The sequence below is a fragment of the Acomys russatus genome, chromosome 23 (genome assembly GCF_903995435.1).
Source record: "Acomys russatus chromosome 23, mAcoRus1.1, whole genome shotgun sequence".
Classification (NCBI taxonomy): domain Eukaryota; kingdom Metazoa; phylum Chordata; class Mammalia; order Rodentia; family Muridae; genus Acomys; species Acomys russatus.
The window spans coordinates 27,621,720-27,765,898 of record NC_067159.1 but is presented as its reverse complement, the minus strand read 5'-3'; the positions used below and the strand labels follow the sequence as shown (position 1 = coordinate 27,765,898).

General features: G+C 38.4%; 1 protein-coding gene and 1 pseudogene across 1 annotated transcript; one reads left to right on the top strand and one right to left on the bottom strand.

The window, feature by feature from the left end:
• Positions 1-55,152: 55,152 nt before the first annotated feature.
• On the top strand, positions 55,153-116,897 carry Ugt8 (UDP glycosyltransferase 8). Its single transcript, XM_051166028.1, has 6 exons — positions 55,153-55,314; positions 73,780-74,603; positions 108,455-108,597; positions 109,946-110,022; positions 112,409-112,628; positions 116,039-116,897. The coding sequence occupies exons 2-6, from the start codon at positions 73,782-73,784 to the stop codon at positions 116,400-116,402; spliced, it is 1,626 nt and encodes a 541-aa protein (XP_051021985.1). The 5' UTR covers positions 55,153-55,314; positions 73,780-73,781; the 3' UTR covers positions 116,403-116,897.
• Positions 69,317-70,526, bottom strand: LOC127206174 (zinc finger and BTB domain-containing protein 7B-like; annotated as a pseudogene).
• Positions 116,898-144,179: the final 27,282 nt, after the last annotated feature.

Sequence of the window (144,179 nt, the reverse complement as noted above, 5' to 3'; positions counted from 1 at the left end):
AAGGAGGAGGAGGAGGAGGAGGGAGAAGAAGAAAACCTGGTGGCACAGGAAACAAGCCAAAGAAGGAGGAGGAGAGAGGAGAGACCCTAAAAGAACAGTGTCTGGAATAATAGGTTCCTTGCCCTTCCTGTGGCGCTCCACCCCCACCGTATATGTACACATGTTGTTGTTGTGAGGGAGGGCGCGAGGGGGGGGGGAGGCATGCAGACAAGTGGAAGCTGTCAGACATTTCTCAGATGCCATCTACACTCTCTCCTTTTCTGTGAGGATTTTTTTTTTTTAATTTGTGTGCTTTGTTGGTTGGTTTTGTTTTGTTTTGTTTTGTTTTGTTTTGTTTTGTTTCCTGGCTTAGGACTTGACAAGTAAAGTACATTGACTGAGCACTGAGCCCAGGAGTGTGTGTGTCTCTGACTCTCTAGTGCTAGGTAGGACTACAAACACACACCAGCTGTGCCAGGCTTGTTTTTACCTGGGTTCTGGAGATCGCACTGTCTTCCTTGTGCTTTATTATCTATGCTATCTTCTGAAGCCAATTGTCCCTGATTTCCAGTCTTACTTCAAAATACGGAAGACGTAAAAGGCCAGGCTGTGAGGCTGTGAAGAGGGAGCAGCTTGTAGTAAATGACAGACCGCTGGGCCATGTGTTAAGGAGAGCTGCATATTGAAAGTGCAGTTTTGCATATTTATCAATACACCAGTCTCACTAGTTTCTCTGTTGCACACACTCATCCTAGCAGCATGTATATATACACCCTACTGTGTTTATATCTCATTAAGGAATGAAAAGGTGACTTACTCTTGGAGCAGTTTAATCAGAAGTAAGCCCAAGTTTGATTTCTCTACTTTTCCTCCTGTGTCTTCCCATTTGTTTAGTCTGTGTTTTAGCCTATCCATTGTCCTTCTGTGTTGTGTTGTAAGTGTGATCTGCCTGTGCCCGTGCCTGCGAGTTGCGCCCACACGATGTGCCTGTGTCTGTATCCATATGTAATACAGAGTTGTGCTTCATATTTACTGAGCAACACCAAAAACATGGTAGAGAAAGAAACGAGGGATTTTTTTTTTTTACAGATAATTATTTTTTCACTGAAATTCTTGACAGAGATTTATAAGGTAAAGTTGCTTCAGTGATTTACGGGATGTTTATTGCTTAATCTCTTTTTCTTTGCTGCTTTCTGTGAATGACTACCAGGACACACACACACACACATTCAAATACACATGTCATTCTGGATCAGGCCCATGGAAAGGTACATAACTCAAAATTAAAACTATGCATTTATCTTGGGTAGTAAAGGTTGATTACATGAAAAAAAAAATTGAAGGCATCGTAAAGTTTGTTACGTTGTTCTTTTAAAGGTACATTAAGCTTAAATAGGTTGATCACATAGTAAGCTAGCAGGTTAAGTACTGAATCTAAAGGCATAATATTGTCTTGGTGGCAAGTCTGCCAAAAATTTACCTCTTTGGTGTCAAGAGACATTTTCAGAAAAACGTATCACACACGCTAGTCAACAACAGACAGTTGAAGTGAAAGTGGAGTCCTAATCCGTGTGTAAGTATTTCTGCTTCACAACGTTCTTTGGAAATAAAAAAAAAAAAAAAGTGCATAGAGTTTTATTTTTCAAAAGCACAATCTGGGTGGTGGTGGTTTTACTTTTAATCTCAGCAGTCAGGAAGCAGAAGTAGGCAAATATTTGAGTTTGATACCTGCCTGGTCAACAAAGTGAGTTTCAGTACAGCCAAGGCTATTCAGAGAAAGTCTGTCTCATAAAACAAAACCACCACCACTACCACCAAAAAACAAACAAACAAACAAAATCAAGAAAAGAATTTGGAAACTTTTAGGATATTTGGAAATGGTAATAATTTTAATATTAACATTTAGTGTGAAAACTCACAGGCTTTCCTGTTCCGAGCAGAACCATTAAGCTATGCTCTTTGTGTACATGTCAGTTACTTGCATGTCCACTTTATGTTTCATTCTACTTGCATGGCTTAGTAGAGTAACCTTTATTGCATTAGTATTTGATTTAATCTTAATTGGGACAGTTACTTTTCTACTGCTGAGATAAGACACTGTGACCAATGCAACTTATAGGTGAGTTTATTTGGGCTTCCAGAGGGATAAGAGGCCATCATGTCATAGGACCGTAATTGCAAGTAGCAGGCGTGACAACAGGACTGGGAAGATGATGACTCAACTCTCCAACTGCAATCAGGAAGCAGAGAGCGTGAACTAGAGATGGAGTGAGTCTTTTGAACTCTCAAAGCCCATCCTCAGAATTCTTCTAGAAAGGCACCCTTCCTAAACTTACCCAATGTCACCTACTGGGGACCAAGTACTCAAATGCCTGAAGTTATGGGAGATTAATAATTTCAATAAAACAAAGACAATGTAGTTAGTTGGTTACATGTTTTATTTCATATATATGAATAATTATAAAGTGGAAAGTCAAATTTCAATTTTCAACCTTAATTTCCCTTTGCCATTTGATTTATCATAGTCATAGATTCCTGAGATTCAGACAAAGTCATTTTTGGGAGAGCATTATTGTACCCGCTAACAATGTTTTCTCTATTAAATTTGTTTTGAAGTAATAATGCTACAAACACACACACACACACACACACACACACACACACACACACACACATGGCTTAGACAGGAATTGAAGATCAAAGTATAAGAGAGGCAACATTATGTGTGTTTTCCTACAGTGAAGACTGTAGGTTGGAAACTGAATGCACTTAGACTTGCATTTGTCACACACTGTGGAATGTACTTTTCCTCTAATTATACCATGTTGTAGATATATTTTTATTTATAGTAAATGCTCTAGAGAAACACTGACTAGGTTGTTATTTGCTTAAAATATTTAACTCCATAGCCCATCATAACTTACAGCAATATCAATGATGCTTTCACATGGCTAATCTTACATATGCAAACGGAGTTTTTAAAGTAGACATTTTGTAAAAAAAATTCAGTGTTTTGATATCTTGTTACAGAGATGCAAAATTTTAATTTTGTCATCTATACAACGGGAACTCTGTATACAAAGATACAAAACATCTCTTTAGTAAGTGTTAGCAAACACTGAGGGCTTGTCATGGTTACTTTTTATCAGCTAACATGGGTATTTTCAAATCAAATTCACTAATAGACAACAAGTAGGCACTTATTTGAATAGTGCATTCTGTCAAATTTATGCGAACATGACAGCATATTAGAATACAGTTTAGTGAAATGAAAGAACAGAGAAATTTTGAAAATCTTATCAAGAGCAAATTGTCAGTTTCCAAAAGTAACATGCTTTAATATAAAATTCTCATTACCGCAATGATTTTCAAATTAATCAAAGAATTCTATAACCGGCCTAAGTTTTATAAACAACTAATGTATCCCATTTATAAGTCAATCATTTGTATCTGAAATCAGTTTACTTACTGGTGGATTAGAGATGTTCTGAGACTGACCTTTGTTCTTTACACACACTAGGCAACTACCCAATGGTGGAGCTGACTGAGTCATGTCTCTCTGGTCCTCGTGGTATTAGCAGGTACTCTACCAAGGAACTCACTCCCTAAGCTCCATCTCTTTCATCTCACTAAGTTGCTCATGTTGGCCTTAAACTCATTCTGGAACCCAGTCAGGCCTTGGTCTTATAATTTTCACATAGAAGAGTTTATCAGAACTCAGCATAGCTTCAATATATTAGCAAAAGTCTTGCTCCCTGCCCTGTATGTTCTGGGAATTCTATAAATGTTTCTTTAGTTAATAAGTGGGGAGGAGGGTGAATGGAATATTCCAGACTGTAAGTCTAAGAAGCAAGTATTTTGAAAAATTCACTTAAGGTTTATATATAAATGTAAGATTAAGATTGCTCTTTATGAAGCTAAATATAGTTATCTTTCCTAGAGAAACTAAAATAATATTGTTTTATAGCCACACTACAGTCACATAAACAATATCTAAATCTAAATGTATTTGCATTTGACAGAATATAGAGTTTTCAATCTACAAACACCTTGATACTCAGTAGAAAATTTGGTGATAGTGAAAATGACATTTAGGAATCTTTTTTAAAATTTATTTTTAATCTATATATTAAAATTACATCCCAATCATATACCCATCTCTCCTCTCCTTCCAGTCCTCTCTCCCACCCTCTTCCTCCTCTCCTTCACCTCAGGAAAGGGGAGTCCTGCAACCCATTCCAGCACATCAAGTCACATCAGGTCTGAGCTAGCCAAGCCTACTAGTAGCGTGGGACACAGAGACTGAGGAGGCCACTTTCTAGGCAGGTCTTATAGCACTATGAGGGGAACACCAATCCACCAGCAAAACCTTCTACCCCAAATTTACCTTGTCTACAAGTTGTGCAGAGATAAAGATAGAGAAGAAACTCGAAGAATTACCAACCAACGCCTGGCCCATCCTGGGACCCACCTTATGGGAGAGAGCCAATCCCTGACATTAACTATGTTTACAGACAGGAGCTTAGCATAACCTTCTTCTTAGAGGCTCCACCCAGAAGCTGATGGAATCAGATGCTGCCAAGCATTAGGCACAGCTCAGAAGGCATGGGGAAGCTGGGGGTGGGGTTGGATGGAAGAGCCAAGAGGGGACAAGAATACCACAAGAGAACCAACAGAGTCAACTAACCTAGACCCATTGTAGGCTTGCAGAGACAGAAGCACCAATCAAGGACCATGCATGGACTGGACCTGAGCCCCCTACACATGTATAACTGATGGGCTGTTTGATCTTCATGTGAGTTCCTTACTGAGTTGAGTGGGGGCTGTTTATGGCATGGGCACTGTTGCCTGGGCTGCCTTGCTTGGCCTTGGTGGCCCTTGACTATTCTTACAGCTTTTCAGCCCAGTGTTTGAAAATGATTTTTCTAGTACAATTAGACTTAACTTTGAGCTCTGCCATCTGTCAGCTGAACACAACCAATAGACTAGAAAAATATTGATGCTCCCTGTGAGACTCAATAACTTTGTGGCATCTACTTCAACAAGAAATTATTTTGTAGTCTAGGCTATCCTGGAACTTCCTATGTATCCCAGGCTGGCTTTGAACTTACACTGATCCTCCTAAATCAGCCTACCAAGTGATGGGATTACCAGCACGCATCATCACACGAGCTCTGTGTAGTGTATGGGGTTGAACATAGGCTGAGTGATACTTTATGTTGGGCCCTTATTGTACTTAAACTTATTCTTTAAAGGGAAGAATATAGCAAAAAGAAGCAAGCGTAAGGTAGGCATTATGTACATGCTGGAAAATATGGTATTTTTGTGGATATGTGTAGAACTTGTATAATGTAGCTGATATGCATAGTGCTTAATAGCCCATAAATTGGCTAAGCAGTATTTTAAATGCTGAATTCACAAAACAAATTAAGCCCTTATCTTACAGAATTTAGAATAATTGGATGCCTACCTGGTCACAAGATCCAGACAGATGCCTCTGAATTTGTCCTTCTTATTCTTAAGAAATCACCTTGAGAGGACACCAGAAAGATTTTTAATGATTCTCACTGGATTCCTAAGCACAGATAATAATAATATTCCAAATGGAACAACACAACATCGCAACACATTTTTCCCTCTGTGTCTCTGCGGAAACCTAGCTGACTTTCAGATGCCTTAATTTCCTTTAGACCTTTCGAGAGCAAGCGTCTTTATTATTCCACACCTGCTTCTTCACACAATGCCATAGTTGATCCACAGGACACAAATACATGCCACTCTTTACGCCTCCTGCCTCCTGTCACCTGCCTGAGGAGTGAGTCCTTGCTTGCATTTTGTAGGAAGTTTGGTTTGTGGGTTATAGTCTTATTTCTCTCTAACTTTTTTCTTTCTTTTCTGAAGGTTTCCCTAGAGAAACAGGAGTTGCATCAATCTGCATATTGCTGTAATCTTCTCTCGGGTCTCACAACTCCCATTTTTGCTTTGGTTTAGCATGGACTCCTGAGGCAGTGTTAGCACCATTAGGGGCTATTATCCCTAAGGTCATCAGCTCGTGACATTCACCATTAATTAAGGAGCTTCCTCATCCTCCTTTTCATAGAAAAGGGTCTTTCTGTCTGTGCCTGCCTGACTTCCCTCTCTGTGCTTTGAACATCTGAGGCTTATAATTTCCATACTTTCTCCTAAGTCCTTCTCCCTGGATTTCTTCTCTCTAAAAGCCCGTATGATTGTTGACACTAAAAGTGCACATGCTATCCCTCAGTTCCAACAGTAGCTGTCCTTACTTACCTGCTTCTCCCATTCTCCCATTTGTGTCCTTCTCCTAGCTTTAACAAGTGCCAATATAGTCTTCCACCCTTCTAGTCTTACTCCCTGCAGAGCTGACTTGCATTATCCCTCGAGTTCATTTACCCTTTGGGTGTCATGCAGCTTCTTTTCCACCATCCATTTTCTCCTTTATGAAAAGATCTGGGTCCAGAATCTGTGTCTAGTTATTTTTCCATGTGCTAGCATTCTTTTTTACATAATTAAAAATTTATTATTATTATTATTACTATTATTACTACTACTACTACTATTATTATTATTATTTGTATTTTACAGTGCTAGGTATATAACTCAGGGACCTGCATATATTGACAAACATTCTACTGTTGAGTTACACCCTCCCTCCAGCTTCCAGTTATAGTATTTAAGGGGTAGAGACCCAAATAAACCAACCAAAAAACAAACAAACAAACAAACAAACAAAAAAACCAACAACACATCCACACATCCTTAGAGCTTGCAGTTGCCTCTTGTCTTCATTTAACACTCTTATTTCTTTGACACGTTAACTTATGAGTGCTTCATTTATGTTTTCACTTCTTGGTTTTCAATAGTGTCCTTCTGGAGTGCACAGGACCTATCAAATTCTTACTGTTGTTTTTACTGTTCCCAGAATGCTTCTTGGTTACTCATGTTCACTACAGCCGCATTTGCATTTTTTTTTTAATTAATTCACTTTACATCCTGATTGTAGACCCCCGCCCCCCTTACTCTCCTCCCAGTCCAGTGGGGCTTGCAGAGACTGAAGCATCATCCAAGGACCATGCACGGACTGGACCTAGGCCATCATATACAAATGTAGCTGATGGGCAGCTCAGGCTTCATGTGGGTCCCCTAGTGAGTGGAGTGAGGACTATCTCTGACATAGAGTCTGTTGCCTGCTTTTTGACCACATTTAGATTTTAAAAAATTAATAGCAGCAGTATTTTATAGCTACTTTTGTATCTTTATCTTAATAAACATACAGGGAACATGTTTTTCAAAATGGTAGTTTGACTGACAAAGTACCTATAAAGTGAGAATGCATGGACTACTGTAGGTAACAGCACATATCATTCCTTTGGCACCTATGAATCATTGAATATATGTTATGCTCTTTTAACATATCTCCCCACGTAAAGTACTCTTTTTTCTTTCTTTTTTTTTTTTTTTTAACAATAAATATCTCTGCTAGTCATTTATTAGTAAGCTTATGTAGTCATTTCCCTAAGGGGCCTCACTGGTAATATGAAACAACTATTCTCAGTCAGATTTTAAGTATAATTGTGATATACCTTGCCATATAGTGAGTACATTCTAATACTTTGGGCTGAGCAAGAACATACTGTGATCCTTTACTGGATTTCCTGATTCATTCCTTTGAAATCCTTTAAAGTAGCTATCAATGAAGGATGGACAGATGAGTAAAGAGAACCTAGACTTGGTAATTCAAAGGATTTTTAAGCTTCCCTTCCCCACTTTTTAATTTTTAATTTTTTTTAATTTTTTGGTTTTTTTTCAAGACACAGTTTTTCTGTGTAACTGTCCATCCTGTCCTGGAGCTTGCTGTGTAGACCAGGCTGGCCTCTTAACTCACAGAGATCTATCAGTCTCTGCCTCCCAAATGCTGAGATTAGAGGTGTGCACCACCACACTTGGCTCTCCTTTTATTTTTTTTTTTTTTCAGCAACTATCAAGCAAAATTACTATTTAAACCTTCTGTAATGTCTCATGGGTAGGTGAGAATGATCGTGAAAGACATTAGATAATCAAAATAATGTGACAATAAAGCAATTATGATCCAAAGGCTTTATTTGTCTGCCAAAATACCAATAAATAATTAGACCTGGGCCCCCTACATATATTAGAATTAGAATTAGAAAATTATACCATGGTGTTTGAGATTCATTCCACTTTAATCTGAGATTAGGCACAATTCTATTTTTACTGCTTAGACTATCAGTTTCCTAAAGTGGCCAAGCAATCACTAGGGAAAGCAGGCATAGCTCTGAAGGTCACAGGCTCTGTGGAAGGAATATTACTGCAGTTCTGTTGACTGAGTATTTCTAAAGATCAGGAGGGAGAGAGAGAAAACTGAGCTTGTTAGCAGATTATCTGCCACTGTGCAGTGTCCCACCAGATCAAGCAGGACAGCACTCTCAAGACTTCCCTACATCCAGGCAGTATCTTTAGCAGGAGAATAAAAATGAAAATGCCTTCAACTATCTGTAGCATTTTCTTCCTCAGAAGGAACCTGTGTAAGAAAGCTGAGGACTTATGATGGGTGAGGCAGGGTGCAGAATGTTCTTCTCAGAAGGCGACTTCTTAGAATAAGTTCCATAAACTATTATTTGAAAGCAAAGACATGAAGGGGTTCCCTGGCATGTCCACATCATGTCTGGGGAAAAGGCAAACATCTAAGAGGAATATAGGATCTTTTCACATGACCAAACATGACAAGACATAACACCAAGTGGATTATCTCACTATACTTGTATTTGCTCAAACTGCCTGCAAATGTCATCACGTGTTTTGCTTGCTTTAATAACAAAAATGGTAAGTGCTTTGTTTGCACTACTCTTGAGTTCAAATGCTTGGAGTCCCCTGGCTACCCTATGTGGATCTTTTGGCATATCTTTCTATCCACAGATACTTAGCTGTGCTGGCCAATGTGGTTGGACACTTGTTAATCAATGTGTATTTCTATACAAGAGCATGAGCAACTGAAGGCAATTGTGGAGCTATTTGGAGCAGTTAAAATGGTCATGTTCTACAATAAGGAACTTAGACACCTAATCCCATCACCTAAAAAGAATCACATTCAAATGTCAAAAATGTAAACATCACAAGCTTTGATGGCCTATGAGTTCTTAATGCTCTGATGAAAGTCTCAAGTCCTATATTTTGCTATTCATAAAATGCTCTAGCAAGTTCTAGCAAAGGTTTTAACCATAAAGCTTACAGTCCTCCATGAGGGATGTGTTCTGCTTACCCATCCCAGTTAGTAGCACAAATCCTTTGACCCTAAGTACTAGTTCTCGGGTTTTATCAGGTTCAATAATGCCAAGCCTAAGATCCATGATGAAAGGTTGGAGAAAATGAACAGAATGCAGTTGACTCTAGAGGCCCCTGCTAAATTTGTATCTTTTAGAGCCATTCTCATTTCATATAGAATAGGTCAGAAACATACAAGTCTATGCTCAAAATGTATAGAAAGCACCAGGAATTTTCATTACCACTAACTCTACTTAATAGCTCTTATTCAAAGGTAATCCATCTTCCTGCAGTAGAGAGAACCCAGACAGTCAACATCTGTGATGGTTCAAAACTGCTTTCACCTCTGACATTTCTCAGCATCTGTAACTGATGTTGTCTCAACATTTTCCATGATATATGACAAAGGATCCACACCACAATACCCTTTTCATTCATGCTCCTCTTATCATTTTCTATTTTATCTTATCATTTTCTATTTTAAATAGTTGATTTACTTTTTCCCTCGAACTGTAGTATCTTTATTTATCCTGACAGGTTTTTCTTTTCTTTTCTTCCTCTTTCCTTTCTTCCTACCTTCCCTCCTTCCTTCTCCTCCTTTCTGGTTTTCATTCTCTATTGGCCCATTACTAAGGTGATTTTGAGTCATTCTCTCCAAATGCTGACTGTTTTCCATACTGCTCTCTACGTAGTTTTGATGTCACCTAGTCCATCTAAAAGATCCTAGACCAAAACATGGGGAAATCAAATAATTGCAGCAGGGCTTAGAGGCTCCACTGATGTGTGACAGCACCTCCTTCCTAGATGACAATAAGCTTCATAGAAGAGTAAATTTAGCTAAAAGAATCATATTCGTTGCCCCGGCCTGCAGGGTTAGACTAAAACTCGGGAGGAAGTTCACCTGTGGAAAATGCAAGACACAAAGAAGGAGAGCGAGTCTGATTGATCAAGCTCTCCAACTTTATTAGTCAGGCAGCAGCTTTTTATAAGTCAGAAGGCAGGGAATCATATTGCTGTAGCAACCCAACTGCAGGCCTTTTTCAAAACACAGGGAATTCCAGGCAGGGTCATAATGTCCTGCCACACAGGGTATCTGGCTCCCTCTTTGTCTAGTCTAACTGCTGAACCATAACAGGGTTGTTCCATCTCTATCTGTCTTTAGTGTAACTGCTGACCCACAACAGGGTCAGCTAGTTTCTGGTGAAAGGCAAACTCTGGGAAAAACAGAGAGTTAAAGGTGCAGACTCTGACAAGATGGCTGAACATTGGCCATATGGCCTATTGTCCCCAACAATTCATTAGAAAATTATTGGAATAAGACTTTGTAATAAGGTCTTAGGCATATCAAAGGCACAAGCATGATGGGTGCTCATAGAAACAGGAAATAATTCCTTGAGTTGACAACATGGTACAAATCATTTTAAACAAGTTAAAAATGCAAGGTTATTGATATTTTGTAATTTAATTATAGTCACTTTAGATTGAGTACATTCAACTGGACATATATTTTTTACTTTTCATGTTTTTGAGTACTAGGAAAATTAAATAGAGTTCTTCAGTGACACAGTGAAATATTTAGTAACCCATTGGCTGTTTGGGTACTTACACTTTGGTATAATTTATTTCTCTAGCTGATAGTGGTCCATTCAGTTTAAGTATCCAGTTTAAAAGATAATATTAACAATTGATAACAAGCTCAAATAGTCTAACATTTTTGCCATTATTCACTTGTTATCTACTTTACATCAGTACTGTTAAATCAAAATGAAGATTGTAAAGAAAACAAAGACAGGACTTCAAACTGACACTATTTAACTTCTTGGTAACATAATCCTTTCAAGGATATAGGGGAAGTGTTTGCCTTGAAAATTATGTTACAAACCTTACAAACTAAATCTGTTTTAGCTCCTAAAAGGGAACTATTTGCCAACATATTAAAACCATCTTCAACACAGAGAAACACCAATCCTAAAACCCCTTCCATCACTTTTCTTTTTTGCCTTCTGTACCCATATTAAAATTAATGTGTGTTTTATAAATACTTTTGCTGCTACCACCAACATATTGATGAATAGTGTGAGTGTATCTAATATACTCTAGAATCTTCCTAACTTCTCAAAATGATTAATCATCTTGATTGAAAATCTTAGTCATCAAGGCTTATCCTTCATTTTTCCCATGCAGTGTTTATTGGGAAAAGTTAGTTACTCTCACTGGGTTTTAAATCCTTAGAGGAATCATAGTACATGTTAGACTGAAGACAATATCTTATGGTATCTTATATAACCTTTTTATTTGTCTATTTATTCATTCATTTATTATTTAGTTTTTAATTGAAAGTGGATTCTTCTCTTATTCAATACACCCCAACCACTTTCTACTCCCTCCACTCCTCCCAGCTCGGAACCATCACCTCTCCTCTCCTCCTGATCTACTTCTCCTCTATTTCCCTTCAAGAGACAACAGCCAAACAAGAAAGAGCAAAATGCAATACAACAAGCAGAAGCCCTGATACAGAGGCTGAACAAGGCAATCTAACAGGAGGAAACAAGTCCCCAGACCAGGTAAAAAGTCAGAGATGCACCTACTCCCTCCAACAGAAGTCCCACAAAAACACCAAGCTAGCAACAATAGCATATGCATAGAGGGACTGGTGTAGAGTTATGCAGGCCTGGTGCTTGCTGCTCCTCCATCTCTGTGAGTTGATTTGCCAGGCCATGTTCTCCTGGTGTCTTCCATCCCCTCTAAATCATACAAAATGTCCTCTTCTTCCATAGGGTTTCCCAATCTCCCAGGGGAAGGAACCCTATGGAGACCTCCAATTTAGACTCTCTCCACATAATGCTTAGCTGTGGGTCTCGGGGTTTGCTCTCATCAGTTGCTGGATGAGTTTCTCTGATGCCAACTGGAAAAGGCGCCAATCTAAGAGTACAACAGAATATCATTAGAAAGCATTGCATTGGGTTTTCCCCCCAATCTTCTTAAAAAGATGTCTTCAAAGCTACAAAGATGTAGCCAATAAGCAGCTCAGGCTTCATGTGGGCCCTCAAGTAAGGGGTACACTGGGGTGGGGCTTTCTCTGACATGGACTCTATTGCCAGCTATTTGATATTTTCCCCCAGTTGGACTGCCTTGCCAGGCCATAGAGGAAGAGAACATGCTCAGTCCTGATGCAACTTGATGAGCTGGGGTGGATGGAAAGTGGGGTTCCCTTTTTCTAAGGAATAGAGGAGGAAGAGGGGGAGAGGGGGAGCTAGGGTAGATAGAATGTGGGGCTCCCCTTTTCTGAGGAATAGGGGAGGTGGGAGAAGGAGAGAGGGTGGGACTGGGAGATGAAGAGGGATGGGCCCAAGACCAAGATTTAAAGCAAATAAATAAAATTAAATAATGTTTAAAAGTCTATTTTAGTTTATCTCATTTTCAGAGATGTTAGAGCATGGCCATCACTGTGAAACAATCAGAAATATATAACTCCTCTCTGCTTGGATCCATCACTTTTAGATAGCACATCTAAACTTCAGGAATCTTCAAAGTGAAAAATGTCTTTTTGTTTCTATGACTGTTGGCGCCTGTGTGCAGGTACGTCTCAGCTGGGCATTGGGTGCTGTTCATCTCCAACATGTGATTGCAGCATTCGCAATGTGACTGCCTCCAAGATTCTTAACCCTACCTACAGATAAAGGACAATGGCTAGAGATTTTCTTAGTCATCCATGACTAATCGTCTAATCCATTTTGCTTCTATAACCTGCTTTGTAAATTATTTCAAGTATGTTCCTTTAAAATGACTTTACGTTTTCATATTCCACTTTTACAACTTTTTTAAACAAAGTGTTCCACTTTTCATTTTTATGTTTTGAAAATTGATATCATGCAAGATGAACCATTTTGAAATATGCTTCAGTTCACCCTCAGTGTCATGTGACTGTAAGTCCTGAGAGTGGAGATAGTGTTTGCCTTCAGAAGAAACCCTGATTATCCCAAAGCCTCTGCTTCATCCTTCTATTTTCCAAACATTTGGCAATCACTGGTTTTATTCCTGTCTCTATAGATTTAACTGAGTATTTTATATAAGTAAAATCATATAGTACATTATCTTTTTAGCCTGGATTCTTTTATTTATTTGCAATGTTTTAGAGGTTCATGTTTTAGCATGTATCAATATTTCATTCTTCCTATGGCTGAGTATTATGGCACTTAACATATACATTATCCTTTATTCATAAATGATTCTTTCCTACTTGTTGGAAAAGTTTAATTTATCTTTAGGGAGGTAATTTTACATTTGTTCCTTAGAGTCTGTTGAGACTGATAGGTGTGTGGATCCATGAATGAAATGAAAATTTGATCACAAATACTCTGAATTTCTTTTGAACCATTTCCACTCTCTTTTCCCCCTGTGGCTCCTGATATGCATGTACTGGTACATCTGATAGTGTACCAAAGATCTTCAGGTCTCTGCATTTATCTTACTCTCATTGTTTATATTGTGTCTATGAGTCACATTGGCTTAATTTTAAGATCCTGGAGATATTTTTCCCTTGACTATTCAAATGAGCTATTCAAATGTTTAATGATTTTTCTATCAGGATTATAATTTTCTATCTTAGAATATTTGATTTGGTTTTCTAAATTATATCTATTTGTATGTATTTTGAGTCAAATATTTCTCTCCATTTCACTTATGTGTTCATGGAGTTTTCGTCCATTTGAGTATATTGAAGATGGTTGAGGCAAAGACTTATTTATCTGTTAATTCTGATCCAGTGAACATGGTATAACCCCCCTTTTAGTATATGTAATGCATTTCTTATTACTTTTGAAAATTGGAAATTTAGATATTAAAATTTAGCAGATTTGCTGGCTCACTGCTGTCTGTGTCCCAGGTGGGTCAGGCAGATGGAATAAGCAGTGGAGAAGGTTCTAAGCAGGACTTTAGCCATATACTACAGGTAAACACAATACAATGCACAGACTCAAAGAAGATAAGTAACAGGGAGGATGCTCAAATATCACTCAGAAGGGAAAATATAGAGAGAGAGGTAGTGGTAGAAGAGAGGGAACAATGTGGGAGAGAGAGTGCAGAGAGGGATATGAGGGTGGAGATCTGACCTGGGGAGAGTAGGAGCAGGAGAACAGAAGGCCTTTAGAGAAAAGAGAAACTGTGAGAAGGGGGATCTCTGGGATAAGATGGAGACCTAAGTCAGGGGAGGGTCCTGGGAGAATATCAGGGGGACTCTGGCATAGACTCCTAGTAGCAGGGGCCATCGTGACTAAAGCAGAAATTTCTAACTAGACAAGACTCCTAGTAGAGGGAGGGGAACATCAACCCACCTACAAAAACTTCAACCAAAAATTTACCCTGCCTACAAGATGAACAGGGATAAACAAAGAACAGAGATTGAGGGAATATGCAACAAATGCCTGGCCCAACCCAAAACCAACTCCATGGGAGAGAGCCAGCCTCTGATGCCATTAATGATACTCTGCTATACTTGCAGAAAGGAGCCTAGCAGAGTTGTCCTCTGAGAGGCTCCACCCAGTAGCAGATCCAAACAGATGCTGAGACTCACAGCCAAACATTAGGCTATGCATAGGGAATCTTATGGAAAAGTGGGGGTTGGGGAGGAGAAGAGGACTTAGAGGTGACAAGAGCTCCATAAGAAAACCAACAGAACCAACTCAACAGGGCCCAGGGGGGCTTGCTGAGAATGAAGCATGGACTGGACCTAGGTCCGCCATATAGATGTAGCCAATGGGCAGCTCAGGCTTCATATAGGTCTTCTAGTAAGGGGAGTAAGGGCTGTCTCTGATATGGACTCTGATGCTAGCTCTTTGATCACTTTCCCTTGGTGGGACTCCCTTGCCAGGTCACAGGGGAAGAGGACACACACAGTCCTGAAGTGACTTGATGAGCTGTGGTGGATGGGAAGGGAGGCTCCCTTTTCTGAGGGATAGAGGAAGGGAGACAGAGGAGGAGGGACAGTGGGACTGGAAGAAGAGGAGGGATAGGGGTATGGTCAGGATGTAAAGTGAATAAATAAATAAATTAATTAATTAAAAAAAAAGAAAACTTAGCAGATTTGGAATTATTGTGCATTCTCTTCAGCATTTGCTGTTCATTGTGTTTTGTAGTTGATTGTTCAGTGACACTTCTAAACTCACTCTGTAAGGTTTGCACTTTTGTCATGTATGGTCTCAGAAGCCTCTAGTCTTTAAATCATTGACTGGTGCTTTGCCAGGGATTTCTTGCATGTCAGATCCCTTTTCTCATTCTAAAAATCAGGAAGAGAGGAAGGGGAAGAAAGATGGAGACAGTGTCATTGTGTAGAACTGGCTTGTCTTGCACTCCAATTCTCCTTCCTTCCTGCCAAAGTGCTCAGGGTTACAGATAGGTGCCAATACAGATAATACAATAACTTTTTGTTTTGTTTTGTTTTAGAAAAGAAGAGAATTCCTTGCCAGTGTCTGCCTACTGGCTCCATGTGGAGTAATGCCTTCAAGCTGGAGACACATTACTTATAACTCCACTTCAGCCTGACTTTCTTGATGATGCAGAGGCTAAGCCTCCTGAGGGTGACAAACCTAGCCCCCCATCCTTAGTTCCACTCTGCACATGCATCTGACTCCTGATAAGTGTGTGGCTGGTTTTGTCTTAATGGCTTTATTTTTTGATCATGTATATCATGTTTGTGTCTAAGTCTGGGTTTGTCCGTGCATGTGCAGTGAGCACAGAGCTAGAAGAATGGTAGATCCTTTGGAACTGAAGTGACAGGGTGTTGTGAGCAAAGCTGTTCAATATGGGTAATGGTAGTTTAGTCCTCTATTGGAGCAATATGTGCTTTTAACCAGTGTGTCATCTCTTCAGCTGTGTGTGTGCAGCTTTACAATTTTCCTTCTGCATGTCAGGGCTTTTCCATGTTCTAATTGCTTAGCAGAACTCACTGCTCTACTCTCTTCCCGTGCCATTAGTACATTGTTTCTCTTAATGTGATACTTTTCTCCATGAATCATCAAACTGTATTTTCCCTATAACAGTTTCTATGTCTTCTCACAAGGCATTTTCTATTTTGACCATTCAGAATTATTTGCTAAGCCCTATTGGGTTTGATTCCGCAGTTTATCTGTGATTTTTTTTTTTTTTTTTAATGGAGGAGGGCTTTTTGTTCTATAGGGAGATCCTATTATCATTACTATTTTAACTTCATTTGGGGATATTTCTATTGAAACTGAGTGACCACAGGTTACAATAGCTATTCTGGAGGGATGGCTTCACACCAGTGAAGTCTGCATTCCAGTATCAGTCAGGTGGGACAGTATGAGGAAGTGAAACCCATATGCATGACACAGAGGGAATGTGTTGTTTTCCTACTTGGGATAGGTTACAATATTTACTTAGGAGGAAGGCTTGAGGCACCATGGAGGCCAGTATACCTTGGAAACTGTGATAAAGATGCAGAGGGACATGGGATGGGTGTGAGAGACTGCCTCTTTACTGCAGTCTGTGGGAGGCATGCAGTAGGCCTTTTCAAGAGGCTGGGGACTAGCCCATTTAAAGAAAACATCCAGAAAATGAGGAATGTATGTCTGACTTTGGTATTCAGTGTCAGCATACATCAGGTCTAGAAGCTATGAACTGAGGGTTTAAGTTGTGAGGTGAGGAGCATATGAAGTGCTACTCAGTGTTTGGGAAAAGATGATTGTAAAATGTAGAAGGTTTTTAATAGCTGAGTAGTATTCCATAGTGTATATGTACCACAGTTTCTTTATCCATTCTTCTACTGAGGGACACTTGGGCTGTTTCCATGTTCTGGCTATTATGAATAAGGCTGCTGTGAACATGGTTGAGCAAATTTTCTTGTTGTGTGCTGGAGCATCTTTTGGGTATATTCCAAGGAGTGGAATAGCTAGGTCTTGAGGAAGCCCTATTCCCATTTTTCTGAGATAGCACCATATAGATTTCCAAAGTGGCTGTACTAGTTTGCATTCCCACCAGCAATGAAGGAGTGTTCCTCTTTCTCCACATCCTCGCCAGCATGTGTTGTCACTTGAATGTTTGATTTTAGCCATTCTGATGGGTGTAAGATGGAATCTCAGAGTTGTTTTGATTTGCATTTCTATGATGACTAGAGATGTTGAGCATTTCTTTAAGTGTGTCTCAGCCATTTGATATTCCTCTGTTGAGAATTCTCTGTTAAGTTCCAAGCCCCATTTTTCAATTGGGTTATTTGGTTTGGTGGTGTTTAATTTCTTGAGTTCTTTATATATTTTGGATATTAGACCTTTGTCAGATGTAGGATTGGTGAAGATTTTTTCCCAGTCTGTAGGCTGTCGCTTTGTTCTCTTGACAATGTCTCCTGCCTTACAGAAGCTTCTCAGCCTCATGAGGTCCCATTTATTAATGGTTGACATTAAGGCCTGGGCCGTTGGTGTTCTGTTCAAGAAGTTGTCTCCTGTGCCAATATGTTCCAGGCTCTTTCCCACTTTTTCCTCTAAGTGACTTAGTGTCTCTGGTTTTATGGTGAGGTCTTTAATGCACTTGGATTTGAGTTTTGTGCAAGGTGACAAATATGGATCCAGTTTCATTTTTTTACACATAGACCTCCAGTTAGACCAGCACCATTTGTTGAAGATGCTATCCTTTTTCCATTGAATGGATTTGGCTTCTTTGTCAAAAATCAAGTGACCATATATGTGTGCATTCATATCTGGGTCTTCAATTCGATTCCAGTGATCAACCAGCCTATTACTGTGCCAGTACCATGCTGTTTTAATTACTATTGCTCTATAGTACAGCTTGCTTCCTGTGACCATTAGCTTGGAATATTTTTCCCAGTCTTTTACCCTGAGGTAATGTCTGTCCTTGTGGGTGAGATGTGTTTCTTGGATGCAGAGGAATGTTTGGTCTTGTTTATGCAACCATTCTGTTAGTCTATGTCTTTTTATTGGAGAATTGAGACCATTGATGTTCAGAGATATTAATGACCAGTGACTGTTAAGTCCTTTCATTTTGATGTTTGTTAAGTTGAGGGTTTATGAGGTTGTGATTCTGCGATGGTGTAGTTATCTATTTCCTGTGTAGTTTTGGTTGTAACTCATTCCTGTGTGGTGGAGTTTTCCTTCTAGTAGCTTCTGTAATGCTGGATTTGTGGATAGGTATTGGTTGAATTTGTTCTTGTTATAGAAAATTTTTTTTTCTCCATCTACGGTTATTGATAGTTTTGCTGGGTACAGTAGTCTAGCCTGGCATCTGTGGTCTCTTAGGGTTTGCAGGACCTCTGTTCATACCCTTCTGGCTTTCATAGTCTCAGCTGAGAAGTCAGGTGTAATTCTGATAGGTTTGCCATTGTATGTTACTCTGTCTTTTTCCCTTGCAGGTTTTAAATTTTTTTCTTTAGTCTGTATATTTTGTGTTTTGATTATTATGTGGCGGGAAGATTTTCTTTTCTGATCTATTCTACTTGGTGTTCTATAGGCCTCTTGTATATCCATATGCATCTCCTTCTTCAGACTGGGAAAATTTTCTTCTATAATTTGGTTGAAGATATTTTCTGGGCCATGGAGTCGGGCGTTTTCTCTATCCTCAATGCCTATTATTCTCAGGTTTCTTCTTTTCATGGTGTCCTTGATTTCTTGGATATTCTGTGTTAGGAACTTTTCTGATTTAGCATTTTCCTTGATGGTTGATTCGAGTTCTACAATTGTATCTTCAAGTCCCGAAATTCGTTCCTCCATTTCCTGAATTCTGTTTGAGAAGGCCATCTCTTTGTTGGCTGCTTTCTTCTCTATGGTCTCTCGGCCACATTTTCTTCTGTGTGTTCCTTTATCATAGATTTCGTTTTGTCCTCAGGTCTTGAAGTGTTTTTTTTTTTTTTTTTTTTCCCTTCATCTGTCTGTTTGTATTTTCCTGAAATTCTTCCAGTGCCTTTCTATATGACTCTTTTGTCCTCCACCCACTTGGTTGCCTCCTCCCGCAGTTGTTTATAGATTTCATTCCTTTCTTCCATTATCATCTTCCTTACTAAGGACTTGAGGTCATTTTCTTGTATTTCAATTGTTTTTGGGTTCTCCAGGTTGCTTTCATTGGGATTGTTGGGATCTGGAGATTCCAAACTGTTTTGGTTTTTGTTTGCATTCTTTCGCTGTCCTTTTGTCATCTTGGGAGGTAGCTTCTTGTGACCGTCACAGGTTGAGAGTGGATAGTTGGTGAATGATTATTGGTCGCGTGCTCTTGCCTGTAGGGATCAGGTAGTTTTCCTCCTGACACAGGCAGGTGACCTAGTTTCCACTCCTGGAGACTTTGCTCTACACCTTAGGCTCTGGGCTGGGTCAGCAGAAGTAGGTTTCTGACTGGTTCCTTTCACGTTAGTGTTGTGATTCAGGCCTGCTGTTATGGGGTCTCAGATCGAGGCTGGCAAGCTCTGATTGGGCAAGATATTCTCAGTTGTCTGCACTACCCGCAGACCTGTAGCTCAGACCTTGCCCAGCTCAGACCCACTGAGCTAAATGTGCCTTTTAAACCAGCATATACACACCTCTGGGGTGTCCAGCCTTTCCCGAGGGGGTGGGAGATCTGCAGAGGCTGTGTGTAGTGTCCACACTAGGTTCTAACCGCTGGGATCTGCAGGCTTAGGCCCTTCGCTCTGTTCCAATATGGGCCCGGTATGGCCCCGCTGGCTGCACGCTGCTATCTCTGAGCTAGATGGACCCAAGCAGCACAGCAACATGCACTTTGTTCCAAAGTGTGCCTGGTTTGGCGCCACGGGTTGTGTGCACTCTTTCTGATCTAGGTGGACCCAAGCATCTCAGTATCCTGCGCACTGTTCCAAAGTGGGCAGGGTATGGCACCTCAGGTTGGACGCTTCTCTCTCTGAGTTAAGTGGGCCCAAGCAGCTCAGTATCCTGCACTCTGTTCCAAAGTGTGCCTGCTTTGGTGCCACAGATTGTGCACACTCTCTCTGAGCTAGTTGGATCCAAGCAGCTCAGTAACCGTGCACTGTTCCAAAGTGGGCAGGGTACGGCGCCACTCTCTCTGAGCTAGGTGGACCCAGTTTCCTGTGTTTCCACACAGCGTGGGGGTCCTTGGCAGATTTGCGTGGGGCAGGTGGATGGGACCAAGGGCAGCTTCCCCTGTTTCCCTGTAACTTCCACAGGCCAGGGGCTCCGGTAATAACCTGCACTCTGAATTCGGGCTTTATCCCGCAGGTGAGTTCCGTCTGAGCGTCCGGAGAGTGGGTTCAGGGCCTCCGTGGAATGATACTTGACTTGGGGCCAGGCCCGCCGGTGGTCTGCACTGTGCGGGACCCAACTCACCTAAAGTTCTCTGGATTTAACAGTCTGTGGCTCCATTCAAGTCCCTGGTCTCCGTGCAGTTGATCAAATACAGTGCTTGCTGGGCACCGCCATCTTGAGGATCCCCCCTGATTTTTTTTTATTGGCACACCAATGAGAAGTGTAGAAAATGGACACTGAGAAGTGAGACCATTGTGGTAAGACTCACCATGTGGTTCTTAGGATTTTAGAGCTTGCTTGCTGGAAGAACGTGGAAGATTTTGGAACTTGGGGCTAGAAGAGCCCTAAAATACTTACAGAAGAGCTGAACGGGTCATTCGGATGAGGATTTGGGAGACCAGAATGCTGACAGAAATGCAGATAAGGTCATACCATGACGTTTCAATGACACATAAGGACTCTAGCGGGAGCTGGGTTTGAAACTGGTCATGGCAAAGAATCTGGCTGTATTCATCCCACTGCCCAGAAAGCTTGAGTGATTCTGACTTTACATCCTTTGAAAGTAAATTGACTATATATTTTTTTTTGCTAGATGTTTCAAGACAGGACAGCATCTGGCTGTGTCAAGCTTGACTATTTATTGCTTTCTGCCTTTAATTGGGTCTATAGGGAGAAAGAAAAAGTAGAACAAGAAGATTTTTGAAAATGCAGAGGAAAGAAGTGTAATAATGCAGACAAGCAGCTCTAATTGTCAAAGAAGTTATCACTTCCCCACACTCAGACAGTAGGAGAATATTTCTGAGAGCATGGTCTGCCCATTAGACCCTACCTTGTGAAAATACTAACTCATTAGAAGGGAAATAGACAACCTGACATATGGGTCCTTGCTCTTATACAAAGATCCAGGGAAATCTGAATGGGAACACAGAAGGCCAATACAACTGGAGTCAAATGGAGACAATTACCTCTCAATCTGGCAGCGGTGACGTCCATATGATACTGGCTTTAATACACATGATACATGAAAGGATAAGCAGTAGTCATGGAGGCTTCTCTTAGTTTCAGAAGGCCACTGTGGCCAATAAATATGTGGTAGGAACAGACTCTACCTGAAGGCCTGGAGGGAACCACTGGATTAAGCTGTGAAGGTGAAACGTTTTCATGGAGGTTCCACCCAGCATGTTGGAAATGCCAGAACTATGAGACATCTTTGTACTTGGAAATCTGTATTGTATGTACAAGGATGTGCCTACAGACAGATGTCAAGTTCATCAGGAAAAACAACCTATATTTGGGTTGTATGTCAAGATAATATGGAAGCCTTGGAAAATATCTTAAACAAAATTTCATAGGGAGAAGAGAACTATTTGGGTAGGTTTCAATTCCGCCTTTATTTCTTTATACTTTCATCATGTTGGCCTCATACTGAATTACCTGATAGAGTCTACATGAACCTATTATGATGAAAAAGGATTCCCAAACAAAAGATAGCTCATTTTAAAGGTTACACCACTTATTATGGGTGTTAAGGGCTTTAAAAGTCACAAATGAAGATTGATTGTTTAGTTCAAAATAACAATAGCTACAAGCAGGATTTTAGACAGACAGGGCTAGCTGGATTTACAAGTTGGAAATGAAGCCTTTCCTTATCCCTTATCCCTTCCTTATCCTTTCCTTATTCCTTAATTCTAATCACGTGGACTGATATTTCATCTAGAATTTTATTGGGCTCCTCTTCTAGGAGAAACACCTGACTTCTTCATAGGTGTGTCTCATATGTCATCACCATCACTTACTTTAAACAAGTTCAAGGGAAGGCAGAACTCCACCAGCTCCCAAGATACCATCCCGGAGCTCTGTATAGAAGGGAGATCCTGCTGCTGAAGAGCTCCTTCAGTAAGTCTATGGTAATACTGGCTGGTGGTCATATTGGAATACAAAGTTGAAAAAGTAGGAAAAGAAAGATTCATTTATGGTCTTATAATTCAAGCAAACAACCAGTTCAGAACGAGAACAGGCAGATAAGAATAAGTTATTTTTAAAGAACTGTTTTCTTTCTATAATGCAAAGTAGTTGTTTCACAGATTAAAATCAGAAATAACAGTAAAACACAAACAAAGAAACAAATTTAGGGATACAGACTTGATCAAGAAAATGGGGTCCATTACTCGGGTTCTCTGTAAATGAACATACCATATCACTAAGAGGGGATTTGCATAAAATGAGATATAGCAATTATAAAGACAGTTCATTTTACAATGGCCACTGACTGGGTGGAGTTCTGAGAGGCAGAACCCCATAAGTGGAAGGAGTTATGTAGGCAAATCTGAGAGAGAAAACAAGGCCAAAATCTCCAAGCATCTGTTGAGTCTCTTCTTCAGACCTCTGAGAAGATGCCTTGAACAGACGAACATGTATCAGTAGCCTAGAGAACCGGCAACCTGTCATCATGCTTAAAAAAAAAAACAAAAAAAAACACTACAGTCACAGTGCATACTGGGTAAAAGTGTCAACACACCCTGCCTTTGGTGGGGAGGGTCTGTATGAAAGCTTTGGTCACTTTGTCCTTTTCCCAGACTGTTGCATTTTTCAATACTTGCTAGAGTTGTTCTTGAGAATTACAAGTGGTAAACAGAAGAAAGTGGTTCAGTCAAAGCATATGCAGGGAGCTATTACTATTAATATTAAAATGTGGAGGTGGGGATGTGTGGCAGGGGGAGAAATAACTTCTTGGTCCAGAGGAGTTACTCTTCTTTCACGGGATCAGAAATTGCTTCTGGCACCTACATCAGGCAGCTTAGAATTGCTGGTATCTGATGCCATGTTCTGACCTCTATGAATATAGATATACATGAGTATGGACAGACAAACAGATAGACACTTATGCCTAAATAAAAGTAAATCTGATTTGTAAAAGATTAAATATGGATGAGTTAGGAAGATGGGTATAAGGCTTGTCATCAGCTCTAGACTACAAGCCCTGAATGGCTTCTGAAGTACCATTTACTAACATTGTAGGAGGCAGCGCTTCTGCTGTAGGAAATAAAGTGATGGGTGAGAGGTGACTGATGGATAGAGAGCTGTGTTTTTTAAAGTGTTATGCTGACATCTGATAATTGGATGGACTAATAGAATTTATATCATTACTTCTACTTCTGTTTTCATGTTTCTTTGCCAAAATTCCAATATAACCTATAACTTAATGTCTGCGTAAGTAAAAATGGGTAACTTCAAATTGTCTGCTTATGAAAATTATACTCAAGACCTTAGACTTAAGATTAGTATGCTTAAGAACCTTATTGCTTGGGCACATGGCTCATTGTGAGAGTACTAGTCTAGTATGCATGTGGGTCCGATTTTATTTCCAGCATTACAAAAGTAAATAAATAACAATTTCCAGCTCTTAGACACTGTTAATTTATGAATGAAATTCATATAAAATCCCTCTGTAATATTTTGGCATAATCATAGAATATTAATGACTGTCTTCTTTTATGCATTTATTTTTCAGAGACCAATAGTGTATTTTAAGCATACATATTACACAATATGGGACTAAGTTCTAGTTATTATGCTAGATTAAATATATTACATATAGAACCAAGCATATAAGCTGAAAAAGCAGGTCATATGTGACATGAAATATTGAATATTCCTTCCCATGCATTCTTTCCCTTAAACATCATACTCTTTTAGGCGCTGTGTTAGGAGCTAATGCCAGGTAAATAATTAAAGATATATTTTTCTAATGAAGTAATTTAGGTAGAACAACAGACATACTAGAAAAAAACAAATTTAAATCAAAGTACAAAGATATATGGATCAAGGTCAGAAAAATGGCTTCAGTTTGTGTTTAGCTGATATTAGAAAATGGGTACGGGGAGATCCAAGATGGCGGTGCCTGCATGATATCTGAACAGCAGGACAGCATTGAGAACCAGAGTGATAACTAGGACATGCTGTGCAATCCTGTGTTTCCCGGGTGAGATGAAAGCCTATGGTATGGGAAACTCACAGGTCCAACCTAAGGTTACCTGGCTAAACCTGAGAAAAGTCCTGGGCTCCTACTGGCCTGGCATCAGCCTTAGGCCACATGACTGCTCCCACGGTCTGTGGTATTGAGGGTACCATGGCCCCAACTGTGAGCGCCCACACTCCCGGTTCATTGGCAGATACCGTCAGGTAATGCAGCTCGTGGCCTTGCACCTTCCTGTGGAATGAATACCAGGGGAGCGTGGCTCCAACCTCAGTTGCCCACTCTCACCTCTATGAGGCACATACCGTCTCTGCCTTGCAGCCTGACCTTGGACCTTCCTGGGGATACCTTCCAGTACTGGGGTGCGCAACTCCAACTTCCGGCTTCCTGACTCAGTGAGCACAGTGTCTGAGAACCGTGTCTGAGCACAATCTCTGGGCAGCCAGATTTCATTACCATGGTAGGAAGAAATTCAGTAGTGGGGCAGCTGAATCTAGGACTTCCCTTGGCGAAAAGAGGATCCCGAGCTTTGGAGGAGAGCCTCAGGCAAGTCCACGAGAACCACCCGCTAATCAGAGACCTTTCCCACCAATCTGAGGAGGGCATCTACAGGAACATTCTGCTCAGGGCTTTTCCCTCACTACTGCAGAACTACAGCAGGCAACAGGACCTACCCACCAATACCTTAGACAACCAGGTGGCTAAAGGTTAGCTTAAAAACCCAATAAACAAAAGCCAGAGCAATAGGCATCTTCAGAGCCCAGTTACCTTATGACAAGCAGCCCTGGACCCCCTAACAGAACTGAAAGTCAAGAAAATGACATTAAATCTATGCTTATGAAAATGATAATGGAAGAAATGAATAAAATCCCTAAAGAAATACAAGAAGGAACAGGCAAACAGTTTGAGGCCTTTAGAGAGGAGATGACTAAATCACTGAAAGAATTCCAGGAAAATACAAACAAGCAAGTGAAGGGAATGGAGTAAAACACAAACAGAGGGAGGAAATCGATAAAATTGTTCATGATCTGAATATGTGAATAGTAACAATAAAAAAAAAAAAAAAGCACAAACCGAGGAAAACCTTGAGAAGAAGAACTTAGGGAAAAATTTTAGGGAGGTAGAAACTTGTAGTAGAATTTCTTTTTCCTAATTTATACAAAATTACAATTAGCGTGCCTGGAGATTCTGGTGAAAGTTTCTTCTTTTAAATGAGTGATATAGGGAAGGTTGGTTGGTTTGGTTGGTCGTGGTAGTTTGTGTGTTTTTATGCTTGGTTGCTTAGTTGGTTGGTTTTTCCTGGACAGGGTTTTTTTTTTTTTTTTTTTTTTTTCTGTGTTGTCATGTCTGTCCTGGAACTCATTTTGTAGACCAGGCTGGTCTCAAACTCACAGAGATCCACCTGCCTCTGTCTCCCAGCATGCTGGGATTACAGGTGTGCCCCACCATGCCTGGCAAGAGTTGGTATTTTAAATGTGCTTTGTTTATGGATTTTTTTTTCTGGAGTAAGTTTCTAATGATAACTAGAGAATTTTCTTGAAATTTAAGTGTTCCGTCTTTTATCAAAACCAAACCAAAGACAGCTTGTTACAAAGCTAAGAAATTGCTCACTTGGTGTGTACGTGAGATAAGCTGAGTGTCAAATCCATCCAGGGAGCTGAGCTACTCAGCTGTGGAAATGAATGCAGATCCTCTGTCAGGAGGCTTAAAGAAGCCAGAGAAATACAGATTGTCTTTATCACTTTTCCACACTAAGCTACTGGTTCCAGTGGGATGAAGATGGAGTTTGTCTTGCTACTGCAGCCCCAGCAACATGGTAGAGGATGGAGAGGAACTCCTTCGGCATTTTATAATCACCGATGAAGAGTACTGATGGACATTTCCACGGTGAACAGAATTGCTACACACTTGGAACAAAATCTTTACAAGTTCTTCCTTTAAAAAAATAATTTTAAAAGAACTGATATATTTTCACCCTGTGTGTCTATGGACATGCATGCCTGTGTGTGTATGATGAGCCTTGTCACATTTTTAGTGACAAGGCGTAACGTGACGAGTAAGAAACTAAGCCTCATCTGAAGTCAAAGTGCCTGGTCTAAAATATGCTTCATTTGCTGTGGACAGGTTGCCTAATCTCCCTGGATATCAGTTTCCTTTTCAGTAAAATGCAGATGAAAATAAGTTATGCCCCATAGGAAGGTGATGAGGATAAGATGATTGCTGAACCAGTTATCTGCATAGTGATAATTACTAGTTGTTATTGTTACTCCATTTTCTCTAATACCAGCTATTGGTGCAAATGTCCATCACTAAAGCCCCCAAAATCCAGTAAGTGTGTTTGTAAAACCTGAACATTAATGTTTCAATATCATCCACTTTCCCTGGAGTTACTGATTTTAGACCACAAAGCCTATGCCAAAAATCTCTTAGGATTGTTACTGATTCTAACGTTGCACACTTCCATACTTGACATTCAGTTTTTGTACATTTCTATTTTCCCTCTATTCAGCTTTAAGCAGGTTTGTGAAATGAGTGTAGTCAGCAAATAGTAATCCTTACTCCATTACTGTATACGGCTTATCAGCTGTAAGTGTTTCCCTAGCCCGCCCTGGCTCTCTACTAAACCCTTCTCACCCAAGGGTCTTCTGAAAGTATGTTGGAAACTGTTTACTCTTTAAATTACTGCAAAAAAAAAAAAAAAAAAAAAAAAAAAAAAAAAAAAAAAAACATGGTTAACTAATTTTGAAAAACATGAAACTATATAGTTTAAATTTTGAATCATTTTATATAGAGATGAAAAACTGGAACCTCCAAAGGATTACTGTTGTTGTAATATCTAAGTAGTGCTACTTACAGATAAAGGAAAGATTCTCTGCTTTTGTTGTTTTCTGTTTTCATTGCTCGATTTGTCTCATCCATTTCTAGTAAAGCATTCACAGGGAGCAGCCAGTAGAAATGTTTTCCTGAGATTCTGGTGATAAAAGACAACATCTCTGTGTTATCTCTTCCTGCTCTGGCAACATTAGAGTGAGACTTAGCACAATTATCTCTTCATCAAGAAAATACTACTAAAGGGCAATCATTTTTAAGTAACTTAAATAAAGAATGATTTAAGACTATCATGGCAAATAATTAAATTTAATTTTTAAGAGATAAGACAGAAGAAGTGAGAGAGAGAGAGAGAGAGAGAGAGAGAGAGAGAGAGAGGAGAAAGACAATGGGGAGTAAGGTCTACCCAAGGGCAGCATCTGCTTTCTTCTTAAGTCCTGATGGAGCATGGTCAAAGATAGATAACATAATAAACCACAAAATGATCTTAACAACTTTAGTAAGGTTAAAATCCTTTTCAATTACAGTGGTATACAGTCAGTAATAGAAGCAAAAAAATCACGAAACTTTCATTACATTACACTTTGCCAAACAACCAATGGGTAAAAAAAAAAAAAAAAAAAAAAAAGAGTTGCTTACAATCTAGAGACAAAGATGCAGCATAGCTAAGCACTTATTGAAAGTTTCTGGCATAGGTGTTCTGCATGAACATAGAAGACAATACCTTAAATAAACAACTAGAAAAAGATAAAGAGACTAACCAAAGTTAGATGGAAAAAGAAATAACTGAGACAAGAGCAGAAATAAATGAGAAAGAAAGGATTTTTTTTTTTAAACCTGTGGGTAATTTCTTAAAGAAGGTGCAAAGCCTTTAGCTATATCAAGAGGGGAAAAAAAGCTGATCACAAATAAATCAGAGACAAATGAAGTTTATGATAAAAAGTGATAATAGAATAAATGAAAGTGGGCTGGAGAGATGGCTCAATAGTTAAGATACCCATATACACAAAATTTAATAAAAATAAGTGATCGCTGTGAATATGATACATCTTCAAATTATATAATCTAGAAGAAAAGATAATTCATAAATGCCTAGGAGCAAAGTTAAATCCATGAGATGTAAAAAATATAAATTGATCACAAATAATAAGACCAAATCAGCACTCATAAATTTCCCATCGGGAACAAAAATTAATAACAAAGGTTTAATGATTTCAGTAGCAAATTCTAGCAAACTAATATGTAAAGAATAGTTTCCAATCCTCAAATTTATCTGAACATTGAAAAGAAGTAAACCTGTTATGCCCAAGTATCCAGATCCCAGAAGACCACTAGAGACCAGTAGGATGCAATTCTCACAGGGTCTTTTATTAAACAAGCTCCGGAACTTGGACCCACAGTTCCCAAGTAACTGGAGGAAAGAATCTGCCGGTCTCCTGGAGCCCAGGATTTACAAAGGCAAAAACTGCAAGTGGGGCTTTCCAAGCCTTGGTTTTACATGATTGGGTAAGGGGGTGACAAAGAAATTGGCCTTAAAGCTGGTTGAGGTAGGGGGCTTGGGCTAAGCCACAAGGGGAGATTTTTATCTATTTGACATTGTGGTCTTGCCCCACATGCACCTGATTGGCTGACCCTGGGTGCAAGTTTCTAGAAGCCGTTACCAGGTGTGCTTTTGTGGGTTTTCCAAGAACTCGGGGGACAGGGGGCGGGAAAGTTTACCATGAGGACAAGAGAGGCTTGATACAAAATATAATTTTCTGGTCCCCAAAAACTTTTCCAAAGTCATTTTCCCAGGTAAGCAGCACCTTGACGCCAATATTAGAGAGACCAGACCACTACCAGAAACTAACCAGAGTTCAAATTCCTAATAAAATACATTTGTAAATATCCCCAACAAAATATCAGCAAACCAAATGTAACCTCACATAAAGGCTCATATATATTAATCAAGAAAGATTTATTTCTGAAATACCAAAATTGTTTAACATAAACAAAAGGAGAGTTACTGTATCAGAAGGGAGGCACAGTGGAGAGAGTGAGCTAACTCCTGAAAGTAGTCTTCTGACTTTTATATATGTTCTGTGACATAAGGGTCTGTCTGTCTCTGTCTTCTCCTGTCTGTCTGTCTGTCTGTCTCTCTCTCTCTCTCTCTCTCTCTGCTCCTGCATCTCTCTGCTCTCTCTCTCTCCTCCGTCCTCTTCTCTCTCTCCTCTCTCTCTCTCTCTCTCTGTCTCTCTCTCTCTCTCTCACACACACACACATGTACACACACACATGCATAAACACAATAATATGATTAGTAATAGATAAAAATTCTAAAGTGGACAATATCTTAGAGCAAATATTTCATAAAGAAAATGTACAAGTGACCAAAAGCTTTGTAAAGCATGTTCTATATCATTAAACACAAGGATAATATAACTAGAAATGCCAATAAGATGTTGCCTTGTACCTGTAAGGATGGCTGTTACAGAAACCTAAAATGTAGTAACAACTTCAGTTTAGGATATAGAAAATAATGAACCTTTGTGTGCTTTAGGAATGTAAGTTTATTTAGTCAGTATAGAAAAACACTGTTTTGCTATATTTTGAGGTGGCTTGAGATACTAAAACCTAAGAATGTATTCCAGAACATAAAATGTTTATTTTAGTAATCCCAGTCACTTGAGTATCTGAGGCAGGAGGATTGCTGCAAGTTAGAGGCCAACCTTAGCTATATAGTGACATCCTGGCACACCCAGCTACAGAGTGAGATGTTGTCAGATACAAAAATTAAATTCTCCCTCTTGAAGGAATATCTTTATTGCCATGTTCATTGTAGCATTAGTCACAATAATCAATACATAAATATAATCCAAATGTCTATTGACAGACAAATGGACCAAAAGAAACCTATGAATGGCTATTAATGTATCTTTTTTAAAAATCTCATCTTTCATACAGTAGTGACAAACATGGAGGGCAGTATTCTAAGTGAATGCTGTCTAATTCACATGCAGAATGCAACAAACAATGAAATCTCAATATCACTCATATGTGGCATCTTCAAAAGTTGAATACAGAAATGGAAAGTAAACAGCTAATTACTAGGGTAAGGGGTGGGTAAAATGAGAAGCTATTGCTCCCAAGCTTGAAATTATGAGATGAATGAGGTCTGGTGGCTATAAATAATATGTCCTTGAAATTTGCTAAGATGATGGATTAGTGACTTTACTTACTGCTGCAGTAAAATGCCTAGTAAGAGCAACTTATTAAGGTACAAGTTTATTTCAGCTTATAGTTTAAAAGGACGTAGTTTACCACAGTGGGACGTTGTGGAAGTAGAAGCATGATGAAGCTGGTCACATTGCACCTGCTAACAGGAAGCAGATAGACACACGCCGGTGCTCAGCTTGTTTTCTTCTTTTCATTCTGTCTGAGACCCTCGGCCATGGGGTGTTGCTACCCATATTCAAGGTTGAACTTCTCATCTCAGTTAAAGCTTTCTGGAAATGCCCTTACAGACAGGTCTAGAAGTGTGTGTCCTGGGTGATTCTCATTAATTATCATGATTAAACATCACGGAGAATAACTTTAAATATTCTCCCCTCTCAAACACAAAAGGCAACGATGTAATTTGATCAGAACACCCATTATACTTCACTAAATCTGAAACAAAATCCACATAACTGTAATCATGTAAGAAGAATGCCCTATAGGAATTTGAATGGGGAACATTTGACTTGGACTCTGGGTGTTTGATGTTTGCTCCAGAGCAGCTAGCCTGTATATAGCTTTACACTGGGACCTTGGGGTCTGATAGAAGAAGAGATGTTTGGAATTAGCTAGGGAGAAAAAGTTGGATCTTAGTCTAGAATCAAGAAAATGGAATACTGGGTAATAAATGCATTACTCATGGGTTGAAACTTGAAATAGGCCTAATGAAGTATAGCTTAGTTACAAGATGAAGAAGATGAGAGAATGAAGAGTAAAGACTAGTTAGTTGTTGGTAGGACCCATCTTGGATCGACTGAGTGTTCTGTGAGTGACTTCCTTGAGGCAAAGCCCTGGGAGCTTCTCTCCCAACTGGCAAGGCCCAGTGAGGATAATATCTTGAACTACGTCAGTCCTCGGGAGATGGGGCCATGATTCCACGATTCCTGCTTACTTAAAGTGTAAGTAAAAACATGACCAAGACCTTTAAAAAAAGATTCATTAGTAGATGGTCTCAAAAAATTATAGGAATACATGAGGAAGAAAGAAGGATATCAGAAATGCTAACTACTTCTGCTGAACACCTAAGTATGCCAAGACATTAGAGTTAGAGAGAGTTCAAAACTCACTAGGAGAAGATAGGGCCAAAAGAGATAGAGCTTAAAGGTCAACAGGAAATAGTTCATTCTTTGGACAAGTTAGCAAGTAAAAATTGCTATGCCCTTGAAAGAAATGTAAGTTGGGTAGTATCATCTGTGCCTTAGAGGAGGGCGGACATAGAAAGGAGAAGCGGTATTGGTTGATGAGAGAATGTTAATTGTTCAATTCTGTTCATCGTGAAAAAGCTGTATAGAACAGGACCACACTGTAAAACTAGACAGATAAAAATGGCATATAAAGCAACCTAAGACATACTGTGAACATACTGAATTAGGCTGTGATAAGATGCAAAGGTTATATTGCTCTTGAAAGTGTATACTAGGATTCTAATTGTCTTTTACGTTGAAGCTGCATGTTTGCTGCCTGCCTGCACACAATTCAAACTGCATATGCCTGGCTAGCTATAGTCATTTGGCTTGGAATACAATATTTAAATCTTTTGGCCTACAGCATTCAGGCATGCTTAGTGACGACGTAATCATTGGACTGTAATATTATACTACCTAGATATGAGTAAAGGTTAATCACTGACCACAAGGGGGAACTTAAAAATAATTTTAATAAGTACTTGTTTGAGATTCTTGGATAACGATTAAAGGAAAATCTGAAACTGTATATGTTTTAAATGCTCTAAAATCCTGTATAAATAAAGACGGCTCGAGCAACCACTTGCTTGAACCTCATCAACTGGTGGCACTCAGAGGAAGGACAGCAGGTTGCCAAGAAGAGACTTGATAACCTATGAGCATACACAGGGGGAGGTAATCCCCCTCAGGAACAGTCATAGGGGAGGGGAATAAGGGGAAAAGGGGAGGGAGGGAAGAATGGGAGGATACAAGGGATGGGATAAACATTGAGATGTAACAAGAATAAATTAATACAATAAAAAAAAAAAAAGAATTTTCCTTTCTGCCGACTCCACATCTTCCTCTCAGGTTACTGAACTTGTCTGATTCAGACTCCTGCAAGCTGTCAGTCAATCCATGGACTGTCTATGCAGTGTGGAAAGAAAGGCACTGGAGTTGTGGATCTTTCTCATTGTTCATTAACTCATTCTGCCAGCATGTTATTTCCTCACTTCTTGCTCCAGGGACTTCAGGTTCCGTAGTGCTCCCCACACGTAACACTGTCAGCGATGTTTCCCTTCAGCACTTGTGGTGGTATGCAACAACTCAGGCAACACAAAGCAGAGCCACATAATAGTTTTTTCTTATGTTGATTTAATTTTTGGCACTACCTGCATGCTTTATACACCCATAGTTCATTCTTGCCAGGTTAAACGTATGAATCAACTAAGCGCATGCTCACTCTGTATGCAACAGCTTGTTGGTTCTCCCTGAATGTTAAATATTAATGAAAGAAGATGAATTGGCAAACGAACAAGGTGATAGCTGTATGGCTGGAACTCAAGTCCTTTGGGCTGCAAACATCAGCTAAATACTTCTCGTCAAAATATAGCTCTAAAATGTTTCTATTTGGACAGGAGATGCTTAAGAGCTGTAGACTTTTCAATCAATTTTAAAATATACAATAAAGTTGCTTTCACATATCCTTTACTGTCCCACTGAGGATATAAAATGAGTTCCATTTATAATCTAGATTTTCATCAGTTCTGTGATTATATTAAGTGAAGTTTTGCTCCATTGGTTGAAATAATTTTTTCAACATATAATGAATAGCAAACATTGATAAAATATTACACATATGTGTGTGTATATATATACACATATATATGTATATATACATATATATATATATATATATATATATATATATATATATTTGTGGTTTTTAGCTTATCTGAGGCCCCATTGTTCATTTCACTGAATCCTTGACTAAACGCCTCTGTTTGCATTCCGCTTCACACAAAGGCATGTTTTAGAGATGTACCTCTCACAAAGAAGTATTGTTGGGCCAGGAATCAGACTTTAGACAAATGAACTTTTCATGATAACACAGCCTAATTGTTAAAGCCCTTCTTACTGAAAAGAATGAAAATTTCATTAGTCATCACTGTAGCTTAGCTCAAAGTCCCCTTCCTCTTCCCTACAATGCACAGAAAGAATGAGAAAGAAAAGCAGCTTTAAGTTCAGCACCAAACTTTTGGAAGCATTGGCTCTGTGTGCACCTGCATGTGTTGTAGTGACAAAGGCACCACAAATGTGGTTATAATCTTAAGTATAATGTTAAGTATTGTAGAGGTTTAATGGTTTTAGGTACACATGTGCAGCTCAAATTTATACATAGCCTGGAGATCCAGCTGATGAACATTCTAGACCTTAGGTTTCTTCTGTGAAAAGTGTAGAGATTAATAGGTCCATCTTTGGTTATACAAATGTAAAGGAATTAATTTTGCATTGGCAACCATTTTTGCTACAACCATTTAAAAATACCTTTATTCATGTAACAAAGATATATATTGATCGCTCTATTAAATGAAAAAAGTGAAGGAGGGAATCTCAAAGTGTTAACCTGTAGACAAAAATCTACCAGATAATTAAGAACTGCTGGGAGAGGGAATAAGGGCAAGCCTTAATTAATTATTCAATTCTAAGTGGTCATCCTGGAAATTATATAGACAAACAAGCCTGAAATGAACTCAGCAGATTATATTCATGTTTTTATGCCCACACACACACACACACACACACACACACACACACACACACACACACATTGTAAAAGTGAAGAAAGGAAATGATGATTTTAAAAAGAAAATACATTTAAAAAACAAAGCAGGGAAGATACAGAAAGTGAATAATAAGGATGGAATGTCTTGATATCAATTAGGTAAAGTTGCTGAATATATTATGCAACCAAATAGCACAAACTATTTTATCAGATTAGTAAAATGGTGAAGGAATAATACATCAGGTCGGAAACACACGACAACCAACCTGCAGTTTTATACTTAGGCAGGTATGTTAATTGATTCTAGAAGTATATGTGATAGAGACAACATACCACTCCAGATCTGAGTTGGCTCATAGGCGTGTTTAACATGCTGGGGCTCTGGATAATCTTGTAAGCTTTCTCTTCCTGAAACAAGCAGTGTTAATTGTTTTATTTGATTCTAGATCAATGTCTTGATCAAAGTCATCATCTTGCTCACTATCTTATTCTGAAAAAATGCCAAAGTCCTTAAACAGCCCACTGTTCTAGTCTCTGCTCTACAGTCCCAAGTTCCCTTCAAACAACCTCCACTATGGCCTTGGTCTGCAGTCTGCAACTCAAATGCAAGAAGCATGCTGCTGTCTCAGACTCTCTGTGATTATGAGTGCCATCCCCTGCTCCGACTCTGTTTAGAGTGCTCACTTCCAGAATTCTGTATGTTCACTCTCCTTATTTTTTGAGGACTACATTTAAATGACCTACAAAGTAGTTGACAAAGCTGCAATCTATGAGCAAACCTGAACCTGGTTCTATATGGCTTCTATGCAAAATTGTGTTTATGATTTTATTTGAAAAAAAAAAAAGGAAAATCACATTCTGGGATATGTGAAACCTCCAACTTTGGTATTCATAAACACAATTAGATTGGAACACAGCTGTATATATTCACCTTGATTTTTTTCCTAGTATGATTGGATTAGATTAGATAATTTATAAGCAACAGAAATGTATTTCTTATAGTTCTGGAGGCTGGACAGATTCGATGTCTGAAGTTTTGTCCCTCATAGATAGGGCCTTGCTACTGTAACTAAACCTGGGGAAAAGATGGAAGGGTCAGGAAGCATCTATTATAAAAGCAAAAACATCACTCATGAGGATGGAACCATTATGACTTGACCACCAGACCGTAGGCTCTACCCTTGGTGTTATCACTTTGATGGGTTGGGTAAACATCTGAATTTTGGCAAGGAGGATGCTTATATCCCAACCATATCACCATTTGTTGGAAGAACAGAATTCTGAAGACTGGAAAGAGCTAATATAAATAAACTCAGGAGGGTAAACATGGCCCGCTCAAGCAGCAGCACTGTTATTCTTAAATAGGAGGAAGAGGAGAACGCTATGAAGTCATAGAACCATTTCAAAGTATAAGTTCAATTGTTTAGCTCCTTAGGGAAATAAGGCTCCAGGTATTTCCATTTCAAAATACAAGAGTTTAACTAATGTTCCCCCCAAATTCACAGCCATCCAATAATCCTAATTATATAGCTCATTCATTCAACAGATATTTATGATAAACTAAAAGAATCAAACCCTCAAGAAATCTAGACCTTGTAAGCATGTGCTTTATACGGGCTAATGCGAACAGGGAAAGATCATGTCTGTCTGAAAAAATACAGAATGTTTTGTACTATGGTAGGTGGTTGCTAGGGGAGATGGATATGATTTAAATAAATGATATTGAGGGGACTCAACAGATGCTCCAAGCAGCAGGGGGAGAAAATCCTTTAGGAAGTAGTGTGCTGTTTGTAATTCTCATCTTTAAGAAATCATTAGCTAAGGTAAAGTCTGCTTTTCACCATGTTATTTTTCATTCCCTTGCAAGAAATTCTGCTAGAAGTATATACAATATAGGCCTTGCACATGCACAGAAGAGGGGGATGATTTCCATGAGCCTTTCTGGGTAGCCATGACTCTTCTGTTTGGGGAGTAGAATGCAGAAGAGGAGAAGTAACAGCTCTAGGATGGGGATCATCTCCAGAACTCCAAGGCTCCTAAGAGATGCCAGGGATATGGGCCATGCAGTGGCTTGGTACCTGGATAGACTTAGTAGACCAAGAAATAATGTCAGAGAAATGGAAACAGGCTGATTTGCATTAATTTCTTTGAGGTGCCACTGATGAGTAACATAATTTGCATCAGATGGTCTCCTTGTGACAGACCAGGCCTGAAAAAATGAAGTCACTGAGTTATGAATGTCATCTGTTTCTTTTTACATAATTGACTTTACCTACTGACCCATTTATGAAGGATCATTCATAAATATTTCTTTAATTTTTTTTTGAGACACAGTCTCACTACTACATAGGCCTAGCTGGCCTAGAGCTCACTGTATAAGATCTGCTTGCCTTTGCCTCAGGAGTACTGGAATTAAAGGCTTATATCATCACATCTGGAGTGGTCCACAGATCTTATCATAGTCTCCATAAAGCCTCTTATTTAGAAGTATTTTCCAAAGTTAGCTATGTACTTCTTTCATGATATGATAGGTTTAGTTTAGCATTATAGTATTATCTCAGATTTATGAATTCAAGATCAATTAAATTATAAGGACAAAGTCCTGATCCTTCATGTGTGACTGGTGGTGAGACGTCTACCATTGGCTGCAAATGCCAGCTCCATGAGGTCTCATACTGACAATCGCCTTTCTAATCAGACTCAGATGAAGAGATGCGTGGACTCACTGGCTAGGCATAATTAACCAAATGACTAACACATACAGGGTTAAAATATAGATACCTTTGGACAAGAAAGAGATTTTAAGATTTCGGCATTTGGTTCTATCTGTGGCAGCAGAATTCTTTTCATTATTGGCCAGGGACTGTTTCTGAGGATCTTCTTTGTTCCATCAGATCTGCTAGCAGTCAGGGAGCAAGTACAAAAGCAGAGTTCCCTCATCTCTGAACCATAGCAAAATAACCAAGAACTACAAATGATAAGAATATTTCATGGGACTGAGAAATATCAAGCCCAGATTTTGGGTATCAGAGATGGATTCCTAGAAGAATGCTATATAGCCAGGCATGGTGGCATGCCTTTAGTTCCATCACTCAGGGAGGCAGAGGTAGGCAGATATCTCTGTGAGTTCAAGACCAGCCTGATCTACAAAGGAAGTCCAGGACAGCCAAAGCTACACAAGAGACTCTGTCTCAAAAAAAAAAAAAAAAAAAAAAAAGGTGGAAGGAGGAAGAGGAGGAGGAAGAGGAAGAGAAATAGGAAGAGGAGGGGGGATGGAGAGAGGGAGCATGAAAACGTATTTTTTTTTTTTTTAGGAAAGCCGTACTCCAATAATGAGAATGAAGTTCTTACTAATAATTCCAAATCATGTTCTTCTCTAATAATCTCTCAAAATATCTAACCTATCTATATAACACTTAAGAGAGCACATGCCTGTGTTTATGATCATTTATGTGCTTTCTTTAAAAATTCTACCTTCCCAATGCCCTGCTTTGTTCACTCCCTCTGATACAAAGTAGGCATACAACATTTTTTTTTTTTAATTAAGAGAAGAAAGAATGTAAGGAAGGTATAACATAGCAAAAAAAAAATGTGAGTGTGAGGTCAGCTTGGTCTACAAGTAAGTCAAGGACAGCCAAGGCTTAAGGCTACACAGAGAAACCCTGTCTTGAAAAAACAAAAACAAAACAACAAACAAACAAAAGAAGTCATTATCTGGGAAACAACTTCTCTAGGCCATGGGAAGGAGTTAGCAGCTTCATCAGAAAAGCTTCAGGAGGTGGAGTTTACAGTTCACATCTTGGAAAGGGCATTCAGGCCACATTGAGAAGAATAGGCTAGAAAAGCTTAGATTCAGGCTGTGAACTAACAAAAAGGTATAGAATTATCTCACCAGGTACATATCTGATGTGGTTAGAAAAAGAAATGGGTAAGAGCGACTAACAATCAGTGCCATAAGGAGGCAGAGAAAGTTGAAGCCCTGCAGGATGATCAGCAGCCTATCAGGTCTCACCCATACAGCCTGCATCCCCTTCTGTGTGCCAACAAGGCCTCTCCGCCAAGGGGAAGTGATCAAACCCTGGGCACAAGAGTTCATGTCAGAGGCAGTTCCCGACCATGAAGAATGAGCTGTCCATTGACTATATCTGAAGGAGGGGTTTCTAGGTTCTCTTCAGGCGTTGGTTGGTGCATCAGTTTGTGTTGGCTCCCCTGGATCTAGATCTGTGGGTGTTGATGGTCTCCCTGTGAAGCTCCTGATCCCTCAAAGTCCTTCCATCCCTCCATACAATTCTCAGTGCTCCGACCAGAGTCCTGCTGCAAGTTTCAGCATCTGTCCTAATGCCCAGCTGGACAGAGTCTATCAGAGATGTTAGGCTAACATCCACTTATAAGTGAGTATATACCATGCATGTTTTTCTGGGTCTGGGTTACCTCACTCAGGATAGCTTTACTTTAAGATTCTGCTATACCACTCCTCGGCACATACCTTGAGCTAAACCTGGAATGAATAAATCTCCTTGATTATTAATTTGTTTCAGTCTTATTTTCCCTCTTGGTGTAAGTCAAGTGCTTGACATGTGGACGTTCTCACTATAGCAACAATAAGCAGTCTTGAGGCAAAGTCCTTGGGGCTTTGCCTAAACCAGGGATACACCATTCATCAGCCAGGCAAAAACAAACAAACAAACAAAACAAAACAAAAACCCAAACAAGTGGGCTGCCGCCAGGAAGCTCACTTGCTTGCATCTACCAATCCAGCAGGCAATTGCTCCCAGCAAATGATGACTGGGCTCTATTTTGAACTAAGCCACTTGCCTTTGTCTTTCCCATTGTGTGTCCTGGTTTTTTCGATTGTGGGCTCTGGAGAGGACTACTACATTGCCCTCTTATATTCAGTCCTTGGCGCTTCTGTTCAAGTATGCCATTGGCTTTCTTGGTTCTATCATTTGGACAAAGCAGATTGTGGGACTTTTCAGTTTCTCCAACCAAATAAACACTATCTTCTTTTATGTGTGTGTGATATAGTTGCTAATTTGATACAGTTTCATCTAGCTGACATCATAAAAACCAACTCACAATCACAGAAGCCCAACTTTTTGTACTACAGATTCTAAAATTATTCCAGCATGGTCCTTTCCTTAAGAAATGTGAAGTTGCTATTTACATGTCAATTAGGTAACCTTCAACTTTGTTCTAAGAGGTACCTAGAGCTTCCACTGAAAGTGTGATTTAAAAAAAATCACTTTAAAGACTGATCCCAGGCCCCTCCCCCTCTCCTTTCAGCCCCACCCTAATGTCCCCTTCCTCCAGTCCCCCCTCTTCTTTTTAGAGAAGGGAGCCCTAAGAGGTCCAACCCACTCTGGCTCCTCAAATCACAGCAGGACTAAGAGCATCCTCTAACACTGAAGCCAAACAAGGCAGCCTAGCTAGGGGAAATGAATCCAAAGGCAGGCAATATAGTCAGAGACAGCCCTTATTCCATTGTTAGGGGACCCAAATGGTGACCATGACGCATACCTAATACTTATGTGTAGGGGCTCTAGGTCTGGCAAAATGCAATCTGTTTGGTTCATAGTTCAGTCTCTGTGAGCACCTATGGGCCCACATGGTCTTTTTGTAGTATTCTGTAGGAAGCCATTTTCCCCTATTGACCATATCCTTTGCGTTACAACAGCTTTTCAGTTTCATGAGATCCCACTTATTAATTGTTCATCTTAGTGACTGTTGGTGTTCTGTTTAGGAAGTTGTCTCCTGTGCCAATGAGTTCAAGGCTCCTCCCCCCTTTTTCTTCTAATAGATTTAGTGTATCTGGTTTTATGTTAAGGTCTTTGATCCTCTTGGACTTAAGTGTTGTGCAGGGTGATAAATACAGATCTATTTGCATTCCTCTAAATGCAGACATCCAGTTAGACCAGCACCATTTGTTGAAGATGTTTTTTTTTCTCATTGTTTGGTTTTGGCTTCTTTGTGACAAATCAGTTGTCCTTAGCTATTTGCATTGTCTCTTTGATTCAGGTCTATTGACTAATCTGTCTGTTTTTATGCCAGTACCATGCGGTTTTTATTACTTTGCTCTGTAGCACAGCTTGAAAATAGGGATGGTGATTGCTCCAGGAGTCCTTTTATTCTAAGGAACTTTTTGGATATCCTGGGCCTTTTATTTTTCCATATGAAATTGATGGTTGCTCTTTCAATGTATGTAAAGAATTGTGTTTGTATTTTGATGGGAATTATATTAAATCTGTAAATTGCTTTTCGTAAGATGGCCATTTTTACTATGTTAATCCTACTGATCCATGAGCATGGGAGATCATTTTCTAAAATCTTCCTTGAATTCTTTCTTCAAAGTCTGGAAGTTCTTGTCATACAGGTCTTTCACTTTCTTGTTTAGAGTTACACCAAGATATTTTATATTATTTGTGGTTATGTTGAAGGGTGTTGTATCCCCACTTTCTTTCTCAGCCCATTTAATCACTTGTATAAAAAAGGATTACTGTTTTTTAATTGCTTGTTTATTTATTTTATTTTTACATAGACATTTATATTACTTCACATATATACAATAAACTTCCCATAGCAAGAAGAACCATGACACAATCAGGAATTATATAAATGTTATATTCTTAGTGTTTTGACTATTTGTATTTGACAGCCTTGAAGAAAACATCTTTCCTATCTTGGTGCATCGAAAATTCTGAGTGTAAATCAATCTGTATCACATCTTGTCATTATCAACTTAAAACACCTATCTAGGCCTAAAAACATCTTAACAACTAAACAACTAAGCTTCATTGTAAAACTAAGCTACCTGGTCTTCAACTCCATCAGAGACTTGAGAAGGAATAAACTTGATTACCTGAATGTTCCAGGAGTGCAGGTTAGTAGCTTTCCAAATGAGAAGATGACAGAGACAGTTTTCTTCCTGAATAGTCACCCAAACTCTCTATTAGATTGGAGCAACTTCTTTGAGTTAATTTTGTATCCAGCCACTTTGCTGCAGGTGTTTATCAGCTACAAGAATTCTTTGTCTTCTAATAGCAATATTTGGATGTTTTCCTTTCCAATTTGTATCCCTTTGATCTCCTTTAGTTGTAAAACTGCTCTAGCTAGAACTTTAAGGACTATAATGAATAGATATGGAGAGAGTGGGCAGCTCTGTACTTGTCCCTTAGAAGTGTGTGTTGGGGTTGTTTTTGTTGTTGTTGTTTTTGTTTTGCTTTGTATGAATCACTACCCCTGATTTTGGGAATCAATCTACGGCACAATGGCTCAAAGCTGTGTCAAACTTTGAAATCAAAAGAAAAGAAAGAAAGATAGGAAGGGAGAAAGGAAGAAAGAAGAAAGGAAAAAAGGAAGAAAGAGTAGAAAAGAAAGAAGGAAATGAGAGAGAGAGAGAGAGAGAGAGAGAGAGAGAGAGAGAGAGAGAGAGAGAGAGAGAGATATCTTACTATATGTGGGGCTAAGCTCCAGGTACTTTGATTCAGTATCCAATGTAGCTTGGATACCTGGATTTTAAAGTATCCTTCAAAGAATTTCAAAGCAGAGAAAAATCAGGGAATAGTGTTCAATGATATTCATGTGGAAACCACTTGTTTGACAAGACTGTCAAGTCATTTTTACCACCAGGATCCTTAGAGAAGAATGACATTAAACTCCTCATGGAGACAGCTTCAAATGTGGCAAACAAGCCACTAGGGAAAATGTCCTCACTTCTGCCACAGACAGAATTCTGCCTAAAAATGGGCAAGCTTGGATGCAGGCAGAATCGACTGTCAAGCTCTGCCAAGAAAGCTTAAGCAATTCTTAATAGTTCCTGCCTCACAAATATGTGTCAGATATATTGGGCCAGAAGGCTGAAGATGATGTTCCAACATTATAGTGAGTTCTGGATGACTGTTCAGGTAGCAAACTGTCTCTGTCATGTTCACATTTTTAGAAGCTGCTAACCTGCACTTCCTGTTTACTCAGATACTTAATTTTATTCCTTGTCAAGTGTCTGATGGGGTTGAAGTTTTACAATTAAGCTTAGTTGTTTAGGTGTTCAAATATTTTTAGGTCTAGATGGATGTTTTCAGTTGATAAAGATGAGATATGATAGATATTGATTTACATTCAGAATTTTAGATGTACCAAGATAGGAAAGATGTTTTCCTCAAGTTTGCATAATACAAATAGCCAAAACACTATGAATGTACCATTTATATAATTCCTGATTGTTTCATGGTTCTTCTTGCTGTAGGTAGTTTATTGTACATATGTGTAATAATATAAATGTATATATGAAAAAGAAAAAATTGAAAAAAAAAAGAATGACATTCTCAAGATATCTTTGAATCATTCATGTATTTACTTCACATTCTCTTGTAAATCCTGACCCCATACCAGTGTGATGTACATAGTTTATCTTCAAAACACTAATCTCTTGTACCAGATTATGTCTCCTTAATAGTGCAGGCTTCTGCCATCCACCCAGACATAGTGAGTTACTGTCTCTGGAAGAGAAGGTCAGTAATTTGTACTTTTAACAAATCTAGATGATTCCTAGCTACACAAGACTTCCGAGTACACCTTTAAAAACTGCATCGAACATACAGAATGAAAAAATAAGTGATTATAGTGGCTCAAAAGATAGACAATACCCTGCTGTCATTTTCTCTCAATTATATCACTTTTTATAACATGAAGCTTTTCACATGAAAAATGTATGTGACTTGTGTCAATGAAATTGAACTCAGTTACTCAAGAAATAAAATGGGCTAAATGTAGATATGAGGTAGGCTAAAATAAGGCTATGTAATGTTACCAAGATATCATGTTTTTCCATGAAGTTAATCAAGATCATGAGTTGATTTGACAGTAAAAGAAATCTGAAAAATTTTATCCTCTATCCATTTACTATGGATTGAGAGATATTTTCTTGGGATTAGGAAGAAAATTCATTTTGTAGAGTGTTAGCCACAAAGACCTAAATTCAACTTCCACAACCCACTTACAAAAGTTGAGCATAGTGGCGGCGCTCGCTGGAAATCACGGTGCAGGAGAAATAGAGACAGGTGGATTGCCGGAGTTCACTGGCCTGGAAGGCTCCCTACAAAGATGTATCTGATGGGCAGCTCAGGATTCATATGGGTCCCCTGTAAGGGGAACAGGGGCTCTCTCTGATATGGACTCTTTTGTCAGCTTTTCAATTACTTCCCACTGGCAAGACTGTCTTGTCAGGCCACAAGGGAAAACAACTTAGTCCTGAAGTGACTTGATGTGCTGGAGTGGATGGGAAGAGGGGGGCTCTCCTCTTCTGAGTAATAGGGGAGGGGGAAGTGGAAGAGGGAAGGTGGGTAAGACTGGGAGGTGAGGAGGGATGGGGCTACAACCAGGATGTAAAGTAAATAAGTAAGTAAATAAATAAATAAATAAACAAATAAATAAAAGAGCTAGTACATGGCATTATATTTAGCATATAATCAATCATTTGCAAATCAAGTGAAAGCCATGTCTATTAGTCATTAAAACATCTTCAAATATGAAAACTGAAGCATTTCTGTCATATGTATATTGTGACTATGAAGAAAATAATCATATTAGTGTTGCAGTAATCTATCAATACAAAAAGAGCTCACTACTAAATACGCATTTTAGATTTGAAAAGTTGTATTTTAAACACCTTGTCAAATAATTCAAAGCAGATATATATCTTCTTCTTATCTATCTATCTATCTACCTTAAAATAGAAGAATTTTCATTGATGTCTATCTGCTTGTATAACCAAATGTGTATTTAACTTTAGCAGATTATAGGCTTCACAGCTTGTTTTTACTTATCTTTGCTTCTCAGTGTCATTATCATTGTTACTGTTTAGAAAAATAAGCACATTTTTACAGAGATTAGTATAATGGTCGAAATTTAGTTCAGATGCCATCACTTAGTATGTGTATAATTCTTCGGCTTGTATCTGACTAGGTCAATTGCCTTAGTTGTAAAATTAAAACACAACAATTTTATTAATTATTCACTTTAAATCCTGGTCATAGCCCTCCCACTCCTCTTCTCCCACTCCATTCCCTCCCCCTTCCCCCTATTCCCCCTCCCCTACTCCTCAGAGAAGGGGAGTCCCATTACCCACCCACTACAAGAGTTGCATCAGGACTGAGGGCATCCTCTTCTCCCTGTAGCCTATTGAGATTTAAAAGAAGGAGGAAGAGGAGGAAAAGGAGGAGGAAGAGAAGGAGGAGAAGGAGGAGAAGGAGGAGGAGGAGAAGAAGGTATCCCACAGGTGTTTAATAATTGTCTTAGTTGCAGTTACTATTGCTGACGAAACATCATGGCGAAAGCAACTTGGGGAGGAAAGGATTTATTTTGTGGAGAAACAACAACAACAACAACAACAACAACAACAACAACATGATAGAGTTGCAAAAAGCAACTTGCTAAGCGCATTGGGGAAATGTGTAGGCAGTGGTAACTCCTGTTCACTTATTTGCAAGAAAATACCTTGTTTGTTTGTTGTTATTTTGTTCTTTCTCTTTCTTTTTTTGTTTTTGTCTTTTCAAGACAGAGATTCTCTATGTAGCCTTAGCTGTCCTTGGCTGGCTTTGTAGACCAGGCTGACATGGATCTCACAGGAATCCACCTTTCTCTACTTTCTTGAGTGCTGAGATGAAAGATGTGCTCCAGCACACCCAACTTTGTTTTTCTTGTTAGACAAAATTTTATACCTATATTGTATATCACTTGTTCTCAACCAGGGAAATATTAGGTTTATAATAACATATATAAAATTAGAGGTGTATAGTGTAAATAGTTGAGTAATAAAATACACTATTTTTCATCAATTCATAATTTTGTTATATTTTGTGTTTCTATCAATACTGTAAAAGTTTCTCTGACTTGTCTGATATAATTGTCATCTTGGAGGCTTACTGCCTCTGTCTGCTAACCTACACCTAGTCCTGGAAGCTTCTGGCCTCTGAACAACCTATTCTAGGCCAAGAGTGTTTTTAGCCTCTGAGACTTACTGCTGGATAGGCTCACCCTTCTTCTTCTTTCTGAACTTTGCCTGGCTGGTTCAACTCAGCTGTTCTGCCTCAAACTCCTCTCCAAGCTCACTGATTCAAACTGATTTCTCTCAGCTTTTGACTGAATTGCTCTGTTTGGCTTTAAACTAACTCTAGCAGTCTATTCTAATCTTCTGGTTCCTTCTTATTCTCTGACTTGTGTGTCTTTACCTGTGTCTAGCTGGTTCTCTCAATAACCTGTCACTGTTAAACTGTCCCTGTAAAATAGCCCCACTCCCTCTTTGAGCTTCTCTCTTTATATTGCCTATTTTTCCTGTCTGTCCTCATGAGAATTGGGCACATTCTATTCTATCAAATCTTTCTCTTATTCATCACTTTGTCTGTCTTTCAGTTAGATGTCATTGTTTGAGGTTAATGGTGTGTACTAAGGGCGTATCTGTGTTCCAGCCACATCACAATCACATAGACCTAGAAGGTCTTTGCATGTGATCAGAGCAGCCATGTTGCTGGATTAAAATTTCTCTACAAATACAAAGCATCATTGCTCCCTAGTGGCCAAGTGGTTAGGATTCCATGTTATCAATACAGAACATAAAATTTAGATGGGGATATAGACAATTAAAATGCTAATAAAACAGTATATAAGGGTTATGGTAGGGAAAGCATAGTGGTGTGATAGAAATGGACATTTAGTCTCAGCAGCGGTTTTTAGTTTTTTTTTTTTTCCCATAAACTAGAACCTTAGGACAACAATAGGTACTCATGCAAAGTTGCTGAGATGAGTAGCACACATTACCCAATGTGTTTATGTGGGTATGAATATGTCTACACCACATGGGCACATCTGTGTGAGACTGTGCATGTACACATGTGTGCTGAGGCCAGAGGAGGATATTTTGTGTCCTTTCCTCTCACATTGCTCCTTATTTCTTTGAGAAACTATCGCTCACTTTACCTGAGGTTAGGCTGGCAACCAGCCTCACCTATCCTCCTGTTTTTGTCCCAGACAGTGTTGGGGTTTGAAGCCTCTAAGTGGCTATGCCAGAACTTTTACATAGATGTGGCTTAATACTATTGCTCATTGGGTCATGTCCTCAGCTTTCCTCAGATTTAAAAAAGAAATCCTCAAAACGGAAAGATTTATAGGTTTGGTGATATCACTGACCATGGAAATCCACATTGTTTGGTGCTAAGATTTAGTTATGTGCTTGTTTTCAAGCCTTGTAGGGAACTGAATAGGATGCTGAGTTAAAGCAAAATATGTACTTGTTGTAGAGTACATTTCTATGCGTTCTCATTATTATGGCACAGGGTTTGTCTGTGTAATGCACATTATATGAGTAAATTTTCATGTCTTTTTTCTCTTTAAATCTCTTTAAGAAGCTGGCTCTGAGAGTAGGATTGCCTCCTTGGCCCCTTCAAGAGCCAAGAATCTTTATGTCAATTGTCCCCTAGACTTCTTAGCTGGGGCTGGGCTGGGCATCCTAACTGTGGAACAGAGAAGGAAAAGAAATGCAAAACAGCCCAAGAATAAAAATATTGAGCCCTTGAAAATAGCTAGAAGCTAAACCATTTAATAAAGACTGTATAAAATTGCAAAGAATAATCACAATATTCTCAGAATATACATAATTTATTTAGTTATTAAATAAAGAAAAGTTTCAGAGGAGAGGTCATTCTTTTCCAAATTTACTTAAAGAAACAGATGGCAAAAAGACAATCTCCTAGCCCAGAAAAAACCATGAATATTCAGCATGTGCCAAGCATCCTTTTTATGAACATAGTGCAAGGTCCAGTTGCTCAGGAATACACATTTTAGTATAGATTCTAATTCTTTATTGTCTTACAATGTATTACGTGTCCTTTTGACAAATGTATAGCAGTCTGAGACACCCAGTATGGTTTGTTATAGAAGATATGATATGATCTAGTAAAAACATTAAAAACTAAAATAACTCAGTGGAAAACAAATTAACAATACAATGTAAAGTAAAAGAAAGAACCATAAATTAAGAGATCTTAAAATTCTATTATAGAAAAATGTTGTATTAGGATAGAAAAACATCAAATTAGCATAAGTGACATATCCAAATACTATATCCTTATACTTAGTTATAAAATATCAGATTCTTTTTTTCTTCCTTTCTTTCTTTCTTTATTTATTTAGTGCATTGCATGGCTCTTTTTATTTATTTATTTTTATTAATTTATTCTTGTTATATCTCAATGGTTATCCCATCCCTTGTATCCTCCCATTCTTCCCTTCCTCCCATTTTCCCCTTATTCCCCTCCCCTATGAGTGTTCCTCAGGGGGATTACCTCCCCCTGTATATGCTCATAGGGTATCAAGTCTCTTCTTGGTAACCTGCTGTCCTTCCTCTGAGTGCCACCAGGTCTCCCCCTCCAGGGGACATGGTCATATGTGAGGCACCAGAGTACGTGAGAAAGTCATATCTCACTCTCCACTCTAACTATTTTATATCCACCTTTTAAATCATGTTTAGTTAGGGACAGAAATATATTCATGTACAGGAGGTACACTCAAAGATAGTACCTGAGTTTCCTTTCTAGCAGGTGTAGCTACAACTAAACTGGATAATATTCTTAGATGCAGTACGCTTACTGTTCCCTGGTAAGTAAACATATTTGATAAGAATCACAAGTGAACACTTAAACCATGGCCATCTAATCACTTATGTCAGTAATTACAACATTTACAGTGGAGAGCAATGAATGCACTTAACTCATGAAGGCTCTGTCGAGCAATGTTTGAGTAAGTATTCTATGAGTTCTTCAGTGTTACACTACCCTTACCTGTCAATTCCATGAACACAAATGTAATTCTGGATTATCTGTGATCTATGTTGCTCATAAAAACTAATCAGGTTTCCAAGAGAGAAGAGAAACTTGGAAAATTGTTCTAGCAGGCAGGATAAAACACAGGTTAATTGTACATAGGCAATGTCTCCTTGGCTGAGCTTCTGAATATTCCTGTTAGCAAGAAGGGTACATCTTCCATCAGATGCTTAAAATGTCTATGTCTAAGCAATGTTCTTTAATACATTGCTTATATGAGATGGATTATATCATGCAATTACTCAGCAGCATTTGTCAACTACATTTTATGCTTCAAATATTTATAATAAATGTCTTTAATATTTGGATATCTCACTTCAAGTTAATATTTAAATATACAAGTTTTCTATTTTGTACAAAGTTTTTGTACAACAGTAAATATGGGTTCTGTTTGAATATTTATATATGCACATATATATATATATATAGTTTTTGTAAATTTTTAAAAGATTGATTTTTATTATTTTTACTGGTGTGTCTCTCTGTGTAATTTATGCTTATGTGTAGAGGAGCCTCTGGAAAAGAGGAGCAGATGCTGGACCCCCTGGAGTTGTGAGGCTCCTAAAATGGGTTCTGGGAACAGCACTTAGGTCCTCTGATAGAGGAGGGAGCACTCTGGCCTGCTGAGGAATGGGATTAAAATTGAGCTACAGAAGAAAACAGCAGTGCACTTCACTTTCTTTCCTAAGTCTATTGAGGAATGATCACATCTGGGATGTTAATAATAACATTCGAAAACACTTCAGCTTTACTATATCCAAAGTTACAGGCAATGATTTGTCAGTTTAGAAACCAATAGTTTGGCTACTGGTGATAAATCAGAAGTGAGCAGGGCACGCCTTTAATCCCAGCACTCGGGAGGTAGAGGCAGGAGGATTGCTGTGAGTTAGAGGCCAGCCTGGTCTACAAAGTGAGTCTGGGACAGCCAGGGCTACACAGAGAAACCCTTTCTCAAAAAAAAAAAAAAAAAAAAAAAAAAAAAAAAAAAAAAAAAAAGAAAGAAAGAAAGAAAGAAAGAAAAGAAAAGAAATCAGAAGTGAATGGAGTTTTCTCATGGAATGGATGCTTTTCCTCAGAAATCAGAATATAGTTTTAGAAATTGCATCTGACAATTTGCATTTATGAAGTACCAGAGATTTCAGAGTGCTGTTTTATAGGTTACCTCACCTAATCTATACAACACATTATGAAGTAGAAACCCTGTCAACATTTTTTTTTGCAAGCTTAGAGGCTGAGGTATTGCTTAATTTTGTCGCATTCTGTTAAGTTCACACACACCTAATAAAAGTAAGCAGTGTAATTTCAGGGCTCATCTAATGGAAATATTAGCCTGTGTAATGGGAGCTTATTTAGTGGAAGGCATGGTAACAGAACATGAAGTATGGTTGGTGTGACGGTTACTTTTGTCCACTGGATACGATATAGAATCACCTTAGAAAGGAGTCTTAGAGAAAACTCACCAGGGCATGGTTGGCCTGTTGGCAGATCTGTAGGGGATGTTGCTTCGTTAACATCAGTGTAGGTGAGAAGGGCCTAGCCTACTGTTGGTGGGTAGGTCCAAACTGTGTAAGTGTAGGGAGAAGGATGAGTGTCAAGGAGGCATGTACAAATGAGTTTATTCTTCCTCTTGTATTGCCTGTGGGTGGTTCAAGTTCTTGCCTTGACTTCCCTAGTATGGTGAGCTAAAGCTGGACTTACAAGAAATATCACCTTCTGTCATGGTGTTTTACCACAGCAACTGAAAAGGAAACTAGTAAAGTTTTGTGGAACAAGATTTTCTTTTGTGTAGTAGCAAGACAGGTAGAAAACAGGAAATACTAAAAGGGAGAAGACTGGATGAAGAGGAAAGCAGAAATGATTCCTATCTTTTTAAACTTATGGACGCTTCTCACAACATTATAAGTATTGCATAACTGCTTCTGTGGTCTAGAAATGTACCTCAGCATCAAACATCAATGTCATGCCAATAATGGAGGAAGATTTTGTAATTCATAGTTAAAAGAATATGGTTTCCTCTTACTTTTTACAAGCTTTAAAATTGGGCCTTTATTCCGATAAAACTATAATCATCATATTTCTATGATAAAGTTAAACCTACCAAATCCAAACGAAAGTCAAATCTAAGACATTTCAAAGGCCCTTGCAATCAAAATTTACACTAATAGCTTAGCAACTATTCTCAAAATTATTAGAACAAATTGAATATTTATAATCAAAGTACCTCAATTATCTTCTATGTAACATAGAAATTGATTTGATTCTGAAATTTAGCTGATGGTTAAATATATTGAAAGTGTGGCGCCCGTGCCACCACAGTACCGAGTCGAGGGCGAAGGGCTGTGGATTTAACTCATGCGCACACACACACACACACAATAACACAGCGGGTCTTTCTTGCTAAGAGAGCAGCAGCCCAGCAGCAGCCATGGCAGTGGTTTGTTCTTTTCCTTCCCAGAGTTCCAAAGAGCCTTCTTATAGGCAGCAAAACAGGAATCCTCCTCCTAGGTGAAATCCCTCAAGAGGTGATTGCACACAGGAGGAAAAGTCTCCAGGAAGGGAGGGGTGCGTTCTCAGAGCAGTAAACATGACTAGCTAACCAAGATAAACACAGACATGGAAGCTGGTAGAAACAGGACATGAAACAGTAAGACAGGCAGGCAGCCCAGTCGGGCCTGGTTCCTACAGAAAGTTTTAAAATTTTTATTTATTTATTCTTCTCTCACACAATACATCCCAACTACAGCCTCCCCTCTCTCCCCTCTACCAATCTCCCGCCTCTCCCCTCCCCAGAGCTACTCTGTCATTTCCCTTCAGAAAAGAGCAGGCCTCCCAGTGGTATCAACCAAACTAGGCATAACAAGGTACAAAAGACTAGCTATAAGCATTCATATCAATTCTGGATGAGGCCACCCAGCATAATAAAATAGGCCCCCCAATAAGGCAAAAGAATCATAGACACCCCCACTCCCATTGTTAGGAGTCCAAGAAAAACCCGAAGCTAAAGAATTACATATTGCATGCAGAGGGCCTGGTGCAGATCTATGCGGGTTCAAAATTTTTGAATAGTTCTAAGCTTACAGAAAATCTGTCAAAGCGCTACAGAGAATTCCTGTAGATCCTACATCCACATCCTCATTATTTAAATTACATAGAGCATCTGTTGGCTAACCACTACTGATATATTATTTTGAGTAAAAGCATAACCTAAAACGCAGATTCTCTTATCTTTAAACCAACAACCTGTTCAGGAGAAGGAGTAATCCAAGACAAATAAGTCAGCCGTCCTGTGTCCTCTGTACTGTGAAGTTTCTTATGTTTCATTTTCTATGCCCTTGGCATATATGAGAAGTAATAACATGGGATTCTTGAGAGCATCCCCACGTCGGATATGATATGCTACTTTTTCTATGATTATACTAGATTATAAAGGGGAAGATTTTACATCTCTATGGAGAGAGATGTGGGGAAGAAGGTGTCTTTTCAAGTATTTCTGAGTTTTGTTTTGTTTTTGTAATTTGGTACACCTGGCATGGTGCCCAAATAATTGAACACTTTCAATGTCCTTCAGAAATCATTGATGACATTGGCTCTTCTTTGACACCCAGACACCAGTTAACCTCTGAGGAGCTAGTCCTTCAAGTATGAAAAACTCCTAGCTATTTTTCTTAATATTTTTAAATTTTTAATTAAAGTAGAATTATATCAACCCCCCATCCCTCTCATGTCTCCTCCTAAAATTTGTGGTCTCCTTAAAAAAAACCCTATTGTTATATGTATAACTATATAAATACAATCTACTGATCTGTTTTTTGCTGCTTGTATGTATATGTCTTTAGGACTGACCCTCTTGGGATTGGATAATCAGTTAGGGAGCTTATCCCTGGGGAGGACTAATTTTCTTTCTCTCTCAGCTTGGTTTTGGGTATGGTTCCTTTTACCTTTAATTGAAGACCATGATGCTTGTAGCATTCAGCATTCCTGGAACAGCCATGGTATGTCTGGTATGGTGTGAGACTGCACCCTGCTGCTCACCTGGCATTCAAGCATTGGCAATCTTGCCAAAAGCCATCCTGTTAAAGGAGCGTAATAGGCATGTGGGCTTTCTAGGAGGTGATCCAATGTTTTGCAAGGTCTGTACCATGATGCCATGGTCCAGAATTGCTTCCAGCATCTGATATGATGTCAAGAGCCACTGATTTGGGGAAGTTCATTAGGCATGAGAAATTTCTGGAAGGGATCCAGTATTTTGCAAGGTCTGTACCGTGATGCACCCCAGAACTGCTTCCAACCTCTGACAAGCCCATCAATTTTGCACTGCTGTATCTCTCTAAAATCTGACATTGGAGCCTGGCATGGTGGCTCATGCCTTTAATCCCAGCACTCAGGGAAGTTTCTACAATAGTAGGTTTCCATGACTTTTAAAAAGTGTCTTTTAACCTGTCTTTGTTACTTCTCTTTGGCCATGAGAAAACTCTATAGCCAAGATCTTCCTTCCTCTGCCTTAGAAGTGCTGGGATTAAGGGCATTTGCCACTATGCCCAGGTTCCTTACTACCTTCTTAAAAGCAATACAATTTGTTCTTGAAGTGAAAAGACTGAAGGAATGTATCTTGAAAACAGTTATGGATTCTGAAATCTTTTAACTGTCTCAGTATAAGTAAGTACATTATCAAAAAATATACATTTAAGAAACAAGTTTTTGCTAATACTTACTATTGCAGGACAATATAAATATCAGAGAGCTTTGATGTTTTAAGATTAATTATACTTATTGAGTGTGAAAGCCACTGTAGATGGATTTATTAAGCACCCTGTAGCCACATTAATGATATGATAATCATAAGCTCTGTTGTGATAACCTTATCCAATATAAAGTAGAGAGGATGAGGAATAAGACTTAACCAAGGTCATGTCATATCCATTTTATGGGTAAAGACGTCAAGGCACACAGTAATTGGCAACACAGTTAACTAATAGTGAAATTCAGTTCAGTCCTAGGTAGTTGTGTCACAAAGTTAGTAGTTAATGATTACCAGGTAAGCTATTATTTCCCACAAGCACTGACATTTTCTGCTGAAATCATTTGAGCCCAAGACATTGTAGAATTATAATGACTTTGAAATTAATAATTGAATGAACAGATGAATATAATATGCAGCACTAACAAGGCAATTTCATTTTACCTTGGCTGAAACTTCCTTCACAGATATGTTATCCAGTGCTAATTTGAATGGGAATTTGAAGAATAGATTAAAGAGGAAAACCACACACCCTTCTTTGAAAGAAAGTAGAAAATGTCTTTCATTTATCTAACCATCCTGTCAATAATATTGAGTGCTGGTTGCCAGAGAATTTTAAAACAAAGAGAGTGAAGCTTACTTTTATAATTTCTTTTGTTGTTTCAAAGTCCAAAAATATAATTCTATTCTAATTTATGCAATAGCATACTAAACTTTAGTTGTGAAATGCCCCTTCAATGTTGGGCTGTGATAAACATGGTAATTAACAGCCAGATCATAGATGCAGAATTCATGGACATAATTACACATAATATTCTAGAATGCATTTTTCATTATCGGTTAAATCTGACAAAAATTTTACAGTATGATCAGTTCATTTGATTTTATTAAACACACGGATGTGATGCAAATTATAGAAAATAAAATCAAAATATTCATTACATTCATAATGTCAATTTTTATCAAGAATTTATGTACACTTTATAAGGACAATTAATTGCAACTGGAACATGATTTTTAAGCAGATAAAGCTTTTTAAAGAAAATGTTTGTATTCTTTTCAATTATCTATTATGCTTGATTGTTTTCCAATTTTTTCTAGTGTAATTTAAATTAATAAATGTACAAGTTATTAATCTCCTTAGGTCAAGTACAAAGATTTCTAACTTACGAAGATGAGAAGTGCACTATTTTCTTTGAGATAAGTATGACCTCTGGGCACTACAGTCGTTAAATAGACTTAATAAGAACAACCGTGAATAGTAGATTTGTAAAATATCATTACACAGATTTCCAATTTTTTGAGGATGAATTTCCTAACATGAATGTCAAATTGGAGCAAGGAAACAAAACAGCATTAACAGCATCCTTTTTTCATTTCTGAACATTTAAACACAAAAATTTGCCGAGCTGCATTTCAGCTTCTGGACTTTATGCCTGACCTGATTTGTGCTTTTCAGAAAGCTAGACCGTATTCAGTTCCGGTATGTATATGTGTATATACACATGTTATATATGACATCGTGTGTGTGTGCATGTAGAAAATATTTCGAATTAAAGCAAATTAACCTTTCCTAGATTTTCTGAAGCTGGTGGCCTGCTATTGACACTTAAAGACACAAGTTCCATGGGCAACGCTGCTTCTTCCTCTGGAAGACCACTTGGCAGATGTGGTTTCAGTCAGGAATAGAAAGCCAGACCCAACTAGACAAAACTTTAAAAGGCTTTTTCCAGGCGCCCTAGCTACGCGTTTTGTCGGTGCCCTCCACGTGTGCGCAGGCGTGAGCCCCTTCCCGCCAGCCACTCTCCACCACGGGGCCGGGGGGAGCCTCTCCTCAAGGGGCGACTCTCTCAGGCCAGCAGACAGACAGGAAGTGGAAGGGGGAGAAGGTCGGCGTCCAAAAGGCACCGCTTCATTCCAGGGGCCTGAGGAGAAAAAGGCGGGGCGGGCGAGTAACCTGCGTGGCAGGTGCAGCGTCGTCGCAGCCTCTGGGTTTCCGCCGTCGAAGCGCGGGTGCGCGCGCCTCGGTGGCCCGGGCCTGAGGCCGGCGGGAGGCCAGGAGTTTGGAAAGGCGGCCCCGGGAAGCCTCGGGGGCGCGGAGGCGGGGGCGCGCGCGGGTCTGGGCGCGCGCTCCAGCTCATTGGTGGCGCGCCGTAGGGGGTACGGGGGGCGGGGCGGGGCGGGGCGCGCCGGGCTTGGGCGGAGGAGCAGGCGTGCTGCGGCCCCGAGGGAGGGCACCGGGGGGAGCAGAGCATCGCCTGCCCGAGAGAGCCCGTCTTAAGGCGACAGGCTCGCCGCAGCGTCCCTCTCAACGCCCAGCCTGGGAAGGCGACGACGCGCGCTCCACAGACGCCGTCCCGCGGCAGAGGCGCTCTCCCAACTCCCCGCGCGCAGCAGCCGGAGGACGCGGTAAGCGGCGGGCGCCGGCTGGGGACACGGGCGGGAGGTGGGGGGGGGACGGGAGGGCTCAGGGATGCGGAGTTGTTCGCTGCCCGAGGTGAGTGAGTGAGCGCCAGCCCGCGGAGGCTGAGGCGGCCGGAGCCGGGGCTGTAGAGAGTTCAGTCTTGTCAACCTTCGGGGGCGGTCCCCGGGCGGCGGGAGCCGGTCAGGGGGAGTCCGTCCGGACGCGGGACTTTGCACTTGACCGGGATGAGGATGGGCTCCTGCAGCCGCCGCCCGGGACTCTCTCACTCTCTCTGGCCCGCTGGGATCCCATTGAAGGTAAGGGAGGGATGCCTTGGGGAAAGGGCGGCCACACGCAGGATCTTTCCGGAACCGCAGTAGTGGGCAGAGACAGCACGGTCGCGCGGGGCCCTGGGAAGGCGGACGGGTGTGCGGGGCCAGGTCGGAAGGTGAGGGCGCTGTACGGGGGAAGGGAGGGGGGATGGCGGGCTGAGGGCGCGGGGCAATTGCCTGCTACTGAGGAGCGGCCAGTCCTGGAGTGAGTGCTAGGGGTTTGCAGGGGGCGGGGGGGGGGGGGGGGGAGCATCGTTGAGCGCTCGCTGGAGGATGCAGTGCGTCTGGGCTAAAGGACGCTCAGAGGTGTCTGGAGTCAGCAGCTGATCTGTGTGCTCCAAGGCATTCGGTTTGAGGGCTTATAAAGTTGGGTACCTAGAACATGCCATTCTGCGGCACTTAGTGACCTACCGGGTCGCCGCTGTACCTGTGTGGATACCAAGGTGCTCAGCATCTTTGAGAGTTCTGAAGGTCATGGAGAGCTCGGGAAGGGAAGGAGGGACAAAGTCTCAGAAACTTATAAAAAGGTGGAGACTTAGAGTTGGGGGACTTTGTATTACAAGGAAACCCAGGGTGAAGTTTCTTAATCTGATCTTTATCTGTTAAGCCACCACTATTGGGGACACAGTGCCAGGACTAGACACAGGCTACTGTTTTACATGGCTGCTGTCTTAAAAGACTCAAAGAAAAGCACTAAGTTTTTTGGTCGTCTTAGGCTGTAAAGTTGTGCAACTGTTTGTTTGTTGGTTTGTTTGACTTAAAATTAATGCCAGGAATGTGTGGTGTTTTGTCTAGATGCCAAATATGCCATTGTTTCTATCTATAAAGCCATGTTCCTGAAACATACAAATATCCTCTTCAATGTAGTGTTGTCTGCTACACTGCTACAGGAAGATTTCTAAACTATAGGCAAGCAGTTTCTTGACATGTAGAACCACAGGTTAGTTTTTTGGCCCACATATGACTGGCCTTTTTCTACTGTAGTGATCTGAACTCTGAGTCTAAGCTTTACATTTTTGGGTGTATACTGCTACTTAGAACACTTGTTATAATAAACGAATTCAGTAAATAGATTTTAGGACAAGATTATCTGAGACCTCTTTTTTGATAAGAGTTGCTTGATAGTTAACTTTTCTAGAAACTTAAATTGGGATGTTTCAAGGTATCCCTGAGCAGCCCTGAGTTTTGCTATCATTGAGGAAGTGCTATAAAACCTACCGTCAGCCCTCAGACTTCTTCAAGATAAATTATGTGTCTGCATATCAAACAACACAAGTTTATTGATTAATTTATTCTCAATTTCCAGAGAACACCTGAGAAATGCCAAGGCAGATAAGCAGTGAGTAATTTTGCCTGCTTATGTAATATATGTTACCTCAAAATATTAATAACGAGAACTTCAAAAAAGCTAGCCATTGAGCAATTTGTAAGTCTTAGTCTGCCTTCAGAAGTCATTTGGCTAGGCTATATTAATGTGTGTTGTGTGGTGGCTGGGTATCTTTGTAAGTGTGAATCTGTAGAAGAGCTGACACTGCCATTTGTTGGGATATACAGAAACTATTTCTGCTTACAGTTCCTGCTCTCTGCCTGCTGGGTAGAAGTACTAGAATGGAGACAGAGGTACCATTCTTCTTTGTGTGCTTTGTCTGGGTCCCCTTTCTGTTATCAGTTATCACTTTCTACTGCTGTCAAGGAGGGAGAGGGTCCTGATGCTGAATCCACCCCCCCCCACCTCTCTCTGTCTCTCTATCTCTGTCTGTCCTTGTGAAAAGGTATATACATTGCTAAGTACAGAGTCTGCAGATTCTGTGATAGCTAATCTTTGCTCATGTGCTCTTTGCTGTACTGTGGGTTGAATATTGATATTCTCAGAAAAGTAGCCTGTAGATGCAAGATTTTAATGAGTTTATATACAGAATTTTTTTTGTGTGTGTGAGAAACCTTTACAAGAGTATCTCTTCACTTTAGACAGTTTGGCTGTTAAAAAAATTTATTGGCACTTTAAAAATTGTTACTTTTCTTATGTTGGCTTGGATCAATTTTCTTTAGGAGGTGTTTTGTGTCTTTCTTTCTGCCATTGAAACTCATTAACCTGGTGTAGTGTTAATAGCCCCCTATCCTGGAAGCTAAGCAGAAGGGTAATGTGATAATGCTGCTAACCATACTGGATGCTGGTTAAATTATTTAAATGTTACTTTGCATACTTACCTAAGGAGGAGCTACATAATCAAATCAGTTTGAAAAAGTCTATTAGTCTTTAAAATAGCAACATATGTTCCTAATCTGCAGTATTTCGAGACTATATCCTCTCTTGTATCAAGTATTTATTAACAGAGTACCAGTCTTTGTGCACTGAGACTATGCAGTCAAGTCAAACTGAGGTAGTTTCTGGGTCTAAGAGGGAAATCTAGCCTTTTGTTGTTATTCAGAAGTACAGCGTCTTGATATTTGAACAATAGATCAATATACTATAATCTGTTTTGTACATCTGAGACAAAGTAGGAAACTAATATGAATAAAATGGAAGAGCGCTATCATTTAACTGCTGTGGTAGAAGTGTGATCAGAGCACTTGAGTACAGATTTGGGAATAGCTTGTTATGAAGTCAAGAAGACGTGAAAAGATTTCTGGAAGGTGACATAGAATCAAGTTCAACAGAAATAAGATCCTGGACTTTTGTTTGCCATGCTAAGGGTTATGGGTCTTTATGCAGATGTGTGATGTGGTAAAAGGTCAGCTTTCACAGCAGTATAGAAGGAAGGATTTTAGAAATGTGAGACAGGAAACAGCTTTTATATATTGGGATGACCTTGGTAAGAGGACCTAATATATGTATTACTTTAGTTAAGAAAGAGTACCAAGATACTTACATGGTAGAGTCTAGAGGCGCAGGTGGTGGATGTTCTGGTAGGATACAGAAGTTTGGGGTAAGAAAGTAAGATTTGATAAGCTAAAGTGTCGGGTTCAGCTTGGGACATACAGAATCTGAAGTGATGTGGAAAGTCCACTAGAGATGTGCATTCAATGAGTCACTTAAAGTTTTGAGAAGACGGGTCCTAGGTTAGATAGTAAGTAGGTAGATTAATGGATGGATACACAGATGACAGATGTAGCATAATTGTAAACATTGAACATTGGGAAAGATACCAAGAGGTGGAAGGGAAGTAGACAACTAGGGGGAGCCTAAAATTTGACAACTGGTTTGGGGAAATGGGAAGCAACAAAAAACAAGGAAGTGGAAAGCAAGAGGGTGGGGCAGAATGAGGGGAAAAGAGAGAACTGCAAGAAGTAAGTCATCAGGAGATAAAAGGAAGAGTGTAAGGCAGTCCTGCTATTCCTTCACTCAGGTAGTTCTGTGTTCTGGGGCTTGCAGTTTAGTTCCTGTCCTTTGATATGCAAAACGGGGACCAAAGCACTAGCTTTATTAGGCTTCTGTGAGGATCAAAAACTAGAAAGTTACCTGTTCCCTGCCAACAAGCAGGAGCTGTTTTAAAGAAAACGGACCTTGGATTTCTGATTAAAAGATCCATAATGAGTTTTACTTTCCAAAGTGCCAGCTGGCAGGGCTTATTTCAAAAACCTTTCTAAGGTGATCCAGTTTGTAGTGTCTTACTTGAGAAGCCAGTGGATTAGCAGACATCGAAAAATGTGAAGGGAGCAGAGAAGCCAGCTCAGCTAGGTCCTAGAACAGGGGTAGGAATTGTTTCCAGAGTTCTGGGGGGAGGGGACGCTGCGTTTCCAGAGCAGCCTCTGTTCCAGCTGAACTGTCCCTCAAACTAAGGTTCTTGGTATTCTAAGTATGCATTGGATGATCTCTCAAGATATTCATTGTTCATTTTAATAGAGCCTGGAAACAGAAAAACGAAAACAAAACAAAACCGAAGATAGATATCAAAACTTTACAGACTATAACGTATCAAATGGTTCAGAAGACATTTCCTAGTCATCTAGAGCCTAAAACTCAACATTGTGAGCAAATAATGATAAACCTGTTTGGCAGTGGAAGGATGGTCATGGAGTTTGGTCTCTATCTCCTCCTTTGAACTTTAGTCTTTTTTTTTTTTTTTTTTTTTTTTTTTTTTTTCCTGTGTGGATGAAGTAATGATGTTTTATATACTTGGTAAGCACTTAAAATTGAATTTGCATTCTGCATACATAAATATCTTGTTTTGTAACTAGTGAATATTTTGGGAGTAAAATGTTTACGTATATGAATTGTTTTGGCAACCTGCCAATACCTGAACGCAGTACATTTGTTTACACAGTAATTTGAAGGCATAATAATGATTAGTTTGGTATATGTAATTATATATAGCTCAAATTAGTAAATCTATTAGTGCAGTCTATCTATGGTTAATTCACTCTTTAAAAATCGCATTCTCACTAGTGCATAGATTCAGGATACATAAGAATTTACTGAAAAATGAACTGTATAATGTTTAACATTGTAAAGATGAAATGGAATTTATTATGTAGATGGCTCCACTATTTCTCTTTGAGAGTCTCCAGCCACACTTTCTGCTATCAGTACCTCTCTTTGGTAGAGTTGGCTTCCTGTGATGTCTTTCTACTCTGTTTTACATGCTCCTATTACTAACAAACTGTAAAGAGCTGTGTGATCTAATATGTTAAAGTTTTTTTTCTATTCCATATTTGTGTAAAAACCCAGTTTTTCCTCACTAGATATTTATTATCTTTCTCAGTACTCCCAGAGACAGCAAGGGCAAGTTGAAGTTTGATTAGGGAGGGGTGTTACATGTGGATAGGCATTACACATTGTATAGTAGCCTGAACAAAAATGCTACTTTTGAATTGATGGTATGTTATCTAAGATAGCCTGGGTCAGTTGCTGGTTTCAGGCTGGGAAGCTGCCTAAGTTTTAAAATATTTTAGTAGATGGAGAGACTGCAGAGTAGAAAGATTTTAGAGCTCTTCATTATGGCCTTAGATTGTTTATGTGAAAATATTTTCAAGATTCTAAGTCACGATTTGACTGTTACATTAAGCATACCGTGGAAACTATGGAATTAATATTTCTCCGAGTGAGAAAAATGTACTAAGTGTATGCCCGAGTATTGAAAAAGTAAAATTAGCTGGATGGTGATGGTGGTGGTGGTACAAGCCTTTAATCCTGGCACTCAGGGAGGCAGAGGAGAGTGGATCTCTGTGAGTTCGAGGCTAGCCTGGTCTACAGAATGAGCCCCAGGATAGCCAAGGCTACACAGGAAAACACTGTAGAAAAGCTAAATAAATAAAGAAATAGAAAAATAAAGAAAAAGTAAAATATAGTTTATAGATTTGCTATATTATCTGTAAAATTTCCTTTATGTTGCATAAATTGGATCATTTGGATATTAAACCTTAAAAAGGCCCAAAGAAGAAGCATTTAACACTTGTAAAACTACATTTATGGGCCAGGAAAATAGTTCAGTAGGGTAACAGTTTCTTCCACAATCTACAAACCTCAGCATATGAGTTCAGATCATTAAAATGCACCTATAGCAAGACTGGGAATGTATCTGCAATCCAGAATTCCTATGATGAAATAGGAAGTAGAGACAAGAGAATCCCTGGGGATTCACAGCCTGACCCTGATGTACACAGCTACAAAAACAAACAAACCCAAGCAGGTAAATAAACAACAAAAACAAAAACAAAAAACAAGGACAACAACAACAAACCCAAGAGACCTTGTCTCAAACAAGGTAGAAACTGAGGGTTGAAATCCAAAGTTTTCCTCTGACTTCCACATATGTACCTAGACCACCAAGAACACAAGCATACATACACTATACTGCAGATATGCACAACACACAGATTTTTAAAACAATAAAGCTGATATTTTGCTATATTAACTACATACCTTATTATGTCATATAAAATTTTTTTTTCAGTAAAAGAAAATGTAGCTAATGGTTTAAAAGCACCTCATATTTTAAATAAACTAAACTAAAGGACTTTACTAATCAAAACAACATCAAAGCCCATCCATGGGAAGAATACTTCTCTTGAGTAACCTGTTTTGCAAATTCAAAACTTTCGATTCTACTTAAGCACACGCACAACAACAAAAGCACATGGGCACACCTCTATAATTGAATGTAATTCAACCGACAGATTTTTTTTTTTTCTTTCCAGGCTTTTTGTGTAGCGCAACTAGTCTTAGATTTGTGGTTCTCTGGCCCCAGCTTCCAGAATACTGTGTGTCCCCATACTTAGCCCTGTTATAAACTGTAAACACTATTTCAAATGCTCTTACTCTAACCATTACCGTAACAGCGTTGATGACGTAGAAGACTAGCAAGAGGAATATATTTATTTTTACATTTCTGGCAATAACATAAATGAGGATGTGCTCCGTCTTAGTATTCTGAAAGGCCTGCTCTGCACTGCTGGTGTTGTGTAACTTTCCCTAAGCAAAATGGCTTTCCATAGCTTTATCCATTGTCCAGTTGGTGTTTCTACTGAGTGGGGCTTAGAGCAAACTAGTCAAACAGGTCTGTCTGTTTATTTGACAGGGCTGGGGAAGCAGGGAACAGATATGCTCTTGTGGATAAAGGCAAGGCTGAAGCTGATTTAAGGACATTAGTGCTGATCACTTAACTGTTTTCTCCTGATGTGGAAAATATGTCACAGGCATTTATAAGAATGTGTCTTAATCGAGGTATGATTAGTGTAAGGAAATAGACAGGAAATTAAAAAGCATAACAACAAAGCGAGGATGATACGGATGGAATCCTTATTGGAACAGGAAAACATTCAAAGAAAAGCAGCCGTGCTTCAGTGTTAGCTTTAGTTATGCTTTCTGTCAGCTGGCCGGGTCACACCAAGAAACCAGAGTATTGATCTGGGGATGAATGTAATTAAAGCAAAGGCTTGCCTGTGGTATTGACATTCCATGTTGGACCTGTCATCCTAGGTCTGAGCCATGCTAGAGATATTTATGGGTAGGATGTAGTTACTTTCTCTGACTCTAGCTTTATCTGAGAAATGGTAATTATCTTTTAGAAAATAATGAAATATTATAGTCATACAGATTTATGTTTTGTTTTTGAAACAAAGTCTCATGTAGCTGAGGCTGGTTTAAACTCACTAACTATTTAGCAGAGGATGACCTTGCAGTGGTACTGATCCTCTAGTCTCCACTTCCCAGAGAGCTAGAATTAAAGGAATGTGTATAACTATGCCAAACTAGCTTAGCTTTGCTTTCTTTCCTTCTTCCTTTTCCTCTTTCTTTCTTTCCTTCTTTCTTTCTCTTTCTGTAGTTTACAAAACTCTTACATGTATGTTCTATCATTGTATTGACGTTCCTCAGGCATCTGGCGAGGAGGTGGTAGAATTTTACTATGTTCATGATACGAAGCTTCAGAGTTTTTAAATTACTTCTTGAAGTGACCAGTACAGTCATTGGGATTTCAAGCTTAAGACCTCAGTTTCTTGCTAGAGCTATGGCTGGAACTTTTCCCTGGTAATTTTTACAACTTAAACTTATTATATAAAAAAACCTCATTAATTAGTTGGTTGTGTATTCTTAATTCAGTTGATACATGCAGACTCATTAATTCATGTAAAAAATGAGCTGTGTTGTCACTTCTGTTGACTTGTCTTAGTGCTGTTTCATGGTTACCCAGTAGAGGGAATAGTTCTCTATTTTATCACCTGGATAACAGTAGCAGAATAAAAATATTAAAACGTGAACGTCAGCTGGGCGTGGTGGCGCATGCCTTTAATCACAACACTTCAGAAGCAGAGGCAGGCAGAGCTCTGTGAGTTCAAAGCCAGCCTGGTCTACAAAGCAAGTTCCAAACAAAACAAAAGAAAACAAAACAAAAACCACACACCTGATCTCCAGAAATTCTATGAACTTGACTGAATTAACAATCAACTCTTTAGACATTGCTAGCTTTTCAAAGCATCTCAGTGTCCAGCTAGAGTTGAACTGTAGCCCTATGTTTAAAGATTGTCCATTTATCAAGCCAATCAAAAGGTTACATAGTAAGTTCCTTAGGTACTTACATTTATTTTAAGAAAATTGTCCTTTCTGTTTTCCTGGTTGAGAAATAATTTGCTTCCCTATAAATTTGCATTGCTGGCTGCTTAACCATGTACTTGTCATGACTGCTTTAGGATTATTATAGTGTTGGCTAGATCCTGGCCTATATTGACAGTGCCCTTAACTTTATATGAATACCAGAAGTCCCATGTCTCTAAGCAACTTGTTTCAGAAATACATAAATTGGGAATCCCACACATCTTATGAAGTGTGTGTTCATATTAAAGTCTCTGTAACCTAAATTAGGAAATCAACTTGAATTCATTTCTCATTTGTAAATTTAGTACTCCATTGATCTAATCTGAACTGCTTTATGAACCAAATCAAACCTTAACAATTAAACTTACTCTTTTCCCTTCCATTCCTGCTTTTTTTCTGCTTTTATTTTACCCACTCCCACATATAAGTAATTTTCCTAGCTTTTTCTCAGTTTGTTCATAAATCCAGGTTTGAGCAAGTTTTATAATAGTAAAGCATGGTTAAGATTTTCAATTTGATAGTCTCACTTGGTAGGTTAGATAATTAGGCTCAAAGAAATAAAATACTTGAGTTAATTTGCAAAGATTATTAATAATAGAATTCATGGATTGTGCTATTTTTATTTTTTCTTCCATAATAAGTCATTTAAAATACTATTTCCATACTGCAGGTGTAAGCAAAGTGAAAAAGCAATCTCAGGTTCTCAAACATACTTCCAAGCCAAAAATCTTACGTACTCATTTACAACTATTTTAATTATATTTCAAAATGGATCTTGATCTAGTTGACTAAGAAATTCTGTTATCATAACGCACTAACAACATAAATCAATTCAGAGTTTGTGAAATGAATTAGATGAGAGGGAAAACCCAGTCCTAAAGGGAATGACAGGGAACAGGATGGCTGAGTGCTCCCTGCTGGAGTAGTATTAAAAGCTTTATTCATGTACTCTTGGAAACTGTAGGTCATCATAGAAGAAAGGCACTTATAAAGGTTTTGAGATTGTTCAGCTGCTTATTCTGTGTTCCTAGGATCCAGGGTTTACACTGCGCTTTTCTGAATTCCACAGCTATGCTTTAACTCAGGTCTTGCTGGTTTATACCCACGGTTTCTTCAGTTCTGTCACTTGTATAACTCCACACTGATGGGTTAGATTCTTATCAGTGAGTCTGATGGAAAATGGCACAGGAAGCTTCATTTGCTTATTTACAGTGCAGATTCTTTTCCACCCAAGCCACAGCCTATGTGCTGAAGAGACCTTGGAATTTATATTTTTACACAGGTGAGTCCTTTGGGCCCTAATAGTTGAGGGTCATTTCATTTAAATTTTGTGCTTTATTATTTTTAATATATTTATTACTATTATCACCATCATTATTATTTTGAGGTGGGGTCTCATTCTGTACCTCTGGAACTCATGGTGATCTCCCTACCTAAGCCTCCTGAGTGTTAGGGTTACAAACTTTGATGCCTAAAATAGCTAAATTGATCACTATCAGGCATAAGTGGATATGAGGTTCTGACTACAGTGTTTGTTGATACTCATATCTCCCTGTCCTCTCCGTAGCTTGCTTTTATTTTCCTTCCACTTGATGGTTGAGGAGAAACTGTGTGTGGACAGGAGCCAGCTATTGCTGATAAAGGAGAAGGGTTGAGTTTCTCATTACAGCTTTGCCACCTGCACTGTAGATTTTAGGAAAGAGATAGCTGTGGGTAGTTACAGTGAGGAGTGGTGACTGTTCCTAGCTTTCCTTATAACTGTTTTAGAAAGTATCACTGATAGTTGTTTTTTTTTTTTATTTCTTTTTATATAAAACAAGATCTGCCTGTTAGTTCTACTCCCAAAGAGCTGCATCAGTCTGATTTTCTTAGAGTAATATATTAGTATAAGAGATAATACAATATGAATATAACATTTTTCATCGTGGCCTTCCAAATTAGTTGTTAGTAATGGGTAATTTTTTCTTTTAAAAGTGATTGTGTTAGAAATTTTGACCAGAAATTTCTGACAGGAAGACTGAAATTAATTTATTTTTTTAAATTTGGGAAATAGACCACATTCTTCCTTTTTATTCAGAATTGTTGTCTCAAATCTGCAGGTAAACTTTGCATGCCTACAAATGATGTGCAAAATTAGAAATATTTTTGGTTGTTGTTTTGTTTTGTTTTTTGCTTTTTGTTTTTTCTGAGTAAATCAAAGCTAGAAACTTAGAAAAGTGGTACAATTTGAAAACCTAGTTATCTATTCATTAACTGCTGACAGTCAGTCTGTGTTTTGTCAATGTATAACTTTCACCCTGGTTACAGTTTAGTTAGTTCAGGGTACCGGACAGACACTTTTCATTTTAATTTTTTATTTTATTTCATTTTTTATGTGTATGAGTGCGTGGCCTTCATGTTTGTCAGTATACCACATCCATGCATGGTGCATTGGAAAGGAAGAGGGGGTGTCAGATCCGCCAGAACTGGGGCTACAGATGGGTATGAGCTGCCATTTGGGCTCTGGGAATCAAATCTTTTGGAAGTTCAGTCAGTGCTCTTAACCACTGAGCCATCTTTCCAGACCGCCTTCCCTTTCTTCCCAACTGTGTTTTATTCAGGTGGGAGCTAACTGTTAGCAGGAGTGGAGGCATACTTTCCTGAAAGGTGTGTTCGCTTCCCACCCCAAGCTGGGAAGCTCCGATTCAATGAAAGGAATTTTACTTTCCGTGGCTTTTTTGCAAACAGCTAGTCATGCTTTACTTTAGAACACCAGGTATTGCTTTCATGGGAAAGTAGTAACCATAGAAGTGCCAGTGGGTTTTTCCCATTATGTGTGTGTGCTGATTAATTTACTAGGTATTAGCTTTTGTCAGGTTCTTACCTTTTATAGGCTCGTTTCATAAAGTGAGGCCAACTGATTTAGTCTAAGTGAAGTAATGCTTTCTAGTCTCAAAAGCAAATACATGAACTACAAGATCAGAGCTATGAGGTGAGCCACTTGCTTGGTTTGCTTGGTGATTTCTTGGTTTTAGTACTTAAATGCCCATCCCTTGGGAACTCCCTTAATTATAGGAAGGCCAAGGTGATTTATTGTCCTAGTACTACAGACAGAGACAGTAGTGTCTGAGCAGTTAGCTCCTCAGAAACAGTAACATGGCATAAACATGGAGGAATAGCAATTTTGGCTCCAAGCACCTTCGTGGTTACACCTTTCTCGGTTCACTCTCTGGAGGGTTAATAATTACCACAGTCTCACAGCACCTAGGAGGCACACAAGAGTGATAACGATTAGAAATTGCACATAGCACTCTACTCCTGTGACCAGAGCCTTTAGGGCAGAAGCTTGGGTATTAAAAGCCTCAGTATGCTGCGTTCTGCCACCAGACCCCATACACTAGTTACAGAGACAGAAGTTAATAGCAGACATATTTTCACTGTGGCCATGCTAGGAGTCACTAGTAAAGGGGTACAGTGATCCTAAGTCCTTCTCGAGGAAAGTCACAGGAGCAATAGGTTTACAGGACAACGTTTGTGCCTAGAATTGTCTCCAGTCAGGGCCTGCCAGCCCTGGGAGGTAAAGGCTGCTCCTGCTTGCACTTGGGCAGGGAGGTGGAGAGAAGAGGGTAAGAGGCCCAGCCCTCCCTGCCCTCTGGAAGCAGGGAGGGAGTACCACCCCTGGGAGGAGATAGCACTCCTCTGCTACCTCCCCCCCCCCCCCCCCCCCCCCCCCGCCCCTTCCACGGTCAGGCATGCAGTTAGGCAATTGTGCCCCATTCTTATCCAAACTCCCATGACTACGCGTTGGAACTGGGTCTATAAGAACTGGGTTGGCTTCATCCTTATAGGCCCAGTCCCTCCGTCCCAGTCTTTCAAGCTTCACCTTGTTTCTCCTATCTACCCTTCATTTGCCACCCCCCTTTGCAAAATGTACTTCTGGGAAAAGAGAACAAGGAAAGAGTCTTTTAAGGGAAGCGCAATTCACTGCTTCACACACAGCCAAAATTCAGGAGGCAAGGGAGTAGGGCAAGGCTGTGGTCCTAATCCTCATCACCCTCAGCCTCCTAGCAAGTCATATAGTCAAAGTGGGACCCCACAAATCAGAGATAGATTATTGCTTCAGTTTCCTAGTTGGAAATGGAACCCCCACCTTTCCTCTCTATGTGTGTGTACAGTGTGTTTCATGTATTATTCTTTGGGTGATCACCCCAATCTAGAGAGCTTGTGCCTCAAACCTCAACTTGGAATTAGAATCAAGGCGCTTGGGGAAAGGAGTTGATTCTGATGCCAACAAGGCTCAGTGTCCCTGACTCCTTGTCTTATTTTTTTTTTAAATTTTTTATTAATTTATTCTTGTTACATCTCAATGGTCATTCCATCTCTTGTATTCTCCCATTCTTCCCTCCCTCCCCTTTTCCCCTTATTCTCCTCCCCTATGACTGCTCCTGAGGGGGATTTCCTCCCCCTGTATAGGGTATCAAGTCTCTTCTTGGTAACCTGCTATCCTTCCTCTGAGTGCCACCAGATCTCCCCCTCCAGGGAACATGGTCAAATGTGAGGTACCAGAGGTCGTGTGAAAGTCATACCTCACTCTCCACTCAACTGTGGAGAATGTTCTGTCCATTGGCTAGATCTGGGTAGGGGTGTAAAGTTTACCGCCTGTATTGTCCTTGGCTGGTGCCTTAGTTTGAGCGGGACCCCTGGGCCCAAATCGGCCTATCATAATGTTCTACTTGTAGGTTTCTAGGACCCTCTGGATCCTTCTACTTTGCTATTCTCCCATGCTTCTCTCACCTAGAGTCCCAATAGGATGTCCTCCCCTCTGTCCCAGGTTTCTGGTAAGTGAAGGCTTTCATGGGACATGCCCCTTGGGCTAGTTAGTATGCAGATATAAGTGAGTATATACCATTTGATTCTTTCTGCTTCTGGGTTAACTCACTCATGATCATTTCTAGCTCAATCCATTTGTCCTCAAATTTCGGGAATTCCTTGTTTTTAATAGCTGAGTAGTATTCCATAGTGTATATGTACCACAGTTTCTTTATCCATTCTTCTACTGAGGGACACTTAGGCTGTTTCCATGTTCTGGCTATTGTGAATAAGGCGGCTATGAACATGGTTGAGCAAAGTTTCTTGTTGTGTGCTGGAGCATCTTCTGGGTATATTCCAAGGAGTGGAATAGCTGGGTCTTGAGGAAGCCCTATTCCCAGTTTTCTGAGATAGCACCAGATAGATTTCCAAAGTGGCTGTACTAGTTTGCATTCCCACCAGCAATGAAGGAATGTTCCTCTCTGTTGCTTACTGTGGCGTCCCAGGTCCCGTGCTGCTCCAGCCCGGCCATTCACCCACCTCTTTTGTGAGGATTCAATGGCACCTTCAGCCTGTATGTTATGGTAGATGTCCTGTCCTCCTCCTCAGGTGTCCTTATGTTGTGACTGGGAATCTTGTGTGGACTGATTGCTCCCAGAATTGAGCCAGAGAGAGACGGAAGGTGTCCAGGTGGCCACTGGAGAGGTCAAAGCCAGGAGGGATGGGGTGGTGGGTAGTGCTTTGGCACATATCCTTTTGGAGCCTTTGGTTGCACAGCTCAAGGCAGTTCTGGCCCTTAAAATGGTGCTGCCAAGTGTTCCTTCCTTGGGGAAAGCTTTGTGGCACAGGTGGCACTCATGGGCCTACCCCATGGATTATCTTGTGACAGACTGGTAACTCCTGGGGGCATCTGTGAAGGGCATTTACACACAGCTTGTCTTGACCATCCAGGCCTGGTGCCAGGGCGACCTGGTGCATGGAACCCAGGTAGTCCATCAGGTCAATGGTATCTTCATCTGAGTCCAGCGTCTCTGATGATAGTGGGGGCTTATTGCTCTGTGTTAGCCCCTGGGCTAGGGGATATACCAGCTCCTCATCTTCTTCACTATCACAGACCTCATAGTTCAGAGGCCCCTCAGGTGAGGCAGCTCCTGTGGGAAGACTGTAGCTGTTCTCAAGGCCACTGCCCCCACTGTTGCTCACTCTACCAGCCACCTCTTCATCGTAGGTCAAGGGCTTGATGAGTACTGTGTGTGCCTCAGAATCCCCTTGGTTTGAAGAAAAGCTTTTCAGGGCTTGTGGCTGTAGCAGGCAACAAGTCGAGGTGGTGGTGGTGGTGGTGGTGGTGGTGGGTGGGGCACCTATGGATGGCTATCTTTGCCTTTTGGGTATTCCCCAGGTTGAGGCTGTGATGTTGGCAGAACAAAAGCCTGCAGGTACTTCATGTACTTTCATAGTCATCCTCATCTGGTCTGGGGGCTTCTCGCCCACTACTTTGTAGAATCTCCATGCAGGCAGCAATGACACAGGATTTCCGGTAGCTGGGGAGCTGGGAGTACAGCTGGCATGTTGATGCTGCTGGTGGTCACTGTGGCTGTGTAGGTAAATTCAAGCAGGGTACCCAAGGTATCGGGCCCTAAAAAAGTCCAGCTTACACACATTGGCCCTTCTTCTGCTGCAGCTGTCCTACCCTGTTCACAAACCAGAAGCACCCCTCCCCTTCCCCAAGAACTTCTTGAGCTAGAGGCTTCATTTAGCCAGCATAGTTCTGGGGTGGCATTATTCAAGATGCTGCATCCTGAGGGTGAGGGTCAGCTGGTGTGGATAGATGGCCCAGCTGCTGCTGTTCATTGAGGCAGCTCAGGAGCTCACTGCTGTGGTCTGGGAGTGGGATTCCAGTTAGCTAGCACATCCTCAGGCCTCCCCATCTTCTCTTCTCAACTGCAGAGGCACAGGCGGTGGGAAGAAGCCCACACCCTACTCTGGACCTAGTCAGAAGGCTCACTGCTCTTCTGCCACCCCTTGTTTCCTCCTGCTGCTCTCCTGCACCCCTGCCCGAAACAGGGAGCCATACATTCATCTGGTTCCCTCCACCCTTGAGTGCCCCATCCTGCTGTCTCACCTTCCCCCTTGCTTTCCCTCCATTCCTCCTCTCCCTGCCCCTGCCTCTGCCTCTGCCATTCCAATCCCCCCAAACCCTTAGAAATACGCTGTCACTTCCTGTGTTTTCATGGTCTCAGCACCCCTCCCCCTCACTCCATTCTTCTGCCCAATACAAACTTAAGCTTCTACCTCTTCCTGTAGCTAGTTCCAGCAAGGAGCATATGGGTTCCTCCTTCCCTTTGGCCCCTCTGAGCTCCTGCTAAGCTCCCTGAGCTTTTCCTACACTTTTCCTTAGCCTTTCTCCCTTCACCTGCCTCTCTGCTTTTACCACTGTGTCCTCCATGTCCTCCAGTCCACCTTCCCCTATAGAGTTTTTAACAGACAGTCTCCCTAAACACAAATGAGAATAAGGATAAGATATTATATAATAAGATCACTGTCCAGGGGATGAGCTTAGATGGTTCTGGAGCAGGAGAATTTCAGCGTTTGTTTCTAGCTGTGGTCTTTCCTTTCATATTCACACAGTAGGACTTTTGATGCTGGTGCTTGTGCTTAGGGGCTTCATAGCCTTTCATAATTGGTCTTGTATTTAAGTAGTAGAGCATAGTGACCTAATTGATGCTGCTTTCTTATAGTCACTGCTTTTCACTGAGGGCATGGGGAACATTATTTTTAGAAGGTCTTTTGCCTTGAGAATATTGACATTTCTCAATAGTAATTTTTGTAGAATCAATATTTAGAATCTGTACTTCTAAATTTTTTTCAAGGATGGTACTCATTAGCTATATGTAGCTGAACTATTAATACAATTTAGATTTTAGCTCTCACTCTTATTAGCCTCATAAAGCTGCTCATTAGTTACTGGTGAGTAGAGAATGCCCAGTAGGAAAACAGGGCTACATGTTTTTCATCTCACAGAATATTCTGCTGGACAGTGATATTCTAGAACATAAGAAGTTCATTAAAGCAAAACCCGTTATTCTTCTTAATTTGTAGTAAAGACTGAAATAAAATACTGAGATCAGAGTAAGAAAACACAGAGGAAGGGTTTGTTTCATCATCATCATTATTAATTATTCAGTTATTTATGATCAGTATGACTTTGAGTGTGATTGATGTACGTGCTAATTGTCAGTTCACCAAGTAGAAGAGTACCTATCTGCTGCCAGGGATTCATCATTAAGTATATCTTGGGTATGTACATAATGAGAGTAGACAGTAGTATTTATGGTGTACCTGCCTTTGCATTAGCCTCACCCCTAAAATTTATAGCATGTGTATGCAAAATCTCTAATTTTTTCTTCAAAATTGGAAGACAGTAACATCAGAGAGACACACAGTTATGAGGCAAAAGTAGTACACTTAAAACCCAGAAAGCTTTTTCCCCCCTCTAAGTTTGACTACTTATTTCATCCTATGTTGACCCTGTAATTAAAGAAAAAAAATGCTGTGAAAATAATGTTTTCTCTTTTTTACACATTTGTTTCCAAATCTATATAGTCATTCAGTCAACATTTAATATTTGTAATTCATATAAAACATTGCTTTTATTTCTCCTGGAGGTAAGAAAGGAGAAAACAGCTTAAAAATAGTGTATTTATTATTGTAAAAATACAGCTTATTTTGTGTGTGTTTATTTTAGGTTGCTTGCAGAGCTTACATATTGAAAAAGTATATTTGTTTCAATTGTGTTTAGATTATTGGGAATTTTCCTGAAGAGTATGGCTATTATACAATCATAAGCAAAAATAGACAACTGCACCATGATTTTTCATGTATGTCTAAATGTATTTTGTGTTGTTCCTTGAAATCAAAGTGTCTGGTTTCCATGTATAACTTTTTAGACTGTATCTCTGTTTGGGAGTCTAACCTAAGCCCATATTGGTTATAATGAGTAGATTTTGTATATAGTTAATAGCTCTCCTAAACATAATGTGTGTATATCTCACAAATGTCAGAGTGAGATTTTGTACATAAAATATTAACCTGAAAGTCTAGGAGAAGTGTCAGTCTTGAAGTGTATATCCATCTGATTTGAGGTCGGCGTGCTAGTTGAACGTAGAACATACACAGTATGGTTTGGGACATAATCATTCGCCAAACCCTTCTTCAGTATGCAGTTACTCTTGGACTTCTTTTTTTTTTTTGAAAGTCATTCGCTTGTGTGATGCCTCTAATCAATACATTATATAACAAATAAAGTACTGCATGAATACATAATGTCAGAATATCTAGTGTATTTAGTCATTAAGAAAAATATACTAAAGGTCATCTTACCTGTGAGAAGGTAAATACATTTTCTACATAGTTATTAAACTACTACTTAATTATTTCTTTTTGAAGCATGTGACCTCTCTTGGAAACTTTTAATCACAATTGAGAATTTTACCAGTAAGTTAAAATTATTTAAGTAACAATTCTGTACTGATATGCCTGAAAATTAAAAATTGCCACTCTTTGAGCTCAAACTATGGCACCAGCCAAGGACAATACGTGCAGTAAACTTCGAACCCCTACACAGAGCTAGCCAATGGACAGGACATTCTCCACAGTTGAGTGGAGAGTGGGGTCTGACTTTCACACGAACTCTGGTGCCCCATATTTGACCACGTCCCCTGGATGGGGAGGCCTGGTGGCACTCAGAGGAAGGACAGCAGGCTACCAAGAAGAGACATGATACCCTATGAGCATATATAGGGGTAGGAAGTCCCCCTCAGTCACAGTCATAGGGGAGAGGAGTAAGGGGAAAATGGGAGGGAGGGAGGGATGGGAGGATACAAGGGATGGGCTAACAATTTAGATATAATATGAATAAATTAATAAAATATATTAAAAATAAAATTAAATTAAAAAATTGCCACTCTTCCTGGAATTAGCATTGCCATTTATTAAGAATAGATTTTTTTAAATATTGTTTCACAGTGTTCAAAGAAGCACTATCATTTGTCTCTAGGTCTTCCAGAAGTTATTATCTGAAAATGATATCATTTCAGATTGGTCTTAATATGTATTATATGTTGATTTTTTCCAATTCTGTACTTAAATAATACTGTTGTTTTATATTTTGGGTGTTTTTGTAAAGGCTTCTTTGGAATATATACTAGGCTCATTTTAAAAAGAATTACATCATTTGCTATTTTGGAAAGTAAAATTGTTGTGATTGAATGGCTAGCCTCTATATACTCTTTTAAGTCATTTTCTGGTTGTCTTTGCAGCTATGAAGTCTTATACTCCATATTTCATGCTCCTATGGAGTGCTGTTGGAATAGCAAGGGCTGCCAAAATCGTCATTGTGCCGCCAATTATGTTTGAAAGCCATTTGTATATTTTCAAGACACTAGCATCAGCCTTGCATGAGAGAGGCCACCGCACTGTGTTCCTCCTCTCAGAGGGCAGAGACATTGCCCCATCTAACCACTACAGCCTCCAGCGATACCCAGGGATCTTCAACAGTACCACCTCAGATGCTTTCCTGCAGTCTAAAATGCAGAATATTTTCTCTGGGAGATTGACAGCAGTTGAACTCATTGACATACTGGATCACTACACTAAGAATTGTGACATGATGGTTGGCAACCAAGCTCTAATCCAGGGTTTGAAAAAAGAAAAGTTTGACCTGCTCCTGGTGGACCCCAATGATATGTGTGGATTTGTGATTGCTCATCTTTTAGGAGTTAAATATGCTGTATTTTCTACTGGTCTTTGGTATCCTGCTGAAGTGGGAGCGCCTGCTCCTTTATCATATGTCCCAGAATTTAACTCGCTTCTCACAGACCGAATGAACTTCCTGGAAAGGATGAAAAATACTGGCGTTTACCTCATATCCAGAATAGGAGTTAGCTTTCTGGTTCTCCCCAAGTATGAGAGGATAATGCAGAAATACAACCTGATGCCTGCAAAGTCCATGTACGATTTGGTTCATGGGTCCAGCCTTTGGATGCTGTGTACTGACGTAGCACTGGAGTTTCCGAGACCCACCCTGCCTAACGTTGTGTATGTTGGAGGAATCCTAACAAAGCCGGCCAGCCCACTGCCAGAAGTAAGGTTTGCTGAACATCTTGATAATTTTTTCCTAACTATAAGGGTCACTTTTCATTCTGAAAGAAAAAGGTTTGGTTAGTATCCCACTAAGAGCCCATACCTGATCAGCCCTCTTTACTTGTGGATCCTTTACTTGCCTGGAATTCGTCTGCTTTGGGTGAGTGTGCCTGATCAGTATGAAGAAGCTGTCTGTCATGTGTGGTCAACACACTGAATGGGAAATAGATTTTTAAGGATAACTATAGTTTATGAGTGGAATATATACTTAGCTATTTAGTTTTAACAAGTGTAACTTAGTTTGCTTTTAATTAAACGCTCTTTCTCCACAAGTAGTACACAGGGCTCAGTGTCTCATAAACTGTGGGAAAAAACCTGAACGAATAAAGGTACTTCTTTGGGAATTTATGACTGGAACATTTTCATTCTACAGTAGAAATGAATATTGATTTCTAAAGTAGGAAAACAACTAATTTAACTGTATAACAAATATAACATTGTACGAAAAGCATATCGTAGTGTTGTTTAATTTCAAAGACAGAATTAATGGTACTTTAAAAACATCTATCTGCTCAAACCTGCATGTGTTTTCTAGTTGAAGCATCAGCAAATCCATTGTTCTTCAGAAATCTTTTTTACATACTACTTTGTTTTAATTAGCTATCTAAGCTACCATGAGTCTCTCTCTCTCTCTCTCTCTCTCTCTCTCTCTCTCTCTCTCTCTCTCTCTCTCTCACACACACACACACACACACACCACACACACACACACACACACTGAGGGAGGGAGGGAGGGGAGAGAGAGAGAGAGAGAGAGAGAGAGAGAGAGAGAGAGGAGAGAGAGAGAGAGAGAGAGAGAGAGAGAGAGAGAGAGAGAGAGAGAGAGAGAGAGAGAGAGAGAGAGAGAGATGTGGCCCTGGCAGGGAACATTTAAGGACTGAAATCAGAGTTGAACAAATATATATATATATATATATATATATATATATATATATATATATATTCTGACTTAAATGTTGCTCAGTACTTGATACCACTTACAACAGTATTAGTGCTTATGTAATTTTACTTATTCTCATCTATGAAAACAGATACGTGTACAAATGGTTGATTTCCACTGTGGACAAATACAAAAGTCTTGACAGTTCCTCAATGAAGAGATAACTAGATTATCTCCTGTAGGTATTACATAAAAATGGTCACTGGGTAGTACTTTCTTCCAGTGGAATCAGGTGACTGGAATGTAGATGTGAGGGGTTTCTGGTAGAATCATTTGAGTGATATTTAAGAAATACCCAGGTATAGTCCATGTGACATGGAAGCACAGAAATAGCTGGCTTCATGTCCAGGGCATTGTTAGCCGCTTGAATTGATGAAACCGCTGGAGTGTCAAGGGCGTAGCTGCACACTTTAACAACTTTGAGGATGTGAATTAACCTTAGCTTAACTCTGCCATTGATGAATTTGTTCGACTCAGATTTCAATCCTTAAATGTTCCCTACCAGCATAACCTTGTGATGTGTCACTCTCCTACCTAAAGGTAGTTAAAGTCAGATTTTAGAAGCATATTCTCAAGTATTTAGTAAGCAAATTTGTGTGTATTTTAGGAGGGTCATTTATTTTTTTTTCTTCTTTTTTTTTTTTAATTTTTATTATTAATTTATTCTTGTTACATCTCAATGGTTATCCCATCCCTTGTGTCCTCCCATTCTTCCCTCCCTCCCATTTTCCCCTTATTTCCCTCCCCTATGACTGTTCCTGAGGGGGATTACCTCCCCCTGAATATGCTCATAGGGTATCAAGTCTCTTCTTGGTAACCTGCTATCCCTCCTCTGAGTGTCACCAGGTCTCCCCCTCCAGGGGACATGGTCAAATGTGAGGCACCAGAGTACGTGAGAAAGTCATATCCCACTCTCCACTCAAGTGTGGAGACTGTCTGACCATTGGCTAGATCTGGGTAAGGGTGTAAAGTTTACCGCTTGTATTGTCCTTGGCTGGTGCCATAGTTTGAGTGGGACCCCTGGGCCCAAATCGGCCTATCATAATGTTCTACTTGTAGGTTTCTAGGACCCTCTGGATCCTTCTACTTTGCCATTCTCCCATGCTTCTCTCATCTAGAGCCCCAATAGGATGTACTCCCCTCTGTCCCAGTTTCCTGGTAAGTGAAGGCTTTCGTGGGACATGCCCCATGGGCTAGTATGCAGATATAAGTGAGTATATACCATTTAAGTCTTTCTGCTTCTGGGTTAACTCACTCATTATGTTTCTAGCTCAATCCATTTATCCACAAATTTCGGGAATTCCTTGTTTTTAATAGCTGAGTAGTATTCCATAGTGTATATGTACCACAGTTTCTTTATCCATTCTTCTACTGAGGGACACTTAGGCTGTTTCCATGTTCTGGCTATTATGAATAAGGCTGCTATGAACATGGTTGAGCAAATTTTCTTGTTGTATGCTGGAGTATACCCAGAAGGAGAGTCATTTATAAGGTCACAGACATAGCTTGGCTCTTTCCACAGCTTCATAATTTCCCACTGAGAACAGTGCCCTCTGCCAGCTCCATCGGTTTTAGTCTGAGTAGTTACTCTCTTTGTCTTCTTACTGTTTTGTTTTTCCTCCACTTTCAATTTCTGGCATATTTCTTGAGTTGCATCAACTTGAACAACCAACTCTAGGTATACAAGATTATTTTATGCTGGCTTTTTGTGTGTGTGTGTGTGTGTGTGTGTGTGTGTGTGTGTGTGTGTGTGTGTGTGTGTTTTCTGTCTTTATTAAGATACTACATGTACTTTTTTTTAGTAGTCTGAGCTATCATTACTGCCTTGGTTCCCTCTGTTCGTCTGTATCTTAACTAGCTTGAATATTGTTTTTCTTCTTAAATTTAAAATAAAATAAGTTATTTTATATTCTGGGTGTTTTGGCTGCAGATAGGACTGTCCACCACATGCATTAGTTACAGGTGATTTTGGTGCTGGGAATCGACCTTGGGTCATCTGGAAGAGTGGCGGTGCTCTTAACCACTAAGCTATCTCTAGATCATATTTCTTTTAAAAAACAATTTTAGTGCTTTGGGTTTTGTTTTGTTTTGTTTTGTTTTTGAGCCTCACCAAATGTATTAATCAAACTGTTTTTAGAGTTACCTTGTCTTGGTTAACACTGGCTTGGCCTACTTTATGAGCTTATCACTACTTTTTCCTTCATTGGATTTTATGTAATAACTCTAGTGAGCGCGTGCCTCTAATTAGCAGCAGTTGCTGTGTCTGTTTGTTGGGCCACACATAGAACTGAAAACCCATGGTGTGTGTTATGCTGTGACATGATTAGTAAAATGGATGGTTTGGATTCTAAATGCTGGGTTAGTCTTTGAGTGTACCATCTATAGTATGGATATTTTGACAAATGTATATCATAATCTTTTTGAATCCCTCTTCTCTGTTGAAATTTTATATACTCAGAGAATATGTCTTCCCACTGAGATTTCTCTGGTTGTTTTACCAGATAAACTACACAATAGTGTTATAAAAGTCAACGAGTTTCTCAAGTGGTCATACAGTTACAGGATGTGCATATGACACTAAAACAAGAGGTCGCAGCAAAAGGCTGGTGAGAAATGTTACTTAATAACAACTATGCAGCTGTTAATTGCCTTGGTATTTCGTATTGGGAACATACATCTTTTCTGGATGTCTGGAAATGTTTTGACAGCATGAGTTTTACAGAGATTTTTAGAAGCTTTTATGATGTTTAACTGCAGAAATTATTGTGAGTATCTATAGTAGTTCATTTAGTAATTTTTTCTCTCTTCAAGATACAGAGAATAGACAGGGTAGCCTATTCACTTGTCAGATAGACTTAAAGAGTTTGAGCAACTCATCCAGGACCAGAATCCAGCAAGCCATTTGTAGCATGGTTTGCTGTGCTATTGATTAGTGTGTCAAGATGACTATAAGCTTTGGAATTCATGTTAATTTTTTACACATGTAACTGTGTACACGATTATACAGAAATAGCTGTTTCTAAAGTCTTATTTGATATTAGTAGTTGTGGGTGCTTAGTATGAGAACCAGTTGAAGCTATTATTTGGATACTTACGTTTTGAAGATTCTGTGTTGATCATAGATGTAAACACAAACACAATTTTCATAATAAAATGTTGTATTGATGTAGTGTGAAGAAATTGTTTACCTGGATAATCAAGTCATTAAAAAATGTTAGAAATGTGGTCAGAGAAACCACCTCTGTCCTGACATTGATGCCTGGATGTCCTCAGTAGGGTGCTAAATATTTGGATTAAGGGGAAGACATTTGGGTTACGTCATATCCTCGCCCAGGGTTACCTGTTGTTATTACAAGTCAGTGGAAAAGAAGGATGCCAATATTCTAAATGTTAGTTTTCCTTGGCCTAGAAACAGGTTTTTCAATAGACCTCAATTTAAATGTTCCCTTTGATATTAAATTTAAATGAAATAATGACAGGGAGTGAGTATAGCTTGTAGTAATTTTATTGGATAGTATAGACATGTTAATTTAGAGAGTCTATCCATTATTAAATTGAAATGTTTCCTAAGAGAACTTAGATATTTCCTCATTGGCTGCAGTTCTTTAGCTCTGCCAGGCTGCTGAGCTCTGTCAGTTTTCAGCTTCAGTACTGAACTTTCACAGCACCTGTTTATTAGATCTTCACTGTTAGTTTGACAAATTTTGTTTCCTTAGCATGAGTGTGGATACCTCAGAGGGTTATCAGTTTTGTGCTCCGGTGTTTGAACAGTATCAGGCCTTCGACGGATGTTTTTATTAGGTGAAACCCGAAGTAGCTGCCAAAAGATAATTCAGTTGGCAGTTGTTAAAGATTAAAACTACTGTCTCTTCCAAATGCATGTCTACATATTATTCTGCAAAGTAACTAAAACTTCCAGACCAATTATTTTAGTGAACAAAACTAGGTATACTAATGGTTTTGATTGATAAAACCGACCTGATGAGTTAAAATGTTTCTTCACTTTTTCTGAATACACACATAAAAAGGGTTGGTAGTGAAAGAGACCATTTGTTGCTGTCTGGAAAGATGACTTTAGCTGGTGTGCTCCTCTTTAGGTGCACCTCAGCATTGCTTTATCTCCCGGTGAAGAATACTGCTGTCATTTTCACTTTAACAGATCCCTGGCTTTTTTTTTTTTTCTTTTTCTTTTTCTTTTTTTCTTTTTTTTGTTTTTTTTAAGTTACAGAAATACAGTCATGGGGAGAGCTAGAGGAATGAGATAAGAAAAAGATAAAAAAGTAATAAGATCAAGGACAGGGTCATGCGACACTCTCTATTGCCATCTGGTCGTTTGCCAGAGTTGCCTCATGGAGAGAGAGCTTTGAGTAACAGATTTAATAGATTGGCCTCCTGAATAGTTTGAAAGGCTGTATAGTTATGAGCAGAATGTAAGAAAGCAGTGGTTTTACGGATTCAGTATTCAGTTTCCATTGACTCACTTAGAAGCTTTATGGTTTCATATGGTGATAAATGATCTAGCTTGTGACATGCTTCCAGGGTCTCTGGGACTAAAAGACTTGATCAAGCTGCGGTGGGTAGCTGTTCAAACTGAGGCTGCTTTAATAATACATTATCTCAACATCTGATGTTATGTTATTGTTTTAAGGATGGAGGTGAGAGAATAGCCATTATATACCATATTGATTGAAGTGCCAGATTTTATGAGTGTCACTTAGTAAAGATGTATAATCCCTATTACTGGGTGCCTAGTATAGAGTCCATCAGATTTACAAGATATCTTCATATTGTTACATTGGCTTTTGGAAAACAGAAAGTTGAGGACCATACTGATTGAAGAGACTATAACTTAATTCCATTTGTGCTCCGATGTTCCCCACAAAATGAGAGTTGTACAGGAAATCGTAGATTGATTTTTTTTTTTTTTTAGCAGTTTTGTTAGTTGACTACAACATTTTGACATTTATTTTGTAGTAATAAGCCAGAAGGAGTTTTGAACAATGCAAATCTATGAAGAAAGTAATTCAGGAACTGCAGGGGCCATCAGTAAATTACCATTTAATTTACCGATACAGATATTTTCTAAGTGGCATTGTAACAATAAATAGCCTATCTGTTGTTCCTGTAAGAGTTATTAATTAAAAGGATTTATTGGCATGATATGAGATCCAATTATATGACGAGATTCTAGAGTTTGTAATTGATATCACAAGCGTTAGCATAACGTTAAGTCTCTAGCCTAGGTGTCAATCCTTAAACTATTAGTGCACATTTGAGAAGTGCTTGATTAGATACTGATAAAACATTGAGAGGGATAAGGAAAAAAATTTAACTGATACTTCTGCCAGTGAAAGTTATAATAGTAAATTGCTATTGGTACGATTTACTTGCTCTATTTTTTATACATCCTCATTCCAAGGCAGATATTTTTAATTTTAAATTAAACTTGCTACTGTCAATGAATTTGGTACATTTATTTCTTAATGTGTATTTTTAAATGAAAAAAGAAACTTTTATTTTTTACTTTACAGTAACATGATAGAGTTTCTGGTACATTTTGAGATACAAGAAAACAGGAAAATTTTCAGGTTGCAGAAAATACCCAAATATTTTCTAAATTGGTCAATGTGACAAATGTACTCACTGACCAGTCATGTCTAATTTTTACTGCACTAAAGTCAATGCAATTAAAAGAAAGCTCAAATTCACAACTGATGCCTCAAAGTAATGACACGTACTTGATTCTTTTGGAATGAAAAATGGTTCTTGCTACTTCAATACCCAGAAAGGTGAATTCACATATCCACTAAAGAAAGGAAAGAAGGGAGGAAGGAAGGGAAGGGAAGGGTGTAGGCTGTGCTAGTTTGCCCTCCCATCAGCATTGATTAAATTCAGCATATGATATAATTTTTTTTTATCTTGACCATTCTGACTGGGATAAGATGAAATCCCCAAGTGGTTTTTATTTGTGTTTCCCTGGTGACTAAGGATGTTGAACAGTTAAGTGCTTCTTAGCCATTTGTGTTTCATATTTTGAGAATTCTAACAGTTCAGTACACCATATTTAAATTGGATTATTTGTTTTCTTGGTGTTCAGAGATTTTCTTTTTTTTTTTTTAGTTCTTTATTTTATATACTAACCATTGTCAGGTATAAATTATAAACACCTACCCCCTTTCTCCCGGCTGCTTTTCTCATCAAATGATGGGGTCCTTTGCTATGCCAAAGCTTTTGAGCTTCATGAAATCCATTTCATTAATTATTCATCTTAATGCCTGTGCTACTAGGGTCCTTTTCCTGTGCCAATGAAGTCACACCTGTTCCTTACAATTTTTTCTCTCTCAGATTCAGGATGAACTCAGATGTGAACAGCACATGCAAGATCTGCAAAGGCTCACAATAGACAAAATCCCACTACCGAGAAGGAACGGACATTAATTCCCATTCATAACCAAGAACTCATTTGTAGTTGATACCTGCTTGGAAAGGGAAAATCAGTTTTCTCCAGTGGGTGTACCCGATTCACACTCCACAGCAGGCCCCATACCCAGGAATAGTTGCCGAGCTTTAAACAATCTCCATGTTTTGTTTTTGCTTTTGTTTTTTTTTTTTTTTAAGAACATGAAATTGAGTGTATAGGGAGGGTTGGAGGTGTTGGAAGGGAAAGAATGTGATCAAAATATATAAAAATATTTAAATAAAAGGTAAATTAATTTCACACCCTCTAATTACAAATTCAAATCACCAAAGTGACCAACAAGACATTACATTTAGGAAAGTGTATATGCACTAAACTCTAGCACACCCAGTTTCATAAAAAGTATACTCCTCGAAGTCAAGACAGAAATTAATCCCAATTCAGTAACCGTAGGTGATTTTAATACCTGCTTTCTACAATAAACAGGTGATCTGGACAAGAATAAACAGGAACAGAATTAAATGGCATAATATATCAAATGGACCTAACAGATATCTACTGAACATTAAACCTCAAGCTAAAGAACATTCTACTAGCATTAACTAGAAGTTAAACTCAGTGTATTCTGACCACAATACAATAAAATAAAATCAACAACAAAAGAAACTCTAGTACACTGTTTTTGTTGTTGTTGTTGTTGTTTTGTTTTGTTTTTTGTTGTTTTTTGAGACAGGGTCTCTCTGTGTAGCCTTGGCTGTCCTGGACTCACTTTGTAGACCAAGCTGGCCTCGAACTCACATCAATCCACCAGCCTCTGACTCCCGAGTGCTGGGATTAAAGGTGTGCGCTCCCACGCCGGGCTAGTACACTGGTTCTTAACCTGCAGGTTACAACCCTTTTGGGACTGCATATCAGACATTTACACTACAATTCCTAGCAGTAGCAAAGTTAGAAAGTAGCAATGAAATAATGTTAGGATTCGGAATCACTGCAACATGAGGAATTGTACTAAAGGATAACAGAATTAGGAAGGTTAAGAACTATTGCCCCAGTAGTTGCACTCCTAGAGACAAAAAACTCAGTTCAGACAAATGTGTAATCAAGAAAGAAATAATTTTATTTTTCACAACACACAGGAGTTTTTCTTGAAATTTGATCTTATTAGAAGATCTGGAAAGGTAGTCCAGTGGTTGAGAGTGTGTACCACTCTCAAGGACAACCCAAATGATTCCCAGCACTTGTGTAATAAAATGGTCCATAACTTTAGCTTCAGGGAATCCAATATCCTCTTTTGTCCTTCAAGGGTACCCGTATACACATTGCGTATACTCATGCAGACAAATGGATATGCAAATAAGTAAAAATAAAGATGATCCTTCCAAAAAGAGAATTTGAAAGCATATCAAACCATATATACAATTTAGTTTCTCCTCTTTAAAAGTTGTATGTCTCATCTTTACATGATGGAGGCGTTTTGGAATAAGATTTTGTAAATTATCCACATTTTTACTTTTTAAGCAAAATTTCAGAATATAGAGAAATGCTTCAAGCTTTTAGAAACTTAATTTTATTTTGGCAAATTTCAGATGTATTTGTCGTTTTTAAAAGTTATATAAGCTTAGTTTTAAGTAAATAAGATTTGTCTATGAGTTTTTTAATATTTTCAAAATAGTAATTGATGTCATATCTAATTTGAATCCACTAGTTATAAAGACGCTATTTTTAATAGTTGAGATGTGATAGTCATTACAAAGAAGAAAGGTAAACATAAAGGAATTCACTTCTGCACTAGAGTACAATGGCCTTTTTCCCCATTTCAGTTGAATGCCCCAAACCCCTAGTTTTATTTTTTTAAGTAATAATGATATTTTAATGTAAATGATATAGTTCATCACACTAGATTTGCTTAGTAATAAATTTAAGCACTTTAAAAACTATCATCTACTGGACCCTATACTATGACTTAGCCTAATTGTGATTTTCAGAGAGTAAGTTCTTAAGCAGGAGTTAAGTTATCTTTCTCCCACCTAAGTTTTCTACAGCTGAAAATTATTACATTAGCTTTATTCACATGTTGTATACATAATCTGTACTTACATTGATAACCCCACTTTTTTCAGCTGAATGGGGCCTCAAAAGTTTATAATCCAGTATTTGAGTAATGTATTATTCCTTTAAGAAGGCAGTAATTGGCACTACTGGTTACTACCAGTTGAGGCTTTACACAGCTGTGTACTTAGCATTTAATCATGCAAAGAATTGCTAATGAGAAAGTCACACTGGACAAAGCACACCCAGTGAATCTGATACAATACCATCTTTGTTTGAGAAATATAAATAAATAATCTTCACACATTAGCAGTTTCATTAATAAGTATTTGTACCTGGTGTGTAAAGCAGATAGACCTTAACAAAATATCTTAAGCTACTGCTAGTGATGTATCATTATATTCCTTTCATACAAATCCAAGTTCTCTTTAAAACAAAACAAACCTTAGTCGTATTTCTGTCTGTATTTGACCCTTTACCTTTAATACTTTAATCTTTTGTTCAACAGCTTCCTCCCTTACATGCGTGTAAAGTATCTACTGGTCCCCCCTCCCCTTTCTGTCACTCCCAGAGAGATCCATGTAGCCAATAATCCCAGAGTAGAAACATCACTCCAGAACTTTACAGTGTGTCTCAGGTTGCCAAGTGCCCCCTTCCTTTCATCAGAAGCACCCTATCTCTACTGCTTGAATGGGCTAATCTGTAGCATTAAGTAATGGCAACTAAATTCATTTATTGCAATATGGTAAGGGCTGAGAGCAACCTAATGTATTACCTTTCGTGAAGTAGTAAATATTTTATGCTGAAATTTGAGTTCAAATGACAGTGAGGTGTTGAGTCAGAACAATCAATACGAGCAGTGTAATTAGACTGGAAGATAAATAGTAGAAGATGGTGGCTCAGGACAATTGGGTGGAATACTCGAGGCATCCCTGTATTTCTGGATGATTACAGGTGAAGGCTATCCCTGCAATAATTGGAATTCACTGGAGGAAGTAAATTCTGAGCTTATGCACTTCACATTTGAGTCGCCAATGTTTGTGATACAGCACATTCGACCAGTGGTTCTAACTTTCCTTTAAGGCTTAGGAAAAAAAAAAAATTGGCCAAACACATGCCATATTGAGAAGCTAATGTATGCGGAAAAGGCTGTTGTTAGGTTCTTTCTTTTTTGTCGTGTTTTGTTCTGGAACTTGGCCTTTGTAGAATGGATGTGCTACATTAATTGATACTTGCTTGTCCTGGGTTCTATAAACAAGAATGGGAGCCTGAGCTCAGGATCCAGGAGTTCGAGCCTCAGGCCTGCTACCAAGAACTGCTTTCATTTTCATGAGGCTAGGAAGTTCGCATGAACTTTCTAGATCAAGTTTTTTTTGTTTTTGTTTTTGTTTTTGTTTTTGTTTTTTTTTTTTTAGTAATCCAAGAAAATGATGGTTTTGTCAGTATTAAAAGCATTAGTTGTAGATCACTTGAAATATTTGTACTTAGAAATTATGGAGCATTATAAGAATAAAAGATTGCCATAGTGTTCAATGACAATTAACTTATTATTTAAATAAATATATATCGTATACTCAATGCAGACAGGTTGTGTTTTTAAGCAGCATTTAGTGGAGAATAATCTAGAGTTTAAGTACATTTCTTCTCCTAAGTCCATTAACCAACCCTGTTTAGAAATCTTACTTGTATTACAATTAAGAAATAGAAAGTAAGTCTGAACAACATTTTAAAAGATGGAATAATTGTTACAGTATCCAGGAACTAAAACTGATATTCTTAACTCACAATAGCCACCTTTAGGCCCCTTTTATATAATTTGCTTTAATTGTATATCTTCTAAAGATCTCAGCTATTTTGTCCTCAAACCCATGAAAGAGTCAAACAGTTGTAAAAGTAAAACATGACATGCTGAAGGCTAAAGGGACAGCGTCTATTCAGTTTAACTGTCAGAGAAGGAGAGAAGCTTCTCTTGAAAAACAAAACAATGTACATGATTCAAAAAGGACAAAGGCTTTTGGGACATTCAGTGTCATAGACCCAGAGGAGAGCATTAACCACAGTAGCACAACACATAATTATGTCCTTAACCTTGGAACTCTGGGCCGTCAGGGAAGGGAGCACAGCACAGCGTCCACAGGGGCTCCTTCAACAATACGTTGTAGTAGTTACTTTTCTTGTCAATGTGGCAAAATAGCTGACCTGGCATAAGCAACTTTAGAAGGAAGGGTTTGTTTTGACTCACAGTTTGGGAGTAGAGACCTTTATGGTGGGAGTGGCTTGGTGAAAGCAACTTGAGGCAGCTCACAACCATCTGTAACTCCAGTCCCAGGGATCCCTCGCCATCATCTGGCCTCCACAAGCTTTGCATGAATGTGGTGCGCAGGCATACAAGTAAGGCAAAAAGCCCACACACATAAAAAGGCTTAAAACATTACGTGGCATACTCAGGTAACCATTTTTATTTCTTCTCAAGTCTATGATGGACTTAAAGATCAAGTAGCTTAGTTTTACAATGAAGCTTAGTTATTTAGCGGTTAAGATATTTTTAGGTCTAGAGAGGTGTTTTAGTTGATAATGACAAGATGTGATAGATATTGATTTACATTCAGAAATTTAGTCCCACCAAGACAGGAAAGATGTTTTTTTCAAGGCTGTCAAAAACAAATAGTCAAAACACTAAGAATGTAACATTTATATAATTCCTGATTGTGTCACAATTCTTCTTGCTATAGGTAATCTATTATGTGTGTGTATATATATGTAAAATTAATTGTAAAAAGTTAATAGAAAAACAAACAAACAAATAAGTGGCTTAAAACACTCAAATGTCTAGTTTCAGGTTATAGATGAGTACTCTGGACTTATGTTGGTGAGTAAGTCTAAATTTTCTCACCTAAATACAAAGCCTGTGCACAGGACTGCCACAATCTGGAACCTTCACTTTCCTTGAAGCCTGTGATAAGTAATCTTGATTGTCAATCTGATGAGACTTAGAATCATAAAATGGAAAAAGCATCTTTGCATGGTCTGTGTAGGGGTTTCTATATTCTGTTAATGGGGTTGGGAATATCTGTTCTAAATGGGGCATGGTACCACTGCACAGGTTGAGGTTTCAGACTGTATAAAAATGGAGAAATTCATCTGAGTATCAACATTCACCTCTTTGCTTCTTTGCTATAGAATCAATGTTGTTTAATACCTATGAAAGTAACAAATATTTATGAATGTTGCAAATATCTCCCATCCAGAATATAGCTGTAGAAGCAGAGTAAATGGCAAAAGAGGACAATTATTTATTTGTTTATCATGTTGGTTCTTTCTTAGGAAAGAACATGTGTTAATATATTAGAGGGTGGCTTAATGTTTAAGATATTCTCTAGAATGATTTCCTGGTTGAGGAATTTTACAAATGCAAGTATAATTTTAAAGTATTTTCCTTAGGTCCCTTTTCATACATTGTAAGAAATTAAAACAATTAAAAAAAATTATGGGCTAAAATGTATAGCCTCATATATTCTTTCTACTGCATTAATACCGTGTTTTAAACCTCTAACAGATTTCCTGAGATCACCTGTGTTATAGAGTGTGCATTTGTATACAACAATTCATAGTGTTCATGGTAAATAGTAAGAACAGTAAGAACAGCCTCCAGGTATCCTCTTGATTGTGGTAATTGAGCCAGAAAATAACACTCAAAAGATTTGAAAGCATTTCTTTATTCAATAGTACAGGATCTAGTGAAACAAATTAGTTTTATTCTAAAAAAAGATCAAGTCTGATGAACAGGGCAAAACCCTTGACTACTAATCCTATTAACTGAAGTTTGTGAACTCTGTGACAGGTTAATTATGAGTAGTTGGGAATAAGCAGGGATCACGGGGGAGCTTTTACTGTGAGGGTCCCAGGATGTTGTTTGTAGTACTTGTGTTCTTGCCATCTTGATCCGAACAATAGACATACCTGCTCCGGTAGACAGCCTTATCACAACATCTTGGGTAGAATAGTAAGCTCTTTGAATAGAGTAATAACAAAAATAATCCAGCCTGAGCAAGTTTTAGGAACACTGCTATATCCTAATTCATTCCGTCTTTTTCTCATTCCATCTTTTCTATGCTAATTCATAGAAGTCACTGTGTACAACACTCCATCATTTAAAACCTCTCCCTCATGACACAAAGAAAGAGATTTTCCTGCTACTATTATGACCGACATTTTAGTATACTCTAACCTTTTTGAGGCTGAGTAGTTTCTATTCTATTCGAAAGTACATCTTTCTCAGCATCCGCTGTTTGGATTTTGGTGCTATCATTTGGGAGTTTTACTTGGTTTCATGGCTTCAATGTCTCCCATGCTTTCTCAAGTCTATTGCTATCCTCACACATCTCTGACTGTACCAGTTCTTGCTCACTGAGGAGTTCCATATATGCTGAAGGTGATCTTCCCGAGACTTCTACTTGCAGAAGAAAACGCCCAGCCCTTCATATATACATCCTTGGAATAGTCTGTCTCTTTTTAAAACAATATTTGCTGAGGGCCCCTGAGATGTTGAGGATGCAGAATAAGATGCTTTAGTGCATGAAGCTTGCAAAGGAATCACATGTGATCTACAGTTTCTAACTCTAGGAGGCTCATTTGTGAAGAGAGAACAAAAGCCAGCAGTCTCACGTTCTCTTCTACCAGACCACTCGTCTCACCATCCATTAGTTATCAAGAGATGCATGTTCATTGTCAGTTTATAATCCAGGTACCTTGGTTGAGTGAGGAATTGCAGAGAACCCACTTTCAAGCCTGACTGTATTGGCACTCCAGCATCTCTGGCTTGTTTAACATAATAACACTCATTAAGCCTGAAATGGATGGCCTTCTGGGATTTTATAAATTTTCAATGAATTTCCATCATTAATTTCCCCCTTTTTTCTTTGTTTTGCTTTTCTGCTCTTTCAGTGTCTCTTATTTTTCCCCTATTTTGTTTGATTGTAAATATCTCTGTGTGCTAAGGCTACTTGGTCCTACAGTGAGCATAGACTTTGACACAGGCCAGCATAAGCGTCAGTGGTAATTTCACTGTTATTGGTTGGTTGCTGACCTCTAGCCACATCAAAAATAAGTATTTTTAAGTGTTTAAAAGAATAAACCTTTGCCTCAGGGTTACATATTGCCACATTTTCTTTAACTTGAAGATTTATCTCAGAAAATATCACCAAAAGGTTAAGCTACTCACATCTTGAGAGAAAAGCCTTGATTGTTGTGGCTTTTTTTCTTTCCAAGAGTTCTGATAAATATTAGAATATTATTCAAAGAGCCTGACAGGTGTAATCTTCATTTAATAGAGAGTAGTACTTATGGTGAGTTAATTAGTAATGAATTTTGTCAGCTGATAATCATGTTAAAAAGAACCCTGCCTTTAGGCAGTGTAGCTTTATAAATAATGTTGCTTCAAAATGCGGTGTGGTTATAGTTTAATTTTTCTCTACCTGTGGTGAATACAGTCCCTCTTCTCTTAGTCCAAAGCTATAACTGATAATGTATAATCATAGTTAATTATAGTTAATCACAGTTAATCATAGATTCCAATTCACATGAGTAACGAGAAAGTTATTTTATAATTTAAAATATTAGACTTGGAAAAACATACTATTTTAAAGACAGAGACATAGTCTCTACTACCGTCACGTTTCAGTGGATGTCAGATACAAGTTTATTAGAAAACTGTGACTCACTAGTGTTGCAGTAGTGTTTAGACCTGTGTTACAGAGTTGGTGAGGTTACTCATCAGGTCAGGCACTGGTCTCAAAGCATTACATCTGAGTTCTGTTCCTGGGACCCACATGATAGGAGTAAACTGACTCTTAAAAGTTGCCCCCTGACCTCTAACAAGTACATGGCATACTCAAATACAAACTCACACACACACACCACAGCGCACACCAAGTAAATAAAATGTAACTTAAAAAAAAAAGTTGCTGTGATGGTTGTTAAAGTGAGAGAAGAGCTACTGTGGTAGACTAGAAACTATTGCATTCAGTTATTAGCGTGAAACTTGAGAAGAATGGTAGAAAAAAACTACATTTTTAGAAACTTCCACATGCAAAGTAAAAATTTGATGCAATTATTGGATTATATTTGTTCATTGCCTGAATTAGTTATCTTTTGTGTATCGACCAAAAGACTATGTTAGAACTTCTGGTCTATCTGTGCACTAAAAAATTACACTAATCAGACTGATCACCTTAAAATGTAAAAGTTGTAAGATGAATTGTAAGAATTTTAAAGACATGTGAATTAATATTAAGAGGAAAGAAATAAACGATGGTAGAAGGAAGCAATAGGGTTCTTTATTCTTGTTACATAGCAGAAGTGGGGAGATGGCTCAGTCAGTAACAGTACTTGGTGCACAAGAATGAGCATCTCAGTTTGTATCCATCCACATTAAAAAGCTGCACACAGCAGTGTGTGTGCCCAACTACACTGTTGGGAGGCAGAGACAGGAGAAACCAGGGTAGGCAACTGGTGAACTTCATTTTCAATGAATCATCATGTTTCAAAGTAAAAGAAGAAAGACACCAGAATTGACTCCTGTTCTCCTTGTATCGCATGTACACACAGGATCAGAGAACACACACACACACACACACACACACACACACACACACACACACACACACTTATTTGAATTCAAGAAAAATAATTTTATGCAATTAATTGTATTCTATTCTATGGATTATTTGCCCCCTTATGAGCCTTGAAAACAATATATGCGTTTTGAAATAAAATAGGCATTTTCTTTATCATTCACCAACAGAACATTAAGCATTAAACTTTAATCCAGTCGCTTACAAACTAAATAGTGTGACGGGATAGGTAAGTAAATTCAAGTTCTACTTATTGAAACAATCAGTGCCGAGTTTACTCAGCTGTCTTTCTGGGTAGGTGATTCAACAACATGCAGCTGCTCAGCCAGGTGAAAATAAAGGAAGCAAAATATCTATAGCTCAAGATTTAAAAAATAATTAGTAGGATAGCCTATACCAAAAAGAAAGCATCAGTAATATTCTGCACTCTAAATCATAATCATGTATAAGTCTTGCTACTGGCATGTGTTGACCATGCCATTAGATAGAGTTGTTATAACTTACTCTATTTTGTTATGTAAACTAAAAATAATCACCATAAGGTGATTCTTTAAAGGATGGGAATAGAACACCTTTTTGTGCTTGTTGCTTCGATTTAATTTAGGTCGTGAACTGTGGTTAGAAACCGCCAAGTTAGGATTCTGTTGATAAGAGTCATATTTTTTTCTGATTTCTTTATATTTGAAAGTGGAAATGATGTCTGCATACAAACATGACTAATGGCTTTGTCGACGATCAGACTGTCAAATTCAAAAGGACAGAAATCAATGGTTAAAATATATTTTGGAATCTAATAGTTCTTCAGGGGTAGCCAGGGATACAACCCACGAATCACTTGAGTTGTATTTGGAATAGGCAGGGATATCCTCGACAGTCAACATAAAACCCCTGCAATTGTAAAACGTTGTCCGTGAGTTCTCTGCCTTCTGTTTGGCGCTAGTAAAGAGGAAACTTATGAGGCTCGGAGGAAAATGGTATACCACAGATGACACTGATAATATTGAGAGTCTTTTATGTGACATTATTTTAGAGTGAGTTGCTGTTTCACAAACACCAGTATTTCCTTTTGTGTTGCTGATATCTGTTCACAGGCATAGCATGTACTCAGTAGAAGCTTATCAGGTGAGTGAATGCATTTATAATTTCTGTCAGTTTCTCAGAGAAACATTACAAGAGTTTATTAATTTCTTCCTGTGAGTTAGAGATTTTCAGGGTTTGAGGGACAGAAGAGAGAATAATAAATTTCCTCCAAAGAATTCTTGAGGAGAGAATTGGTTGTAAACACACATAAATGCAGAGATAATGTTTTGTCATATTTAATATGAATAATAAAAAATATTGCAAGAGGTTCACAATGGACTTCTAAAAGACAATTAGCTAAGAGATGCCTCTTGCTGATACACTTAAGAGTTTACTGTTTTGCAAAAAAAAAAAAAAAAAAAAAAAAAAAAAGGTAAGTAGAGTATTATTCATGTGGCCCATCTCTCCCTTGCATTGTATACTGATCACTCCTATTGCTATGCTTTAAGGTTTCCTTGCTACTTTTGAAAAACCAAACAAACATGTAATACGATCCTTAAAGAGAGCTTTCTACTATCCAGACTCAGTGGCATATACCTATGATCCTGGCACTCAGGAGGCTGAGGCAGGAAGGCTGGGAACCTAAGGCTAGTACGAGTAACAAGGTAAGTAAAAGTAAAAGAAAATAAAGATCCTCATGAAGTTTATTAGTATCTTAGAACAAAAGTGCCTTTTAGTGGGAAAAAGTCCATTTATATTTTTTTCTTGGCAATAAATAGTGCAGTTGAAAAAAAGACAACATTAACTATGTGATGTTTACTAGGAAAAGGGTAACTCCTCCTTTATTTGCACTGGATGGAGGCATACATTATTTGTGTTGTACAAAACAAAACACTTCAGCTCCACCTGATTATGAGACAAAAAATGCAGAGCACAGCAAAACTGCTGTCCTCCATGGCAACAGCACCTGGAACACAGTTGCTGCTTTAATGAGCAAAGTCGGTTCCCAAAAGTAGTATTTATCACTTAAGGGTCTATGGGATAGTTACACCTTACAGAAAATAATAGGGAGTGAATCTTTTTGGTTTTAGCTCTAAAGGTGGTGGAAAGCTAGAACCATCCTAGATATATTTCATTAAATTGGGTGTTCTGGATAGGCATTAGCTTGACTAACTCCCACAAAATCCTGGGGTGAGAAAATATCTACATCAATATTCCTATTAAAGTGTGCCTTTCATCATAATAGGACCTGGGAAATTCCAAGAAAGATTTTTTTTTGTTTTAAGTATATTTAATCAAACTTGCTATTTAGATAACTTCCAGCTATCCAACTTCTTATAGCCGTGACCAATAAGTGCCAGCCTGCCACCAATGTGCACAATGGTTGCAAACCATTCAGAGTTTGAAATCACAGTTTAGGAGCTTGACTGTTAATTTAAGGAAAATAAACATCTTCCTGTCATGGGAAGAGGTTCATCTTAATAGTACACAACTAGAAACATGTAGATACTATCAGTGGTCATCCTTTTCATAGTCATGTTGGCAGATGTAGAGATTTCATAAAATGTGTCTGTTTGAATACATGAATGTCTTCAAGGGAGTGCCATCTGAGGTACAAATTATATATCACTTGTTCTTTCCTAAAGACCTTTAGTAAGAGCTTCTTTCTCATTTTGTGTGTGTGTAACTTTTACTGACAGTTAAATAATAATGGCTTGTGCCCACTGCACATTTTATGTACCTATTCCAAGCAGCTAAGAGTCTTAGATGTTACTCTCCTCTCCCTTCACTCTTATACTTCTGGTCATTCAAAAAAAATTTTTAGTAATGATTTTCCCATGTCTTGTTTTTCCTTCTCTTCCTCCAAACCCTCCCATATACCCTCCATGCTCTCTTTCAAATTTATGGCCACTTTTAATTTTAATTGTTTGTATGTATGTTCCTAAGCACAAAAATGCACTCTGCTTAGTCTTCATGTTCTTGTTTTTATGTATATGTCTTCAGAGCTGACCATTTGGTATTTGGCAGCCAGATGGTGTGCTAGTATTCCCTATGGAAAACTGTCTCGCCAGTTCCTACAACCCTTTTTTCTTGTATGTTAATGCTCAGAAAATAGAAAATATTTTATAGCGTGTGTATAACGTAGTATATATTCTTTTTTAATTTTTAAATTTAATTTTATGTCCGAGCATTTTGCCTGTGTGTATTTATATGCACTAAATGGCTGTTTGGTGCCCTTGGACATCAGATAGCAGACAACAGACAGCATGTACGTGCTGGGAAACAAATCTAAGTGCTGTGCAAGAGCAACAAGTCATCTTAACTGCTGAACCATCTCAGAGGATTTCCTTAATAGAATAGTTAATAGGTATCAGTTAGTCTTGTTTGCCTCTAGGATTTTTTTCTCATTTCCAGAAGAGTCTATTGCATCAACTTAATGGTGCCTTTCTTTTGAGGTTCTTTGCTGACTAGTATATGATTTTCATTGTCTGAGTCCCTTTATTCTTCATTAAATAGGATGGAAAGCCATTACTACATATTTGAAACCACTGTAAACAGATCAAAGTGACACATTTATGTTCCAGGTAGATGCTGTATGTCTTTCCCATAATAAGGAAGTAGTTTTTAAATGACTTATATACATTTTCATATAGTGTCAGTCTATATAAAATAGTCGCCTTTTCCTCCTGTTCCTCATTTTCTCCCCTCTTAGATAAGTCAGATCCAGAGGACATAATGATTGGTATTCAGACTTCCTGTAGGGATTTAAGGTTAAAGACATTAGTTTATAAATTTTGCCATTATAGCACAAAAGCGAGGTATATATATGTGTATATATATATATGTTCAATTTTTCATGAATCTTAAGAATATACTTAGAAAGAACACATTTTTAAACTCCAGTAGGAGTATAGAAAGTAAAATAATATCTATAGACTAAAGCAGGAAGAAAGCAAAACAAAACAAGTAAACAAAGCAAAGGAAATAAAGCAACCAAACAACAACAACAACCAGCAGTAGGAAAGGAATATAAATGCATCGGTAGGAGACACTGTCAACTCTCTGCCACACTGGCTGAGAGTTCCTCTTATACATCACTGTTTTCTCTTCAACCTTGTCAGTAGGTGGGGAACGTGCTTCTGAGGAGTATGCATGCACTGAGTGAATTTCAAAGGCTTATAAATTAGTTCAATTTTTGAGACTTTATTTTTATGAGGAATTCTAAACATCCTTTGCATTGTCTCATAGAGTATATGGCCACACCAACATTTTAGAAGAAAGACCATTGGTGAGGAATTTAAGATATGTACATCTTCTGATTACCTCTTAGTTACTGTCTTGCTTTGATTTCTTTAGTGGTATCATATATAACTTTTTCTTTTCAATTAATGGTGCTAGATTTTAATGTACAATTTCTTTTCCATTTGTTACTGCAAGCTACCAATATAAAGGTATTCTAATTTTAAAGCAATCCACATGATCCAGAAATTAATATTAACAATTTGCATTCAGTACACACCACAGAGGAATGAATTTGCTCAACTGGGTAGGCCTAAGAAAACCATAGATTGTTGACCATTCTTTATGATTGTGGCATACACATACACTTTACTGAAAATAAATCAAAAATATAATCAAAGTATATTATGTCATATCAAGGACTTCCTAAGTTCCAGCATGGTGTGGCAGTAGGAGCAGGTGAGTGGGGAGTTGGGTGCATCCTCTTTGCTTTCCCTAGAGTGCTCCTTTTGTCTCCAGGATCTTAATAACTGCTATTATCCTTCCTCAATGGAAAAACCTCACTTTGGCTTAAAACTCATTGGGATTAGCATTAACTATCCAAGTTAATGTTAACTAATGTAGCTTAGCTTTCTGGGAAACACGGTCTTTCCCCAGGCTCCAATATTTCTAGCTACATATTGAACTGCTAAAGAAGTATGAGAAATTAATATTGTTAGGCAATTAGCATCCTTCCACAGCGATACATATGTCTGGATTTATGATTATAATGACTATTACCAGATAATATATTCATCTTATGGCCTTATAGTAATTTGGGCCCCATGGTGCACTTCCAAGGGCCAGCCCCAGTGGCCAGATAGGTCCCAACATAGGAGATAAGGATAAGAGACGGGGGAGTAATGGATGAATAAGTCAGAGACCATGGTTTGGAGAATACTGCATCTCTGACTGACTAGCAACCAGCATGTTTCTTTCTTTATGCAGATTCCTCTAAAGAGGCAAACAAGACTTCAGAAGAAATATGGATCATACCATTTTGTCCTGGATAAGTGTTACAAGTACGGAGAGCATAGGTTCTTCCAATCTCAAATCATTTTGGACTACTTGAGAATTTATGACATATGACAATCTATTCTTCAGGAAAAGTGAAACATTAAACAGACAGAAAAGTACTTGAGCCACTCTAAATGAGTTCCCAAGCATTGAACAGTGCGTAGTAGCTGAAGTTCACCTTGTGAGTTAGCCCAGCTTAGACATTTGAAGCTGTCCCAGGCTGCAGACTGATTTGTTCTTTTCTTTGTTTTTTAGTTAAAAGATATCACTGTAACAAAGTAAGCCAGTCACCTTATGATGAACACATTTCTGCATTTCTTTTATATTAATTTTACATTATACATATGTATTATCAAAGGTTGTTTTAGGCAAGCTAACTTTGTTACGAAATTTTTATTTTCTAGGGCCACTGTCCTGTAGAATACACATGTCTGTAATCTGAACTGTTGCCAAAACTATTGCGTCTGAGTTTGCTTAGGCATAGCTGTGCCAAGAGGACTCTGGGGCTATATCTAACTTTGTGATGATTTTCACAATCTCCACAGCAAGGAGGACTCCTTCAGAGCAATCCCCAGTAATGTTATTTTGAGAGTAGAAATAATTTTATGGAGAAAAGACATAAATGAATCATAATGTGAAACGACCCTCACAAATACAACGCATAGAGATCCGAAACCCAAATTGAAATTGAAACCCAAATTGAAAACAGAAACCCAAATCAGCTCAGCTTTTCTAGACTGTGACAGACAGCTAGCTGTGCTGGCTTCATGGCTCCTCCCTTTTCTCACAGTCATGGCTGCACCAGTACACATTGGTTTTTGTTTTTGTTTTTGTTCTTTGTTCACAACTGACTTATATACAGTTATTTAAATTCAATGAACAGTGATTTATTCATGAGTAATGGTTTAAATTTGTGAAGTATTCATTTAAAGTAGTAGTGTTTTGGACCAGTGGGTTTTTAAGCCACACTTGAATGGTATGCAGAGATTTTCCCAAGATGAGTTCACAGCAGAGATTCTGCCTCCAGGACATCAGGTGTTAGGATCATTGATTCCCTCTGCCCAAGGCACCAAAGGATTTGCAATGACTAGCTGTGTGGTCACACTTACTGCCTTTGGAATTGTGTTGTGCCAACGTGGTCTTATAATCTCACCTGCCTGGTGTCCTCTGGGACCATTGTAGTTTACATGGGAAATTTTCAACATCCAAATCCTTCTTTTAAAACTTATGTGCTTGGAAACATTCTCATTGTCACTACCTCATACAAATATATGAAAATTTTTATATTAAAATATAATAGTATTAATGAAAACCTTATATTATTATTGCATTTTCTAGTTCTATCACAGTTGCTGTCCTGGTGATACTTTCTACTTCTGTTGGTAGAGTTTTAAATCTCTTTTGAAGATTACTCAGCTTTCCGAAATTTGTCAGATAAGGGGTCCAGAATGATCTCATTACTAATTCAGGAATTTTTTAATATTAAATTTTCTATAAACTGCTTTTCAGCTGGTAATGCTCATTTCTTTCTTTGGCATAGCAAAGCATTTCTTGTGGATATTTGCATTTTCTTTCTGTTCTACAACTCTTCCTACAGTTGTTCATTGGACATATTAATGTTTTCTTTACTGAACAGTCCATTTAAAAAAATCTACCATATCTTCTATTTTAGTAGCATAAATTTCCCTGCTTGAAATTGACCTCTCTGAAACTCCTGAGTTTGTTGATCCTGGGGAAGACTCGTCCCTGTTTATTTTTTCTTTGTGGACTGTGACTATGTCAGAACTTCATGAGACCTTTACAGATATAATTTTCATTGTAGACATTAATTTAGAGGTGCATGGTGTCTATTCTTTTCCTTCTGATTTTGAATTCTAGTAGATAGTTTTCCCAAAATAAGTGTATCATAAAAAACTGTGAACATTTAGACCTAAAGAGATTGGCAAGTTTTAATTGACCTAACTTGCTCAATTGAGAATATTTAAAATGTTCTTGAAGTTGTTTTTTCTATAGTGGTGTTTCTCTGTTACCAATGTGAAAAGTCCAATGATACTATTTCATGTCTTCGGAAATTTGACCATTGTTTCAGAACCAGAAACAATGAGAGAGAAATACACAGGTATGTAGATATACACATAGATATAAAATGTCTTTCTTCCCATTGAAATGCTCCGACTGGGAGTCCTTTTTGAGCGTGCTGCCAGTGTGCCTCAGCTCAGCAGTTTCCCTCAGATGCTCCCTGGTAAGGAAGGAATTTGCTCAGCGAGGCAGAGAACGCGTTGCTCACTGGTACCATGGAGCAGTAGGAGAAAGAACATGATGTCTATAGTTTCATCTCTCAAGTGTCTTTTGAATTATTACTTAACTTCCAATAATATGTAAAAGGCTGGAAGATGACTTAAATTACCAGATATAGCAGTATTATTTGAGGAAAATGTACATTGGTTTTTGAAAGAAAAACAAGTATACCTTTAGAATAAATTCTTTAATAAGTTGGTACTGGTGTATGTACAGCTACAAAAATAATGAAACTTTATAATTGAGTGGAGAACATATAAGACATTAGATGCTGGCTATGGTAGCACAGGCCTGTAATCCCAGCACTTACTTAGGGAGGCAGAGGCAGGTGGATCTCTGTGAGTTCAAGGTCAGCCTGGTCTACAAAGTGAGTCTAGGGCAGCCAAGGCTACACAGAGAGACCCTCTCTTAAAAAAAATAAATAAATAATAAAAACAAAAAAACGTCATAAGACATTTTGGATGACATTTATTATTCTTGATGCCTCGAATTCAAGAAAAATATAATCTGCTAAAGGATATATGTGTAAATAATGTCTAGGCAGTTCATGTGTGAACCCTGCCGTAGGCATATGAATGAAATGAAAAATACTTGATTGATCTTGGCAAGATGAGATGAGGACTGATGCAGTAAGTAACATGTGTGCTGACCTTAACCAGCGTGTTGATTTGGATAGATGAAAATACTGACCACGTGTGGTGGTACATGCCTTTAACACCAGCACTCTAGAGGCAAAAGCATGTGGATCTCTGTAAGTTTGAGACCAGATTGGTCTACAAAACTAGTCCAAGACAGCCAAGGTTACACAGAGAATCCATGTCAAAAAAAACAAAACAAAAAAAAACAAAAACAAAAACAAAAGAAAAAAAGAAAGAAAGAAAAGCAAAGAAGGCAGGGAGGGAGGAAGGAAGGAAAAAAAGAAAGAAAGAAAAATACTGTCATGTGCAGAGAAGCTATGCATAAAACCTCCAAGTTGGCAAGAACAGAACAAGGTGAGAGAGGGGACAGTACTTAGAATAAGGTGTACAGAATAGGTAAGCTGTGGAGAAGCCATTAAAATTGTAATTGTTCTTATGAACTAAAAAGAACCCACTTGAACACTGGGTGTGGATTAAAGATTAAGTAAAACTTTTGAGTATACTGTTTCAGACTGGGAAGTGAACTTTCCTGAGAAGGCCCAGCAAGTAATTAAAGGGACTAGGTGAGAAAGCACATCATTATTGCCTGCTCAAAGATAATTTCTCACATAGACTTCTCTACCTTCCTATGGTTATTAACAGAATGATTTTGTCTTTGAATAAAGAAGAACAGGTCAATTCAGTTTAGTGCCATAGAATTGGCGGTGCAGTATATACTGTGACTGGATGTTTTTGCCATCCATTTCCCTAGGGAGTCCAGCATTGCTGAGTGGGGTTACAGTGATGCTGGATAACTGAAGTTCATCCTTCATTTATATAGTCACTACTGAATCCAGATAAAATCTTTTCTTATCCTGACCATCCTATTACCTTCCCAATAGAGTGAAATTTACTGTTTTCTTTATATAAGGTTATATATGGAAAATATACAGTCTACCAGGTTGTTACTGTGGTTCTCCACAAGGCAAACATGCTTTCTCTGAGATGACCACCTACTCAGCCTGAGATCAATGTGCCATTACCCTTAGCCTTCTGGATCATTAACTTTATTGTATAATAGTAGTTTACTTCCTGTGTAATTGGAGAAAGCTATTATCCAAGTGAAGAGTAAAAGGGAGAAGGGGCACATATTACAGTCATTTGTGGCAAAAGAAAAAAGTGGGGCAAAGATTTCTTCATCCTTCTTCTGTTTATAAACTGTATAGCTGACCAAACACAAACATTGAAGCTAATGGAAATGTCCATGAAGTCTAGCAGAAGATACACTATTTCATAAAGCATTTGAAGGAGCTAATTTAAGTGTCATCATCAACCTGGGAAGAGCCATTTGAGTGATTTATCTTGGTAATTATATGTTAGACTAGCTTTAAACTAGTTCGCCCTTTCCAGTTTCGCTCTATACTGGCTTATAGTTAAGAAACACCTAATACCAATGCCATAACACTAGAAAAAGAATTCCTAATACTTATTACTAAGTTCTTATGCTTCCAATGCCCTGTTATTACTTTTATTTAATTTAATTAACTCTAAATGTGCTTCTAATGGGTTCTAGAAATATTTAGCCTATAACCTGGAATTGGTTGTCATCAAATTATTTCTGTGGGAACACAACTTTAAAATCAAGAAGAAAGTAAGATATATCCCCAGATATTTAATGTAAATGAACTTTCTAAAAATTAAAATGTCTTATTTCCAGGGAGTCCACTTGGTCAGCCTAGGGAGTACTACAGCAAAAACAGTGTTGATTCACTGCTGGTGAAGGCCAGGAATCTGAGCTGGACTTTGAACTTTCAGGCAGGAAACTACATCTTACTCTTTTATATTCCTGGCGTGTAATCCCTTTCACATAAAATGCAGCTGATACAGATTTGTTTAACATTGATTGCATCATTGATGAAATGAATATGCCTACAGATCAAATAAAGGCACTGTATTCTTCTGCTTTAAACTATAAGTAATACACGTGGTCATGTTTTTACAGCATAATTTTGCTGCTTACCCTGACAGGAGATTAAGGAATGTGTTTCAGGCTGGAGAGCTGTACGCTGCACTACTTCCTATGTGTCTTGGCTTCTTCCCTCTTGTGCACATGCTCATTTCATATTAGTTTCCAGATCTCTTGTCTTCTTACATCTCTGGATCCTTCGTTTACTTCTGTACCATAGAAGGATTTACATAATCATACTGTAAGACTTTTTTTTCTTTTCTAGTCACTTTCCTCTGATTGTTTGATGTCTGCTCTTTTGTTTACTGGTGGGTACTCTGTAGAAGCTCAGCAGCTTGCTGTGCTCATATCCTTGGGATGTCTGAAATGCTTGCCTGCAGTTTGCTGAAGGTCTGAAGAACCTTGAAAGTGTAACTTTCCTCAGAGGGTTTCAGATTTTGCTTACTGCTAATTGTAACTGGTGAAAACTAAAAGCTTACTGGAAAGGAAAAGGGATACTTCAGTACCTCAATGGGAACTAATGTGTCTTTCAGGGTTTTTTCATCCTCTCAAATGTTCAGTGTTAACAAGACTCGGCAGTCAATCACCTTGACATTGATCGCTATTCTTTCTTTAGTTGGTTGTTGTTTAAACTCCTGGATAAAATTGGAAAGCATCGGAACTCTTGGAAAACTTGACGACTTGATTTGATACCGCATGAAGAGCATCATACTATTTTTCTTTATGTATTATAACTAGCTTTATATTGAAGAATGTAAACTATGGTAATAAAATGTAAAAAAAAAAAAAAACCCATACCTTGTTTCAGAAGGACCGTTTTATCTTTCCTTTTCTTGGGGTGCATGTCTTTTCATACCATAATTTGTCTATTGCCTGTACTTATGGAGGTGAGGAGTCCAGGCTTGATTAGCATCCCACAGTAAGTTGTGGAATTGGACTTTGATGAAAACCTCTTGCCGACATGAAAACAGTGGTTTGTATATATTCATTTTGGGAAGTAACTTTTAAATATTTTTTCCCTTTTCTTTCATGTATGTGTGTTTGTTTGTATATGGGTTTGTGTAGTATGTGTGTGTTTGTGTGTGTTCATGCTTGTGTGCATGTGTGTGCGTGCGTATGTATGTATGTATGTATGTTTGTATGTACTTACCTGCGCTGGTGTGTAGAGGACAGAGATTGACATGGAATGCTTTTTATTTTTGGAAACAGGGTCCTTTACTGAGCTTTCCATCTTGGCATGGGTGTCAAGATTTGCCTAGCTTCTTCCCCAAGGTGTGGGGTCACAGCTGGGCCCTGGCACATCTGACTTGCATGGGTGCTGAGAATCTGAGCTCAGTTTCTCATGTCTGTGCAGCGAACACTTTATCCCATGCTGTCTCCCTAGCCCTAACTTTTATATTTTCATTGGTATTTTTCATTGAGGTCGTCTTCTTTAGCTATTTTGCCACTACTTAAAGTTCATGTAATGCCTGGAGTTGTTTTTAAACGATTCTTTGTATCAGAATATTTGCTATTATTCTCGTTGCTGAGTTTTACAAAATAAATATTTCAATTATTTACTGCCCACCTGACCTAAGCAGAACATTCTTTATATCAGACATGGTAAAACAGAGAAAAAAGCCCTCTTGGTGTCGGTGTTGGGAACAAGAAAAGTGGCCTCAGCACCCTCCCCCTTGTCTTCTGTCGCCATCTTTGTGTAGGACTCACTCAACAGTGCAAGCATTCTTTCCCTCAGAATGCATGGGGGCTGACAAAGGATGCAGTGTTACTGCTTTCTTGCCTGTGCCGGCCCTCTCTCACGGCTCCCAGTTGTTGGTGGAAAAAGGGATGTAGCTTTGGATCCCAGGGTGCCAGCAGGACATACCTAGAGAGTTTGTTTCCAGGCACCAGACATGAACATCTTTTCTAAGCCTGCAAGAGTCTTATACTCTCAGAATGAAGCCTCAGTGAGGATAGAGGCGGAATTGTACCATCCACTTGTGATCGTTTGGAGCAATTATCTGGGGGATTAAATGATCTAAAATTAATATAAAGCTTTTGTTTTGGATAGAGAGCTGAACACTGATTATTCAGTGATGGTCTCTGAAAGGTTGAAGAGCGAGCTAGAATTTATACTATCCCTAATTTCTCAACATGCATCATGTAGAAGTATTACCTAAAAATACTGAAATTGTTATACTTTTGAATCATTACACTGTTGTGTTCTTTAATTCCTATCTACCCAGTCTCCTATCACAGAGACCAGCTACTGAACTCCTCCATGCTGAAAAGCACTTAGCAGAGTGGTGGAATAGTAAGAAGGCAGTATATATAACTACCCAAGTCATGTCATTTGGTATATATAATTGATCCAGAGAAGCGAATATGGGAGCGAGAAAACGAATCACTATCTAGTCATGTTATATCTGTCAAAGAATGTTGATATTTTAACATACAGCATATGACTATGATAAATGTCGAACATAAACATTTTCTTTAATGTAAAAGACTTAAGGAAACGTATTTAACACTGCAAGAAGACCATGTGATTACTTTTATTTTGAGGTGTTTTTTTTTCAAAATGTTCAGAGAGGCAGGGGGTGGGGGGAGGGAGTTGGAGAGGGAGAAAGAGAGAGGGAGCACACATCTGACAGCTAAATTATGCAGAAATGAAATTATTTATCCACATGCAATGGGGTAACATCTGACATCTGTGCAACTATGTTTATGTAGACTATTTGACTCACTGTTCTGATCATTGGCATTCATTTACATTTAGAAGATTGGAGAGTTATTCCTCCAGGGTTTTGATTCTCTTGAACTCTTAGGAATAAGTGTCAGCCTTGGACATCATGATGTTTGAGGACAAGTATCTGTGTCTGCCATGCCACCTGGTGGTGTAAAGTACAGTGCTGTGCTGGCCGGGTTTTATAAAGGAATGGATGAAATTTCTAAATTTGCATCTTGAATGAAATACAAATGTGTGTTCTGTGCTTATGTGCATAATGCATACAAGAAATAACATTGTTAGTGGAAGTTTTGAGTTGAAAAAGTAATTAAAATATATCACACGGAAAAATAACCTAATTGCAAAATGAAATGTAATGAGGCAAATCGAACCCTGTAAGAATTAAAGTATATTATAAAATAACAATAAATAAATTTCAGAATTAGCAGATTTAGGGATGACAGTTAAGTGGAACAAAATAGAATTTAGAAAGTAACTAAGATGGTGGCAGTTTGAATCACTGAGGAGATAAAATATTGAATGCGTAGTACCGAGAAAGCTGCCTGACGGTATGATTAAAAATAACGATGAAGACAGGCATGACGATGCACTTGGGGGGCTAAGGAATGGGGTTGCTGTGAGTTTGAGGGCAGTCAGAGCTACGTGACTAGTTTCAGTGTAGAAGGAACTACATGGCAAGATCCTGCCTCAAAACAAAGGAAAAACTGGTGATAGAACCCAGGTGGATTAATATAGATGGCTAGAAATTAAATTCTATTAAGTTCTAAATTGACAGAAAGTTAATACACAAATTACAGAAAGAGAATACCCCTTGAATGATAGTCGTACAGTGGGAAAAGATTGCTGAAAAACCCAGAGGACACTTAAGAGATTGTATTCCTTCTGGAAAAAGAGAGGGGAGGGGGGGGAAGAGAGAGAGAGAGAGAGAGAGAGAGAGAGAGAGAGAGAGAGAGAGAGAGAGAGAGAGAGAGAGAGAGAGAGAGAGATTGAAAGAAAGTTGTAAAACTGTGACACCTAGTAAGTGAGCATTAAAATCATTTATTTCAATGTTTGAAATTAAATGGATTAAAATGTGATTTCTTAGCATTTAATAGCATGCTTATAGATGATATAAAACATTGAGTTTGTGTTCCTCTGAAGTCAGTTGAGGCATTTTTCTAGAATGTTTGTATGGTTTAACATTCTCTGGAGGCAGTGTACCCATTTCTATCTCTTTAGTTTTCATACGCATCCTTTATTATATGCTCTAAGTTCCTCCTTGTTTATTACTTTTTTGTTGCTTCCGTTCTCTGCAGTCTGTTCGATCTCTAATGAAATCTGCCCGTTTCTTTTGTGACTGTTGATGTCTATAACTCAGGAAGGTCCTTCTCGAGTAAGACAGGAGCATTCTTTTATGTCTACAGATAAATCATCTGTTAATTCAGTTTAACATTTTTTATCCTTCTGTGATTCATGATCTGTGGAAGTGTAGAACCTCATATTTTCTCTAAGCGTATACTTTTATAACTCCTTTATTCTCTGAAGAAAATCCGCACCTCACATCTGAGGGCAGGTTGTCTGTCTTCATGAGCTGGCTTCATTGCTCTGCTCTGTCTGCTAACATTACAAGACATAATTGCTCTAGACTCTGGGACTCGTTACTACCTAGAAAAGTACACTGCCTGTGCTTCTCCGAGGTTTCTGTGTGTGTGTGTCTTTTCATTTTTTCAATGAGTATGTGTTTGTTTGATGCATGTGTGCTTAAGTGTCCATGTGTGTGCATGCATATAGATACCAGTCTCAGGCAAATCATGCCTCAGCTTATTTTTTGAGACAAGGTCTTTTGTTGACTTCACTAGACAGCAGCCAGCTCATCCCCAGGGCCCTTCGATATATACTTTCCCGACACTGGGATTGTAGACATGCACTGCTGTGCCCAGCTATGCATCTTAACTTAATGTCTTTGTATTTACACAGCAAGAAGTTTACCAACTGATGGCTCCCCAGCTTCTCAGTTTATTTTCTGAAGTTTTTATATTCATTTTATTATTTTACAATTCTCTTGGAAAATGTACTGACAATACACAAAATTTAGTTTTTCTAGAATTGGCATTATTCTAACATTAGTATTTACTACTCAAGTATATTATTTCTCTTTATTCAGATTTTACCTTTGTTAAAATTTTCGTGTTTTCTTCAAGTATGTTTTATACATTTCAGCTTAATTTCATATTATATATCCATTGATGTCGTGCTGCAAATGAATGAACTTTTGGTCCCTTTATTTGTGTTGTTTTTGTTTTTTAATTTGGTATTTTCTTAGAGGGAGGAAAGACATTCCTAAATACTGTTATATTTTATAACATTACATGTTTGCAATGGGTCTTTTTTTATTCTAAGTGTTTATTCTGAAATTAATTTTCTTAAAGAATCTTTACAGAATTATTGAACCGTATCATTGGTGAGTTTTTAAATTATGGAAGATATTGTCAGCATGTACATAGAAGAGGTAACAGCTAGAGCTTCCCAACCCATTGGAGATACAGACATACTTTTCATGAAATCCCAGTTTAAGTCTTTGCTGTAGGCTTAGCAGTGTTAATACCCCTGTAACCTCTAGCTCGAATGTGTGGTCTGTGTGTCTTTTGAGGCAAATCCAAAACCCTGTCTCTTCAGTGTTCCCATGGTGAATCTGTCAGTTCAATATTCTGTGCACTTGTGAAGAACAGAAACATGGGGGAAAGGAGGATTTCATCAAGTGCAAGCCAAGTGTCCACTCATTCCCCGTCTGTACTCTAGATATTATCCCTGCATCTTTTACTAGCTCCGTATCACCTTGAAGCCACATTGTCCTTTCTAAGCCAAGGGAAGCATTACCTACTGAAAACTCTGACCACTTTTCCTGTAGGTAACTGTGATGAACACAGCTTTTTCTAATTCCTTGCCTGTTAGTAAAGACTAAACAAGTATAATCTTACTATGGTTAACAGTTGTGGTACAAAAAGGGGGACTAAAGCTAGATATGTGGTTTCCATTTTACATCATGCAGAATAAATACTGGAAAGCTGTTTATTACCTGGAATCCACTTAAACGCTAGGGTGTTTCAAGTTCACGCCTGCAGGTCTTCCCCACAAGGCCCTTGGTCAGCCACCTGGACTCCTGTGTCTACCAGTGCCAATGCTGTACGAAACTGTCCTGCCCTGGTCTCCTGGGCTGCTGCATGGTGCTCCATGGCTATTTGCTGAAGTTGAAAGTGCTACAAAATCAAAGATGACCTAAATGGCATAATTTTTAAGGCTTCCTGCCTCTGAGTAAATTTTTTGAAAATGGTATTGATCCTAAATTGAGTGGTAGGTGGTAAATTACATGAAGGCAAGGCGTAGCGGAGGGGAGCCATGTTTCATGTACTCCGTGCAGCATTTGTTCTTGTGTTAGAAATGTTTGCCTTAGAGGTGTGCATTTTAAATTGTGAATAGATTTGCTTCTCATTCTTACTTAGAATCTAGTGATATCATGCTTAAATTTTCATCATGTGAAGTAAGCTTTGTAAATGTAGCAAATGATAAATTATTAGTTTTAATCTAAAATTGTGATAGGTTCAAGTTATTTAATACAGTGTTCAAGTTTCCTAGAAAATGTTTAATATAGGTTTCTACCCAGTAATCAAAATGTGTTTTCTTCACTGGCTAACCCCTCCTTACAGTGTTTTGCTTCTCTAATTCATTTGGGATATAAACTGTGCTCCCTCCCTTCCTTCTCTAGGAGTGAAATACCATACAGTTACCACTAAATGAAGAAAAATGCAGGTCATTTATTCTCTTTATATAGGCAAGATGAGCTTTAGTATCACTGTGACATGATTCTTACCCTGTAGTGCTCCTTGGCACTGGGTCAGTGTACAATGAGAGTGACACAGGGCAGCAGTCCACTGATACTGAGCAGAAAGTTAAGATCTGTGTAGTGGCATTGACAGCAGGCTCTGTAATACAAACAATATCACAAAACTTAGTCACACCCTTGTTTTGATGTCTGTCCATGGCATACTAGTCAATAGGCAGGAGAAACATTGTGTATCCTCAGATGCTTCTGGGCTCATTAGTATTCCCAAAGTAAGCAGCCTCCACATCTTTGACCCTCCACTAACCTAAAACTTATGCTTACAGAGTATAGCTGACAGGAGTGATTGGTAAGGGACTGCTTTGTACAAATGACCATTCCCAACACAAGTTTGATAGGACTCACTGAGAATTTTAGCTGCAGGGTTTTGATGGTCAGTCTGAATCTTTTGCCCATATTCTCATATTTCTCTCTAACCATGGATGGGTCAACTACTAGAATGTTCTGATTTTTGAGGTCTGACACTGTCAGCTATTAGTTTTCAGTTTGTTACTCACTGATGAAAGGGGGAGGGGCAAAAAAACATAATGCTATCCTAGTTCCGTGAACATTGATCAGAAGAAATTTTAAATGTCATTTATTTTATATCTTTGAGTGTTTTTCCTACATGTATGTATGTCGTCTGTACGTATCTGTCATGGGTATAGATCAGAAGAGTGTGCCATATCCCCAGAAACTATAATTATGGACAGGTGTATGTGTGCATTGAGAACTGAACCCTAGTCCTATACATGAGTGATAAGTGTCCTTGGTGGCTGAACAATCTCTCTGGCCCCTGAAATAAACCATTTAAAACAGTTTGTAGTTTTTAAGAGGAAAGGAACATACGCTGTTTTTACTTTTTTGTTGTTGTTTAAGGAAATTATACAAAGACTTCAAAGTACACTTTGGATGGCACTGACTGAACTGTATTTGCTCTTCATAAAGTTGCCTTCTGTGTTTCTATTGCAGGATCTGCAGAGGTGGGTAAACGGTGCTCAGGAACATGGCTTTGTCCTGGTGTCTTTTGGAGCTGGTGTCAAGTATCTGTCAGAAGACATCGCTATCAAACTGGCAGGAGCCCTGGGGAGATTGCCGCAAAAAGTGATTTGGAGGTAAGGGCATGATAACTCAGCTTAGTTTTTTTTTTTTTTTGCTCTTGGATCTCAGTATCTTCTTATTTAATCTTCATGCCCTTGTAGACCATGGCACATTGATTCATTGGCAGGATTAGACAATCTTGAGGTTTCATTTTGTTTCTAATGCATTGAGATCCATAATCAATTCATAAAGGTCTGTTATTGATAAAGATAACTGCGTAGGATATATGCAGAATATATGATGTGGAATAAGACTGTGTGGGGCACAGTTTTATGTTTCCTTCAGATTAAATGCCCATTTTTTCTTATTTTAAAAATTTAGACATAATTTCATGCCTGTCTGTATATTTATTAAAATCAGTTTGGAATAAACCAGATAATGATTAGTAAGTAATTTAAACACTTCATTAATTTGGGTACTTTACACTCTCCCTGTAATATCTCACCTATATTATTATTTCCAGGTGCTTAATCTGAAAGACAGCTTCTGAAACTCTCAGCACCTTACCATCTAATTAATATTGTTAAGATAGACTCTGAGATACATTCCAGATTCTTCCAAAGGCACAGCAACAGGGAGTCCAACCTGCATACTTCATTGAGCACTCACTTATTTGCATGGGCCACTGCTTTGGAACTCTGGAAATATATTAGTGAACACAACTCCACAATAAGGAAAACGGGTCTCCCAAGCCATTATATATACTCTGAATTGTCTAGGCATTTAACTTTATAACATTGTGTAAGGCTGGGATAGAAAATGGGCATTTTATCCTGAGCAGGACTTTCCCCTTTCAACCCTGTTTCCATTAAGATTTCTCTATCGGGCTTAACTCAGAACCTACGTGTGCCTTATTGAGGACAGTTCTGTCTGTTTGCATCAGACTCCATCAACCTCATATTTGTGTGGCACATTTGAGATTCACCACATAGGAAACAGCCTAACTATGTGCTTTGCTCTGCCAGTCTCTCTGGAGCCAAGGCATGGAAGCATACTTCCTGCTGCCTTTCAGTGTTGGGGTTGCAAGGATAGAGACTAGCGACAGCCTTGAGGCGGTTGTTTCTCTTCTCTCTGAGTACTTGTGTGGAATTTAACTTAGAAAATATTCATTTGGGTCCCCAAATGTTTTATGTATGTATCTTAGAAGAATAAATGGAAAATAGACTTTGTGAGAATATTATATCTTATCTATATGTGGAATGTTTTATTATGGAGAACATTTTTGTTGATACTAAGCCAAAATTTCACTCATAAGAATATCAGTAATTTATCACGCAACATAACACTTGTAAATCTGCAAAATTTTAACCCATGTTGTAAGGCCTCATTTCTGAAAGACCCATTGTTTGGTGTCCGTTTTAGGTTTTCTGGAACCAAACCAAAGAACCTAGGAAACAACACTAAGCTCATAGAATGGTTGCCGCAGAATGACCTGCTTGGTAAGTCAGTAGCTGTACTCACTTGACTGATAGGTGAAATGTGTGTGGGTTATGGTGTCTCAATCTTACCTAGTACTTCAATTCTTAAAATTCAGACCACTGATTCATAATTTTGTTTGTTGTAAGATGCAACCACTACAATCTGTAATAAAAAATTAAACAACCTCCCAATTTTAATTCTCCATAAAACATATTAAATTCTGTAAGTTAATAGCAATAAATGAAGCTATATCTGATTAGGTTAACTGCTAAAAGCCAATAAAATTAAAACAAAACAAAAAAAACACAAACTGGAATTAAATTCATTTATAGATGTAGCTAAATCCTAGATAATTTGAGTAATTTTCTTATCTGAAACCAAAGAAACACTCAAAATAAGGGAAATAGTTGATTTGAGTTTAATTTGATCATTTGCCTTAATTATTTGTAAACTACTAGGTAGTTTTAATAAAAAAGCATTTATTTTAAATTTTCATTTGTTGTGATTTTTTTCTTCTACACAAAATTAAAATAATATTGATTACATGCTTATCTTTTAAGTATGCCTAAATATAAATTATTTTATTTTATGAGTACAGACAATAAAAATGAACATTTTTATTCATTAAATTTATTTATTAAATGCTGTGTCATCCCTTGATAAGTATTAAAGAAATGATAAGAAAGATGTTGACCTGAGTAATATTGGTCACCACTCATGCATAAATAACACCAAATATCAAATAAAATAACTTATTTTAAAATTATTGTTCTTAAAATACTAGTAACAGTCTTAAAATATTTTAAAATGATCATTTAAAAGTATAGTTATTTTAAAATATACTTTCAATGATCTTAAAAGCTGACATTTTATTTATTATTCTTGTTTTGTTTTTTTAGACAGGCTCTCATGTAACCCATATTGTCCTTGCATTCAACTATATAGCTTTGAAGTCTTGCCTCTCTCTCCCAAGTACTGGAATTATAGTTGTATACCATCAAATAGTTAAATAGTTAAATCACCGAGGATTGAACCCAGGACCTCAGATGATTGGCAATCACTCTACCATTAGTCTAGCAGGTTTAATTTTTCACTGTAAAATGGTGAATAACTTTTACATATAATACTTTTCTACCTAGCTTATTGTAAATGTAATAAATGAAACCGAACCTCAAAAATGAACACAAAAATTATCTTTTCTCAAGACTTATGTTTTTTCCTTTTCTTGTCTGTCTTTTTTGTTATGACTTTAGAGTCCATACAAGGCAGTAAAAAGCAGAAAAACTTCATAGAAACATTGACCGTCACCTAGCTCAGTGCAACAGTGCAATGATTTTTGTCTGGGAACAGCTGATCTTTACGTGTGGGACCAACAACAAAGCACAGCTGTTTAATGGTCTGTAAGGAAGACCTCTTCAACCTGGCTCCCCCAGATTCTCCCTGTCTCATTTTTCTGACCTTTTCAAGACTAGTACTTTCATATTACTCTGAGCATCGCCTCCGTAGGTTCTGTGATGACTTCCATAATCAAAGATTATCCAGGACAAGAAGGAGGCACCAAACCACTGTCTTTTCCCTTCATGCTGCAGTTGCCCTTTTCCTCATATGCTAGCTCAACTTGATATTTCAATGCTGGACTTGGTAGTACAGATTTTGTTCAAATACGAGTTCTACTGCCAAAAACTACTTTTACATCTGCTCCTTAGTTAGCCTGAGGTAAGGGATAGGCACTATCTACACAACACTTCGAAAGACGCATGCACTGAGAGCTCATTGGTACAGCAGTTTGTACACAGTTTTGTACCTGGTTAGTATATTAAGTGGGTTTCTATTTCTGCATCCTATAATTATTTACTGGCCAATGACATATTTCCTAGGCATATTTTTATTTTTCTTGCACTTTTGTAAGTTTTTCATCTCTGTAATGAATACAGGCCATTTACTAGAAGAAACGCCTCATTAAAAATCTGACAAGCTAACCTTTCTATTCCGGTGACAGCTAAATAGTATATGATGCTGCATCTCTTACAGCTGAGGACCTCACTGATTTTCTATTTACTTTTAGCAATTATAGCGTGTGTTGCTAGTCATGTGACAGTTGTACTTGAGATAACGTCATATATTTCATGATTGTTCTATGTCTGAGTTACCAAAAAACAGCTTTCAGTATATATGTATATATACACACACACATGTATGTATATATACATATATATGTATATATACACACATATATATACATATATATATGTAACAAACATTTTAATTGGTATAAAGAATGGAGCAATGAAATTACCACTTTAAAAAATTTTCTAAAATGTATGTTTACTATATTTTCTAGGTCTTGAAAAAAGCTCTGGGTAAATCTGGAGTAATAATATAAGTTATTTTCTTTCTATCCTTTAGGTCATCCAAACATCAGAGCCTTCCTAAGCCATGGTGGTTTGAACAGTATTTTTGAAACTATGTATCATGGTGTCCCTGTAGTGGGAATCCCACTTTTTGGAGACCATTATGATACTATGACTCGAGTACAGGCAAAAGGCATGGGGATCTTGTTAGAATGGAAGACAGTTACTGAGGAAGAGTTGTATGATGCACTGGGGAAGGTTATCAATAATCCCAGGTAAGGTTTAGGTTCATATAAGGCAGATGATAGTATGTATACATATATACTTCCATGCATGTATTTGTTTACACGGTGTATTGGCAGCTGTAGGTTCGTCAAGGACAGATATCCCTTATATTACTGTTAGGCCTTCTGTGTGTTTTCTAAAAAATTTGAAGTTAAACACATCTGTCATTTAACCATCCATGTTGTGACCCTGAGGTTTTTGCTACCAAGATTTGTCAGACAGAGAAACTAAGGTGGAAACAATCGTGGGATCTCTCTAGCATGTCAGGTTTTGTATCTGTTATTTACCTTTGGTACTCACTGCACTAGCTACATTCCTGTGACCTAGTCCTTGACAAGATGTGATGTGGAAGAGGGAGGATTGATTTTGGCACAAGTGCCTCACAGCTGTCGTTATGTGCACCTCACATCTTGAGGGGAAAGCAAAGAGTAGAGAATAGTCCCGCTGTGCTGGCTTTCTTCTTTTTCCTCAGCCTGAGTCCCCAGACATAGGACAATGCTATCATCTTTCTTACTTTGTTCCTTTCTGGAACTCTTCTCACACACATATGCAGAAGTATGCTTCTTGGGGAATTCTAAATCCACTCATGTTGACAGTGCTGATCAGCCATCACGCTTGCAGCTGCCCTGGACCAGAGCTGCTCCTTCCACTGTAGAATTGAGGCACTTGAAGGTCAGAGAGCGTCAGCAGTTTGCCTGCAGTCACATAGCTATTCAAAGACGAACTGAAGACAGACTTATCAGATTCCTAAGCAGAGCTCTTTATCCTGCCTGGCTTCCCCAGCACTAGCTGTTCCTGAGATGTATTTGCTTTTGTGAATGATGAATTAGAATCTTTATTTTGCCTTTTAATTCTTGATGTGTCCTGAGTTAACCCACTTCACAAATGAGGCTCAGTGGGCAGCTGGCCTGGGTAGTTTTAAACAAAGCAGTGATTTTCATCATTTAAAGAAGTGTTTAGTTTATCATGTGCCCCAAATGATATTAAATAGCTGAAGAGACTAGTCTGATTTCTGTCTATACCTAGGTAATATGACAGGACCTTGAGTTGAGAGTCATTTCTATAAGAAATGCAACATAAAAAAAATGGTTTCTTAAGCAACAGGGAATCTTACATGTAAAATTTTGGAATCATCCATGGCTCATTATGTTACCTTTTGTAAGCTTAGAGATGGCCCTCATCTGTGGGCCCTTAAAATAGCCAATACGTTGGTCAAAATGTGACACTCAGAGCAGTATGTCTGTGCTCAGGCACTACCATACTACCCCATTAATCTACGGTTTCCCGTGTTAGCCTTACACATTTTGAGGCATGTCCTTGGGGAAGTGTTTGCAGTACTAACACTGGCTCATTGTATTGCAGCATTTATAGGAAGTGGTTCAGCAAAGTAGTCTGTGTGTTGGTTTTGATTGTGGAACTGGAGGTTGAACCCAGGGGCTTGCACATGCCAGGCAAGCACTCTCCCATGAGCTGTATTCCTAGCTCAGCTGAGCAGTGTTCTCCGAGGTGTGAGCCAGCATGAATTAGAGAAACGATCAGGCTATACTCATTACATTGCAATGAGATCCTAACTGCAGACTCTTGAAATATACATAAATACATTAATTGTGCCATTTCCTAAAAGCCTTTATATAATTGAAGTGATTTTTACCTCAAATATATGGGAAATACTCCACTTCTGATGTGAACTCATTATTTAAAAGGCTAAAATTTCCATTAACATTATACTCAAGATATTCTAGTTTAAGCCAAGTAACTAATCTTGCTAAAGAAAGTTTTTTTTTTTTTAATCATGGTTGTTTGTTTGTTTGTTTTGCCTTTTTAAACCTAAAGCCCACATGCTATTATCGTAATCCTACTTCCTTTACTAGTGTTTGGTTTTGCTTAATGGAAACCCACTACCTTCTTCTAAGGGAAATGTCTATAATTTTTTTGCTTTATTTTTCTACTTTAAGGAAAATTATCGATAAACATATTTTTTATCGAACAGAGTAAGAAGAAATCTTTCATTTTCTTTTGCCATCAGGTGAAAAGTGTGATACAATGTAAAGCAAGATGTGAGTGAGATCATAATATTTGTGTGAAAAATTTCAATCATTTTCAACTGGACTCATTATATAGGAAATAGCTATAGCAGAGTAAATGTGCCTTTAAAAGCTATATCCTCTCATAGCATGGATATAGAAACTCCTACAAGTGATTATCCTGTCTAGCTACTCACCTCAGACCGGATTTTCTTCCATTCATTGCCCTAATTTGCTCCCATGAACATTACAGGATAAATAGTTAGTGCTAGAGCTACATTGTAAAAGGAACATCATGTCAATTCATATGGAAGTGTAGACTTTCCATGAGGTGCTATTATCATGTAGCTCCTCCTGCTCTCTGGATGCTCATACCGTCACATGCCATGCTGTCCACACTATGGCTAGGGCTGGCACCTTGAAGAACTTACTGTTCACCGGATCTGCCATAGTCCTGCAGGTTGCAAGCATCGCAATCGCTTCTGACTTTTCCTTTACTTACTCTCACACTGAATCCACTATATTACCAATTCCTACTGGCTGTTTCATTCTACCATTTTCTCCCATTTGGTTGAGCCTATTATCTCTTTTTACGACTCGTGTGGTCTTTTACATGTCCCACCTACTGTCAATATCTTCCTCTATCTTAGTCATTTCTATGATATAATGACTGTTTGATTCTGTGATAAAAGCTACATAATTTGTTGTTTAGTATAGCCTTCAGCACCTTGCCAGACACTCCTGGCATTGCACACTGCGTGTGAAAGATTTGACCCTTGGAATGCACCTGTTCTCTTAGCTTTCTGATTCTTCACACTCTGTTTTAGCATGCCAGTTCTTCGCATATGCCTAAGTCTTTCTTCCTTGGTAAGACACCACTGCAGAGCCTTATCTTTTGTGATTTTTATTTTTTGAAGTAGAACCTATCCCTTTTATCTAAGCACTAAGAACTTAGAACAGTTCTTTAACTGACTGACACTGTTTTTAAAAAACTGGTAGAAAAAATGTCCATGCTTTTCTCTGTATTTTTTTGTAGAATTTGAAAATGTCCCTTTTCTGATGAGACACTTAGGTAAACAGAATTTGGAAGCATCTGATGGGTAGAGTGTGTGATACAGTGTGGGAACGACTCCAGTTAGAAAATGTAAACCTGCCTCTCAACTGTGGAATCATTTCATGTTTCTGGGTTCGCTTTCCCTCCACAGCTTGAAATATATGGAGACGCTGTATGTATTCAAAGCATTTAACCCAGCATCTGGAGCACACTTAGGTGCTCAGAGAAGAATGCCAGTCATTCCCCCACATTCCTAAATTGAGATAACCCTCAGTCCACAACCAGTGTATACATACTTATGTCACATTTGTCCCCATTGCAGCTATCGGCAGAGGGCTCAGAAGTTATCGGAAATTCATAAGGATCAGCCCGGCCACCCTGTCAATCGGACTACCTATTGGATAGACTACATTCTTCGCCATGACGGAGCCCATCACCTCCGCTCTGCTGTCCATCAGATCTCTTTCTGTCAGTATTTCCTACTGGATATTGCCTTTGTACTTTTGCTTGGTGCTGCCTTGTTCTACTTCATGTTGTCCTATGTGACAAAATTTATCTATAGAAAAATCAAAAGTCTGTGGTCTGGAAATAAGCATAGCACAGTTAATGGACATTACCAAAATGGAATCCTCAATGGCAAATACAAAGGAAATGGTCATATTAAACATGAAAAGAAGGTAAAATGAGCCAACAGCCCAGGTGGTGGGAACAAATCTGTTCATCCCTGAGTTTGTCCTGCTATACTTAGTCTAACAGCTACTAAAGCTAAATGTCAGCAAACAAGTCTAACACTTCCTCATCAGGCCACTAATGAAATGCCATGGGTGAAATGTCTGTACAGAGCACAGCCCTAAATGCAAACAAGTATTTCATTCAAATACTGATGCAGAAAGTTGGCACTGAATGGTTTAGAAGCCTTAATTATTTAAATCAATTAAGTGCTTGTGTCAGACCTTAGTTTTAAATGTTATGTATGTAGTATAGGTGAAGAATGGTGTCTTTTCTCTTAATGAGATGTGTGTGTGTTTCCTCTATCATTGAGTTTTAGCTCGTATTTGTTGAAAGTACAACATGTTCAGGAAGGGAGTAGGAATGTTTTTCTGCCAGTGTTTAGCATATGTGAACTTTAGAATCCTACCTTCAAAGACTGTTTGCTTCAAAACTCAATGCAAAGCGACAAATGAAAAGATGGGTGGCACAATTTTTGTATTTTTGTTTATTATAGATTTTTTTTATTTGTTTCTTTTGTATATGCCCTTTTCTTACTAACTTTGGATGTTTGTGAAGGAAAACATGTAATGAAGTAAATGAGTGAACTGATTTTCATGTTTAGCTTAAGTTTTCCTACCAATATTTTTCTCTGGAAGAATTTTCTAATTTTTTCTGTCTTCTTTTAGTCAGTAACATATAAGTCATGTAATTAAGACAAAGCACCAAAGCTCTTACTTTTTGTTCAAAGTACTGAAGATTATTACTCACGTGGCACTTGGAAGCAAGGCCATTGTGGAAATGTTTATGTGACTGTTGATTATTCTATAATTTACATTTTGAACATTCATGTGTCACCACTCTAAAAATTTAACTTTAAAATACCACCTTCCATTTTTTTAATTGTCTGGGTCACACAATATAGTACATAGGTGCCAATATAATTCTTCTAAGCAGAACATTTGCAGTTCTTCTGATTGGTACCTGCTTTTCTGCAGGGATTTGCGGTTTGTCAGCAAATAAGACTTTACATGCTACATGGAAGTGACAGAAATTGTACCACCCACTTGTGCAAATGAGTTCTTATTCCCTCCTCATTCCATTAGCCCAGCTCAGCACCCTTTTATGTCATTGTGTCTGACATGGGACAGTGACAGTATTCATTTGGAACAGGGAGACAAGTCACAGACTTTAAAAAATCAGGACCTCCCTGCTGAACCACTTACCACAACTGAAAGCTTAATCCATGTCACTGTTTACTGAGCATTTGCACTACACATGCAGAGTGTGTGCTTTATTTATTTGTGGTTGGAAATACCACATTTGACACTTGAGAGTAGAGAAATGAAATATTTACTTAATGTCACTCACTAACACGGAAGAGTTGTGAAAAATCTAGAATGCTGTAAATCCTTGTCATACACTATGACATACAATTTTGTGACACCCCCACCAGGAGCCACCCTCATATACTTAGAAGTAATATCAATAGTTTTTTAATGCACAATGCATACAATGTACTGCTTTCTGAATACTTGAAGAAATGGTATATATACAAACCTGTTAATTACACCTTTTCACAATCTTATCACAACGTTGCCATTAAAAGAGAAAAAAAAAAAACAAAAATAAACACAGGCAATGAATGGTGGGATGGTAACAGAACATAGAGTGTATGAATGAGTTGATTTTACTTTTGTCATTGGATGAAGTTGACAATAGGCACTAACTGGATAATTAAGCATATGTTAATTTCCACTGTGATTTAAAAGACTGAAAACAATAAACAAAATTGAAAATAGAGAAATGTGGTTGGAATAAAATTTTTATTCATATTTTAATTCACAGTGTCATATATACATTATATTTACATTATAAGCAATGTTTCTAAGGACTCCCAACTTTTGTATGTATATATGAATGTGAAAACAATGTATTAAATGTGAGAACATATTTAATAAAAATTAAATTCAGGGACTTATCCTTTTAAAGTACACCAACATGGATGTTTAAATTCTATCCCAGCATTAAGAGTGTTAATTACAACTCTTATCATAGTTTCTTTGTTTTATTTTGTTTCATTTAGTTTTTGTTGTTTTCCTTTACCAAACGCCTGCCCTGGACTGCCAGGAAGCTTATTAGCCAGTTTTAGTAAGTAGGATGATTTAAATTTTTCTATATTTGGGCTAACTTCTCTAATGAAGTTTTCAAGATGGCATTAGTTTGTTTATTTAATTTGCAATTGTTCAGAAAGAGTCACTGCAGCAGTAGGTGCTTCCATAGCTGGTTTTATGAAATGAAAATTAGATTTTTTTACTTGTAAATTGGCAACTTGCAATATCTCACCAATAGCAGAAGGCAACAGTTTTTATAACACAGATTGGTAATAGCTTGTGTTCAGTTGGAAGTGATACTGTATTATTGAACTTGTAGGAAACTAGATATTTTCCTCAAATCTCAGACTCTCACTAAATCCTAAATTACTTCTAAAATTGAATGACTCCACTTTAAAAGGTTTAAGAGTTGAAGAACCATGAGGCTGGCATATTGCTTATAATGTGGCCTTGGGTTGTTCTCCAGAACTTCTCATCCTACCATATCTTCCCTAAAGAGGAACCAAAGTTAGTTTCAAAATATTCTCAAGTAATAATTTAGGTGTTTGCTTATTTAAAGCATAATTAATTCATTTCTCATTCTTTCTGCTGTAATTCAATGAGTTTATAAATGTCACATTTGATGGTGTTATCATTATCTATAATAAAATAAAGGAGAAAACTTTTAAAAAATTTAATCATTTTACATAATGATCCTGACCCTTTCCCTCCTCTCCTTTAAGCCCACTCTTATGCCCCCTTCCACCATTACCCTCTCTCCTTCTCTGCTAATGGGGGGCCCAAAGGGTACCAACTCACCCTCACACTTCAAGTAGCAGCAAGACTAAGCACATCCTCTCCTACTGAGGCCTGACAAGGCAGCCTAGCAAGGTGAAGGGGATACAAAGGTAGGTAGGTAACTGAGTCAAAGACAGCCCTACTCCCATTTTTAGGGGAGCCACATGATAACCATACTGCACATCTGCTACCTAAGTATAGGGGATCTAGGTTCATCCCGTGCATGCTCTCTGGTTAGTTGTTGGGTCCAGGTTCATATACTCTGTAGGTCTTCCTGTGGGCTCCTTAATTCCCCACCTCCCTCAATCCTTCCTTCCACTCTTCCAAAAACTTCCCATGTTTGGCCTATTGTTTGGCTGTGGGTTTCTGCATCTGTTTCCATCAGATGATAGATGGAGTCTCTCAGAAGACACTTAGGCAGGGTTTCTGTCAGCAAGCATAGGAGAATATCATTAATAATGAAAGAGGTTGGCTCTCTCCCATGGCATGGGTCTCCAATTGGGCCAGTCACTGATTTGCTATTCCCCTAGTGTCTGCTCCATCTTAGTCTCTACACTTCTTGTAGACAAGACAGATTTTGAATCAAAGGTATAATGAGTGGGTTGATGTCACCCTCCCTCAACTGGAAGTCCCACCTGGCTATAGGAGGTAGTAACTTCAGGCTCCTTACCCACTGCTGATAGGAATTTCAGCTAGGGTCACCCCATAGACTCCCAGAGGCCATGTCCTGGAGATGTGTCACCAAAGATTTCCATTCTCTCTCAGAGCTCTCCCCCAACCTCTCTGCCCATCTGATCCCCACCTCCTTTCCCTCCATCTACTTCAGATGTCTATTTTATTTCTTCTTCTTAGTGAGATTCAAGCATCCTCCTTTGGGACTTCCTTGGCTTCTTTGGGTCTATGTGTTATAGCACAGTTACCCTGTACTATATGGCTAATATCCACTTCTAAGTGAGTACATGCCATGTGAGTCTTTCTGGGTCTTGGTTACCTTACACAGGATGGTTTTTTCTAATTCCATCCATTTGATGACAAATTTCATGATGACTTTGTTTTTAATAGCTGAATAGTATTCCATTGTGGAAATGTGCCACAGTTTCTTTATCCATTCTTCAGTTGAGGGATATCTAAGTTGTTTCCAGTTTCTGGCTATTATGAATAAAGCTCCTGTGAACATATTTGAGCAAGTGTCCTTGTGGTATGGTAGAGTATCTTTTGGGTGTATGTCCAGGAGTCATATAGCTGGGTTTTGAGTTAGAACTACTCTCAATTTTTTGAGAAACCATCAGATTGATTTCCAGAGTGGTTGTACAAGTTTGCATTCCCATCAGCAATGAAGAAGTGTATGTCTTGCTTTGTATCCTCTCCAGTTTGTGCTGCCACTTGAGATTTTGATCTTAGGCATTCTGATGGGTATAAGATGGAATCTCAGAGTCATTTTGATTTGCACTTCCCTGATAACTAGAGATATTGAGCATTTCTTTAAGTGTTTCTTGGTTGTTAGAGATTCCTCTGTTGAAAATTTTTTTGTTTAGCTCTATACCATATTTTTAAATTGGATTATTTTGGTTTGTTAGTATGTAATTTTTGAGTTCTTTATATATTTTTATATTAGCCTTCTGTTGGATGTAGGGATAATAAAGATATTTGCCCATTCTGGAGGCTGCTGTTTTGTTCTATTGACAGTGGCCTTTGTCTTTCAGAAGCTTTTTCAGTTTTTCAAGGTAGCATTTATTAGTTGTTGAACTATTGATGTTCTATTCAGGAAGTTGTCTCCTGTGCCAATGAGTTGAAGGCAATTCCCCACTTCCTCTTCTAATAAATTTAGCATATATGGTTTTATGTTAAGGTCTTTGATCCACTTGGACTTAAGTTTGTGCAGGGTGATAAATATGGAACATTCACATTTTTCTACACGTAGGCATCCAGTTAGACCAATGACATTTGTTGAAAATGCATTTCCTTGATGACTAAGGACACTGAGCATTTCCTTAAGTGCTTGGCCATTAGAGATTCCTCTATTGAGAATTCTCTATTTGGCTCTGTTCCCCATTTCTTAATTGGCTTATTTTGTTTGTTGCGTCAGATACAGGATTATTGAAGATCTTTTTCTGAAAGTCTAAATAATAATCTAATAAAACAAGAATTCTTAGCATATATTCCAAATTTGCATTCACAATTGGAACTACATGCCAAATTATACTATGATTTTAAATAAAAGTATTTTAATCAAAATTAATTCAATACTAACATTAATCTCATGATATTACGATAGTTCTAATATTACAAAGGTCTTTCATGTATGAAGATGGTTTCATTTATGAACCAGTATAGAACTTGGCACTAATTTATAGAGAATTAAAGGTATTATATTCCTACTTAGGTTCTACGATTACTTTTACTTTTTCAGATCCTATTGTATGTAGGTGATAATTTTCTACTGCCATGAGCCAAACTGATTTATGTTTCACCGAATCAGTGTTAGTTACCCAGTTTCAGATGATATCTTATGTTGAACCATTCCTTGGTTCCAATATTGGGATCAGATTTCTATTTAATTCAAAAGTAAATTTTAAAGACATCTCTGCAACTTAGAATAGTTTAATTATTGACATCTTTTATGCAAATAGGAACTTCAGGTGCAGCAACTACTATAACGCCAAGCACAATGTAGAGTGTGTGCAATAGAGTGTCTCACCTGTGGGGAACATGAATTCTATATTTACATAAAAATTCTGCTTCACTTTTTCTCAGAATCTGTCTAAGTGTACATGTAGTTCTTCGCTTTTATAGAAAATGGGAATATTTGAACTTAACGACATGGGTAAATTGCAAGTAGTATTCAGGTTAGCCATGATTTGTCCTGAGGTACCACTGAATGGCCATCCCCAAGCGATGGCTTGGTAGAGATCTGCAGTTCAAATTTGAATCTTGATTCTGTCTTCTAGTTAAATCAAAAGATTGAACTTGAAAATACCAGAGCAGTGAGAACGGTTTTACAATTAGAGGTTTATGACACTTGGGATTAAACAAAACATGCAAGACTCTTAAAACTCCTAAGAGTTTGAAATGTTCCTCAAAGTATGTAAGCAACAATTGCTGAGGGCAGGAGACTCATCCACCAAGCTGTCTGTAAGCTGTACAGGGAATGTGTCTTGTGGGCTGTCAACCACACTAGGGTGGGCTTTGAATGATGCATTTGGGTCACTATGCTGTTGTTAGTAATTTCAAGCAACTCACTGATTGACTAAGTTATACATCAGTGCCTTATCTGAGGTGAATGGACAATTGTTTACATCTCTTCAGGAAAAAAATTACACAATAGGTATCCAAAAAAATAAAATACTTATATAATTTTATTCTTGGTTGGTGCTGGAGTCCAGCCACACCTAGGGAGTCTCAAACCCTGAAGGGGGGGAATGTGTGGAATCAGTGAAAGATGACGTGGACCAAGAAGTGCAGTTCACACATTTTGGTACTGAAACAATTCAGCTCACTTTTATTTATGCATCTATTTTTTCACAGTTGAAAAGGGTTTACAGTCATTTTCTCATGTATGCTTAACAATAACGTTCACATTGTATTGTTCCCCTCTTTTCTCCTCAATCCCCACAGTTTCTTGCTAACCCATGAACTAGATCAAGAAAGAGGAAACAGCTTCAGCGACGAGTTAATATCTAAACCAGCACATTGTTATATAACCAAGTGACCGCAGTTGGAATTAGCTGTGGTTACTATATAGAGAGGTGATAGACTATATATCCAGGAAATTCTGATTTAATTTTGACACCTGGAGTCTCTCTACATCCTAATCAGGAGACCTAATTCCTCTAAAGCCTAGAGCTTTTGGCAAATTAGTAAAACTAAGTCAATTCTCATCCTTGCTTGGCTCACCTAGTGTTCCTATTAAGACTTAGAACCAACAATCCACCAAGACCTTCCTAACCTTTAATAATAATCTAGCTGTTGTATGGAGCAGGTAGGTGAAGAAATTGTCAGAACCAAATTACCATTGGGAGAGAACATCTGGACATTAGCTGCTGTACCCAGACCAGGCCCTGGAGCTGACTGAATCACATCATCACTATTAATAAGAGTGGTAGTAATCTGTTGGCTCCCATGATCCTCGGGGGCAAATGAGTGAAGAAAGCCTGAGCTTGCTATTTCTGATTCTGATGAAACATCTGTCACAGAAAAAAGCGAAAGTAAAAACTGCTGTTAGGAAAGCCCAAAGTACAAACACATGGCTATAGTGAGGCAGGCATTCCTTCAGGAAAATGCCAGCAGATTCCACACCAGTAATCCCACAGGTCCTTGCCATGTAGGGACCCAACTCCTAAGGCCTTGCCATAAGGAGAGCCATTCCTGGAAGAGGATTGGCCACCACCAGATTGGTGTTTATATCCAATTTTTGTGAGTTACATTTTCTAAAATCCAAGTTATAAAGGTCTTGCTTTTTCTTGAGTAACAAATCTGTCCTAACACCTTCATTTAAGTTAAATGATGGAAGATCTATCAAATTTTGGAAACTTTAGAAATTTATCCTAGAATGCTATGTTTAATGAAAATATTGAAATAAAATTAAAGAGTTACAGAACTAATCCACTGCCTTAACTATGTTATTTCATGCCACCCCACCTTCCTGGTTATTCTAAAATAAAAACATTTTAAAAATTAGATTGTAAGCTACATGTAGATTCTAAATATAAGTAACATTTTCTGTAAGTGTGAATTTCAATAATAAGACCTACTCCCCTGCTGTTTTACAGAAAATTAAAGGAAGTGGGTAGTTTATTTCAATGCCTTGTACATTTTATGAAGCCAGGGGAAGGAAAATGGCAGCTTGTGCTATTTAGAAAGCAGTTCTGAGTTTCCAAAGGGGTGGGGGAGATCTACTCAGAACTTATACTGTTGATTGACAGTGCTCAGTCTTCCTATTCTGTTTGCTGTTATTTTCATGCTTGTGTGTTTTCTGATTTCTTTCTTAGCTCTTTACTTGCACAAGTTAAAAATGTCAGTACTCACTGGTATTCCCAAGTGAAGGATACACAGATTGTGTGTGTGTGTGTGTGTGTGTGTGTGTGTGTGTGTGTGTGTGTATGTGTGTGTGTGTGTGTGTGTATCTAAAAATGATGCTTTTAAGAGAATGTGGTAAGACAACTAAAAGTTAAAACATTAAAAAAATATAAAATGAATTGAACATATATCCATTTATTAAAAGACATATGCTCTCCAACCTAAATATCATCCACATTCTAAGGTCCATAAAAAGAGGGATGGAATAGTTCCCCTATGGATACTGGGAGGAGAGTGACCAGTGTGTGAACACTTTCCCTCAGAGCTCCATGGGACTCTCTGAATGTGACACTGTGCCATATCTGTGGGGGCATAGCTCTATGATCTCTAAACAGTCAAGCAATAGGAACAGCCCCTTTTTGCCTTCCACTTAATCAGTTAAGAAAAGATTTTTCTTCAGTGAAGACATCACCAAATATTAATTGTCTGTACTTTTATAAAAGAATCTTGTACTGTAAACTGTTCAATTTTGAGTATGTAGCTGTTACCTAGCTTCACTCCTATCTCCCATGTTAACAGAAGGTGCTGGATGTGCAGCAAATATCTTGAGAGCCCAGAAAATCCTAGAGAAGAGGCAGGCATTCAAAACTTACCCAAACTTTATATTTCACAAGGATGAACTTGTGTATAAAAATTTATAGAAAAGTGTAGATAGGAAAGCCAAAAACAGCCTGGGGAGGAAGCAGCCACTAACTTTTTAAGCCAGCATAATCAATCTCCTAACAACAATCTATAAGCATTTGTTCTTAAGCACACAGATAGATGTACTCTTCACCCATGACTGTCACTTTTGTCCCTGCTCTAGAATCCCCTTACCAGCCCATCTAATTGCTTCTATGCATTCCAGTAGAAGTACTTCTGCATGTGATCAGTATGGAGTGCCTCTTGTTGCTCTTGTTCTGGTGTCTTCTAGAAAAAAAATCATAGATTTTATTGTGTGCTAAATATCCATTTTCATTGGTTTCATTAAATTTTTTGAAGATCTGTAGCAATGAACACCTTTGTATATTTCAAATCAAGTTTGAACATCAGCCTGAACATTACACCCTTAGGAACAGCATTTTGCCCCAATTAAGTGGACCCTTCTATTTCTCGGGCATGCCAAGGTCACCTACCATGCTGATTTTTGCTAGTCACTTCTCTTGGAACCAGTTCAAGTCTTCTTTTTATCCTAGTCCGTCTGCTCATTTACATCAGTAGCTGTTCTTAAGATTGTTCTCTCATGCTGTTTCAGTATCAAGCCATGGTGTTTCACTGTTTTCCAGTTCTTTTATTGATACAAACATTTCAAGGATACACTCTCCATTACATTGCCATTTTTGACTCATTCATCAGCTCGCTCTTCTAAATTAGAAAAGTTGCTATTAGTTGGTTTTCATGACCTTCTCATTCAAGACTTTGACCTTCATTCCATTCATTTTCTACCATTCATCTTTTTAAATATTCTTTAAATTTTACATTACAAGGGCTGTTTGGGAGAAAGGGAGTCCCTGTATGTGAAAGGAGAAATGAGAGAAAAGAATTAAGGGGAAGAAATAGTATTTCAATATATTGTATGTAAGTACAACACTTAAAAAAAATTCAATCCCTATTCATTTTCTTACCAATTTTAAATGTACAGTGTGGCTTATGCTCTCAAGTTGGATGGCATCTCAAACATTTATTTTAGATCACAGATAAACAAATCGTATTTCTGAATTTATAACAACCAAATAATATTCCTTTGTCAGTATTGTTACCCATTTGGTCTCACTGATGTAAGTACAGCCTTTATTAAAACACAAACAAACATTGTTTTCTGTGTTTCTAAAGTGCCAGGCACTGTATGTGATACTAGGGACGCAAGGATGAGGAAGCCATAATCCCTGCCTTCATGAGGACAATTCCAGCAATAGACAGTTTCAGTAAGCAGTGGGAAATTGGTTGTAATGTGGGTATGGAGTGAGCTACTGAAACAGAAAGAAAATGAAGGGAGTTTCCACATGGAAATTGTTTCAGGTGAATCATGGAGAAATAATGGAAATTCACAAAGCTGAAAATGGGTGGACATGATCTTAGAATAGCATGCCCTGCAGGCAAAGGCACCGAGTTATGGCAGAGTGTCAGACATTATAACCTGCAGGTTGTTTAATCTGACTGGAGAGTGTGTGATGATGAGGAAGTGCCCACTCTACTAAGATAAAAGACAGTTTTCTCATGGACTTCAGCATGCCTTTTGGCTTTGGTTTTTCCACCATTCAGCCTTGCCTTAGCTATTCAGTAACTTTCCCCAGGAGGCCCATCTTTGGTGCCTATGTCCCATGCCTGGCCATATGTCATATAATGCTCAAAGACTGTTGGTACCAAGTTTCTTGAATTACAGGCTGAGATCATATAAATGCCTTTCCCCCATTTTTTATTGTGTTTCTTTTTTAATGTATACATTTAAATTATTACACATGAATAAAATAAATTACATATGGCAGGAAGAACCATGAGACAATCATGAGTTATAAAAGCTTTTTATTCAATCTGCACTGGATCAACAAAAGGATAACACATTTACTTGTTCTGGGTTTAGGAAAACTGCAAAATAGTATTATATACAGCTTCTTAAGAAAAATATGAGAGGGTTTTTTTTTCATTTGAAAATATAAGAGAGTAAGTTTTTATAATGTAAAGATTTAGCAAAAGCAATTTTTTAAAGTTCTCATGTAGTCCTGGCTGGCCTCAAACTGGTTAAATAACTGAAAAGGACGTTGAACCCTGCCTCTACCTTCTGAGTCCTAAGATCACAGGTAATAATATTACAATTTTATGTGGTGCTAGAAACAAAAAAGGTCTCCTGCATGCTAGGCAAATACTCTACTTACTGAATTACATTCCCAGACCAATTTACAAAACATTTCCCCAGACTTAACATGTTCACAATAAAATATCTGGGAAAAAATGACTGCCACCAGGTTCAAGAATAACAGTGACATGAGGAGGGTATGATAGCTCATACCTGCAATCTTAGCACTTGGGAAACTGATGAAGCAAGCCAAAGCCAGCCTGTGCTGAATAGAGAGACCATGCCTCAAAAATCACAACAGAAGGCTACCGAGATGCTTTAGTTTGTAAAGGCACTTGTTGCCCAAACCTCTTAATGCCTTGAATTCACTCCCTGGAACCCATTTACAGGCAGAAATAATGGACTGCTTGCACTAGGGCCCTCTAACTTCCATACATGTGCCTCTAGCAATGCACTTCCACACTCATATCATGTCCAGAAACAATAGTCTGAGTCTCTCTCTGTCTGTCTCTGTTTCTGTCTCTCTGTGTCTCTGTCTCTGTGTGTGTGTGTCTGTCTGTCTGTCTCTCTCTCTCTCTCTCTCTCTCTCTCTCTCTCTCTCTCTCTCTCTCTCTTTCTCTCTCTCTCTCTCTCTTTCCTCTCTCTCTCTCTCTCTCTCTCTCTCTCTCTCTCTCTTTCTCTCTCTCTCTCTCTCTCTCTGTGTGTGTGTGTGTGTGTGTGTGTGTGTGTGTGTGTCTGTGTGTGTAAGACCTGGTTTCCTTGTGTAGCTCTGTAGCTCTGGCTGTCCTGGAACTCTTTCTGTAGATCAAGCTGGCATGAACTCACAGAGATCCACCTGCTTCTGTCTCCTGGGTGCTGGGATTAAAGGCATGTGCCACCAAAGTTTAAAAAATGAAACAAAATAATAACCAAAATGAAAGATTACAGCTTCCTGAGAGTAAATAGCAATCCATGAACTGCTACATAATACCTCTTGGAGAAAGACAAATCACCATAGTAATGACTTCCTATACAGAAAATACACTAATAGGATTGGACATAAAATAATACTTAACTATTTTCAAACTTAATCCCACATGTTATCCAATCTTCATTTGTTTTTTCCTATGATTTCTGGGTTGGTTTTCACAATCATGACTCTACTTTTATTAATCTCCTTCAGCAAAGAACATATCCAAACATCAATCGCATGTCCTAAGTCACGGGTAACTTCTGAGGCTTCCCAAAGGAGTGGAGGAAAAGAAAGAGCAAAGGAAACCTCAGCACTCACTGTTGGGAAAGCACTTGGGTGAATAGTGAATGAGTCATGTCTCACTTGCGACTGCTCAGCAAAGAGCTATCAGAACCTCTGGCTTCTCAGTGGAATAAGAACACAAGCTGGGATATAAAGCTAAGAAAATTTTAGATTCAGATGCTTTCTAAATAGCCCCTTTCCGTGGGGGAGGGGTGGATTCAGTTGTCTGTAACTCCTAGAGCCTGTTACACCCTTAGAGCCAACCATAAGCGATACTTTCTTGTTGGGAATGAAAGCATACTTTGTTTTTTTCTCGATTCTGACCCATTTTGGAGAGGAAATAAAATAAGCTTTTATACCAGAAGTTGCTGATAGGATCACAGTCGGAGAAGCAATGGAAACTCCTAAGTGTAGGTAGATCTTGATATTTGTAAATTATGTTTGGTCCCATAATAGATCCCAAACTGCATTGACCTTAGGGTGATGGCAGGTTTTAGGTGTCAGATATGCTCATAGGCCAAGGAAGCATGGAGCAATTCCAGGTGACACAGCCCCAGGTGAGAACACTAGCTTTATGTCTATGCAATGAAAAGTTGCTTAAAGGGTGATGGTGAAGACAAAATGTTCATTAATTGCATTCTTCACTCTTCCTCCGAGACTTTTGATCTCTTGTCTTTATCTGGGAGAAAAATCAACTACCATTTCCTTGTCAACTCTTTTTTAATCATCTGGGAAAAAAACTAAAATAACAAATAACCATTGCCTAAACACAAAGCACCACTGACTTCAGGCCTGCCTGTAGAATTTATGATAAGTGGTTCGATTCTAGGTAAGTAATTCCAATAGGATGACAGGCCAAACAGTTCTTTGGCCAAGACTTATCACAAGTTGAAACTTAACACACTATTATGATTGAGTTTTGATTAGTGCCTCTAAAGATCTTCTAAACAGTTTGTGTACTTTTTGTTCAAATTAGTTTCTTATTTCCTTGGAGTTGTCAAATTGTTTGATGTTTCCTCCATTCCTCCTTGACTATCACCTTTATGGCAAATCTGGTACTTCCGATAGGCCAAATCCTTCATCTGTGGACAGTTCTATGCTGGATCTTTTTTTTTTTTTTTCTTTTTTTTTTCTCGGTGACGTTTATTTAAGTCAGTAGCACTAAATATTTCACGTCTTAAGGGTCACATTTCCACAACACACATTAAATACCAATCCACACTCCATGGTAACTGCCCACACCTCTTCCCAACAAAGCCAAGCAAACACAGCAAACACTTGTGGTCTCACCCTCAAACCTCAGGTGACCCTGTCCCAGCTCCTGAAGGAGAAGTCTATGCTGGATCTTAGTCTATAATAGCTTCTATCATCGCAGAACCCACTGCCTCTACTTAATGCGTACTCCCATAACCCCGGTTTAACTCAATCTAAAAGTCCCCTTGCTCACAGTAGGGTGGTGAGTAGGAAGTAGTTGAGATGATTACTTCACCCCTTGTCCATTTTCAAAAAATTGAATTGGTGTACCCCAGGATAACCAGCTCTTCTTCCAGCACTCCTAGGTCCCTATCTGCTGCAGGACATGGCTGACATACTCCGCCCTGCTCTCTACCCTAAAATTTCATGGCAGAGCTTTTTGTTCCTCTCACCATATAATCTGGACGTTCTGTTGCTCTTGCTTTTTTCTCTCTCTTCTCTCCCTCACCTACATTTATATACTTTAACTTACCCTATATAAAAACAATTCAGTGTTCCTCATTTTTTAAGAAATTTATTTATGTATTATGTATACAGTGCTCTGCCTGCATGTACACCTGCAGACCAGAAGAGGAAATCGGATCACATCAGAGATGGTTGTTAGCCACCATGTGGTTGCTGGGAATTGAACTCAGGACCTCTGGAAGAACAGTTAGTGCTCTTAACCTCTGAGCCATCTCTCCAGCCCCTCTCCCCTCATTTTTTAATTATAGGAAAAGGTAGGAATGTTAGGATTCTGCTTCCATTTCTCTACCTGTGATGTCATTGACTACCCACTGTGTGGGTGTGGCCCTACTCATGACAATATAAAAGGACAGTCCTACCTCACCTCTCCCTCATACTCCTCTCTCTATGCCCTCTCTCTTCCCCTATCTACTCTCTTCCTCTTTGTCTTTGTCTCTTTTTCTGGGGTACCCTCTCTTTCCTTCTCTCCCCATACTCATTTAATAAACCTCAGATAAAAAAAAAGACCCCATGTTCTTTGATAACCAGGTTTCTTAAAACTTTCTATTGTCTCTACCCACAACCCTTGCCTTTTCTGTCTGGCCATACTCATGTGTCAAAGGACAGATCCTAGTTAAACCCAGGCACCTCTGAGATCCAGCTGGTAGCTGGATTCATAAGCAATATTGTCAACAACAACAACAACAACAGCACAACCCATTAACAGGTTCTGCTGAAAAGCAAAGTGGTATCAGAGAATAGCTGTGAGGTAAAGACTCTCCTGGTGTGACTGAGCCTCTGGTTTCATTCCTCAAGACCACAGTAAACATGAAACAAAACAGAAGTCAAGGCCCTTTGTTGGAAGATGCTAGTGCCACACTCTATCTGTTCCATTACAACTCCTTTTCTTATTTTCCAGAACTATTTCAAATCTTCCCCATTTCCCTCAGTTTTTATTTTTATTTTATTTGTTACTGAAAGTGATAATGCCAATATGCATGCATCTATACTACAGCACCTTCTCCTAACACATTCCTGTCTACACACATTTTTTTCTTTACTACATAGTTATCAGTGAAACGTAATCTAAAAGCAACAAAGTGACAAAATGTATGTTAGTTTCCAGTACGGGAATCACTCACTACTGAGATCCCATTGTGGATTCAGCAAGCTATCTAAAAGGAATAATCCAGAAGGAATTTTTTGGAATATCAGTCAGGACATCTGGGGGTTGAAATTGACATGTGGGATTCAGCTTCAAATAAAGAATTCAAACAGCGGTGGGAAAACTAATGTCTGGCAGTACATACTCCACAGTAACAGGACGCACTCCACAATCCCAATTAAACAACCCCCAATGCTAGTGAAGACCATTTTATCTTGCTTCCCTTAACCTTTCCATCTCTGCATCATTCTCTCTTTAAAAAAAAAAAAAAAAAGTCTCTCTGTCTCTGTCTGTCTACCTGTCTCTAGGGGGTGGGGAGGGCACATGTACCACAGGTACACACGGATGTGCTGCCAGTCCTTGCTTTCCACCTCATTTCAGACTTTCTAACTGGGTTCCCACTATTGCTTGAGTAGCCACTCATTTGTGATGGACGAAAACTCCTTCCGTTGTTCATCGTTCACTTGCTGTCTGCTCCCCTCCTTCTTGAAGGGGGAACTGACTCCTCACCTACAGTCTGTTTTCCTTGCATTTAGAGATTAGTTCGTCTAAACACAATTCTTCGTGCTGTCTCCAGTCATGCAGCTCCTTTACAGGCATGCAAGGCTTCAGCCCTTTTCTCCTCTTAGGCCACCTTCTCCTAAACTGGATAGAATTATATGCAACTTCTCAGACACAGGGTGCTCTTTACTGATGACAAGAGAAAGACTTAGAGTTTCTCTTATCTGGAAATTTCTCTGAACTGGATCTTTTCTTCACTCCTCTCCTGTTGCTCCTTCACCTTTTCCTAAGCTATTTTGTTCCCGGAGAAAGGCACCTCAGTCGCTTTAGGTCCCTTGCTGTGCTCATGGCTCTCTGTATGTTCTCTTCGAAGCTAATGACCTGTGTAATTGACTTTTTCATTTGCATTTCCTAGCACACAGCACAGAAGTGAGACATAAAAAATACACATAAAACTATTAACTGAGAGAACGAAAGAACCATTTTATTTTATTTTATTTTTTATTGCATTACTGCCCCCATGTCAACACATGTTAAGATAGGGGATGGTAACATGCTGTATAAATAAGCCTAAATGTGTATGTGATGAAATAAAATGTATTTGTGCCACGCTTTGTTCACCTCAACTCAAGGAAGTCCCCTAGCTAGCTTTCTCTTTCTCCCCTCATGGGCGTTGAGTCACTGACACCTGCAATGAGTTGACTGATGTGCAGTCAGTTTCAGGCACAGGACAGGCTTTCCGCAGAAGCTGAGGGATTTATTACCTAATTAATGAATTTCCTGTCAACGACATTTGGGGGAAGAGGGGAAGTGATTTTGCTTCTTTTCTGTCTTCTAGCAATCTTGATCCTTTAAGGATAATCTTGTTTTTGAAGCGCTTCACTTTTCAGTTACCTTCCTTCTCAGCTTCCAAGTAGTATATGGATGCTACATATTAAATCCTGAATATACTGGTTTCCTATACATATTTTCACATACATTCTAAGACTGTACACACAATGATATATATATGTGTGTGTGTGTGTGTGTGTGTACATATATATTGATATTCATATGTATATGTAGTTGTAAACTGTAGGTGACTGAAGATGTTATTTATAAAACATAAATCTATACAAATACATAATTTTACCCCAATTGGAAACTTAAAATAATCATCGCATGCATACTTGTGAAAATTAGCCAATATTTTTTAAATCAATGTTTCCATGTTTGAAGGGTTAATGCTGACACATTGCAAATGAGTTTCTAAATAGTGTAGGATTCACCAGGAACTTAAAACAGTCCATTTTTCCTCCTACCCCTAAGGGACTTTGGACTTTGATATTTACCGCTCTACTACTTGAACACTAAACACTTTAGTTCATGTTGTTGTTTCTTTCACTCTATAGAATAAAGTGAAAATTAGGAGAACTGCAGAATATATCTCACAGGTGTGCTCTCTATTTCTAGATTGTAGGTCATTCCAGCTATAGTCAAGTTGATGACCAGGAATCACCATCACACTTCTTAGTGCACAGCACCTCGGTATTACTTGAGAACCCATCATGCTTACAGGCTTTACATCACACTTAAGAACTTCTTCTATCTTAAATGGGCTCTCAAAGTATCCTAATCCTTCAGCCTTCTGAACAGCCTTGCTATGTTTTGCATTATTTTCATTACTTTTCCTACAGTTGGTCCTTTCCTTTGAATTCAGATGATGACTATACACTGTACTTCTTTAAGAAGACAGAAAAAAAGGGGGAATGGGAAGATGGCTCAATTTGCAATGTGCTTTACATACTTTTGAAGACATGCATCAGTGCATATCTGTAACCCAGTCAGTGCTCGGGGAGGGTCATGGCCATTCAGTCTACTGGAATTGGTGAACTCCACTTCAGTGAGAGACCTTCTCTCAAAAAATTAAGATGGAGAACAGCTGAAGAGAATGGTAGACAGTGATTTCTGGCCTCCATTTGCACAAACTTAACATATTCACCTGTACTCACATGTACCCTTGTGCCTATGAGGACACACACACACACATACACACACACACACACACATATAAAATGGTCTTGGTCTTTCTAGAGAGAAGAAAAGGAGTTTAGGAAAATCTCCAGTTTGTAAAGTCAATGAAAGTTGACTAATTGTATGGAAGGAGAAAGAAAAATACATCAATGAAAGTGTTTAACTTACTGGGTATGTATCGATACCATTTACAACATGTAAAAGTTGCTGCATAACTTGCAAATTACCTTTGTTGATTCTAAACTTAAAATGTTGACAAGGCTAAAAATGGAGATGCCAAGTAGTGAGCTTGAGCTCGAGGACAGAAAAGAAGTGGAGGTCTAAATTTAGGAGGTCAATGTACATAGGAGAATGAAGCATACAACCAAACTGTGGGAACAAAGAGAAAGAGGAAAAGGTAGAGAAAAGGGCTGAGGACTGAGCCTCAGGGCACAGCAGTATATGGGGGTCTGGAAGCAGAAAAATGGACTTGGTGAGTATGGAGACATCACACACACACAGAAATGAGCGAGTAAAGCCTGAAAAGATTTTGAGGGTCAATAATGACAATCTGAGAAAGATAAAGACCATTTCCTTTGTGTGTGCATCCAGCTTAGTTGATTTTGTAGGTTTCCTTGAAGTGTCCATTACCTCTCTGGCTATTTCAATCCTCCCCTTCTTCCACAAGATTCCCTGAGCTCTGCCTAACATTTGGCTGTGGGTCTCTGTATCTGTTTTCACAAGCTGCTGGGTGAAGCCACTCAGAAGAAAGTTATGCTAGCTCCTGTCCACAAGTGAATATTATTAATAGTGTCAGGGGTGGCATCTCTCTCATGCCAACTGAAGTTGGGCTAGTCATTGGTTTCCATTCCCTTGCTTTCTGATCCCTCTTATCCTTGTATCTCTTACGTATCTCTTACAGGTAGGAAAAATTTGGAGTTGAAGGTTTTGTGGCTGGGTTGGTATTCCCATCTCTTCATTGGAAGTCTTGACAGTTTACAAGGGGTGATTATTTCATGTTCCATATCGTCTATTGCTAGGAATCTTAGCTAGAGTTCCCCTCATAGATTCCTGGGAGTTTCCATTGTCCTGGATTTCTAGCTTGTCCTAGATAAACTCTCGCAACTGATTCCAGTTCTCTCTCTCTCTCTCAGATTGTCACTTCTTGCTCCTTGTGGGTCCCATAATATAGGGAGTAGGGGCTACTTCTGAAATGGACTCGGGTGCCCACTTGTTGATCACTTGCCTCTGTCAGAGCGGCCTTTCCAGACCACAGAGGACGAGGACGCAGACAGTCCAGATGAGACTTGATAGCCTGAGGTCAGATGTTAGGGAAGGCGGGCATCCCTTCTGAGGACTAGGGGAGGGAGAGAGAAGATATGTAGGAGGAAAGGTGGGATTGGGAGGCAACAAGGGAGGGGGATACAATTGGGATGTAAAGTGGATAAAAAAAAAAAAAAAAAGGCGGGGGGGACTTCAAGACGGCGGTAAGCACTGTGCACCATGTTTAGAAGCTCCAGTAAATGATTCAGGGAATTGCACAGATTTCTTAAACTGTAACACTAAGCCTCCCATCCCACTATAGCGGGAGTACTCTACAGTTTGAAAAGATCAAAATACAGAAAACCTGTGTACCCCTGCACACGGGAGGAGTGCAGATGTTCTCAGACCATAGCGGCAGTGGCAGCAGCTGCGGTTGGGAGCTGAGAACCCTCCAGCAGAGGCAAGTGGCGTTGGTGACTGGTGGGAATTGCTGCGGAGAGGGGACTTAGTGCAAAATTTGGTCACAAGAAGCAAGCAGGCATAGCCATTTTAATAACTAACAAAATAGACTTTCAACCAAAAGTAATCAAAAGGGATGAGGAAGGACACTTCATACTCATCAAAGGTAAAGTCAACCAAGATGACATCACAATTCTGAACATCTATGCTCCCAATACAAGGGCACCCACATTTGTAAAAGATCTATTAACGAAGCTTAAACCACACATCAATCCCCACACTTGCTTAGCTCTCCAGCCAAAATTGATCACACAGTAGGTCACAAAGCAAGCTTCAAAAAACAAACAAACAAACAAACAAACAAGATGATTGAAATAATACCTTGTACCCTATCAGATCATCGTGGTCTTAGCCTGCACTTCAACAAGAATAACAAAAAACCTACACATACACGGAAATTAAACAACTCTCTACTTAGTGACACCTTGGTCAGGGAAGAAATAAAGAAATTGAAGACTTCCTGAAATTCAATGAAAATGAACGAACAACATACGTAAATTTATGGGATACATTGAAAACAGTGTTAAGAGGAAAATTCATAGCACTAAGTGCCTTTAAGAAGAAATTGGAACCATCCCACACAAGCAACTTAACGACACAGCTAGAAAAAAAAAAAAAAAAAAGAAGTAGAAACACCCAAGAGGAGTAGACATCTGGAAATAATGAAACTCAGGGCTGAAATTAATAAATTAGAAACAGAGAACAGTCCAAAGAATCAACAACAACAACAAAAAGAGCTGGTTCTTTGAGAAAATCAACAAGATAGACAAACCGTTAGCCAAACTAACTAAAAGACAGAGAGACAGTATCCAAATCAACAAAATCAGTAATGAAAAGGGAGACATAACAACAAACACTGAAGAAATACAAAGAATGATAAGATCCTACTTTAAAGGCATATATGCCACAAAATTTGAAAATCTAAGGGAAATAGACAATTTTTTGATCAATTTCACTTTCCAAAATTGAGTGAAGAACAGATAAACAAGTTAAATAGTCCCATTTCCCTTATAGAAGTAGAATCAATCATTGATAGTCTCCCAATCAAAAAAAGCCCAGGGTCAGATGGTTTCAGTGCAGAATTCTACCAGGCCTTCAAGAATGTGCTAATACTGATACTCTTCAAGCTACTCCAAAAGATAGAAATGGATGGAACATTGCCAAATTCATTCTATGAGGCCATAGTCACATTGATACCTAAACCTTACAATGACCCAACAAAGAAAGAGAATTTCAGACCAATTTCTCTTATGAACATTGATGCAAAACTCAATAAAATACTCACAAAACAAATACAAGAACACATCAAAGATATCATTCACCATGACCAGGTAGGCTTCATTCCAGGCATACAAGGATGGTTTAATATATGGAAATCCATCAATGTAATCTACCATATAAACAAACTGAAAATAAAAAAACCACATGATCATCTCCTTAGATGCAGAGAAAACATTCAATAAAATCCAGCATCCATTCATGTTTAAAGTTTTGGAGAGATCAGAGATACAAGGCACATACAAGGCATATACAGCAAGCCAAAGCCAAAATCAAATTAAATGGTGAGATACTCAAGGAAATTCCTCTAAAATCGAGGACCAGAGAAGGCTGCCCACTCTCTCCATATCTCTTCAATATAGTACTAGAAGTTCTAGTCAGAGCAATAAAACAACAAAAGGAGATCAAGGGTATCCAAATGGGAAAGGAGGAAGTCAAATTATTCCTATTTGCAGATGATATGATAGTATACATAAGTGACCCCCAAAATTCCACCAGAGAACTCCTACAGCTGATAAACACCTTCAGCAAATTGGCTGGATACAAAATTAACTCAAAACAGCCAATAGCCTTCCTATATACAAATGGCAAATCATGCAGAGGAAGAAATTAGGAAAAGTACACACTTCACATTAGGCACAAGCACTATAAAATATTTAGGAGTTACTCTAATCAAGCAAGTGAAGAACTTGTTTGAAAAAAAAAAAACGTCAAAACTCCGAAGAAAGAAATTGAAGATGACATGAGAAGATGGAATGATCTTCCTTGTTCGTGGATCGGGAGAATTAACATAATAAATAGGCCATCTCACCAAAAGCAATTTACAGATTCAGTGCAATCCCTATCAAAATACCTACACAATTTTTTAAGGACATTGAAAGTTCAATTCTCAACTTCATATGGAAAACAAAAAAACTCAGAATAGCTCAAACAATCTTGTACAATAAAAGATCCTCCAGAGGAATCTCCATACCTGATCTCAAGCTGCACTATAAAGCAAGAGTAATTAAAATAGCATGGTACTGGCACAGCAATAGGCTAATTGATCAGTGGAATCGAATCGAAGACCCAGACATGATCCCACACATACATAGTCAATTGATTTTTGACAAAGAAGCCAAATCTATTCAATGGAAAAAGGATAGCATCTTCAATAAATGGTGCTGGTCTAACTGGATGTCTACGTGTAAAAAAATGCAATTAGACCCATATTTGTCACTATTCACAAAATTCATGGCCAAGTGCATCAAAGACCTCAGCATAAAACCAGAGACACTAAACTGGTTAAAAGGAAAAGTGGAGAAGAGCCTGGAACACATTGGCACAGGAGACAACTTCCTGAACAGAACACCAACAGCCCAGGCCTTAAGGTCAACAATTAATAAATGGGATCTCATGAGGCTGAGAAGCTTCTGTAAGGCAGGAGACACTGTCAACAGAACAAAGTGATAGCTTACAGACTGGGAAAAGATCTTCACCAACCCTTCATCTGACAAAGGTCTAATATCCAAAATATATAAAGAACTCAAGAAATTAAACATCACTAAACCAAATAACCCAATTGAGAAATGGGGCTCAGAACTAAACAGAATTCTCAACAGAGGAATATCAAATGGCTGAGAAACACTTAAAGAAATGCTCAACATCTTTAATCATCAGGGAAATGCAAATCAAAACAACTCGGAGATTCCATCTTACACCATCAGAATGGGTAAGATCAAACACTCAAGTGATACCACATACTGGCAAGGATGTAGAGAGAAAGGAACACTCCTTCCTTGCTGGTTGGAATGCAAACTAGTACAGCCACTTTGGAAGTCTATCTGGCACTATCTCAGAAAACTGGGAATAAGGGTTCCTCAAGACCCAGCTATTTCACTCCTTGGAATATACCCAGAAGATGCTCCAGCACACAAAAAACATTTGCTCAACCATGTTCATAGCAGCCTTATTAATAATAGCTAGAACATGGAAACAGCCTAAGTGTCCCTCAGTAGAAGAATGGATAAAGAAACTGTGGTACATTTACACTATGGATACTACTCAGCTATTAAAAACAAGGAATTCATGAAATTTTTGGACAAATAGATTGAACTAAAAATGATCCTAATGAGTGAGTTAACCCAGAAGCAGAAAGAGTCAAATGATATATACTCACTTATATCTGCACACTAGCCCAAGGGGCATGTCCCATGAAAGTTTTCACTTACCAGGAAAGTGAGACAGAGGGGAAGACTTCCTATTGGGACTGTAGGTGAGAGAAGCAAGGGAGAGTGAGGAAATAGAAGGATCCAGAGGGTCCTAGAAACTTACAAGTAGAACATTATGATGGGCAGATCTGGGCCCAGAGGTCCTGCCCAAACTATGGCACCAGCCAAGTACACGATGTGCAGTAAACTTCGAACCCCCTACCCAGATCTAGCCAATGGACAGGATATTCTCCACAGTTGAGTGGAGAGTGGGGACTGACTTTCACATGAACTCTGGTGCCTCATATTTGACCATGCCCCCTGGATGGGGAGGCCTGGTGACACTCAGTGGAAGGATAGCAGGCTACCAAGAAGAGACTTGATACCCTATGAGCATATAGAGAGGCAGGAGGTCCCCCTTAGGCACAGTCATAGGGGAGAGGAGTAAGGGGAAAGCGGGAACGAGGGAGGAATGGGAGGATAGAAGGGATGGGATAACAATTGAGATGTAATATGAAAAAACTAATAAAATATACTAAAAATAAAAAATATAAAATAATAAAAATTAAAAAATAAGACATATAAGTTAATATTTTATTGTAACAAAAAAGGAATATTTTGTTACGAAAGTAAAGTTAAAATACTCTGGAAAAAAAAGGAGGGGGAGAGCTGGTGGCACTCAGAGGAAGGACATCAGGTAGCCAAGAAGAGACTTGATACCCTATGAGAATATACAGGGGGAGGTAATCCCCCTCAGGAACAGTCATAGGGGAGGGGAATAATGGGAAAATGGGGGGGGGGGGAGGAATGGGAGGATACAAGGGATGGGATAAACATTGAGATGTAACAAGAATAAATTAATAAAAAAAAATAAAGTTTCTCTTTTAAAATGCTGGTTAAAAAAAAAAGAAGAACTCTTTCTAGGGAAGGGTATTCAAAACAAAAAGATTTATTTTGTCTTTAATTTTTAAAATAGAGGAAATTAAAAGGTTCGTATATAAAAAAAAGAGCAAATGGTTTTTATAATAGCAGCCTCAGGCCTGTTAGGGTGAACGAACATTTGGTGCCATCTAGTGGTCAAGCGCAGAGTTAGTTAAGCACAGTTTCCAGAGCTTTGACAAAATTTGGCCTAACAGAGAAATTTAATACATTTATATATTCGTCATCATAAGTACCTTCAAAAAATTAGAAATGAACTGTAAAATAAGAAATAACAGAAGTAACATTTGATAAGTGTGTCATTTATCGTGAAAAACTGTTTAGAACACGTTGGTAATAACTTGCCCCTTACAGATGCTCCTATCCGGCTGCTTGGTTTGCATGACTGTGGTTCATATCTAAGTGTAAGAATCTCCATATATTCTTTGATCTGCTGTTGTCTTTCAATTGAATTCGGTTTAATTGACTCTTCCTGAATAATATATTCTATCTCCCACCAAAGTGCTTATATCCATATTTTCTTATTTGGCTTTAACAAGTAACCGTTTCCATACCATTAATGGCAGGAAATTATCTTGTTCTAATTTCTCATTAAAATATGTTTTTACATTAAACCACTTGACCAGAAAATAAATAAGAGAAAGAACTTTGAATACTACCGTTCTGCAAAGAACAAAGTTATCGTCATTGTTTTAAACAAATGTATTCATTCAGTCCTGTAAACACATTTCTGTGCAGATAGACTATTCTGGCGATTCCCAGAGCCTGTCTTCAAAGCACACGTGCTAACAGAAATCCGGAGGGATTGGTAAACATTGTTGAATCCCAAGATTATTTTCAGAAAGAAATACTGACTGCATAAATGCCAATTTATGTTATTTTTCTATGACCCTCCTATTCACTCTTTGGAATAAAAATTTACCAAGAAGCTGTGAGTCAGGGGAGGTCACAACCGTGTCTAAAAGTTATGTTGACATTATAAGTAGAACTAGATTTTTATTAATTATCCAGTTAATTTAATCACATTAGATGTTTAAATACAAACTCAATATTTCATAGTGTCATTTGCCTACACGAATGTGTCCATGCTGATTAAATTAAATGTTTAGCTTCCACTTTGCTATGTTGAGCTTATCCTGTAAACTGACAGACAGCAAAGAGTATGTTGTGATGTAAAATACTGTACTCTCTTGGGATAAAAATATTTTCTTTGTACTAAATAAACTCCACTGCATTAATCATTCTGTATAAGCAGACAAAAAATTGAAATGCAAGATCAAACATTTAAGATAAATTATTTATTCCAAAGTCATTACTAAGCTCCCATATATACCAATTTACATTTATTTTTAAATAATTATTGCAAAACATTTTATTGTGTAATAGAAACTTTCACTCTGCTGTGGTTACTTTCTTCATTCTACAGAAGCTTTATGTTTAAGACACAACATGTGTGCTTCTCTTATTCAGGACTTTTTTTCCTGCTGAGCGTGTCACAAGCTTTTAGTATGGCTGACATTTATTTAGGCAGCCAGTGGCTGTAACTCTGTACACTTTGGTTGTCTGATACACTAATCGACACTATATTTTAAAACACCAAGTTTTAAGGGTCTGTTTCTACATTTTGCTCTTTCTAAAACTTTCTTACAATTATCCTTTAAGTATGTAGATCTTAGTTTGATCATGCAAGAAAGTCTAGAAACCTGACCTTACCCTTTGAAGGTAGTTCTTAATCTAAGAAAAGCTAAGTGCTTGCATTTTTGTTGTTGCTGTTTGTCGTATGTGTGTGTGTGTGTGTGTGTGTGTGTGTGTGTGTGTGTGTGTGTGTGTGTGTGTGTCTTCAGTATTTTATCAATTAGCAGAAAGACCCTGAGTCAGGAGCAAAAACAAAAATAATTTATCAGCAGAAAAGGTAGCAAATCTGGGAGAGACTTTTTGTTTTCTACCTAGTCCACCAACCCATTTTACCATCATAGAGTCAAGACAGCTTCAAAGATGCTCTTCCATGGGATAGTTTTGTGCTGTTTATGAACACACACACACACACACACACACACACACACACACTCCAACCATTCTGAGGAGCAATTGTTATTATCCTGATATGGCAGAACAATCAAGGACAAGCAACCTTGGCACCCAGTATCTTATGTTAAATATAAATTTGGCATTCACCCTCCAGGGGACATGGTCAAATGTGAGGCACCAGAGTACGTGAGAAAGTCATATCCCACTCTCCACTCAGAGGAAGGACAGCAGGTAGCCAAGAAGAGACTTGATACACTATGAGCATATACAGGGGGAGGTAATCCCTCTCAAGAACAGTCATAGGGGAGGGGAATAATGGGAAAATGGGGGGGGGGGAGGGAAGAATGGGAGGATACAAGGGATGGGATAAACATTGAGATGTAAAAAGAATAAATTAATTTTAAAAAAATTAAAAAAAATAAATTTGGCATTCACAGTCTTAATATGAGGTCCACGTTTGAAAACTAAAACAAAAAAAGACATGAATATAAACTCAGTTATAAATACAACCTGTGTCATTAAACAGTGTGTTTGAAAACATTCACAGGGTATAGGTAGTGATTTATTTGTTTACGTAGGTAGGCATGAAAATTCCTCCTCACTAAACAATCTCATTCGAATTCCTTGTGATCAGTAAATTCTAAGCACTGGGGAATACATTTCCCTTCCCAGAGCTCACTGTGGTTTGCATTAGTCATTAATAAATATATTATGATATGCTATATACCTCCGTTGGCAGCTTTACAAATCATTGCGTAGCTTCCTGCCAACTGCCTGCAGAATCAACAAACAGGTTGTTTCACGCAAGATGTTGAGCAACTGTGTGTCTTTTAAAATTAAATTATTATCCTTTTTAAAAAATTAATCATCCTCATTTGCGCTCTAACCCAGCCGTCGTGCTGACCCCCAGTGAGCAGTTTTGAAGGTTACCCAGGGAGGTCATTTCATCTTCCAATAACTTCAAACACATTCATTTTTGAACCAAGAGGGCTCCTAAAAAAGAAGCAACACAAAGATACTCAAACCAGGATAAGAGAATGTTATGTAGAGTGTCTAACAAAGCTTTGCATTTGCTTAGTAAAATACCAAGATTTTTTTTTTCTTGCAGAGTAGGAGTGCCAGCAACGTTGTAGTTGTACAGTACTGATATGGTGGTGTCAATTAAACCATTTTATTCCTTTTAAAAAATATAAACACATCATCTTATTCCTAAGGGGTCTTCCACATTGAACACTAATTCGATTTTAAGGCACAGACATTCTTATCTCTATACTGTCTCTTCCAAACAGTGTTCCAGTTTGCCTAGAGCTGCCCGAGTGTGTGGAAAGTTTTCCACTGTAATCTTTCTGTTCCTGTTGGAAACTTGCTGCACATTCTTTTGTCTTTGTTCATAGGGTGCCATTCATTGAAAATACTACTTACTTATACATAGTAATACTTGTGACATTAAAATGAAATTGAAGGATGGGATTATTGGAGATAGCTAATTTTTGTAGATTTTCCTACTTGATTTGATAGTGTCAGGTTGAATCAATGTTGAGTTGATTTTCTAATAGTCCGTATTATGTCTGTTTTAATAATTAAAAGGGGGTCAATAAATATTGGTGTGGTCAATAAGGACACATGCAAACGCCTTTTTTTTTTAAGGGTAAAACACCATCAAAGTTTATTTTATAAAAATTATTTTCAATAAAAATAAACAAACAAATCAATCAAAAAGAAATGCCAATACTTTCACTCAGATTAAACCACTGAGAAGGAACACATTCTCATTATTTGATTGAATACTAAATGCCATCTTTTAAAAATAATTCAGTATGAATACTTTGATAATGTGCAAAGAGAGATGTTTGGGGGAAAATTTCATACATTTATACATTACATAATCAGGAAATTAAATTAAGTTTAAGCTATATAAGACATCTAGAGGAACTGTTTTTGAGTCATTAAGTGTATTTCACCGATATCCTTCCTGCATATATTGAAGTATAATGTGGTGGAAATCTAGCATGAGGTTGATTCAAATGATTTGTATAAAATACAGTGCGCAGAGGCCAGTGAGATGGCTCAGCCCATGATGCAAACGCCTTTTTAAAGCTATGAATGCCAATCAGAACAGAAGGCAATAACTTTTCTATACAGTGTGGATTCTAGTTCAAAGAGTTTTAGCTAGACCTCAAGAATCATGTTGAAAACTATTGAAAAGGGG

Excerpts from the sequence above, each read along its gene's own strand:
- Ugt8 (XM_051166028.1), top strand. The coding sequence starts at position 73,782 with ATGAAGTCTTATACTCCATATTTCATGCTCCTATGGAGTGCTGTTGGA. Across the intron at positions 74,604-108,454 it reads CGGCCAGCCCACTGCCAGAA|GATCTGCAGAGGTGGGTAAA; the intron begins GTAAGGTTTGCT and ends TTTCTATTGCAG. Across the intron at positions 110,023-112,408 it reads GCCGCAGAATGACCTGCTTG|GTCATCCAAACATCAGAGCC; the intron begins GTAAGTCAGTAG and ends TCTATCCTTTAG.